Source organism: Heterocephalus glaber, unplaced genomic scaffold (genome assembly GCF_053883595.1).
Source record: "Heterocephalus glaber isolate CG9 unplaced genomic scaffold, H.glaber_assembly_v1.0 deba00001452, whole genome shotgun sequence".
Taxonomy (NCBI): Eukaryota; Metazoa; Chordata; class Mammalia; order Rodentia; family Bathyergidae; genus Heterocephalus; species Heterocephalus glaber.
This window is the reverse complement of record NW_028258302.1, coordinates 8,587,153-8,730,184: the sequence shown is the minus strand read 5'-3', so window position 1 is coordinate 8,730,184 and position 143,032 is coordinate 8,587,153. Positions and strand designations below refer to the sequence as shown.

At 46.8% G+C, this 143,032-nt stretch overlaps 5 protein-coding genes, 1 long non-coding RNA gene and 1 pseudogene across 9 annotated transcripts in view; 5 read left to right on the top strand and 2 right to left on the bottom strand.

Moving 5' to 3' along the window:
• Gjb4 (gap junction protein beta 4) overlaps positions 1–1,361 on the top strand; it is a 9,529-nt gene extending 8,168 nt beyond the window's left edge. Inside the window, exon 2 of the mRNA XM_004850910.3 lies at positions 1–1,361. This exon is cut by the window's left edge and continues 5,873 nt beyond it. The gene's annotated coding sequence lies outside the window, so the exon portion shown is untranslated.
• An 8,141-nt stretch (positions 1,362–9,502) lies between these two features.
• Gjb3 (gap junction protein beta 3) lies at positions 9,503–13,801 on the top strand. Its single transcript, XM_004850911.4, has 2 exons — positions 9,503–9,834; positions 12,147–13,801. Exon 2 carries the CDS (start codon positions 12,181–12,183, stop codon positions 12,976–12,978), a length of 798 nt encoding a protein of 265 aa, XP_004850968.1. The 5' UTR covers positions 9,503–9,834; positions 12,147–12,180; the 3' UTR covers positions 12,979–13,801.
• A 2,325-nt stretch (positions 13,802–16,126) lies between these two features.
• Positions 16,127–25,302, top strand: Gja4 (gap junction protein alpha 4). 2 transcript variants are annotated; one of them, XM_087215342.1, is made up of 2 exons: positions 16,127–16,537; positions 23,889–25,302. In XM_087215342.1, the coding sequence occupies exon 2, from the start codon at positions 23,902–23,904 to the stop codon at positions 24,901–24,903; it is 1,002 nt and encodes a 333-aa protein (XP_087071468.1). In that variant the 5' UTR covers positions 16,127–16,537; positions 23,889–23,901; the 3' UTR covers positions 24,904–25,302. The 2 variants fall into 2 exon arrangements, with proteins under 2 accessions (XP_087071468.1, XP_004850970.1); XM_004850913.3 differs by lacking the exon at positions 16,127–16,537 and adding an exon at positions 22,792–22,928.
• Positions 25,303–55,997: 30,695 nt separating this feature from the next.
• LOC101705912 (SOSS complex subunit B2 pseudogene) lies at positions 55,998–56,630 on the top strand (annotated as a pseudogene).
• A 17,856-nt stretch (positions 56,631–74,486) lies between these two features.
• On the bottom strand, positions 74,487–78,142 carry Smim12 (small integral membrane protein 12). The gene is made up of 2 exons (XM_004850914.4): positions 77,936–78,142; positions 74,487–75,398 (listed from the first exon to the last, which is right to left on the bottom strand). Exon 2 carries the CDS (start codon positions 75,391–75,393, stop codon positions 75,115–75,117), a length of 279 nt encoding a protein of 92 aa, XP_004850971.1. The 5' UTR covers positions 75,394–75,398; positions 77,936–78,142; the 3' UTR covers positions 74,487–75,114.
• A 2,620-nt stretch (positions 78,143–80,762) lies between these two features.
• Dlgap3 (DLG associated protein 3) lies at positions 80,763–141,423 on the bottom strand. Of its 3 annotated transcripts, none has more exons than XM_004850916.4 (12): positions 141,262–141,423; positions 120,342–120,424; positions 117,738–118,895; positions 113,689–113,894; positions 113,297–113,369; positions 99,214–99,427; positions 98,629–98,942; positions 98,148–98,233; positions 84,857–85,341; positions 83,821–83,912; positions 83,398–83,541; positions 80,763–82,721 (listed from the first exon to the last, which is right to left on the bottom strand). In XM_004850916.4, the coding sequence occupies exons 3-12, from the start codon at positions 118,842–118,844 to the stop codon at positions 82,503–82,505; spliced, it is 2,940 nt and encodes a 979-aa protein (XP_004850973.1). In that variant the 5' UTR covers positions 118,845–118,895; positions 120,342–120,424; positions 141,262–141,423; the 3' UTR covers positions 80,763–82,502. The 3 variants fall into 3 exon arrangements, with proteins under 3 accessions (XP_004850973.1, XP_012929831.1, XP_012929829.1); XM_013074377.3 differs by lacking the exon at positions 141,262–141,423 and adding an exon at positions 140,873–141,012; XM_013074375.3 differs by lacking the exon at positions 141,262–141,423 and adding an exon at positions 137,347–137,634.
• Positions 131,328–134,243, top strand: LOC110350450 (uncharacterized). The gene is made up of 3 exons (XR_002397041.2): positions 131,328–131,455; positions 131,619–131,954; positions 134,073–134,243. It is a non-coding gene; the product is annotated as an uncharacterized LOC110350450 (long non-coding RNA).
• Positions 141,424–143,032: the final 1,609 nt, after the last annotated feature.

Below are 143,032 nucleotides of genomic sequence, written 5' to 3'. Positions count from 1 at the left end.
GCCATGGATACCAGATTCATGTATCCAACTTCCCCTTGTTCATCTAAGGTGGAACTCCTAATGCCCTTAATCAAGAACAGGTTTAGGTTCTTTCTCAGTCTTCCCCACCTTGGAAGATGACATCTCCACCACCCATCTGCTCCATTCAAAAACCTAGGAGTCTCTTCCCTTATAATCCCATCCACACCATTAGCAAGTGACATTGGCTATAATTCCAAAATACATTCAAAACCCAATCACTTCTACCATCTCTCAGTGCTACAATCCCAGGCCAAACCACATCATTTCAGCACCTGGATATCTGCAACAACTGGTCTCCCTGCCTCCACTCTGGCTTGCTATCTTGAAATTCCTCTTCCACAGATCAGCTCAAAGGATCTTCCTAGCATGTAAATCAGATCAATCAAGTCACTTCCTTGCTGAATACCCTCCAAGTGGCTTTCCATGACAAAATTAAAACAAGCCAAAGGCAACCCCATTTCCCTTAGCCTTCCCCTCCCAGCCACATTCCACCCACACTGGCCTCTCCCATCTCAGAATTCTCAAAACTGCTTCTGCTGGCAACGTCCCTTCCCCAGAGCTTCACACACCTGTCTCCTCTGCATTCACATCTTGACTCAGACGTCTCCTCTGCAGGAGGGTCTTTCTGAGCCACCCTCCCCAGAAGCACACCCCACAGGGTCACTCTCTGTCACATAACCTCATTTTATCTCTCATGTAGCATTTAGTAGCCTGAGAACTTTTCTTCCTTGTTTAGATGTTTAGTTTCTTTATGACCTCCCTGAGATGAGCTCCTTGAGACTCTGTTGTGTTCACCCCCTGGCCTCAACCCTCCAGCATCTGAAACAGTCTCCACACATAGTAGGCACTAAATTAAAATGGGTCAGCTGACTGACTGGTACCCAGCAGACTGCTGAGAGAAAGGACCGACCAGGAGATATAGACTTGGGAGTTGTCCGCATAAATGCCTAAATATAAGACAAGATTATGCCCCAACATTACCCCTCAGGGAAGGAGGGTTTATCTTATAATCAAGTCCTTACAAAGTCTCTGGCATCATGGGGCATGCTCTCAATTATTGCATTTTGAACAACAAAATGCTCTTTGGAGGAAACTCATTCGCCCTAACAACCTCAATCAATGAAGTTTGAGATATTCATAGAGGTCACTTGACAGAGTGAGAAAAAAGTGGAGGCAAAGATATTTCACATAGACTTAATCATTATTCCTGGGGCTAGGACTTTACAATTAGAAGTATTGTCTTTGGGGCCGGGGATTTAGCTCAGTGCTTCTGCCACCTGCCTGGCAAGCGCAAGGGCCCAAGTTCGAACCCCGGTACCAAAAAAAAAAAAAAAAAAGAAGTATTGTCTTTGTAAGCAAGCCCCCTTTTTAAAAAAATTATTTTAAAAACAATAAAGTGGTTATGTTGTAGAAATAAGAAATACACATCTACTGGATGATTTTTTACATTTATGCTTCTAATATTATAAAGCCAGGTTTTTGTGGCAAAGAGTAAAATTTCCACCTTCTTATACAGATTCAAAAAGCATTATGTCACAAATAGCTTGGGCAGAAATAAAGTTTTTGTGATTTATAAGTGTTGACAATAACAAAGCTCAAAGCCTAGATGTTAAAGAAAAAATGTAAAAAGTTTAAATAAAATGGTTTTATAAAATATGAGGGCAGAAACAACAATACTCAATATATTGTTTCATACAATACATGCATTTTTTTTAACAGAGGGCTAGGGATATGGCACAGTAGTAGAGCTTGCCTCGCATGCACAAGGTCTTTGTTCCATCTCCAGAACCTTAAAAAAAAAAAAAAAATTGAAGTTTACGTGTTCAAGTTAGCCTCAAATTGCTCCCAGGTTCTCCTCGTGGGGAGCAGGGAGGGCTGCTGTTTATTTTGAGACCTATCTTGGCCTCTGTGGTAGGGAATGACTTGAGCCTGGACTCAATACTGTTTAGAGATTGCAGGGGAGGACATGAGAAAAGGCCCCACTAAGGAGGCTTAAAGGCCAAAAAGAATGCAGCCAAGGGTAGGTAAATAGATGCCATCAAAGCCAAGGGAATAATGATGATGATGATACATGTCATCACAGTCAAAGTCACAGAGGAGGAAGATGATGTCACAGAAGCCCTGAAAAGAGTGTTTCTAGAAGGATAAAGTGATCATCAAAACCAAACATTGCCCCTAGGTCAAACCAATTGAGGACTGAGAGAGCTCAGTAGCTTCACAGCAAGGTGGTCATGGTGTCATCTGTAGAAATGCAGGCAGAAACCCAGTCCTCGTGAAGTGACAGGAGAGACAAACAAGTGGAAATCGTTGAGGGACAGTGGCTGCCAAAAGAACACGAAAGGAAAGGGTGTTAGTTGCAAGAGGGCAGGGTCAAGAGAAGTTTTGTTAAGAGGAAGACTTGCGAATGTTTAAATAGCAATGGGATGAATCCAGAAGAGGAAAGTCAAGGTCCCAAAGGGAGCCCAGTGGAGGCTCCAACTTAGACCAGGGAATACAGATGGCTTCTGTAACCAGGGTAAAGAAAACATGATGAGACAAATACAGCCTGATTCCACTCTCTGCCCACAGCTTCTGCCCTAATCTTCTCCCTTCGCTCCTCTCTCACAGCTGTTCAGGACCTCATAGGCACCTCCAGTTCTCCTCCTGGTCCACCAGGCCCTCCTATGTTCCCTTTTCTGTGTCCACCTTCAGCCTGAGCTCCACAGCATCTCCAGCTTCACTCTCATCTTGCATGAGAGCCGCCAACGATGTCTGCCCTCCCTCCCGGAATGCAGGCTCTCAGAGGGCAGAGGTAGTGCCTGGCCCATACCAGGTGTGCAGTCAAAGGGTAATAAACACTTGCTCAGATACTGACAAGAACAAATCACCATTGTCCTTCCATCCTTCATGCTTGGCAGAACTCTTGCTCCATCAATCTTACTGGGCATTTCCGTCTCTACACCCTGCTCTGCTCTGCTAGAGCAATCCACACAACCAGAGTGAGCCCAAGATGGGCACTCAGTGCTGCCTCACAAATCCTGCCTTAGTTTCTTGGTTGTTGTCCATGGTGAGAGCCTTCTCATTTCTCCTCAAATTTTCTAGTCCACTCCACCTCAGTGACATCCTATTTCTCAAAGCAAGTATAAGCTTTCCAGGAAGGATGCTCCCTCAACTGCCATCAAATCTACAGACTACCCTTACCTTCCTCCCTCCTTCCCTGCCTATGCCTGTGAAACCTCTAATTCCGCTACCTGTGCTGAGGACCCCTTTTCTCCACTCCTTCCTTCCTTCCTCTTGAATCTTCAACCTCTACCTCTCTCCTAGTTCTCTGAACACTTAAGCATGTTCAGATTTTCCCATTAAAAAACAAAAGCCAAACTTTCTTTGACCCCATGTCCTCTGCAGCCACCTCTTTATCTCTCTCCTGCTTTCTCAACCCTTTCCCCTTCCTCCCTCCCACTCCATCACCCACCAACCATGATCCAACTATGATCCATCACTCAAACCACCTTGCTTGGGCCAACTTCACCTACATATGATGCCTTCATCAGTAAACCTAATGGATGCTCTCAGGCCTTGTCTTGTATGGCAGGGCATGTGAGGACACATGGTCTCCCTTTTCAAAGCTCTTCCCCACACCAGTGGACCCTTCCTCCTTTGTTCTGTGCACCCAGCACTTCTCTCCCTCTAAACTAGGGATCTAAAGGTGACCGCCAGCCATGTGTTCTGGCCCCTTGTCCTTAGGGTAGATATGTGCTCCAGGTGAGGCCAGATCTCTGTTGCTTATCTCAGTTGGGAAGCATGGAATGGCAAAACTTGGGACAGTGTGAGCTCAGGGCTGCTAGTCACCTTGTGTGAAAACCTTGTGCAGCCCCATCAGTACCAGGAGAGAAGGGAGCCAACAATCAGAGAGAAGCAGAGGCAGGCAAGCCAAGGAGAGGACCTAGACACATTCCAGACCTGACTCCAGGTACCACCAGGAACCCAAAATACCCCTGCCCTTCCTGTGTGTGTTTGTTTGTTTGTGGTACTGGAGATCAAACCCAGGGCACTCTACCACTATGCTATATCCCCAGTCCTTTTTATTTTTATTTTTGAGTCAAGGTCTCACCAAGTTGCCCAGGCTGATCTCAAACTGGCAATCCTCCTGCCTTAGCCTCCCAAGTAACTGGGTCCTATGTTATTACAAGCTAATAAATTCCCCTTTGTCCCAGACTAATTCAAGTTGTATTTCTGTCATTTGCAATTAAGAGTCTTAACTAATGCATCCAAGCTTCTGGGATACGCCTACTCACAGTTTTTCTCCAGCCGCTCCCTCTTAGTCTCCATCAGCCCACTTGTGAGCCTATCCCAGGTCATCTGTTCTCTGTAATTTCCATGCCCTCCCTGAAAACCACATCCCTCAGCCACGGGCTTGACTTCCATCAAGACACTGTTGACTCCCAAATCCACATTTCTCTCTCTCTTCTTTTTAAGAAAATTTTAATGTTGTAGAATATACATAAAAATTACCCTCTTAGCCATTTTAGGTGCATAATGCAACACCATTAATTATGTTCACAATGGTGTGCAACCATCACCACTCTTTAATTCTAGAATATTTCATCACCACCAACAAAATCTCTGTACTCATTAGGTCCTAACTCCCACTCACTCCTCAACCCAGCCCTGATCACTTCTAACCTGGCTCCTGTCCTATGAGTTTAACTATTGTTGTTATTTCATCTGAGTGGAATATTTGTCCTTTGGTGTGTGGTCCATTTCACACGGTGAAATATTTTCAAGATTCAGCTATATTCTGGCAGTATCAGAGCTCCATTCCTTTCTGTGTTTGAATACAATGCCGCCAGGGATTTGGCGCTGTGGTTTCCCCACATGCTGAGCAAGCCCAAGGACCCAAGTTCGATCCCTGGTACCAACCCCCCCCAAAAAAAAAACCCCTGAATACAATGCCATTGTATGTTTACACCACATTTTACTTATTCATTATCCTTTGATGAGCATTTGGGGTGTCTCCAGCTCCTGGCTGCTATGAACAAGTATTTGCTTGAGTTCCCTGTTCAATGCTTTTGTTCTATACATAGGAATGGATTTGCTGGGTCATATGGTGAGTCTATGTTTAACTCTTTGAGGAATCAAAACTGTTTTCCTCAAAGACTGGGGAGTTTTACATTCACCCCAGCAATGCATGAGGATTCCAATCCCTCTTCCCTTTCCTGAGGCCCAGCCTCCACACTTGCAACTGCCTTTGGATGTCCCCACAGCACATATGGCACAGACCCAGCCACCGCAGAGCATTGGATGCAGAGGACAATAGGGCTGTGTGAAAACAGCCCATCCAATGCCGCACAGACCCAAGGCTCGTGGGTGGGCTGAGCGTGAATCTATCTGTTGCATGCTTGCATCACAATAAAAAAAAGCGTCTTTCCAAGGCCATGTCAGAATGTCCCACAGACCTGGTCAAAATGGCATCTCCAGAGTATCATTTATAAACACAGATGTCATTCAGCAAACTCCAGGCACCATGGCCCCCTTGTTTTCTTCCAGCTCTCCCAACCTGCTCCTTTTCTCAGGCTTCCCAGCTCAGCTATGACAAGCTAACTACTCTGTTGCTTAGGTCAGGACTGCTCCACTTGGTAGGTGCAAATAATTCAGGAACCACATTCCTGCAGTCCTTTCTCCTTTGAGCTAAGCTCTCCCTCTGATGCCCAGTGCCCGTCACCTTCTCAGCCAAAGATCAAGACTCCAGATGCTCCAACACTCCAGGTGGGAGGCTAGTTTCAGGGCACAATGCACACACATCACCCTGGGCTGGCTTCCTCAGCCACCCCAATGCCCCACACCCTCAAAGCTCAAGAAAAGGGCTTCCCCAACCTGGGAGAGCAGAGGCTGACTGAGGACAGCCCACTTGACCCTTGAGGGGTTTCAGTCTAGTGGAGGAAAGGAAGGAAAAGAAATGAGGCTCAGTCAAAAAAGGCTTCCCCAAGGAGGGCAAGTGGCCAGGTAGCAGCTTCAGGAGGGTAGGATGGTGGGATGCTAAGCTAGAAGGGCATTGATTAAACAGCTAGAAGGGAAACATAATTTTAAAGAGGAAGGTCAGACAGACAGAAGGCAAGGCAAGCACTCATAGGCAGTGAGGCTGGGCAGTACCCGGCATGCAACAGGGCAGTGAGAAACCAAGAGCCAGGCAGCCAGTGAACGGAGAGTTGGAAATGGGGCCATGGCGTTCAGAGGCCTGGTGAGACCAGATCATCGGGTCTTACAGGCCATCCTGATGCCTTCGGCTGTCAAGTAGGGTGTCAGCAGAGGATTTCAAACAAAAAGGAGCATGGTGTTTCTGGAGACTGCAACCAGTACACGACCGGGACGAAGACTGAAGTGGGGAGGCAAGTTCTAAGGTTACTTCAGGAAAGGCTGCTGCTAATCCAGGAAAGAAACTCATGGTTAATGTCACCAGGACAAAATTAATAGAGTCAGTGAAAAGTGGCCAGATTCTAAAAACATTTAGAAAATAGCACCAAAATGATTCTGCCATTGAGTATGGGGTATGAGAATAGAGTCAACAGAGACTCTAAGGTTTGGGGCCTGAATAGGTAGGTGAGTAAAAATCACTTTCACTGGAAGAGAGAAGAAAAAGTCGCAAAGGAATAAAAGGAGCACATTGCCAGATAAACAGTTTCGAGTAAACAACATAAAAATTTTCAGTACAAGTGAGTCCCACGAGCTAGCTAAAATCCACATTTAACTGGGTGTCCTGATTTTTTTTTTTTTTTTTTTTGGCCTGATTTTTAGTTTTGTTTTGCTTTGCTTCTAAGTACGACTACCTTAGTAAGTAAAGAGCTTACTTTGGGACATGATAACTTTGTGGCTCCTACTAAGCCTCCTCGGGGAAAGGTTGATTAACAATCTGGATACATAAAAATGAAGTTCAGAGAAACAGTCTGGGCGGGGGACAAGTACTTAAGAAGTGTCAGTCTGATCTTGACATCTCAAACCCTCACAGAGTGAGGACAGAGACGAGAAAAGACAGGGGCTGAGCCTAGACCCGGCCCCCAAAAACTTAGAAGTCAGGGAGATCTGGAGGACCCAGCAAAGGAGACCGAGTAAGAAAGTCTAGAAAGGAAGTAGAAAAGTCAAGAGAATGTGATGTCCCATAAAACAAATGAGCCAAGTGTTTCAAGGAAGGAGAAATCAACTTTATCCAATGCTGTTGAGAGTTCAGAGAAAGATGGGGATTGAAACTTGACCATGGGATTTAACCCTGGGGGCCTCCAGAAGAGCAATTTTGGTGTAAAGTGAGCAGCAAAAGCCTGATTAGAATAATTTTAAGAGAGTATTGAAAAGGGGGGGAAATGGAGATATAAATCACATCAACTCTTTTGAAGAACTTTTCTATAAAAGGATGAAAAGAAATGATGCTGGAAGGAAAAATAGGGTCAAGACAGGTGGGAGTTTTTTTGTTTTTTAGATGGAGAAATACCAGCAGCTGGGTGTGACAGTAGCCGGCCTGTAATCCCAGCACCCTGAGGCTGAGGCAGCAGGATTGCAAATTCAAGCCCAGCCTGAGCAATTTAGTGATTTAGAAAGTCTTTGTCTCAAAATAAATAAATAAAAAAGGACAGTGGATGTAGCCCAGTGCAAAGGTCCTGGATTCCATTCCCAGTACTAGGAAGAAAAAAGACTCAGGAAAGATCAAAAGGTTGATGATAAGGGGAGGGTGGAGGCACTGGTATCCTGGAAGAAAAACAACACTTAAACCCAGGTCTTGGGACTGACTTCCCTCCCGCTCCACAGCCTCAGGCATGCTTGGCAGGGCTCAGAATTCCCCATCCGCCTGCAGGACCTCCTGCTTGGTGGCTTCCATCCGGATGAGGGGGTCTTCAGGCCCCTGCTGCAGACACACAGGCACAAGACCTACTCCAGCCCAAGAGGGGTTGGCAAGGACCAGTCCAGGAAGGCCCTGCTGGAGGGTTGTGCAGAGATCGAGACAGAGGAGGTGGCCCCGGGAGCAAGACCAGCTCAGGCCTGAGCAAAAGAGGTTCATTGGCTTCGGGCCTGCCACCCCCAGATGGCAGGTGCAGGGCCTGCGGGTAATGGGGGTGGCAGAGGAAACTGCCAAGCCCTGGCACAGCACAGCCTTGCCCAGAGGCAGAGGGGTGGCCTAGATGGCCTCCCACCTAGTCTCCACTCTAGGAGCACAAATGTTAGGTGGGGCAGCAAGGTCCCCTGAACCTTGTAAGAATGGAGAACTCTCCCACCTCACTCCCAAGAGAGCCAAGGCCAGTTGCTGGAGGGTACAGCATCTTGCCTGATGCCAGGAAGAAGGGGCAGCCTCTGGTAGGGCCAGAAAGACAGGGCCCATGAGATAAAATGACCTGGTCACTAGAGCAGAGTAATACAGTCACCACCACACATATGACCACATATTCCACCCACAACCTCCAAACCACACCAGCACCCCCACAATCATGCACGTTCACAACCACACACACCAAAGCATCTGTTATACATGCTATTCGCTACCACTGAAACACAACTGCCCAGCCACACACACAGTGTTCACATACAGTCCTCCATGCACCCAGCATCTATTTTATAATTAGTAACGGAGTGTCTGCTACACCTCCGGCCAGGAGATGAAGCATGAGAAGGGGAGGCCTGAACAAGGGGGAACCTGCAGAAGGGCCAGCACAGGACCATCAAGGAAGAGGGAACAGCAAGTGCAAAGACCAGAAAGCAACTACGAATGGGAAAGTAGTGATCAAAGGCCTGGACGCAGGATAGGAAGTGAGGCAGAATCGGGGTCATAAGTTCCCTAACTTTGGGGGACATTTCTGAAATTTAAAAAGGGTGCTGTTACACGCACAAACTGGTTCAGGCCCGGGCAAACATGATATACAGTCACCATGGTGCTGGCGATGTAAGTCACCACCACCCAGACAGGGAGGACTGTGGTCTGCCTGTGACTAAGTAAGACTCAGTGATTCCCAGGGAGGCCAGAAGCCATGAAGTTTCTAGTCGTGGCACAGGCTAAATAAGACAAAGCGTCCTTGTCCCAAGAGCCCAGCCCAGGTCCTCCCTAACCACAGGCGCTTCTACACCCCCCACCCAAAGGGTCTCTACGGCAAAGCACAGCCCCCCATCCCAACGCCACACAGCCCTGGGCAGGCTCTGTCCCTTGAAGCAGCTCCAGGTTCGACTCCCCTATCCTGCCCTCAGGCCTGCACGTTGGTCCAGGCACAGGTCTGCTGAGGCCGTTCCGCTGTGGGCAGTCTGCCCCCACCCTGGCTCCCCAAAGGGCCCTCCCTCCAGGCTGTCGAGGATCCCTCGCGTTGGGGAGCAGAGGGACAGGCTCCCAGGAACGTGCCCGTGCAGGGTCAAGGCCCTGCACCAGGCGGGGATCAGGGCAGGCAGGGCGCGGACCCAGTATCCGAGGTAACCAATGTGGGCGAGTCCTGATTGCAGTCCATCCCTCGGCCACGGCATTAAACAGTTTGCAGAGCGCCTCCCGCCTGTAATTTCATCGGAAACTTTAGTACAGCCTTGCCCATGGCCGCTGCTGCTCCCATTCCACACCTAAGCAAGCCGAGGCTGGGACGCGCCAGGATCCCCTCGGGAGCCCGCCCCGGGGCCACGTGGCGGCACCGGGATTAGAACTCCGACTCTCCTAAACCCAGGCTCCTCCCTCCCTCCCTCCCCTTTTCTTCTCCCCGCCACACCGCCCCCGGGTGCTCGTCCGCCTCGCGCTGCGCCTGGCCGGGGTGCAGAGCTGGGCTCGGGTCTTCCTCGCCTCTGTTGGGAACCTGGGACCCCTGGGTTGCCACGCCGCAGACGGTAAGTGCGCGGGAGGGGAAGCCCCCTGCGGTGGGGCCGGGTTGGGGAGCGGAGGGTCCCTAGCCCCAACGCCCGGACCCACCTCTGCCTGCTCGCCCCCGAGGGCTGGAATTCCAGCTGCTGAGAGGTGCCGGGACCTCCACTTGCTCCCACGTGGCCTAGAACGGAGGGAACCCGGGGCGGGGGGGGGGGGGGGGTCTGTCTTTTGCGGGCACTGTGGAGGCGAGGAGCAGACGCCCGGCGCGGTCAGGTAGGTCCAGGGTCTGGTAGAAAACGGTTGTGCTGGGAGCTGGCTTTGGGGGGCAGCAGGGGGGTCGGAACTGGCTCCACCGGTCCGCGGTACGGCTGTGGGAGGACATTCTTGGCCTGTGAGTCTTGTCCCTGGGGTGTGTCAGCGGCGGTGGACTGGAAGGGGAACAGTGGGAGCTCTGGAGGTGGCTGCACCCTTCCAAGCACCACAAGGCATCCTAGGAAGCAGCTGTAGGCCCTCTCCCCGCAGGGCCGCCTGGAACCTTCTCAGGTGAGTGGCAGACAGGGGAGAGAAGTCTCAGGATTCTTACGCCAGCGGAGAAAGCAAGAATGCTTCTGCATTAGAGATAAGGACACTGGGTCAGGCCCAGCAGCCTCGCCCAGCTAGAAGTGCTAAAGCTGAGATTTGTAGCAAGGTGTGACTTGATGTCCAGTGTAACCACAGCCCTCTGCCGAGGCCAGAGCTTAGCGGGAGAAGACTGGGCGGAGAGGAAAGTCTCCAGGGAAGAGCCCTTCCCACCCACACTGTCCTGTCGCAGACTGATTCCCAAAGGACAGGCGCCAGGAGGGCTTAGACACTGAGAAGGCATTGTACACACTCTCTCTCCCGCCCAGACTGTCCAGCCCTCCCAGCGTCTCTCAGAACTCAGCGCTCCCCCTGCCATTCAGCATTTACTGAGTATGCGCAGAGAAATAGGAAGCAGTGAGCAAAGGGGAACAGACATTCTACTTGGGGAGACAGACAATAAGTGAGACCCCAAAATGACAATTTCATTTCAAGAGGTGATTAAGCATTATGAAGGGGGAAAAGGAGACAAGAGCAGTGACTGGGGGCATGTTCAGATCTGAGATAACTGGGGAAGCCCCTAACACTGTGATGCTCCAGCAGAGGCCTTGATAAAGAGAAGAGGTCAGGCATGTGAGCTTCTGCAGGCGAGCATCCCAGCAGGAGCAAAGCCCCGAGGCCCCCAGTGTGACCAGAGCAGAGAGAAGCTGAGTATGACAGACAGGAAAAGGCTATGGAATCTGGGGTTGAGTCTAAGCAGTGTAGTGGAGAGTCCTAAGTAAGGGAGTGGCACAATCGTGGTTCAGAGGTGAGAGTGACAGTGGCTTGGACCAAGGGGGAGTCCTGAAGGTATCACCAATACCTGGAGGTACAAGCAAGGGGAGAGGTGTGTGCCCTCACAGCTGTGCCAGCCAGCACACCCATGTGAAGTACATCAGCACACCCGCCCATCCACACCCTCTGAGTCACTGCAGGGCTAAAAGACGTGATTCGAGGGCCTGGCCAAAGCATGTCCCCCCACCAAAGTGGCTGGGACTCCCCCCAGCCTGCACAGGAAAGGGGAATTGTCTCTACACAGACCCTGGATCTGGTGTCCTCCCAGCAGCAAGGCCACAACCCCTCTGCCCCCCCCCCCCATCAGCCTCCCATCTTCACCACCCGCTGGCTGAGAGACCTTCACAGGATACTGTTGAGGCATCCACAATGGAATGGTTTCGAGAAGCTAGTCTGGAGCAGGTGTCCAGCGGAGGAAGGGAGGTGTGGGGGGCATGGCCTGGCACGACAGCCTGGCCTTGAACCTAACTGTCCCCTCAAGTTAGTGACTTGAGCTCCCTGACTTCACAGTAACGAGTAGTCAACACTTACTGAGCACTTACTTTTTAGTCTTTATGTCATTTGATTATCAGCTTCTTCATCTGTAAATGGGGAGCAGAGTGGTCTCCACTTCCTGGGATTATTATAAAGGATTAAATGAGATCTTGCACATATAGGTTGCTCATGGCTCAAGCTTCATAAGTGGTCCTCATTATTAGAAGCACATGCCCCCTTCCTCCCAGCATATTAGCACTGTAACTTTGGGTAGGTTGCATATTCTCCCTGTACCTTGGTTTCCTATCTACAGCTTGGAAAGAGCAATAGTTTCAATCTCATAAGGTTGTAATGATGATTGAACAGATCTATCCACGTAAAGAACTGGGGACAGCATCTGGCACATGCTAAATGTTCCATAAACATCACCCATTCATTAATAGAATGGTTTTCTGTCTTGCTCCCTCAGGTAGGCACGGTCCCTGGTGCCCTCGCCAGGCACCATGGACTGGAAGACATTCCAAGCCCTTCTGAGTGGCGTGAACAAGTATTCTACAGCTTTTGGGCGCATCTGGCTGTCAGTGGTGTTTGTCTTCCGGGTTCTGGTGTACGTGGTGGCCGCAGAGCGCGTGTGGGGTGATGAGCAAAAGGACTTCGACTGCAACACCAAGCAGCCTGGCTGCACCAATGTCTGCTACGACCACTTCTTCCCCATCTCCAACATCCGTCTCTGGGCCCTGCAGCTCATCTTTGTTACGTGCCCCTCACTACTGGTTATTTTGCATGTGGCCTACCGCGAGGAGCGGGAGCGGCGACACCGCCAGAAGTATGGGGACCAGTGCACCAAGCTGTACAGCAACACAGGCAAGAAGCACGGCGGCCTGTGGTGGACCTACCTGTTCAGCCTCGTCTTCAAGCTCATCATCGAATTGCTCTTCCTTTACGTGCTGCACACGCTCTGGCATGGCTTTGGCATGCCACGCCTGGTGCAGTGTGCCAGTGTGGCACCCTGCCCCAACACCGTGGACTGCTACATCGCACGGCCCACTGAAAAGAAGGTCTTCACCTACTTCATGGTGGGCGCCTCTGCAGTCTGCATCGTGCTCACCATCTGCGAGATCTGCTATCTCATCTCCCACAGGATCATGCGAGGCCTGGGCAAGGACAAGCTTTCAAGGGGTCACAGCGCCTCATCCTCCACCTGCCGCTGCCACCACAAGCTAGTGGAAGCCGCAGAGCTGGGTCCCGACCTAAGCGATGCCAAGGTGCAGGCTTCAGCCCCCAAGCTGACCCCTATCTGACCAAGGCTGGGGAACAAGACGGAGAGGAGTTGTAGATTAGAGGGCCCGTAGGGGTGCTGGGTGCCTTCACTCTGAATTCACCAAGCTGTCCAGTTTCATTTGTGCAGGCAGATGTCTTCGGATGCTGATTTCTGTGCTCTCTATCTGGGTAGAGATAACATGAAGGCAGGGAGACACATTTAAACAAGTAAAGTAACTGTAAGGGCCGGGGATTTAGCTCAGTGGTTTCGCTGCCTGCTGAGCAAGCGCGAGGACCCGAGTTTCATCCCCGGTACCAAAAAAAAAAAAAAAATGACAAGTAAAGTAACTGTATGCATGCAGGGGTTTGGTTGGCTGTTCCTGAGGGCCTTCTCCTTAACCACAGGGGATGATCAGGCCAGGCTCCCCTGAGGAAACAGTGCTTGAAAGATAAGAAGTGCTCAGGGGCAGAGAGCAGCAGGCAGGGGGCCTGGGACTGGAAAAGACACACGCTTGCTCTGGCCTAGAAGCCCTGGACCAAAGGGAACCTGTACTCCCTGGGAGAGGCTGCCCAGAGTCCCCAAGTGGAAGGTCTTCAACACCGGGAAATCTGGAGGCCTCAGAGTGTGGAGAGAGGCAGCAGCTCTGGGGACCCAAGCCCTGCTCAAGACACCCGGGGATCCTCTGGGTCACAACTTCCCTCAGTGGCAGCTTCCCTCCGCGAGACGCTCTCCCCCAACCTCAGGCAGTGGTGCTTCAATCTTCCTCCCATCTAAGAGCTTCTGTTGCAAGAACTTGGGTGGATGTGCCCATTGAACAACCCCAAGGCAGTTTCCTTGAAATCAATAAAGCTGTGTTTTATAGAGGGCTGGCTCTGTGTTCAGTTCTCCTACACTCCTACCCACGGCTCCCTCAGGGCAGTGAAAGCAGCCCCCAGAATGGGAGGAGCCCTAGCTGGGGCTGACGCTTGACTGAGGCTAGGGCTAGGACTGCGGGCTAGAGAATCTGCCCATACACATGCTGGGATTCCAGTTGTGGCCACAAGAGTGCGCTGCGTCACTCTGAAACAACTTGCAGCGTTTTAAATTGAACTCTGCCCTGAGTACACAATCACTGTCATTCTCATTGCAGACTACATTGCCTCCTTTGTCACTCAATCACTGCTATCACAAACCACACCCCTGCCCTATGTGCACACAGTCTCTACTGTTCATACTCTCACTATACTCAACAGGCCGTGCGGCCTGCTTTAACAAGCACGTGCAGTCTCAGACTCAGCCAGCAGTTACTTCTGCACATTTCATTTCCTTCGAGCATTTTCCCCACCCCAGACCCTTGGAAGAAAGCTGAGACTGAGCCCAGGGTGTGCAGAAGATAGAAACACCAACTCATTTCTTGCACTAGCCCCACTCCCAAGACAGTCAAGACCTGAAATTCCAGGGACACCAACATCTCAGACCAGACCAGAATGAGAAGCCAAAGGGGACTCAAGGTTAGATTAGCTCAGAGGAACATTTAGTGACCATCATAGACCAGGCCAGGCACCAGAAAGTCAGGAGCCAATAAGCTGAGGGACCAAGCAAGGAGAGGTCAGGGGACTGTGTAACAGAGCATAGGGCACTGTGTAGACAGGTTGCGGTTCACCTTTGCTCTCACCTGTGGCTATTAGGGGGAGGATGAGCCAAGAAAGTTAAAGGGCCCCAGGCAGTGCTGACATTGTTCCCCACGCCTCCCCCCCAAGTTGGAATCCTCACTTGACCTCCCCACAAGCACAACTCCCTCCACCAGGTTACACCTTGGACAAGCTTTCGGGACCTCAGTCATGTCATCCACATACTAGGAACTATATCAGGCAGGGTTCTAGAAGAAAATAGTAGTTTAAAAGAGCATTTCCTAGAGAAACTGATTTCAAAGGTGTGGGCCTGATTGAGGAAACCCACAAGGGGTGCTGCAGTGCCCTGGGGCTAGTGCCAAGGTAACTGTGGTGGATTAAGTAATGGTTAACTTGGCCTGCCCAGCTGAACTGAATCAGCATGGTCTGGGCGTGGAAGACCCACCTGATGATTATTGTCGGTGGTGTAAAAAGAGAACTGGAGGGGAAGATTGTAGGCTATGGATTTTCTAGGAGAAGCTTACTACGGCTGGTTTTCCTGATGCCAACTTGGCTGTTCCGGATGGAGGAGAAGCTCAGGTCTTCCCTGTCGCTGTGAATAGCTGCTGTTCTTTTTGGTGTAGCTCTGATCTTCACCGTGAGCATCACTTCCTGGCTTCAGTATAGATCTCTCAGCCTGGGGGCACAAATCCTTCACCCCAGGGCGGCGCACTGGTGCAGGCTTTCTGGCTTCCACCACTGGCCTTTGGATCTTCCCAGTGTAGATCCTCCATACAGACAAACATGAGATACTTCCATGGGCTCTGGGCCACTGGCTGGACTTGTGGAGGACATTGCTGTGGGTTTTTAGGACATTTCTATAGGTTTTTAGGCCTTCAGCTGGACTTGTATGGGGCATCGCTGTGGGATCCAGGCCCTTGGTTGTATTCTTTGGGTCTCTAGTGTGCGGTTAGATCTCTTGTACTCTTCTGCATTTGACTTTTTGGGTGACTATTATAAAATAATCCTATACATTATGTGTCCTGTATTAAATCTATTCCCTTGCAAACCCTGACTACAACAGTAACAATGGGTGGGAGCTATAGGACGGGATGCATGCCATCACAGCAACAAAATTATCCACCAACTGTACTCTCCCCTCTCCTGCTCATCTGCAAGTGGCTCCTACAGACTGAACACAGCCAGAGATCAGAGGGCAAGGAAGCCTGCTGGAGGTCAGCATCGCAGGTCACCACACAGGGTGGAACAGGGTGGAGAATAACTCTGAGGAGCAGAAGAATTATAATCAGCAAAGCACTTAGGACAGTTTGTACTCATAGAGCTGTTGTAGAGATCAGAGGAGACACTGGTAAAACAGTGGCACTGTGCCAGTGTATCCAATAAACTCCAGGTCTGAGTGTGCTTAGGAAAGTCTCTGATGATGCTCTGGCTGCATCATAGATCAGCCTGGGATTGGGCTGGATGGTTACAAAGGTCTTAGGGAAGACCTAAGACAAAGGTCCATCTACTTTCAGCTGTGCGTTCCAATATTTCCTGGGTGGCTCCAGCTGCCTGCAAAAGTGACCCGGCTGTCAGAGCAACCAGAAAACATCCTCAGCTACACCAGCAGGGACTGAAGGCTCAACACAGACTGAGCTTCCAGTCTTGGCCACATTCCTCAGGATGCAGGCCAAGACCATGGAGGGAGGGCCATTCCAGCCCGAGGCATCCTGCTTTTGGTCTAAGAACTGATTTGAGCAATGCAGCTCCCTGATCTCATACAGCATGAGTTGGGCTGCTGTGTACCACCAAGTTCCCAGCAGGTATCACTGTCACCACAGGATGGCCCTCACATTCCCTCGGCCTTCTTGTGCCTCTGCCTTCTTGTTCCCTGCTGCGTGAGGAGCCACTGCAAGCCTCCTTCAATCTTCCTATGACAGATGGAGATTTCATGTACTGGCTTCAAGTCCACATCGCTGGCAAATCGTCACAGCTGCCCTGAAGCTCCAGGTAAACGGGATCATTTTATCTTCATTCTCCCTGTTCCAAATCCCTGCATGGACTGAGTTTGTGTCCTCTAAAAATCCATATGTTGAGATTCAACCCCCCACACACACATACCCGCGTGATGGTATTAGGTGGTGGGGCCTTCAGGAGATAATCAGGTCTTGAGGGTTTTGGGGAGTCACTACTGCAGATGAAAAAGGTGGGCAGGACTGAGCATCAAGACGAGCTACAGGTAGCACTGAAGCAAAGACTGGCCATGAGGGGAGTTCTGCGGGACCCTCATCCACCCCTTGGCTCAATCATTGCCCAGGGTCACAGAAGAGCTTGGCCACCTGGGACACCAGAAGCAGACATGAAAGTGCTAATAGGTGGACACCGCCCGCTGACCAGACTCTGCACGGCTGGGGGTGAGCCCTGCATTGAAGGGGGAAGTCTGCATTTGCCACCCACCCTCATAATCTGTTCCCAGCGCAGCATCCAGAGGGATCCTGCCAAAATCTAAATTAGTCCATTTCACTTCCTGCCCAGAACCCCAAAAGCACCTTATGCCAGCCTCCATGGCCTGCAAGATCTACCCCAACCCACACCTGACTGTCACTCTTCTGAGCTCCCTTCTTGGCCCTGGCCAAGGTGTCTCCTACCCTGGCCATGCTGACTTCCTTGTGTTCCTTAAGCAGGAAACCCCAGGCACATTCCTGCCTCAGGACCTTTGCAGACCAGGCTCCTCTCACCTGGATGCACTGGCCCCCAGATAGCCACAGGGCCCCTCCCCTTCCCCTCAGGCTCGCCTCAACTTCAGCTGCTTAGTGAGAATTTCTCTTCTCTTCTACCTAAAATTGAAACTGGCCAGCACTGTACTCTGAATTCTCCCTACTTTGTCTCATAGCACATATCACTGATATGCCCTGCATTTTATTTTTCGTCTTTTTTTGTGTGTCTGTGTGACAGTACTAGGGAATCAAACCCAGAGATTCTCTACCACTACCATTAAACCACATCCCTGGCTCTTTTTTTTTTTTTTCCACTTTGAGACAGGGTCTTGCTAAATTGAGCTTGAATGGAAATCCTCTTGCCTCAGCCACCTGAGTAAGTGGAATTACAGGCATGCACCCCTGCAAGCAACATTTTTTTTAACCACAATTAAAAATTTGAAAACAGCCAAAACAACAGTGCACCACAAGGCAGTAGCTGAGCCATATGAGGCACAGAGTTGCAGTGGCCAGTGAGGCCAGCAGGGCAATCCTAGAAGAAAAGAAAATGAGGGCCAGGGATTTAGCTCAGTGGTTCTGCCGCCTGCCTTGCAAGTACAAGGACCTGAGTTCGATCCCTGGTACCAAAAAAAAAAAAGAAAAAGAAAAAGAAAATGACATCTGTGAAAATACCTGAAAGGTTCTCAGGGGCCCACATGTGAGGGTGCTTCAGGCAGAGGAAGCAGCCGGGACAAAGGCAAGAGCACACAGAAACCCAGGAATAGTTAGGTAAAGCTGATGACAGAGCAGGAGGGGAATGAGGCCAGAAGCAGCCAAGGCCTTCAGGCTGGAAAGCCTAGGCCCTACCCTCATGGCAATGCGGAACCACAGAAGGGTCAGACGAGGCAATGTTATACGCAGGTTTCTAGGAAAGTGTAGAGGCTGAGTGGAGGGGTGAAGCTAGAGGCTGCTGAGGTGGCTGTGGTCTGAATGAGACAAAGGGAAAAGAGCAAAGTGTGATGTTCTAGGGACATTTCCCCACAGAATGGCCAAGTTGCAGGGATTATAGCCTTGGCTGATGCCAGCTCCTTTCTCCTCCAGCGAAGGGAATAGGTTGGTAAAACCCAGACCTCCAGTGTCACCGAGGAAGGAGTCAGAGCCCAGAGAAGCCAGCCTTGACGTCACCCCTTGCCCTCCACCAGGAGATTGGATGGGAAAGGCTCTGGGGGAGCAAAGGCTGTGGTGGAGGCGTGGTGAGAGCTGGTCTCCAGGGGCCTCAGTTCCCATGCCCTTCAGGGTCAGAACTAAGTGGGCGAAGCTGTCTACTCTGGAATCCCAGGAGGGCCAGCTCAAACTGGAGGGCCAGCTCAAACAGGCCCTGAGGGAAAGGAAAGCCAGCTCAGCCTGACTCCGCCATGGACAATATCCTGAAGTTTGGAGCCCACATGTTATCCCAACAGGCAGAACCCGCAGAGGTTTAGCTCAGTCCAAGGACTGAATCCTGTTATGGAAAAACAGAGTTGATAGCCCCAGGTCAGTTTTCACCTGCTACCTTTTCTTTCCTCAGCTTCCCCAGACTCAAACCAACCCTCTGCCCTGAGCTGTCTTGTTTTTCCTTGTCCTTCTGAGACCAATCCACGGACCCTTTTCAGTACAAACATTTTGTTGGTGACTTTAGCCATGCACCTTTCTATACTGATATCACACTATGTTTGATTGGATCTCTCATCATTCCTTTAATGCAGCTATTATTGTACTCATCCTGTAGAGGAAGAATTGAGGCACCTGGGTTTGAGAAACTTGCCAAAGGACACAGGCATCAACAGCATCCAAAGCTTCTAGGCTCCGCTTCCACTCAAGCCTCAGCATGCTTGGGCAGTGTTGCCATCTCAAGACCCCCAGGGGCCTAGACTCATGCTGCCCCTGCCAGGAGTGCTCCCTCCTTTGTCTGGCTAATAGTTTCCTCTAAGAAAAGTTCCTAACCAAGCCCCATGGCTCACCTTGTGCTCCAGGGGAAAACTGAACCTAGTGCTTTCCCATTACCCAAGGGCCGATCTCCTGGAGCCAGGACCGAGTCTGGCTGGGTGTGGTGGTATCCCCAGCTACTCACTCAATCCTCCTCATCAATCTCATTAATGACCATCTACACAGCAAGTCCCTAATGAAGGCTTATCTTCTGCCTGTTCTTCTGATTTCCTTTGGTGTCTAAGTTACTTTTCTCTCCTTGCTGAGACAAAATACCCAACACTCAAAGTTAAAGGGGGGAAGGTTTATTTAGCTCACAGTTTGTAGAGGTTTCAGTCCATAATCAGCTGGCTCCAAGGCAGAGTGGCACATAGCAGAGAAGCATCACAGAGGAGAAACAGTTCATTGCATGCAGAAGATAGCAAAAGCAACAAGGGGCCTTAACAGCTTCTTTCTGCCCCCTTTGTCTTACCCAGACTACTTAGGGCAGGCAGCACTCACACCCTTAATCCTAGTGCTTTAGAGCCTAGCACTGCACCATGAATCATCCCAGTGCACACACTCTGGATCCAGCCACCTCTGAGAAAGCCCCACCTATGACCTCATGAGGCTTTGGGGGACATCTAGACACAAGCATAACAATCTTCTCCTGCCCCCCCCCGCCAAAGACTCCTGCCCATCCCTTTATAGAAAAGGCATTTAGTGCATCTCCAAAAGTTGCCAAAGTCCTAACAGTTTCAGCACTGCTGAAAAGTCCAAGTCCAAATCCTCCTCTGAGATGTAAGGCACATTCTTAGCTGCAAGGCCCTGCACAAATGAAAAGAAAGTGAAACACTTCCAACATTCAAGGGCACAAGATAGACAGTTCCATTCCAAAAGTTATGAACAGGGGGATACAAAAGATTGGGACCAAAGCAAGTCCAAAATCTAGCAGAGCAAATATTAAATCCCACAGTTCCACTTCCAGCCTCCCTGGCAATGTGTGGCAAGCTGTCAATTCCAAAGGACTTGGGTGGCTCCATCCCTAGGTCACTGCCAAAGATTGTAGCTCCTATGGCATCTCTTTGGCAGGCTTTGCTCCCTCCTTGCAGTTTTCCTCATAGGATCCATGCTCCTGGCTTCTCCAAACTTCTGGGGTCTCCATTGCAACTTCGGCTTCACACACTACCCTCTCAGGGGTCCTCTGCCTGGCCTCCCAGGCCTTCTTCTGAAATTTGGGTGGAAGCCTTCCTGACCCCAAAACTCTTGCGTTCTGCATGCATTTAAAACCAGCACTGCATATATGATGCCAAGGTCTGCTGCCAGCTGGAGCAGTAGCCAGGCCTCCTTCTCTCTTGGCTGTAGGAGTCCAGTACCTATGAACCAAATCCTGAGCAACACATTCTCTAGGCCACTGCCATTCTGGAAAATGGTGCTCTGGTGCTTTCTTCTCAAAGCAGTCTTTTACTCTTGCAATTTTGAGGCTGCAAAGGGTGGAGTCCCACTGCTTCTTGTGATGCCCTCAGGTCATCTTTTCTATTCTCCTGTTTCTTCTCACCAGTCAAGATCTCCTCTGCTCTCCTTTGCATTCCACAGCTTTACTGGAGCTTTCCATTCTGGCCAAAATCAAAACATTTTAAATCATTCTGGTGGGCTCTTTGCTCTTGATTTTCTTTTTCTTTTTCTTTTTTTTTTTTTTTTTTGGTCCCGGGGATCGAACTCAGGTTCTTACGCTTGCAAGGCAGGTGGCGGAACCACTAAGCTAAATCCCTGGCCCCTGCTCTTGATTTTCAATATAGATCTGGCTAAAAGCCCCCAACAGCAGTCATGCCACTGCCTGAACATTAGGCTGCCTTGAAATTTCTTCTGCAAGATTAATTAGTCCACTGCCCTTAATCTTGGTCTCAGGTAAAGTCTCTGGACACGAACAAAATGCAGACAAACTTTCTACCAAGGCATAACACACCATCTGGAGTCCAAGTGCCAATCCAGTCCTTCTTCCCAGCAGAAACCTCCTGAGCCTGTTCTTTACCAGCAATTTTTTAAATCAGCATTCTGCTTTGTTTTTGTGTTGGTACTGGGGAACGAAGAACTCAGGACCTTTTGCTTGCAAAGCAGGCACGTGAACCACAGATCTAAATCCCTGGCCCTTAAAATCAGCATTCTGAGTCCTGACAGAATCTCCCATCAAGTACACCCTAAGGAATTCCAACTCTACTTTTTCAGGTGGCATCTCCAAACCTTTCCTAACTCTCCCCCTTGCCACAAGCCAGTTCCAAAGGCTCTTGAGCCACATGGCCAAGTAATGTCACAGCAATGACCCCACTCTCAGTACCAGTTCTGTCTTAGTTACTTTTCTCTCCTTGCTGAGCTAAAATACCTGACATCCAGATTTAAAGGGGGAAGGTTAGGGCTGGGGATTTAGCTCAGTGGTTCTGCCACCTGCCTCGCAAGCACAAGGTTCTCAGTTCAATCCCCGGTACCCAAAAAATAAAAATAAAGGGGGAAGGTTTATTTAGCTTTATTTAGTTTGTAGAGGTTTCAGTCCATAATCAGCTGGCTCCAAGGCAGAGTGGCACATAGCAGAGAGGCATCAAAGAGGAGAAACAGTCTCATTGCACCCAGAAGACAGCAAAAGCAACAAGGGGCCTTAACAGCTTCTTTCTGGCCCCTTTGTCTTACCCAGACTACTTAGGGCAGGCAGCACTCACACCCTTAATCCTAGTGCTTTAGAGCCTAGCACTGCACCATGAATCAATCCCAGTGCCACACACTCTGGATCCAGCCACCTCTGAAAAAGCCCCACCTATGACCAGGTGAGGCTTTTGGGGGACATCTAAACACAAGCCAAAACAGTGTCTCCTCCCATTTAGAGACACAAGAATGAGAGCCAAGCCAAAGGTCAAGAGTTCCCCTTCCCAGGCCAGGGATTTAGCTCAGTGGTTCTGGTGCCTGCCTTGCAAGCTCAAGGTCCAGAGTTCCATCCCCACTATCAAAAAAAAAAAAGTTCCCCCTCCCCATACTCAAGAAATCTCAGATAATCGTTTGTCGACCTCTGCCTGCACAGCCTGTCCAGGCACAGAGATGGTTGAGAGTTCTGGAAGATCACTGGCCAGGTGGAGACCCTAGCTCCACCATCCGCGCTACAAAATGTAATCCTCTCTCCCAGTATGGGCTCCCAGGGGCCTCCGTTCCCATGTCCTTCATGGTCAGAACTAAGTGGGTACAGTTGTCTACTCTGGAATTCCAGGAAGCCCAGCTCAGCCTGGCCCTGAGGGAAAGGAAAGCCAGCTCTGCCTGTCCTGGGGCACCACCACCATCTTGTCCCATCCACTCACCCCTCACAGCCCCTCAGGCCAGTAGCTGATACCCGCTGGCTTTACTATAACCCTTTCATTTCTAGCCACCCTGAAAGATCCTGCCCTTGAAGAACTCCCTTTCCGTTGCCAAGAAGCTGAGGCAGGAGTTTCCCGTCTGGAATAAGGATGGAGAGAGAGCAAGGGAAGGGACGCCTCAGCGCGCCAGGGCCCCCACCTCACAGTGACACCTCCGGGAGTGGGCTCAGGGAATCTGCACCTCCCAGTCCCCGCCCTCGCCTCTCTCCAGCGCCCGCCTCCTCCCCATGGCGTTTCCTGCCCCATCCCGCCCTTCTGCTATTTAAGGCGCCCCCCGCCACGCCTGGCGTAGTCCAGCAGGGCTCCGGCGGGCGCCGCTGCGCCTTCGTCCCCTGCTTCTACCTGGGCGGGCCAGGCAGGCAGGCGGTGAGTCAGGGTGGAGGGAGGGTGGTTGCTGAGGGCTGCTGCGCAAGGGTAGAAGAGCCACATGGGCAGGGTAGTGTAGTTCCCTTTCCTTCGTTCATCTTTACAGGAGGGGAGGCAGAGGGCGCAGAGGTTGTTACATGTGTCAGTTCCCAGTTAGAGGGAGCTAGGATTTGAACCCAGGTCCGGTTCTGAACCCAGGCTCTGACAACTTTGCTCCCAGGAAAAAGCATTGTCCCTCTCCTCTCACCCAGCCTTTCTTTCCCCTAATGACCTCGGAACTTTGTTGCCTGTGCCTCCACCCTGCAATGACAATTTCTTCCAAGAGTCTAGATTTTGGTAGCAACTGCTGTGGAGCTGGGGGGAGGGAGAAGCCAGGACCAAGTGCCCCTTCTTACATGGCAGGTGTGGCTCATGAGGATGCTGTCTTCAACTTCTCAAGTTCTCCCCCTACCCCCTGCCTCCATGGCAATCAGCAAGCCCAAGATTAGAGTGAGGCCACCTGGGGCAGATAGGGTGAGAACAGAGACCTGAGGCTTTGAGCCCCCTGAGAACCTGAAGATCACACCTCGACTACCCCCTTACCTGGGAGTAGCCAGCCTTGGGCAGAAGGGAGGCCATGCACAGCTGCGTGACTAGGTTAGTTCCTTGAGTTCTCTGTTCCCATAGGCAAAGGAGCCTCCACTCAATCCAGATTTCCTTGGGCTGCAGCCATCCTGGGGCTCAGGGTGGGGACAAGAGTGTACTAGTCCGTGATTAGACAGGGAGCCTAGCTGCCCTATAGCCTGCCATTTAGAGTACAGTGAGGGCACACAGCTTAGCAGGCATCAGGCAAAGCTGCTTTGGGTCCTGCCTCCCTGCAGAGCCTGAGTCTCCTTGAAGGGAGAATAGGCATGGTAGACACCCCAACAGCCCCACCCCACCCCAGCGTGTCCTGCTGACCTAACTCTTGTCTCCCTGCAGAGGACCGGGAGCTATGGGTGACTGGGGCTTCCTCGAGAAGCTGCTGGACCAGGTCCAGGAGCACTCGACCGTGGTGGGTAAGATCTGGCTGACAGTGCTCTTCATCTTCCGCATCCTCATCCTGGGCCTGGCGGGCGAGTCGGTGTGGGGCGACGAGCGGTCAGATTTTGAGTGTAATACGGCCCAGCCCGGCTGTTCCAATGTCTGCTATGATCAGGCTTTCCCCATCTCCCACATCCGCTACTGGGTGCTGCAGTTCCTCTTCGTCAGCACTCCCACCCTGATCTACCTGGGCCACGTCATTTACCTGTCCCGGCGAGAGGAGCGATTGAGGCAGAAGGAGGAAGAGCTGCGGGCCCTGCCAGCTGAAGACCCACAGGTGGAGCAAGCACTGGCGGCTGTAGAACGTCAGATAGCCAAGATCTCCGTGGCAGAGGACGGTCGAGTGCAGATCCGCGGTGCTTTGATGGGCACCTATGTGGTCAGTGTGCTGTGTAAGAGCATGCTAGAGGCCGGCTTCCTCTATGGCCAATGGCACCTCTATGGCTGGACCATGGAGCCGTTGTTTGTGTGCCAGCGTTCACCCTGCCCCCATTCTGTGGACTGCTTTGTCTCCCGGCCTACAGAGAAAACCATCTTCATCATCTTCATGCTGGTGGTTGGACTCATCTCCCTGGTACTCAACCTGCTGGAGCTGATGTACCTGCTGTGCCGCTGCTTTGGTCAGGGAATGAAGGCACAGCAGGGCCAGGTTGCACGCCCAGCCCGGGGCATGTCCTCAGACTCTTACCCTGACCAGGGCTGCTTCTACCTCCCTATGGGCAAGGTGCCCTCGTCGCCACCATGCCCCACCTGCAATGGATTCTCATCTACTGAGCAGAACTGGGCCAACTTGACCACAGAGGAGAGGCTGCCTTCTTCCAGGCCCCCCCCATTCCTGGACCCACCCCCACAGAGTAGCCAGAAATCTCCCAGTCGCCCCAGTTCCTGTGCTTCCAAGAAGCAGTATGTGTAGGGGCTTTGGGCTTGTCACTTAGCAGAGGTGTCCTGAGAAGTTGTCAGGCTGCCCCCTCCTGGAAGACTCTGTAGAGGCAACTGGACCAAGGAAGTAGGTGCTCGCTGGCCAAAGGGCCTCCTGGCAGGTGGCTCTGGAACACTAGGGGCTTTCTGGGGACCAGCGGGCACTACGGCTTCCTCTCCAGACAGGGCCCGCTCAGGGTACTCCTGACCAAGGTGTTGCAGGACCATTTCCACCTGATCCTGAGGGATCCCAAGCCAGCTTACCCCCACCATTGTGGAAGAATTAGCAGAGTCGGTGCCAGATCCATCTCTGTCCAGAGGACTGGTGCCTTGTTTTCATCACCTTCCTAGTTCCATTGTTTATACTTCTAAAATAAACAGGACTTGATCACAAGTGGGGTGATTTTGATGCTGTCATGATGTCCCTCAGGGGCAGTGTTGGAGAGACAGTTATTTTGCCCAGGCTTCCTCTTTTTCAGTCCTGCATAGTCCATCACTGGTCTCTGGAGCTCCAATTCCAGCCAGCACCTTAAACCCTCCAGCTCCAACATTCTGCCTCTCAGCAGCTCTGAGTGGTAATTGTTTCACCTTTTGAAATGCCCACACGCACGCACCTTTTCTTTCCTATCTGGGACCCTGCTAATCAACCTGCTCATTCATTAGTGGCCAAAGTAATGTCCCTTCCCCATCTGTCCCCTTCAGTTACTTCCTTACTGGACACATTGCTCTCAGGCACATCCACCAGACAAGGCCAACAGTCCAATTCAAATACACCCCATATTCCCTGCATCCACCCCACCTTGCCATGGGCCCCTTGGGGTTGCAGAAGGGAGGTTTAGGTCACTTGTCCTCCCCACATTGCCCCTTTCTATCTGCCTGCCAGAAGGACCAACTCAAGGGTCTGTATCGTAGCTCCTCTCCATGTATATGAAACTCAAGGGGAGAATAGACAAAGGCAGCCTGGAGTGTCCTTCTTCGACACTTGCAAACCCTGCAGTCCCTTAAACACTAGTGGCTCTGGAAAAAGCAGAGCTGGGGTGCAAAAGAAAGAGTACAGTGAACTTTGGCATCAAAAGATCTTGGCCTGGAGTCAGCCATTTCCCCTCTCTGTTTTCTCATCTTAAGTGCCTGCCTCACAAGTGATGACAAATGAGCAAAAGTCTATGACTATGCTTGACTCAATAGTCAAGCAGTAAAATTCAGTGTACTTTGCAGCAATGCTAATGTAGATCCTTTTCTAGAAAGCTCTTTGACTTCTCCAGCCATGGCCTCTCTACCTCTCAGGATCTGGACAACTGTTCAGTGTATGGCTGTCTCAGTGAGTCTCTAAGCACTGCCAGGGAAACACTTGCATCCCCCAAAGCCCAGCCCAGCATGAGCTCTTACTATGAAGTAAGGAATTGGGTTGGACTGGACAGAAAGGAGGTAGTTCACACCTTGGAAAGGCATAGCCCCAGGAGGCTGAGGGCCCCTTCTGAAGGAACCCCTAGGTAGGGAGAGAGCCCAGAGGTTGTGGTCTCTTGGAGCCTGCCCTACTTGAGGGCCCTGGGAGCCTGTGTTTCTAGTATCCCCCACCAGTCCTAGCTTGGAAAGGTGGAAGGAGAAAAGTTTAAGTGAGAAAAAGAAGGCATCCTTCTCCTCTTTACAACTTACCCACTCTGAGCTTGGTGTAGGGCTAAAGGTCAGTGGGTCTGGGCATTTGAAGTGATCCAGGCTGTTGGCCACACACACACTAGGGCAAATGAGTTGGGGTTTAAAGATAAGGCTACTGTAGTCCAGCGGGGTCATATGGTTTGGGGAGCGGCAGTACATTATGGAGATTGTGTGGTGGAGAGTGGCTGTGAGCTCCATCTCAGCTGTCTTAATTTGCTAGAGCTGCCCTAACAAAGCACCAAAAGCTGAGTGGCTGAAACACCAGACGTATTTTCTCTCAGTTCTGCAGGCTACACAGTCCAAGATCAAAGGGTGTGAAGGGCTGGTTCCCCTAAGGGCTGTGAGGGAGAATCTGTTCCAATGCATCTCTCCTGGCTTCTGGGAGATTTCTGGCCTTTGCTTTTCTTAGCTTCTAGAAGCATCTCCTCCATCTCTGCCTGTATCTTCACATGACGTTCTCCCTGGGTGCATGTCTGTCTCGGTGTCCAAATTTCCCCTTTTCATAAGGATAATAGTCTTTTTTTTTTTTTTCTTTTGGTACTGGGGATCGAACTCTGTTCCTTGCACTTGCGAGGCAGGGGGCGGAACCACTGCACTAAATCCCCGGCCCAAGAATAATAGTCTTATTAGATTCGGACTGATGATTTCAAATTAAAGACCCTATTCCCAAACAAGGTTATATTCTGAGGTACTCAGACCCTCACCCCACCAGTCCCCACTCCAGACTCTTCTCAGAGAGGTTGAGGAGAATGTGAAGTATGTTGGACCCGGCGTCTCCAGGTGGCAGGGCCTGGGTGGAAGGTTTACATCTCACTCCTTCCTCTGCTACCTTCCTTCTCCTACCAGCCCATTCCTGACCATTACCAAAGCGTAAGCCTAAGCCCCTCAGTCACCGACCATCCATCAACCACTGTATCTCCTGGAGTTAAGAGACTCAGCTCCTGCTTTCTTTCCCGCATGCTCACTTGACAACGGTTCTTTCCATTCTCCAGGCCTCAGTTTCCCCACTGTAAAATGAGAGGGTTGGGTGAAAATTAGGACCATTAGGTAGGAGGATCGCTGCATGGGGAATTTTTGTCACTAATCACTGGTTTGAAGCTCGTGATTGATATGCTATTCTTCATGAATCAGAAGAGATTCAAGGTTATTTCTATAAAAAGATCAGTTCCAGTCACTTGAATTTGCAACTGCCTTCCTGAGTAGGAAAGAGAGGCATAAGGTTATATGGAGTGCACTGGGAATTTTGTATAACCCAAGGTCATCTTATCTGTGACCCATGGGAGTATGTGAATGCCGTGGGCTGCACGTAAACAAGGCAGAGCACTGTTACCCTGGGTGATGTCAAAACTTCTTCCCAATCTAAAGTGCAGGCTCACAAATGGCTGGGCTGCTGACCTTATGGTTTGACCACTGACCTCCAGTACCTTGTCTGGGTGACCTTATTTCCTTTTCACACCAACCTCAGCCTGTAGCTTGCAGGAATCCCTCACAGAATTGCCAAAACATCTTTTTCTCCCTTTAAACTTCCCTTACAAATCTTGGTTCTGACCCCAGGAAGCCACATGACACTCAGCTGTCCTGTTCAAGTCAGGCACTGCAGCCACATGCAAATAGCTTGTTCCTCCAGCTGACCCTGATGCTCAGAAGTCTCTGGCCAACCTGCAGTTTATCGACTTTCCTTTTAACATGAGCCACTCATATGTGCTGGATGGGATGGTCCAGGTTATCAGAATGCAGATGATCACATCTTGCCACCAAACTTCCACCTCTATTAATCCAAGCTAGGATGACACTAGCTTTTCTATTTTCTCTCTTTTTCATAAACGGATTTTTTTTTTTTCGGATTTTAAGGCAATGCATGATCATTGTAGACAATAGTTTCTACCATCCAGGGGTAACAACTCTTAATAGTCAGAAGTGATTCCTTCCAGCCTTCTTCCATGCGTACATTTAAATAAAATCTGAGTAAAAGCATGCCTGCAATTTTGCGTTGTTTCTTTTATTTTACATTTAATCACAAGCCTTTTACCCACAATATTATCTTTGGAAACATCACTCACTGGCTATATCATAAGGCTTTATCATTAGCTTTTTAACCATGACCCCAATACTGGATTTTTAAAACATTTACAACTAGTGATCTTCCATAATAAATTGTACTGTCATGTAGTTGCCTGTATGTAAATGTTTTCCAAACGTCTATTTCCTTAAATAATGATATTCCAAGAAGTAAAATTACTGGGTCAAAAGGTATGAAATTTTAAATTAAAAGAAATTTAGGGGGTTTTTATTTGATTGTAAAGTGATTCACTGCAGATGATCCAGAAACAGAAAAACACTTGCTAATTACAAGAAATGAAAGTACGGTACCAATGGCCTCCAAGTGGGGTGGGGGTGGAGCTATGAAAAAGGGAGCTGACCCCAAACAGCACCCCTCCATCCCAGCAGAGATGACTGCCCCTTTCCAGCCCGTGGAAGGATGCAAGTGTATTATCTAGAGAGGATAAAACAGTTTCAGGATGAGGAACCAACGTGTGCATGAGGGTAAGAGCTCAGGGAAAATATAGAGGAATTAAATGGGATTTTACATACTGAATGGTGAGACTTCAGTGTCCCCTATTCCATTTGATCCCCAGAGCACTGGTTGATGAATAAAGCTAAAGAAAAAGGTGAATCTAGCCTGGAGGTCCTGAAGCTTGCCTTGAGGAGGCAAGCTGCAAATCCTGAAAGGTGAGGATGATCTAGGAAGAGCTGGGGAACAGCATTCCAGGCAGAAGGAATAGCAGTTTCCAAGGCTCTGAAAAAGAAGAAATGCTTGAAATGTTTGTTGCCCAGGATTGTTTTTGACTTGTGTTGCCAAATTTTTTTCCAGGAAAAAATTATATGTTCAATAGCATCATCTGAAAATGCTCGTTTCAAGGCACTCACACCAGTACTATCATAATTTTTCTTTTGCTTATTAAACAGCAAGAAAAATGATGTCACCTTTCAGTAGGTAAGCCATTGATTACTAATGGGAGTAGACATTTTAACATATACTTCTTCAGCCAGCAGTATATTTCTTCTGTAATTTTTTGGCTCATTTTCCTATCGTGTTTTAGTGTTTTTAGATCAATTTGTATAACCTCTTTACAGGAAGATTACTATGGTCTGAATGTTTGCAACCCCCCCCCATCACATGCTGAAATAGTAATGCCAAAGATGATGGGATTAGTAGGTAGGGCCTTTGGGGGGCGATCAGGGCATAAAGATATATCCTTTATGAAGGGGAATAGTGTCTTTATAAAAAAAAGGTCTGAGACCTCTCGCCTTTTCCATCATGTCAGCACAGCCGAAAAGTGAGAAATAGACACTCACTAGACGCTGAATTTATCAGTGGCTGGATCTTGGGCTTTCTAGCCTCCAGAATTGGAAAAAAAAACAACAACAAGGATTTGTGTTTTGTTTCTAAGCCACCTACCTAGTTCATTATATTTTGTTATAGTAGGCCAAATGAACTAAGACAGAGAAACTATAATTTGTCATTAAACTTTTTCTGTTATTTTGTCTGTGGAAGTTTTTAGTTTCTATGTAGTCAAATTTATCAATTTTCTCCTTTTAATAATTTTGTGCTTTAGCACCCCACATTACTTTAATTTCAGCGTCTAAGGTGAAGTGCTAACTTCATCCCCCCAAATAACCCATGGTTCCAGCAGTACTTACTAGACAACCCTTCCTACTAATCTGTGATATCAGCAATACCACAACTGAGTTTTTATACATAAAACAATCTATTTCTAGACTTCCTATAATTCTGCTCCATTGATCTATCACTTTATATGACACTTCTGGTATTTTTATTAGTATAGCTTTGTATACATTTTAGTAACTATCTAGCAGAATACATTCACCTTTTATTACTTTTTGTTTTCTTGAGAATCCTGGAAGCTAGGTATACACATATATTTTCCAGGAAGGTGTTTGAGAGTCTTTTTGGTGGACTCTGATAGACTCAAAAGAAAAGACATAAAGACACAGGGATGGTGGGGGGGTTCCCCAAGGAAACAACCAGAGGCCACACACTGAATGTCATGGTCAGCAAGTCCTGATCACTCACACAGAGTGACCGAACAGCTCCTTTTTGTTTTCTTTTTTTCCCCATTAAGTTTGTTTTTAATTTTCTTAGCATACTGGTTAGAGCCTCTAATAAAATGTTTTTTGATTTTGTTTTTTGGAACCGGGGATTGAACTCAGGACCTTGTGCTTTCGAGGCAGGTGGCAGAACCACTGAGCTAAATCCCAGGCCCTCTTTTTATTGTTTTTAACAGACTTTTTTTTTTTGTACTATGGATCAAACTCAGGACCTTGTGCTTGCCAGGCAGGCATGGTACCGCTGAGCTAAATCCCCGGTTCCAGACTTTATTTTAGAGAAATTTTAGGTTTACCACAGAACTGAACAAAAGATAGAGATTTCCCTTATAGTCCATAGTCCTTGCTGCTACCACATGCACAGCCTTCCTATTATTGACATCCCTCACTAAGGGGATGTATTTGTTACAATTGATGAACCTGTATTGACACAACATTATCACCAAGAGTCCATAATTTACATTAGGATCCACTCCTGGACAAATAGGTAACTCTGATTTTTTGGTTTGCTTTGGTATTTTTATTGGCTTTTTTTTTTGGTGCAGGGGAGTGAACTCAGGACATTGCACTTGCAAGGCAGGGGTGAAACCACTGAGCTAAATCCCCAGCCCTGGAGAACACTTTTTTAAAATTATCATTTCTTTATTCGAGGAGATAAAAGAGAGTATTGCATCTATGAAATAAGTAAGAAGATAAGGCTCTAAAAAAGAAATACCAGCAGTCGGGCTGGGGATTTAGCTCAGTGGTTTCACCGCCTGCTGCGCAAGCGCAAGGACCTGAGTTTGATCCCTGGTACAAAAAAAAAAAAAGAAATACCAGCAGTGAACAAAAAACCATGTTATTGGAATGTAAAAACATGACAGAATTGAAAACTTCAGTAGAATGACTGAAGGGCCAGGGATTTAGCTCAGTGGTTCTGGCACCTGCCTCGCAAGCACAAGGTGCCAAGTTTGATCTCCGGTACCACCCCACCCCACCCCACCCCCCCACCAAAAAAAAAATAGAATGATTGAAAGATAGTTAAGCAACTCCCCATAGACTACAATGAAAGACAAAAATAGAAACATTAGAAAAGATTTTAAAAAGTCAAGAGGACCAGTCCAGGAGGTCAAAATAACAGGAGTTCCAGAAAAGGGGAACAGAAAAAATAGTGATGTAAGTAATCAAAGAAAACTCAGTACTTTGTAGGTTGAGAGGACCATGGAATGCTCAATCCAATGGATGAGTATAGGTCCACGCTATTGAAGAATTTCAGAACACCAGACAAAGAAATGGACCTACAAGTTTGCAGAGAAAGAGTATAGTGTCACAGTCTGAAGAATCAGCATGACATCAGACTTTGCAACAATACTAGAAGCTACAAGACAATGGAATAATGCCCTCAAAATTTCAACATTTTCAACTGGGAAGCCCTGCAATTGTTTTAATAACATCATTCCTTGAAGATTTTAACAAACTTGCCTGTAAAGCCAGCTGGACCCAGTGCCTTTTTAATGTCATTTTTCAAAGTATTTTTTACTGTCTTCAACCACAATTAGCCTACTCAAATTTCTTTCATCATGAATTTAACTTAGTGATTTATATTTCCTCACCCCCCCCAAATGCCTATTGGAATTAAGTATTCAGTCAGCTTTCTCTTATTACTTTGTATATCCACATTTTGTTTATACTCCAACTTTATAAAAGCCCTAAATAAAATTATTCCTTGGCTTCTGTGTGTGCCATGTGGATATGTTTTGTAATCAAGATTATGCTGCGCCTGCACAGCAGGCGGTGAAACCACTGAGCTAAATCCCCGGCTTCTTACAGTTGGACATGAAAGACAAACAAGAAAATATAAACAGGCAAAGAGGAAAATGGAATGGAAGATGGTCTGGGGAGGCTTTTCCTAGGAAGTAATGTCTGAACAGATACTTCAGTGAAGTGAGAGTGAGCCTTGATGACTTGGGAAGAGATAGTTCCAGATAGTTGAAACAGCAAATAAAAGGCTCTGCAGTGAAATGGAACAGGAATCTTCCAGAAGCATCTAGAAGCCAGTTAAAATGGAGCACTTGAGTAAGAAAATAACAAGAAAGAATAGAGAAGATATATTGATGGATGAGAAAAAAAATTCAACATCAGTGGAATGAAAACAAAACAAAACAGAAAGACATTCTTCTGGAAATGAATGTGCAGCATATTTTTTACTAATAAAGGAAATTCATTTCTTTTTTTTAAAAAAAAGATTATGTTAATCTGGTAATATAATTGGAAAGCTTTCCTACTAAATCCCCTGAGCCTTTTACAAGTGAGCTTCCACTAAGTGATTACTAAGCATGAGCTTATGGAACTGAGAATCAGGACAATAAAAGTGACAAATCTGACATCTGCACTTAAATTTGCAATTAAATGTCATCACATCCACTTCAGCTCATTGATCCAACTGACAAGAACCATCCTCTTCAGTTTGGATTCTGTCGTCCAGAGTATTAGTCACTCCTAGCTTTGATAAATCAGATTTACCCTTCAGCTGGTAAATCTAGAAAGTTTAATATAATTAAGTTGCATCCCTTGGTGGAGATGATGCTGATTCCTGGGTCTGGATGTTTGAGGATCTGGTTAAGTACAAATACTATTTCTAAAAGGCCATATCCCTTTCTCCACCTCACTCCTCACAATAAGAGGCTCCAAGGTGTCACAGAGAACCCAATGTTGTGGGAGACCTGGTTATTTGGGCGATTCCCGGAGCTTAGGTAACCTCTATCAGTTCGGGTCAAGATAACCCAGAGGAATTTCTAAATCAGAAACAGGGACTCTCTAGAGGAGGAAGGGTGAATCCTAGGAGGCTGAATGAGAACAGGCTGACATAGGAAACCAAATCCAACACAGGGTCTCTAAAGCTTCCAAGTAGAGCTACCTAGGAATGCATGCACCAGGAAAATAGGTTCATTAAAGTCTGTAGAATTAAACTGAGCTGAACTCAGAGATTCTGACAGAGCTCAAAAAGAACCTTCAGGATTAGAGGTGCAAAAACTGAGGGCCCATGAAAGCTTCCCAGGAGGCTCTAGAGTGACCTCCAAAGGACAGAGAAGATAACAGCAAGGCATTTCAGAGCCGAACACACCTGGAACAGAGGAAATGAGGGGACAGAACCAAGACCAAGATGGAACTCTACCAACCAGCCTACGACATCAAAAGGACTTTTGACATTATCTCCAAATGAGGGAATACATACAATTGTATTTCAACATGTACGTGAAAAATAATTCAGTATTCACGTGTTTGAAACATACCAACATTTTTGCAACCACTTATACAATTCCTTACTATTTACTATACCAAGAGCCTCAAAAGCCCCCAAGCTTTGCAAGGTCTGAACATCTTTGAAAAGAGTCAAAAATTGGATGATGATTTTGATATTCTGGGTTCATAGATTTCACTCACTAGCCCAAGAATTTCCTGAAAGCCTGGACTATACATCCCCAGTGCCAGAATCAAACTATACAAAGAGCAACCATTTTCTGAACCAGGAAAATGGGTTCATTAAAGTTCATGGACTTGACTTGAACTTACATCAGAGCTGGGAATACTTGGCTAGCATCCACAAAGCCCTGGATTTGATTAGCACTGGAAAAAAAAAAAAAGAATTGTTTTGTTGGTGGGGTTTTTTTTGTTTGGTTGGTTGGAGTTTTGTGGGTTTTGTTTTTTTGTGTTTTTTGGTGGGTGGAATGAGACAAGGTTTCACTATATAGTTTGCACTAGCCTCAAACTCACTATGTAGTCCAAGCTGCCCTAGAACTCACAATGATCCTCCTGGCTCAGCCTCCCAAGTGCTGGGATTACAGGCATGCACCACCATGCCCAGCTGCTAAAAAAAAAAAAAAAAAAAAAAATTGAAATTAACTTAGAGATTCTGACAGACCTCAGCAGGAACCATTTCAAAAGAGTAAAGTCCATGAGCTTACATGCAAAATATGAAGAAACAGAGGACTGGGGAGACTTACTCCATCCACAAAGATTTAGAAGAGAACTCCAAAGTATTGCAGGGGAGGCAGGGAAGCAACACAAAGCAAAAAGGAAAGTAAGCTACATCCCTTTGACCAGGGTGGGGGAGTGGGGGGAATGGGGGTGACAAACAGGAAATAAAACATTTAATTAAAATTATTGTTAAAGTTAATTTTTAATTTTAATTAAAACAGGGAATATTTCACCAACAGTGGATTCCAGGAATGAGCCCACTTAGTCATAAACTATTGTCTTTTGATATATCACTAAACTTCTGTTAAGGATTTTATGTGTCTATGTTCATGAGGAATACTGAATGGGATAATCCCAGAAGGAGAGAAAACACATTGAAAGATAGAAAACATATTGAAAAAAATGATCAAACTATTTAAAATTTGACGAAAATCATAAACACAGAATTTGAATTAAGAAGCTTAGTGAAATTACCAAGCAGAATAAAGAAAACCACAGCAAGGCACATCAAATAGATTAAAATCAGAGATAAAAAATCTTGTAAGCATCCAGAAGAAAAGAGAAACTATATAGAGGGAAACAAAGATAAGGATGAGAAATTTCTCATCAAAAACTGAGCAAGTCAAAACAAAATGGAACATTTTCAAAGTTTTTTTTTAAACAACCAACCCAAACCCAGAGAAAATATATTCAAAAATGAAAGTGACTGATATATACTACAACATGTATGAAAATATCATGCTAAGAAAGCCAGTCACAAAGACCAAATATTATATGATTCCATTTATAGTAAATGTCCAGAACAGAAAAATCTATAGAGACAGAAAGTAGATTAGTGGTTACCAAGGCCTGGGAGCTTGGAGGAAATGGAAAGTGACTGCTAATGGGTCTGGACTTTTTCCTGGGGCAGGGAAAGTGCTTTACAATTGATTGTGGTAATGGCTGCACAGCTCGGTGCATATACTAAAAACCATTAATTGAATACACTGTAAATAGTGGATTGTATGATATGTGAATTATATCCCATCAAAACTGTAATTTTTAATGAAAGCGAAAGAGAAAAACTAAGGGAATTCATTGCCAGCAGACCTGCTGCTTTTATTTTTTGTTTGGGGTTTTTTTTTTAAAGACAGGGTCTCACTATGTAGTTCAGGCTGGCCTTGAACTCTTGGCAATCCTCCTACCTCAGCCTCCCAAGTGCTGGGATTACAGGCTTGTGCCAGCAAACCTGGCTCCAAATATGGTAAAGAAAGCTCTTCTGCAGAAGTAACATGATACAAATGGAAATTTGAATCTATATAAATGAATGAAGAGAGCCCAAATGGTAATGATGTGAGTAAAAATAAGGCACTTTTCAAAATCTCATTAAAATATAATTGACTTTTTGAAGAAAAATCATTATATTGCAACATTTAATTTATGTAGATATTAAACATATGACAGCAATAGTTCATAGCCCAAGAAGGAGAGACTGGAAATATATTGTCATAAAGGTCTTATATAGTTAAAATTATTTGCAGATAGACTATGATGATAATGTGAGCACAAAAGAAGTCACTTTCAAAATTTTTGAAAGTGATATAGCTTGTAATACCATAGCTTGTAATACTAGAGATAAAACAATCTTAGGGCTTCTACTTCAAGAAAAATGTACCAGGTGAAGAAGATAGCAACCCTTAAATGCCAACAGGCACAAATGCTCTTAAAAAGTCCTGCTCCTTCTAGCCAAAATATGAGGAAAGGGGCAGCTCAGCAAGACAGAAAACTTTCACACAATAACCACTCTACTCCAGCCAAAAAAAAAACCTGTACAAGTCACAATGTTGTACATGTATACATTTGTATATAATATTGTACAGTTGACCAAACGGCCACCTATACCAGAAAAGGCTAAATGGGAAGCTTCGATTTCTACCTTCATAAGGCTCCAAGGTATCTCTAACACCCCTGCCTAGGTGGTGTAGAGAAAACCAAGGAGCCAGGAAATATGTCAGACATATTTAAAGGAAGAAATAAGACTGTCCCTGTTTGCAGGTAGCATAACTGTCTATGCGAAAAATCATTTGTATTTCTATTTACTATTTACCATCAATCAATCATTTGTATTTCTATTTACTATCAGTGAACTTAACATTGAACTTTAAAATGTGATACTATTTAAAATCATTGAAAGAGGAGGTGTAAGTACAACAAAACAGGTACAGAATATGCACACCTAAAAAAACCACACAATGCTAATGAAGAAATTGTAAGGGCTGGGGATTTAACTCAGTGGTTCCAGTGCCTGCCTCGCAAGTACAAGGTCCCGGGTTCAATCCCCAGAACCAAAAAAAAAAAAAAAAGAAATTTTAAAAGACTGCATTTATTGATGGGAGGATTCAACATAATAAAGATGACAATTCTTCCTAAATTGATACACAGGATTAAGGAAATTCATACCAAAATTCCAGTAAGTCCTTTTAAACATATAGACAAGGTTATTGTAAAATTTATATGGAAAGGCAAATAATAAGAAAATATTATAGATAACTTTTTTTTTGGTACTGGGGATTGAACTCGGGACCTTGCACTTGCGATGCAGGTGGCGGCACCATTGAGCTAAATCCCCGACCCCTATAGATAACTTCTTACCAACAAATTTAGATAAAATGGGTAAGTTCCCTAGAAGATATAATAGCCAGTGCTAATATTATAGGCAACTGAGTTAGATAGAAATTAATACACAGTCAGAGAGGGACTGGACCCTTAGGGAAATCAGGATGAAAACAGACATCAAAATTGTGGCTGGAGGTGCAGCTGAAGAAGGTCAGACCTCAAGATAACATGCAATAGCCAGGCCTATGTGCTTCCCTAAGGGATAAACAATAACTTGAAATTATACTGTAATCAACACTAGCTGGTCCAGGAAGTCCAGATAGGCATCAGTTGCCCAGGTAGGTGACCAGAGTGTCTGGACCCATGCTCACATCCCTTCCCCAAAACACCTTTGTCCTTTCCATGTCCTTGCTATGTGACTTATTTCCCTATTGGATCAATATTAGCTAAACAGTTATGCTTGTAATCCTACAGGTTGATAGTAGCTTGACCCACATTGCACCCACATTGCAACTTTGCTGTATTAATTACCCCTGCCCAAGGTCCTTGGGGGCCACCCCATTCGGACTCCTGAAAATCCAGGAGCTATTTTTCTCTCCTTATTTCCAATAAAATTCTCCTAACTTCTTCCTTTGGTTTGTGACTATATTTCTTGATGTTGTGGGACCACAAACTTGGCACATTTGACATCTAACAGATTGGAAATTATATTTCTCCTGTATCACTCACTCAAGAACAGCATTATACTTATTTTTTAAAAAAGAGTTTGTAGTTTAAAACATTTGCACAAAGAAAGATCCAGGCCAAGGTGATGTCACTAGTGAATTCTACCAAACTTGTAAGGCAGAAATTTAACTTTTTTTTTTTTGGTACCAGGGATCGAACTCAGGTCCTTGCTTTCGTGAAGCAGGTGGCAGAACCACTGAGCTAAATTCCTGGCCCAGAAATTTAACCTTTCTATTCAAACTCTTCCAGAAAATAAAAAAGCATAAATCTGAAACCAGCTTATGAGGCAATCATTAGTCTAATAAAAATAACAGATAAAAAATCTTCAAAAAAGAAAAATAGAGGCCAACCATGGTGACACATATTTATAATTCTAGTGCTTGGGAGGCTGAGGCAGGAAGATCATGAGTTTGAGCCCTGGGTTACATAACAAGTTGAAAGCCAGCCGGGACTAGTACCTGTCATGAACACAGACACATAAAATGTTTAACAGATGTCTAGTGATATAGAAAAATAACATATTATGACTAAGTGGGTTTATTCCTGGAATGCAAGATAAAACATTTAAATATGAAATTCATATCATCATCTCAAAAAAAGCAAGAAAAGTATTTGACAAAATTCAACACCCATTGATTAAAACTCTGTTATCTAAGAATAGAAGAGAACTTCCTCAAACTGATAGTGTCTATAAAAAAACTACAGCCAACATCACACTCAGTAGTGAATTAGGCAAGGATGTCTGATCACCTCACTTCTATTTAACATCTTTTTGGCCAGTGCAATGAAGCAAGGAAAAAGAAATAAAGGCATCTATCATGTAAGAAAAAATTCAAATTCTCCCTATTCTCAAATGACATAATTATTTTAAAAATCCTAAGGAACCTACAAAAAAAGATACTAGAACTAATACGTAACTTAGCAAGATCTCAACTTACAAGGAGGCAATATTAAAAAATTATGTTTTAATACACCACAAATAATTGGATTTTAACTTTTAAATTCCTTACCTTGTTTGTTGTTTTTGGGTTTTCTTTTTTGTACCGGGAATCAAACTCAGGACCTTGTGCTTGCAAGGCAGGAGGCAGAACCACTGAGCTAAATCCCCAGCCATGGATTTTAAATTTTTTTTTTTTTTTTTTGGTACGGGGCATCAAACTCGGGTCCTTGCACTTGCGCAGCAGGCGGTGAAACCACTGGGCTAAATCCCTGGCCCTTAAAGGTTTGCTTCTGTTATTTATTTATTTATTTATTTATTTATTTTTTAATTTTTATTTTTTTTTGTACCAGGGATCAAACTGGGGACCTTGTGCTTGCCAGGCAGGCAGCAGAACCACTGAGCTAAATCCCCGGCCCTGGATTTTAACTTTTAAAAATGCCACATGTAGGGCCGGGGATTTAGCTCAGTGGTTTTGCCGCCTGCTGCGCAAGTGCAAGGACCCGAGTTCAATCTCCGGTACCAAAAAAATAAATAAATAAAACTCTCAGTAAGATTTTGGGTAGAAATTGACCTAAATAAAGAATAAATTTTGAGCACATATGTTACCCGTTTTCAGGATTTACTATAGAGCTATTATAATCAAGAGGTCATGGTATCAGCATAAGGCTAGATGTATAGAGCAACAGAACAGAATAGAATCTGGAAGTAGACCCACATGCATATGCAGTCAATTGATTTTTGACAAAGTTGCCACTGTAAATCAGTTTGGAAAGGATTTTTTTATCAAATGGTATTAGAATAATTGGATATTGTGGAAAAACGGACCCTGGCCCTTAACATCATACATAAAAATTAACCCAAAATAAATAAAAAACCTAAACATAAGAGTAAATTATATAAGACTTCCTTAAGTAAAAAGAAGAGAAATTCTTGATTTAGATACAGATGTGCGACCATGGGTTCTTACAACACAAAAATACAAACCACACAAAAAAATTGATAAATAAGTCTTTATCAAAGATAATAACTACAAGACATGAAAAGATGCTCAATAATGTTAGTCATTAAGGAAGTACAAGTTTAAATCACAATGAAGCACCCTTGTAAAATCCTCTAGAAGGTCTAAAATGAAGACGGATCATACCAACTCCATGGATAAATCTCAAAAGCCTGATAAGTGAAAAAAGCCAAACACAAAAGACAACATACTGTATGATTTCCTTTATAGGAAATTCAGGGTTGTTACAAGGATTAAATGAGAATTATATGGAATGACTTCTACAGAGCCGTCTCTTCCCCATCAGAGAGTTCAGTAATTGTCAGCTGTATTTTGAAGTAATTGTTGTTAGTGCGGTGGACCCTGCTAGGCATCACCCATATCATGTTGTCCTCTTCTTCCTGGACACACAAATGGACCCCACTTCTAGACTCCTTTCATCTAGTTCCCAGCAGCAGGATGTGGGTGAAAGTGACACGTTATCTCAGGGCAAAGCAATCAAGGGTGGCTCGCTTTCTCTATTCTCTTTCTTTGCTGGAGGATGGACAGCATCTAGTGGAGGACTCTGAGCCCCTTACAGGATGACAGAACTACCACCTGACAGGAGCCGGGATCCCTGAATGACCTCATGGAGCAGGGCAGTCCCCATTGCACTGGATTGTGAAATCAGCAAAAATCAACCCTTTATTGTGTTAAGCCATGGAGAGGGAGAGTTGGGTTTTTATTGCTGTGGTTGTTATAACATTTGTTCGACTAACTCAATATATCCATATACAAGACTATTCTGTCCTTATCCTTCCTACTCTGAACACAACTCCTCAAAACTCCTACTTCGTGCTGGGCCCAGCTTCCAACTCTTTCCCTTCCTTTCCTGGTCCTATGCTTGAATCTTTGTCTTTACATCCTGCTACAGTCCTGAGTCTGGAATCTCCACTGAACCAAATCCTCACCAACAAGCCAACATTGTAATACACCTTGATCTCTAGGCAGGGAGAGATGATAGAATGAACACAGCTTGTTATGCTCAGAATCTTGGTGTTTTAAAGACCGAGACCAAAATGTCTGCTCTGTAAAGTACCAGTCACGTGACCTTGGCTTTATGACTCCATCTCTGGGCCTCAGTGTTACCACCTGTAAGATGGAGATAATAATGACTGCTTCACAGTATTGTTGTGAAGACTAAACTAGGGAAAGGATGTGGAAGGGCCCTGCACAATCTTGGATACACACAAATCTCTCAGCAGATCCCAAACTACTTCCCTCATTCTCAAGGACCACCAGAGCCAACCCAGCACCTGGGCTGAGCCAAGGACTGAATGCAGGGGTGAATGCCTGGTTCCAGAGGGGATGACATCTGATCACCCCTCTTTCCTCTACCCATAGACACAAAACTATAGACCTCTTATTGGAAATACTATGGATGTATTGAGAAATACATCCTCTAAATCACATGTTGACAATGACACCATCAGCAGCAACAATCCCGTGCTAACACTAGTTAAACTCTATTGAGAGTACCATGCTGTATACTCCCCATGACAAAGTCATTTAATTTTCACAACAATTCTACAAGGTACATAGTCTACAGATGAGGAAAACAAACTTCAAGAAGGTAAGTAACCTGCCGAAAGTCACACTGCCACCAGGTAGCAGAGCTAGAAAATGAATTTATTTATATGTTCCATCTTTCACTGATTTAGTCAACAAGTTGTTTCTGCTATCTGCTCCACACCAGCCCATATGCTGGGCCTAAAGACACAAAGATGTGGGGAGACAGTCAGTAAGGTACTCAAGAGGAAACAGATTCTTGACTCACAAACCGCAGTCCCACACAGAATGGGACCTGTGCAGCGTTAATCCCTCTGTGGTCCCCTCCCCCAACTCCACTGCCTCCAAGAGCTCAGAAACCTAGCAGCAACCCAGAGACACTTCCTGAGCCCACTGTTTTCCTTGGCCCCTGAGATGAGCTACAGTGTGTTCAAAAGGGTGGAAAACAAGACAGGGTGGCAGGAGTAAAGGGAGAGCAGGCCCTGCCCCCTGCCCAGCAACCTGCTTCTGTCGTGGTAGAGTGAGGGGCTGCCCCTCCACCCTCCTACCAGCCCATCCAAGCCATTGTTCGCTTGTTGTGACAGAGATTCAGCTGGGGCCTGTGGACCGACCATGGGCTTCCTCCCTGGCTTGACATGCTTGGACAGCTGGAGGAAATGGGCGGCCAGTGAGCCAGCTCTCCACTCCAACAACAACAGCCTGCCCGCCTGCTGCTGGCCGGCTAGGGGGCCGACCTGGAGCCAGAGAGGCCACCCCACTCCACCCACACTGGCAAAACATGTTTTCTTGTTTTCCAGGGGGGAGCAGGAGGCCCGTACCCATCCTGAGCAAACATGCGAGCTGATAAGCACAAAGGGGCCTGGCTGCCAAGGTGCCACCTGCAGCCCCAGGCAGGGCCAGGGCCAGCGCCAGGCTCACTCAGGTCTCTTGGGCCAGCCGGCCAGGTTCAGAGTCACAGTGAAGGAGCAGAAACTCCCAGCTGTTCTGGGGATAAAGGAACCAACCTAAGCCAGCCTCTACTGAAAAGAGAAGACCTCAGAAGCCGCCAAATACAATTGCTGACCTCAGCATCACAGCAGGCTGGCCTGTGAGAGCTGCTTTGTACCACTGGGTGCCAGCTTCTGTGTCGCTCTCCTTGCCAGCAACACCATTTCCAGTGTTCTAGAGACAGTGAGAAGTAAGGGTTGATGCCCATCACCTTTTTAAGATGAGGAGACAGGTTCAGAGAAGCTAAGGGACTTGTTAAGGTCACAGCAATTGATGCCCAGTTGGGAGGTAAATCCACAGCTACCTAATAACCACCACAACCACCGTGCCCAAGTTCTTTTTCCATGCTCTGGCCAGTCACACAGCCCTTCATAATGTAAGGGGTTTTTGGTTTATAGAACACCATGCTTATGTATTCATTTCCTAGAGCTGCTGTGGGAGCCATCATCAATCTTCCACAACTGTATCTCATAGCTCACAACAGACCTGTGAGGTTAATATCTCTGTTTGGGTTCCCCCCAAGCAGGAAGTAAAGATTTGAGGCCAAAGTGGTTTGTTTAGGGATTGAGCTCAAAAAGCTTCCATAAAGGGCCAGATATAAGGAAGGGAGGAAACTAGTATTAGATGTGTTAGGGAGCAGGGACTGCTGTGAGGAACAGGGACTCAATCTCTCTAGGGACCTCTGGGAGAGGAGACAGCACAGAGCAGCACTGTCCCCCAGAGAAGCAAGGAAGCTACTGTATCGATCCAGCTCCAGCTCACCCTCAGATGAGGGCTGGTCCTAACACCTTCATTCTCCAAGCTTCCATACTGCCCTGTGAATGGACTGGACATGCCCCTGCAGCCACAGAGAGTCTTCAGGCAAGGAAGTGCAAGTTTACAGCATCTGTGGCAATAGTTAGTGCCACAGGGATATTCTTGGGACAATGACATCCTGCTACAGTTGATAAAACAGGGAGTAGCACCCCCATTTTGTAGATGCAACCTTGTCTCTCCAAGCCATACCATCTCATACCCTGTGCATACCAGGCCCCTCTTCAGCTCCATGGGAGAGATTGACCTCTCTCCAAAGGTCACAGCCCCTTCTAACTTAGGACGCTCCGGTCTTCCTCTGTCTTGCCATTTGCATGGATGCAGGGTGTGCCAGAGTGGGCCACCCAGGCATGGGCAATAAAGGGGACCACTGTCTGTAGTAACATGAGAAAGAATAAGAAGATGACTAAAACTCAGTCTGCTTTTTATTATCACCACACACAGCCACTTGGGAATATTAGTGATTAAAATGTGCCTGTGGGCCAGGGATTTAGCTCAGTGGCACCACACCTGCCTTGCAAGTGCAAGGTCCTGAGTTTGATCCCCAGTACAAAAAAAACAATGTGTCCATTGGTGTGCTGCTTCCACCAACTCCCAAGTGTAACACGGTCCTCCTCTCCCTTCTATAACCATGGCAGACAGTATGAGTCAATCAGCTGTCTCCCTCCCATGGAAGTAGAGTGCTACCTCGGAATCCATCTTCCATACACTACTCTAGACAACCACCATTGCTGGCTTCAGAGCTGAGCCCTAGCACCTAAGAATCTGGGGACCTAGGAGTCTTAGCCCAGGCCCTGTTTGAGAAGTGTTTCTTCCACAGGCTGTTTTCTGGGGTAGGGGTCTAACCTATACTCTCCTTTCAAACTTAACCCAACTCCCTACCCCCACCTCTGTGATTTCAGTCCTCACTAATCTTTTACTGTCCTCAGCCCCATTTTTGTTCTATTGTTATCCAACTACATACCTGCTTCCTGCCCCCAAGGACCTGGCCTGAGAATCCAAAGAGGCTTAGCTTCCTGCCCATATAACTTCCCTCAAGTTAGACAGCACAGCCCCTCAGGAAACCCTAGCAGGTGATTTCTCACCTGTGCATTGTGTCACCAATCTAACCTTGAACCCACTGGAAAATCCCCATTGAGGAGCATGGCCTTTAGCTCTTACTGCTACCTGGAGCTATGTCATAGATTTGCTTATAGGTTTAGTGTTTTCTCCTGCACTGGAAAATGAATTTCAAATAGGCAGAACCCTGATCCATCTTATTTCCATTGCATCCCCAATGCCCACCACAGTGTCTGGAACACAGTAGACATTCCGGAGCTATCAGTTGGATGAAGAAATAAAACAGCTTTCCTTATGCCACACTTTGGCCCTTTGGCCAAGATTTACCTGGGAAGCCTCAACACTCAGAGGCTCTGCCTCAGGATCTCAGCCTCTGAGCCCCCTGTGAGCACACCCACTCTTCAGGACTTCACGCTCTTTTGCCATCCCATGCTCTGCTCATTGACCTTCTCCCTGTGCTCTTACCAGTCCTCCAGATCTGGGTCTTTCCCACCTGTTAAACAAATCAGCAGTCCCAGGGTTGGAAACATGGGAGGGTAAAGCACAGAAGTAGGGCAGGCCCATCCAGCCATGTGGCTCTGGGCTGGTTACTTAACCTGTCCACAGTTCAGTGTCTTTTCATTAATAAAATGTTAAGGGTTCTTAGAAGATTAAACAGGGAGATACAGTATGCTAGGTATGCAGTGATCACTCAGTAGTGTTTCCCATTATTCATTCTTAGTTAAAAGGCTACAACAGTTTAGAGGGAAAATTCCAACCCACTCAAAATCTCCCCAAAGCCTTCTAAGGATCTCTAGGAAAATGCATAAGACTTATGTTTGTACAGAGCTCAGACCGAAATATGTTAATCTAAACACCAGTCTCCCTTCACTGGTGTTAATGACCCTGATTCTTCACCATTCCCTGTACCTAAAGCTTTTGCTGTTTCCTCCATTTATAAGTCGGAGTCAAAACACCCAGCCCCTGGATCTTGTGGCCTTCCCTGACTAACACAGTGCAACAGAAGTGACTATGGCAGCTCTGCGCCAAGACCTCCAGAGTCTCAGAGGGTTTGCATTTCATGTCTGCTCTTTTACACCTCCACCAGCCTCCATCCTCCCAAACAAGCCAAGAGACAAGAGAACAATACCAGGACAGCCTGCAGGGGGATGGGGCCACATGGAGCAGACCAGGCCACATCAGCCCCAAGCTGAGGTGGTCTAGACCAACCAACAGCTGACCAACACCCAGACCTCTGAATTACCAGCAGAGCTGCCTAGCTAACCCCACATCAACTCTAGACCTGTGTCCTGTAAATCCTGACTGTTGTATACCAATGAGGTTTTATGGTTCTTACACAGCAGAAGCTGACAAATATACTTCCCAGCCACCAACTGGACCACTGTGCTCCAGCCTCTCTACCAATGGCTGCCCAGCTTCTGCTCCTACCACCTCCATTAACAGGAATGTAGTTACCTCCAGAGGCAGCCTGTTCAAAAACTGTGTCTATATTTTGAGGTAAAATCTCTCTGTGTGTACTTAAACCCTGGGAACAAACTCTAAGATTCACACAAAAGTAGCCCAATCTCTCTTATAGGCTGATCTGCATGCCCATCTCAATGGGCATCAAGCGCTTCAAAGTCCAAGTTCAAAATAAATGCTTTTTTTCTCTCTCTGCTTGTACAGGACAAGAGCCTCTTAGCTCTCTGAAGCCTCGCTCTTCCTCACCCTCTATGTTGACAGAGCTGCCAAATGCTGAAAATTCTATTTCCTCATCACTCTCCAGGGCCAGCTCCATGTCTCTGGCCTGGATCCCTCCACAAGTGGCTTCCCTGCCACCAGTTTTACTTGTCCATTCCTTCCTCCATATGAGCTTTACTCATCTACCCATCATCAAAGAATGTCACCTAGCACCTTTTCTGTTCCAGAAACTGTGCTAAGAATTAGGAGATAAAAGGCACAGTCCCTACTCTGGAGGAATTTCATTAGTGGAGGGGCTCACCATTCTAGCACAGAGATCTGAGTGATGATAATGACAATGTATCCTTTATTGGGTGCCTCCTACGTATCAAGGACTTGAAATAATACAATACCTCCAGTCCTCCAAAAAACTACTGAGCTTTACTCCATTCATTCTCATAGATGAGGAAACTGAGACCCAGAAAGTTCAAGTGAGTTGCCCATTGCACATACATGGCAACATCTGGTGGTTGGTCCCAAAACCCAGGCTCTTCCTTTGTACCAAATTGCCTATCATGACTATCCCCTGCTGAAATCGGCAGCAACGCCCCAGTCAGCAGCATAAAAGCCAATCTCTTTAGCTTGAACTTTAAGGCGTTATCTGCTACTATGCTCATACAAGGTCACCATCCCCTTGGCTTTCCCACACCCCTTGGCTTGTGCTGCTCCCTTAGCCTGGGATGTCCTCCCTCCCATCAGACCTACCCCTTCCTCAAGACCCAGCTCAAGGGCACCTTCTCCAGAAGTCTTTTCTTCCACTGGGACTCTCTGTGTACCCACAGCACTTGGCCAGGCCCTCTGAGAAGACCAAGGCCAGTCCCCAGAAAAACATAAGTGTCCTGGAAGACACTGACCAAATTGGGCCCATCTCTACATTCCCTGATGTATCCTGCAGAAGGCCTGTACTCAGTAGCTGTGGAATCAGACAATTTGGACTGGAGTGGATCAGACTGGACTGGACTGGAGTGGATCGGACTGGACTAGACCGGACTGGATTGCTGACAAAATAGGAAAATAGGCACAACACTTTTCTTGGAGTGTGTTCTATAGGATTAAATTCAGCAGACCCCACTGAGGGAACCCCAACTAACCCAACCCTCTTGTTTTTTGGACAGAGAAACTGAGAGACTTTTCTGGCTTTACGGGTCCCTGGCCTCCTGTCAGCCCAAAGCTCATGAAAAGGGTCAGTTCCCAGGACAGGACAGCAAAGATGGAGGCAAGGACCTCCCTGAGGGAACCACTCAGACCCTCTTCAGCCTCCCTGCCTCCCCATTCTGTCTTCGGACATGAGCTCACCCTCCAGGTGCCACAGAACAATGCCACTCTCTGTGCATTCAGATCTCCCATTCACCCTCAGGAAACCCCCTCAGAGGAAGGGGGACAACATCATGGGCAGCACGGGGCAACCAGAGCAGTTCACCAGCTGCCTCGGCAGCCAGAAGGAAGGGAACAGACAGCCAGCAATTTGCAGGTGGCTGTGGCCTGACTGTGAACCAGGAATGCTGAGGTCTAGTCCTGGTTTGGCCACATAGCTATGTGACCTTGGGGAAAGGTAGTCAGTTATGTGAGCCTTGGTTTCTTTAGCTGAAAAAAAAAACAAAACAAAAATGTATCCACTGAGACATTTCATATGAAAGTATCCACTAAAATGAGGTGCATTCTTCAGATGTGAAGTTATTGTTGTGATGGAGACTGATTAAGAAATACATCTTTTTCCTAATGAGTGGCAAAAGAGTTCCTGTGTAGGTCATAGCAACCCCAGGGGAACTTTCCCTAAGGGAGGTAGCTCCTATTTGGTTGAGCTTGGCAGGGCTGTGACCTTCCAAGAAACAGAGATAGAACAGCAGAACAGGGAATATTCATTCCAGAAATACAATGAGTGTTGCCAATGGAGAGTGATCTATAGGATTAAATTCAGCAGATCCTACTGAGGGAACCCAAACTAACCCAATCGTCTTGTTTTTTAGGTGGGGAAAATAAGAAATTTTCCTGACCCTATCAGGTCCCTGGCCTCCTGACTGTAAGCCCAGGGCTCATGGAAGGGGCCAATTCCCAGGAACAGGCTGCTAATGAACCAGATCTGTGCTTAGAGTTGCCAATCAGCTGACATTAAAATAGATAGATTATTCTTAATTATCAAAGGAATCATTACTAGCATAAGGGAAAGGCAGAAGTGGAAGTCAGACTATGATGATATGACAAGGAGTTGAGCTAGCTTGAAAGAGGGAGGAAGGGAACTGTACACCAAAGACAGCAGGGAGCCTTCTGAAGCTGAAAAAGGCAAAGAAATGGATCCTCCTCTAGAACCTCCTGAAAGGAACACAGCATGCTGACACCTTGATGTTAGCCCAGCAATATCCATGAACCATGACCTCCAGAACCATAAGATTATAAACTTCCGTTATTTTAGGCCACTAAACTTGTGACCATTTGTTTCTGCAGTGATGGAAGACTAATACATCTTCCTTTCTGTCCTTGCCCCAGACTTTTCTGTCTCAAGCAATTTAGCTCTGGCCCAAAACTTATATTTCACTCAACCAAACAAAAGCCTTGAAGTTGCCCAAACCCACCCTCCTTAAATAAAGGCTGTTTAGAGGTTGGCATGTAGCTCCCTAGTGGAGTACTTGCCTAGCATGTAGAAGGCCCTGGGTTCAATCTCCTGCACTGAAAAAGAAGGAAGGAAGGAAGGAAGGAAGGAAGGAAGGAAGGAAGGAAGGAAGGAAGGAAGGAGGGAGGGAGGGAGGGAGGGAAGGAGAAGGGGAGGGGAGGGGAGGAGAGGGAAGAGAAGGAAAGGGAAGAAGAGGGGAGGAAATTAGTTGGGCAACTCTTTCTTGTTACTCAAGAATATAGTTCTTAAAAAATATATATAGTTCTTGACAAGAAGGTTTAGATCCTAGCAACTAGACAAAATATCCTTTCCAAACAGATACAGTGTTCTCCTTGGGGGAAGTACTGGTAAATGCAAATTTCTCCATCTTACTACTAGTGAAATAATAATCTAGTCACATTTGGAAGTGCTTAATGCAGGCCAGGCACTACTGTTAGTGCTTTACATGTATTAACTCCCTTCATTCTCCCAAGAACTCAGTGACACAAGTATTGATGTTATACCCATTTTACAATGGAGGCAACTGAAACACAGAATTTAAGCAACTCACCAAAGGTCAAGTTACAGCTAAGATTCTCATTCAGGCAGTCAGGCTCCAGACTTTGGGTTCTTAACCACTGCAGTAGTCTCCCATCACTTGAGAAAATGAGTCAATGAGGTAATCACAGATGCACATGTGGATGTATGTCTATGTGTACAGATGCTAAGAAACACTAAGTCAGGGTACCTGCCCTTAGCCCAGGAAGGAATGTAACTCAACCACAACAGTAAACTGTTTGGAGAACATCATCCTGCACAAGCTCTGGGAGCATTGGGGATGGCAGTCAACCTGGACAAGAGGGAGTCAGAGAAAGCTGTCTAAAGAGCCTTGGAGAGTGTGTAGGTCATCATCCAGTGAAAGGTGACAAAGGCACTGGATCAAAATGACCCTCAGATGTGAAGGAGAATAAAGAGTCATCAAAAGAGGCAGTGACTGCCAATTGGAAAGACCCAGAAAAAGCCACGGAAAAAAGAGACAGAAAACAGCTGAGTATTTCGTGACTGACTGCCCTCAGCCCAACCTCCCTCCAGTCCTGGGACAGAAAATAGCCTGGCTGACCTATAGTGCACAAAGCATTTCCTGTGCAGCCCAGGGGACCCCTGAGCTGTACTTTCTCAGGGGTGGGGCAGGCTGGGGGTGGAGGATGGGTACAGAGAAGGAAGGAATGAGCAGTCCTGGGTTAACTCTCTACCACAAGCCTCTGAAGATAGGAAGAAACAGTGCCTCCAAGTATTCACGTGGCTAATTCTGAGACCTATGTGTTTCCTAATAGAGAATAAGCCCTGCATGGACCCACATCAAGTCATGCTCTATTAGGCTCCAGGGCCAAAGGTACCACTGAGTGTCTTCTGGAGGTCATAAGCCATCTCCTCTGGGAAACCTCCTGCTTCAGTTTTCCTGGAGCAGCTTCCAGTTGACCCTACACTGCCAGGTCCCCAAGGACACCATCTCTGTATGCTCCCTTCCTGGGTCATTGACCTGGTCCCAACTTCTGCTGCTGACTTAGTGATCCAGCCAGAACTTTTTCTGAGGGCCTTTCCCAGGAAACAAGAGGAGGGGTTCAGGAACAGTTAGGCCTGGCTCCAAAGCCTGGAACATTTGCCTGGGGAGGATAGCTCCTCTCAGGAAGATCTCAAGCAGCCCCACGTGACATCTCCATGACTCCCTGTCCCCAGCTCCAAGGTTACTTTTTAGATTAACTATCTTTCAAACAGCTTTCCTCATCCTGTCTTCCTGTAGTTCATTAGTCTACCCTCTAGTCCTCTGAGATTTTGTTTATATTCCAGCATAGGAGATGCCTTGAATCCAGAGCATCCTACCTGATGGATCAGAGGAAGTGGGGTACAGGGGCTTCATTTTCAGAAGGGCAAACACACACACACACACACACTTTGGGGAGTGATCTAGGTGAATACTAGTTTTCAGAACACTCAAAATGTGTGGCCTCTTATTCCCTTCCTGAGGCTGAGGTCTGCTGTCTACCTCCCAGCCCTGATGTCCTCTCTCTCCCTGACCCTTTGTCTAATACCCTGACACATATTACCACTAGCCAGCATCTTTGATTCTACCACACTGGGCTCCACAGAACTCCCCAAAAATGACCACAGGAAAGCTGCTGGGCTGTAAGAACACCAGCTTCATCTGGTTGGGCCAGATCTTCCTGGCCTTTTCTGATCATCCCCAGCCCACTCAGTTATACAAGTTAGAAATGATTGTACTCACCTTCCTAGAAAGACACCAATGAACTCATGGATTAAAGAAAGGAAACTAACATTTGGTAAGCCCCTATCATATATCTCCTTTAACCAACACAACAACCCTTCTTAAAGAAAATTGTGTCAGGCACAGTGGTACATACCTATAATCCCAGCTACTTGGGAGGCTGAGGCAGGAGAACTGCAAGTTTGAAACCAACGTGGGCAATTTAGCACAATTCTGTCCCAAAATAAAGCAAAAAGGACTGGGGGTATAACTTAGGGGTAGAGCACTTGCCTAGCATGCAGAAGGCCCTGGGTTCAATCCCCAGTACTACCACTACTACTACTACTAATAATAATAATAATAATAACAGTAATTCTGCTGAAGAGGGTTTTCTAGATGAGGCTAAATCAAGATTCAATGTCAGGTTATATTTGATATGTTGAAGAATGGTTTCCCTCCTCCTTTCATCCGCTAACAAGAGGAGGCCCCAACGTAGAAAGAGTATGTAGGAGGCAGGGTCTTAGAGAAAGAGAGGCCAGCACAGTATAACCTTTCCCTGCCCAGCTCCCAGGACTGGATCAGAACCTTAGGAAGAGGAAAGAAAATGGTGGCATGGTGATGGGTAGCAAACTTCAGCCTGGATCTCTGAGAGATACAGAATCCAGACACTAGAAAATAAAAGCATGGCAAAGAAAGAAGGAGAAGCAGATTACCGAGAATCAGGAAGGAACTGACAGGAAAAATGGGAAGCTACAGAGAAATGAGAAAGACGGTCCACAACACTGAGAAATGAAGGAAATAATTTGGCCGCTTTCACTGGCTCTTATGGCTCTGGGGAACCTGGATCCCTAGAAACAAGGTAAGCACCTAGGGCTGAGAGATCCATGGAGAAATGGTGGCAGAGCCCACAGCCTTTGTGAACTGCAAAAACAACATGGGATTTTTCTCTGAGGGAACTCCTTCCACACAGCAAGCAATAGCCAGATTCCAGCATGGGCACTAGCCATATCACCAGAAAGTGCTTTGATCAGGTGTCATTTTCAGGGTGGAGTTGATTATTTAAATCTGGGATGGCTTACAACTAAAAAGCAACTTCACTTCAGGGCTCCAAGTGTTATCTTTCCACAGTGACTGGTCGAGACAGCCACAAGAGATAGCTATGGACAGGTTGAGGGCTAGAAAGAGATCCCCTGAGAAGTTTAAACTCAGGCTGGGAAGGACATGGGCCCCACCCCCCATAGTGAAAAGCCAGGCCCAGTTTGAGTTGCACTAAAAAACAGTGGAGTCTGAAAATGCCTGCCAGAATTAAGAACTTGAACCCTTGCCCTACTGCCTATACCCAGCACAGATCTGAGGTCTGATTGTGTTCCCTGTCTACCAATGTGAGCAAGAACATGTCTTGGGGTGAACATTGCCACAGTCTGGAGTAAACGGGGGGGGTGCCTCTGGAATACCTGCTGGACCCCAAAACTGTGGATCTTAGAAGGCAACTACTAATTCAAAAATATAGAGAAAAAAATTGTTTTCTCTATTGTTGGATTCCTTTTCTTTTCTTTCTTTATTCTTTTTCTTACTCCTTTTTTTTAACTTTTTACTTTTTTGATTTTTTGTATTGCTATTTCTATTTTCTCCTTTTCTTTTACCTTCTATTTCTCTTTTTTTTGTTTCCTTTATCTATAAAAATCCTTCTATTCCATAATTGTATCCTTTGTCTCACTTTACTCTTCTCCTTCTCATCTCCCATTGTTTAATTTTTCAAATTTTCATTCACATATTCTCTCATTCTAAACCCCCAATATCTTTAAGCTTTTTAAATCTTTAGATAGTTAACTCCGTTACTACTGTTGAATTATTTTCTATTAGTGGAGGTGTAGTTATCACATTTAGTAGATATTTGCTGAATGTCAATATTTGGTTTGTCTTAGGACTTCTACTATAATTACAGATTTCTTTGCTAAGGTTAAGGGTAGTGCATTATTGGTTCTTATGGTATGTCAGTATCCACTTTGTTTTGGATGATATTACTGTTGCTGATCTACCTGATATTGCCCATGTCACATAGTTGCTGCTATTAATAGGTTTTCTCTATATGCAAATATTCAGATTATCTTTGTGTCATTAACAACATCATGGTCAATTTCTGAAGAACCAAGTGCTGGGCCAATTACACTGCATCCTTCCCACCCATATTAACGGAGGCGATTGAATCTTGGGATGGAGGCAAAGAACTCTATTTAGCCATGCCCCAAGTGCATCACTAAAAAGCAGACTAACCAAAGAGATCTCCATACCAGCAATCTTTGCCCTATAACCAACCATGTACCAAAGCACAAAACAAAATAAATGAACAATAGAAACATAAGCAGACAAGGCCACAAAATGCCTCACAAAATTCCAATTCACCCAAAGCCGATTCATGGGGCATTCAGGGGGAGGAAAGCAAAAGAAACACAGCCAAATTATTCAAAAGAAGATTAAAAAACAGACCAATGAAGTGCTCAGCAGGATCACAGAAAATGTAACTAATCAGATAATGGAGGCAATAAACAAAACAATCAGGGAGCTTACATAAGACATTAAAAAAAAGCTAGCTGATCTAAACAAAATGATCTAAATGAAACATGAATGACCAATTTAGCAAAGAACTAGAGTCTATGAAAAGGTTTCAAACAGAAATAAAGGAGATTAAAAATTATATTGACTACATGGGCAGTAGAAGTGACCAGTGTGAGGAGAGAATATCAGAGTTAGAAGATAGGGATGCTTTAAAAGACCAACTACTCAGAAATATCTTAAGAACAATAAAAGAACATGAAAACTGGATTCAACAGCTGCTAGATGACAGGAAGAAGATTAATCTAAGATTAAAGGAATAAGTGAAAATAAGAACACAGCACAGAGGGCATAAAAAACTTGCTTATAGAAATAGTAGCAAAAAACTCTGCCAATATAGGGAAAGAATTCAACATACAGATAAGTGAGCCATATAGAACCCCAAAGAGCCACAATCAAAAAAGAACCTCTCTATGGGTCAGGGATTTAGCTCAGTGGCACTGTGCCTACCTTGCAAGTGCAAGGTCCTGAGTTTGATCCCCAGTACAGAGAGAGGGAGAGAGAGAGAGAGAGAGAACCTTTCTACAACCCATCAGTCAAAATACCAAAAGTCCAACACAGAGAAAAAAATCTTAAAAGTTGTTTGAGGAAAAAAACAATCAATTATAAAAGTAAACTCAATAGAATTACAGCAGACTTCTCAACACAATCCTTAAAGATCAGATGGATGAGCTTGGAGTGAAGTGTTTCAAGTCCTGAAAGATAACAACTTCCAAACCAGACTTACATATCCTGCAAAACTTTCTTTCAAAATTAATGGAGAAATAAAATATTTCCATGACAAAGAGCACCTCAAGAAATTCATGACCACAAAATCAGCACTGCAAAAAATTCTCAAGGATATCCTAGAGTCACTGAAGCCAGCAGTGCCAAAAAAAAAAAAAAAAATCTAACAGAATGAATACACCACGCAGGTTGAGCAAACGATAATGCTAGTATGACATAATGGAACCTATGGGACACAAAGGAAACAGTCCCAAGAAGGAAGTTTATAACTGAATGTCTACATCAGGAAAATAGAGCAAGCCCAAATAAATAACTTAATGATGCACCTCAAGGTCCTAGAAAAAGAAGAGCAATCCAAATCCAAAGGTAGCACAAGGAAGGAAATTATAAAGATCAAATAAAAATTAAGGAAATTGTGACCAAAAAATACAAAGAATCAATGAATTGAAAAGCGGGTTAATATACAAAATAGACAAACCCTAGCCAATCTTAGAACAAAAAGGAAAGAAAAAACCAAATAATGCAACTAGAAATGAAAAAGACAAAATCACAACAGGATTTCTGCTGAAATTCAGAAGATTATTAGTAGAGAATCTTTAATAAAATGGAAATTCAGAGGAAATAGATTCCTAGATGCATATGAACTACCAAAGCTGAACCAAGAAGACAAACAAAAACAAAAACTGAGTAATCACAGAATGAGACTGAAGAAGTTAAAAAAAAAAAAAAATACATTGCCAGGGATTTAGCTCAGTGGTTTTGCCACCTACCTACTGCACAAGCACAAGGACCCGAGTTTGATCCCAGGTACCAAAAAAACAAAAAATAAAAAAATACATATGTATATGTATGTGTGTGTGTGTGTGTATATATATATATATATATATATATATCAGCTAAGAAAAGCCTGGATCCTGATAGATTCATTCCTGAATTCTATAAGAATTTTAGGGAATATCTAATACCAATACTCCTCAAATTCTAATGAAATCAAAAGGGAAGGAGTACTCCCAAAGTATTTTTTTTTTGTACCAGGAATCGAACTTAGGACCTTGCACTTGCCAGGCAGGTGCCGCACCACTGAGCTGAATCCCCAGCCTATCCAAGGTCATTCTTGGAAGGTAGTATTACCCTGATTCCAAAATCAGAAAAGGACCCAACCGAAAAAGAAAACTACAGGCCAGTATCTTCAGTGAACATTAATGCAAAAATCCTCAACAAGACACTGGCAAATAGGATGCAACAAATCATCAAAAAGATCAACATCATGACCAAGTAGGATTCATTCCAACGCAGGCATAGTTCAACATAGGCAAATAATAAATGTAATATGTCACATAAACAGAAGCAAGGACAAAAATCACATAATCATCTTTATTGATGCAGAAAAAGCATTTGACCTTCATTCATCTGAAAGAAAAAAAAACTCTGAAGAAAATAAGTATAAGAGGCAGTCGGTGTTTGGGACGCGGGGCGCGCGGCTGCTCCGTCTTTGCTCCCGTGCGGCTGTCACAATCGGTGCCTTCCCGGGCCCGGGACGGGGCGCGCGCCCGAGTGTGTGTGCCGGGCTCAGCACAGACGTGTGCCCTCACTGCCTTTTTTTTTAACCTTTATCCGCTCGCCGTCCTCACTGGGAGCGGGGTTGCTGGGGGAGCGCTTCGCTTTTTTCTCCTGAAGTGGTTTTGCCTTTGGCTTGGGGCCGCCAGGCTTGGCTCCCGGTCCCCAGTAACCGTCCTCGCCCCTGGGCCTTCCCTGCCCCGACCCCCGCCCCACCCAGTCCCCGCACCTGCCTCGCTATGAACGGGCTCGGCGACCTGCCTGTTTTCATAAAGGACATTAAGCCCGGACAGAAAAACTTAAATGTCGTCTTTATTGTGCTGGAGATAGGACGCGTGACCAAAACCAAAGACGGCCATGAAGTGAGATCGTGCAAAGTGGCAGATAAAAGGGGCAGCATCACTATTTCTGTGTGGGATGAGATCGGAGGTCTTATAGAGCCTGGGGATACTATTCCGTTGACCAGAGGGTATGCATCCATGTGGAAAGGGTGCCTGACACTTGATACTGGAAGGGGTGGTGAGCTTCAGAAAATTGGGGAATTCTGCATGATTTATTCAGAAGTGCCAAATTTCAGTGAGCCCAACCCAGATTATCAAGAACAGCCGAACAAAGGGGCCCACAGTGAACAGAAGATCAATTCCATGAATAGTCATACTGATACAGGTACCTTTGGACCAGTGGGCAATGGTGTTCAAACTAGCCCTGAATCAAGGAGATACCAGGTTTCCTATGCTGGTAGAAGCAATGGCCAAGGACCTGTCAGTCTACAACTCCCAGCAGCAGCTAATAATCAAACAGTCATGACCACAATAAGTAGTGGCAGGGACCCACAAAGAGCCTTTAAGAGATAACCTATGCCAAATAGTCATATGTAGTTTTTAAACTACATGCCCTACTTGAACACTTATTGCACTTTTATTTATTGTTAACTGTAAAAAAAAATGTTCTTTATTGGTTTCCTCTTACATTTTTGTTCAAGTGGTTGGTTTTTATAGCAAAAATGTTAAGCTGCTCAGTCTCCTAGTGAAGAATGGGAACACTCTGAAAAGTAGGGGCATTTATTTTTTGAGCAAAATGTTATTGAATACCCTCTAAAAATTCTGCACCCATTTCAAGGATGAGTTCCCTAAAACATCAGCTTTATAGCCTCTATGAGTTTGTGTTCTGTATAAATTTTGTAATATTTGACATTAGATTTAGTGGAGATATTATGTTTTAAATCTAGATGTTACCAACTAAAGCAATAATCAGCAAAAATAGAAACAACAACTAAAAACCAGAAACTCAGTCAATGATAGCAATTTGAGTGTTTTTGACTCAAGGAGTGACTGACTTTAGTGAGTGACTGCCATTAAGATTTTCCAAGGACTGAATCATCCTAAATTCTTATTACCAGAAAACAGATTCTCTATCAGAATTATGAAATAGAATGTGATCTGTACTGTAACAAATAATTTTTAGAAGAAAGCTACAGTTGCTTTAATATTCATTAACATTATAGATTACATTGAAGAGAAATTACAAACTAAGACCTTGAATATTTTTGAGACTACCATATATAATCGTATAATTTGAGAACATCATAAAGTCAATAAACATTGACCTAATTCTAAAAAATAACTGGTAGATAAACATCATAGTGAAGGTGATTCAAATTGAATTCGTGTAGTACTAATATTCAGTCTCAAGTTACAAACTCTAAGTACTTAGAGGTACTCAGCCTGAAGTGAAAATCCTTGGCACCTCCTTTTTCTAAGAGGATTCTGTGTGTGCTGTCAGTTTCTGAGCACAATTCTGAGCCTTATTAGCAAAAGTTAAATGACTCAAATCATTATAGCTTTATTCAGAAATGTTAAGTTGGAATTTGTGTGTCATAAATGGTACCCACTTCTACTCTTTACTGTAGGGTGGATAACTCGAAAACTTTATTAGAATTCACCTCTTTTTTTTCTTTTTTTTTTTTGGTACCGGGGATCGAACTCGGGTCCTTGCACTTGTGCAACAGGGGGCGAAACTGCTGAGCTAAATCCCCAGCCCCTAGAATTCACCTCTTTTTAAATACCTCTTGAATAAAACTTGCATTCATGTTAACAGAAAAAAAAAAGAAAAGTATAAGAAGGAACTTTTCTCAATCAGATAAAAGTCATCTATGATAAACCAACAGCCAATATTATATTACATAGGTAAAGGTGAAAGGGTTCCGTCTAAAATCAGGAATAAGACAAGGAGGTACACTATCACCACTCCTGTTCGACATAGTTCTCAAAGCATTAGCAAGAGCAATCAGGGAAGAGAAAGAGATAAAAGGGATGTGTATAGGACAGATAGAAGTCAAATTATCATTATTTGCAGAAGACATGATCCTCTAAATAGAAGATCCGAAAATTCCACCAAAAGATTCCTGAATTAATAACCAAGTTTAGCAATGTAGCAGAATACAAAATCAACACACAAAAATCAGTAGTATTCCTGCACACCAATAATAAGCTCACCAAGAAAGAAATTAGGGAAACAAGATCTACCACAATAGCATCAAGATACCTAGGAATTAACCTAACCAAGGAAGTGAGAGACCTCTACAATGAAAACTACAGTACTCTGAAAAAAAGATTGAAGAAGACATCAAAATTGGAAAGACATCACCTGTTTCTGGATAAGCAGAACCAATGTAGTCAAAATAGCCATACTTTCAGGCCGGGGATTTAGCTCAGTGGTTCTGCCGCCTTCCTCACAAGGGCAAGGACCTGAGTTTGATCCCCAGGACCAAAAATAAATAAATAAATAAATGAGAAACACTTAATCTGATGGAAAATAAAATAGGTAAAACCTTTGAAGACATAGGCTTAGACCAGGACTTTCAGAACCGAACCTCAATTGCACAAGAGAACACCAAGAATCAACAAATGGGATCATACGTATCAAATTCAAAAGCTTCTGCACCACAAAGGAAACAACCAAGAGTGAAGAGACAGCCTACAGAATAGGAACAAACAGCTGGGGATTTAGCTCAGTGGCTCCACCACCTGCCTCGCAAGCACAAGGGCCCGAGTTCAATCCTCCGTACCAAAAAAAAAGAAGTTATAGAATAGGAAAAAAATTTTGCCAGCTATTCTGCAGACAGAAGACTAATATCTAGCCAGATGTGGTGGTGCATGCCTCTAATCCCAGCACTTGGGAGGCTGAAGCAGAGGACTGCCATGAATTTGAGCCAGCCTAGACAACATAGTGAGTTCAAAACCAGCCTGAACTACACAGCGAGACCCTGACTCAAAAAACCAAAACCAAAAAAAAGGGACTAATATCCAGATATAAAGAACTCAAAAAATTGGATCCCCCAAATAAAAGACCCAATGAAAAAATGGACAACTGAAATGAACTTTGATGTACCTTGAGACTAATATTAAATGAAATAAATCAGATACCCAAGCTTAAATATCACATGATTTCTCTTATATGAAAAACCTAAAATATAAACAAACAGCAAAATAAAAGATAGGTTATAAGGAAAAATGGAAGGAGATGGAAGGGATAGTGAGGGGGAATGCAGCTGGGAAGGAAGAGGGGAATGGGATGTAAAGAGTTAAGATGTGTAATGTACATGTATCAATTCCTCATGACAAATGTAATTATTATGCACTACAGACATGTACTAATAAAAAAAATTTTTAAGTGAAAAAAAAAGAATCTTAGAAAAAGCGAGGCAGAGCCTCTGTCAGGGAACAACGCAATTTTCTTTCCTGGAGCATTTTGTGAGACAAGGTTCACAGGCAACAATGCTTTAAGCCCAGTGACAAAGTATGATCTGGCTTTAATGAGAAGAATTTTCTCCCCCAATTTTTCATGGAAGTCCAAGTGGTTCTATGTAGTAAGGACTAACAGGAACATGGTGTAAGGCACCCAGGCTGTCGCGGGTTTGAGGTCACTGGGACAGCACTGGACGTAGAATGAGGATACTTTCAAGGGCCCAACTGCCCTGTAAGTTGGGTCCAATTATGAAATAGCAGACAACAAACACCTGAGAGACATCACGGCTCTGCGTGGGTAGAAGTCTGAGGTCTTACAGAGGTGAGTGGTAAGATAGAAAAGACGGGGCATGAGGCCAGTGGGATTACACCTGTATCCACAGGTTGGTGAGGCCAGGAAAGTTCACATCTTGTGTACCTCATTTTACACTTGATCTTAGTCAAAAGGCCGAGAAGAGATGTGTACCTCATTTTAGACAAAAGGATCAGAGTCAGAGAGGCCAAGTTTCTTGTGGCAATGGCAGAGCCAGTTCAACGCCTCAGTCTCTGTGACTCCACAGCTACATTCTATCCAATACACCCACCTACCTGGGCCTCCTTTAGTGCTTATTTCTAGACCCAGGTCCTAGGAATCCTCATAGCCATCCTTCCCTCAGCTCCATTTGGAAGGGCAGTGCACTTCTAAAACATCACCATAGCAGAGAGGACTGGATCCACTATTGTACACCCATGTCTCACATGGTCACACCTGTTCTCCTTGTAATGTCATCTAAGAAACCATGTGTTTTCTCGAGGAACTGTAGCTCCATCCATAGGCTGTTGCAGAAGTTGCCATGTTCTTATCTAATACTTCATCCTAGGCTATATTTATTAACCTGGGGATAGGTGCCTGGGCCAGTGCGTACCTTATCTGGGAAAGCCAGTCGACTCTTGCAACACCTATGACTTAAGAGATATCTGTGGCCCTGCCTCCCTCGGTGTGTAAGAAACAGATCTGCAGTAAGAGGTTGGAGCCACTTCAGACAACAATTTGGAGGCGAGAGGCAGAGAGTAAGAACCAGAACTTTCGTGTCTATCATTGAAGGTGCTCTGAGGACTATGAGATCTTCTTTCTGCCTGACAAGTGTAAGTCGGATTTGGTCAATTGCCTAGGACCTTATCCAGCCCCCACATGCCCTTTTGCATCGTCCCAGGATAGGAAAGACAATGAGTAGTAGCACTGGGGAAAGAAAAGCTCCACCCCCAGGGGTGTCCCAAGTTGAGCTGTCCCTTGGGTTTCTCCCAACAATGCTACAGGCAGCAACATTGTTGCTTCTGGAATTGAGACCCTCCCCGGATACCTCCACCCTCAGCTGGCAGTTGAGTGAGCCAGGGACAGGAGTGGATGGCAAGGGCAGTTGTTAAATGTGTTCAGAAACCTTCTAAAGCCTGGAGACCTCCTCTTTGACCACACCTTCAAGTGGGCAGGAGGAGAAGAGGAAAAGGTCAGAGGGGGACAAGGGAATAGTTTGTTCTGTGCTAAGGCAGAAGAGGGTGGCCCCAGGCTTGAATAGAGGAAAGGACTGAGAGACCTCAGACCAACAGAAGATGGCTGTATGGTTCCTATTTGGGCCCCTCAGTGTGGCCCTGCATCAGCCTCTTCTCTTTCTTTCCCTCAGGATCCCCAGCTGTGAAAGATGCAAATGGGAGCTGAACCCACACTGGGCAAGAGCCTGATACCTGACCGCTTCCAACTCTGGAAACAATTGGCATCATTGTAATCCCAGATTATTCCTAATTATTCCTAACCTGCCCAGTGGATCTGAACTCTGACTGCTGTGACCGTCTGTGACCCTGCCCAAGGTGAGCAAGTCCCTGGGTCCTCTCAAGACCTGTCCAACACTACTGGCTTCAGTTCCAGGCACACTGGGACTTCACTGTTGGCACAGCTGTTGAGAAAAGACTAGAAGCTGAGCTTGAGCAAGGAGGATAAGCTACCTCCAAGGCAAAAATCAGCCCACCAGTGTCAGGCCAATGTGATGCTCAGGGCAGACTGCAAACTCAGCATTGCAGCTTCAGGAGATGATGTGTTCAGAGCAGAAACCCAGGCCAAAGCTGGAGCATAGTGCTCCTGCGGGGGAGGGGAGGGGGACCCTAACAAGGCTAATCAGTGTCGGGGAAGCAAAGCAGGACTTACAAAATTGCATGAAGTCTTGCAGACACTCCAAGTGTCCACTGGTACTACTGACCCGGTTCTCAGCTGTCTAAACCCTCTAGGCTCACTGGTTTATTTCCTCCTATGTATCAGGTTCCGTGGTTGCAGCCTCTAGCTCAGTACTATGTAACAGGACATTCTGCGGTGACAAGAATCTTCTGTCTCTGCTGTCCCATACCATAGCCACAAGCCACATGTGGCTGCTGAGCACTTGAAAAGTGGCCAGCAAGGAGTTGCATTTTTTCACTTTAATTGGGGCTGCATTTTTCATTTTGATTTCAGTTTAGTTTAGGAGGGGGTGTGTTCAGAGTAGGGGTGAAGTGACAGAGGAAATATAGGAAGTGGAAAAAAGGAAGGAAAACACTCAAATGATGGGCATAAGCACTGCCTTATTTCATCTCCACAGAAACCCTGCAAAGCAAATACAATTAATTCTTAGAAAGTGCCCCCTTGCAAGTGAAGTGACTGAGACTTGAATCAGTCAGATAACTTCCCTAGTCGCACCATTATGGTTAAGACTGTAGTCAAGATTTGAACCCAAGTGTCTGACTTCAAAGTGCATGGCCTCCACCTGTGGCCTCTTCCAGCACTGCCTGGCTAGAGTGGAGCAGGGCAGAGCCTTGGGCCACCAGGCAGTTCTCTCGCTCACCCCTCCAGAGCTAGGGCTGCCCTGTTGCAACCACACTGTTTTTAGCACGAGATAACCTCTAGATATCAAACACACCCAGATTCATACAAAAGGCCAAAGGCACATGGCCAAAGTAAAATTATCTGCTACTGTGCCGTCCATTAGTGCAGATAATTAGTAGTTGATTTGATATTTTTGGCATAAAGGAAGGCAGAGTGATGCTTTGTTTGGGCTGACATTAAAATACCTCTTTATACCCTGCACACACTGCTTTACTCACTCACTGGAGAACCAGACGGTGGAGTCAGAAGTGAGCTGGAAGGGAAGATGAGGGTGGAGGAGGAACTGACATTTCTTAGACATCTAGTATGTGCCAGATGCCAAGCTAAAATCTCCTATGGGTTGCCTCAAGTGATGGCCATCCCTGTGAGAGAGTCATTCCTATGACTATCCTCATTTTATAGGATTGGAACTGAAGCTCAGAAGGGTGAGGCAACTTGCCCAAAGCCACACAGTTAATAGTGCTGAAGGATGACTTTGAAATCTAGGCCTGCACAACACTGAGCCCATTCTACATCTCTCTGGCTTCTGGCAGAGATCTAGAAAACCCATCAGAGCTGATGAAACCCACCAATGCTAATAAAGTACTGGGATGCTTTCTAGCTCTACCTGGTGCCATGCCTGAAGTCAGGCTCCTGTGCAGCGATCCCTTCTGTCAGAAGTTCAGGTTCCCACGAGCAAGACAGGACCCCAGCCCCCAGCCCCCAGCCCCATTGTGCAGTCCATGACAATGAGAGGCAGGCGTCCCCTTTCTTACCCCCTATTTTCCTCTCCACCCCACGGGGTGCTGCCAGTTCAGTACAATAGTGCATTCTGTGTCCAAGAGTCTCTGCTGGCGGCACCCAGGCTTTTGCAGCCCCTCCAGACAATGGCAAGGCCCAAAAGGCCTGATAGCTGGTGACAAATGTATGTGAATGACCAGCTCACAGGAAGTGGCCTTCAATACTCAGATAGCTTCCTGTATCCTGACATTGTGAAGGCCTACTTCCTGTGCTGTCTCCGAAAATAAGCCAAGCAAACAGGGGCAGAAGCAGAGTTTCCCCTGTCTACCCCCTGGCTCAGACTTGCCCACAGTATTCAGCTCAGTCCCCTGAGGATGCCACTACTCTCACCTGACTTCTGACTTGAGAATGAATGACTTGCTGGCCTCAGACCAGTCCTTCCACTTCTTAGCCAAACCCCACCTAAGACCAGTCAGAACAAAGTGACCTATTTTTAAAGACTTCACAGTCTTCCTCAGTGACACCCACCTACTGTCTTTCCAGGATTGGGCCCTTTACTGCTGGGAAAGTCTTTCCCATAGCTACTCACATACCGCTGCTACACAATAAACACATTTCCTGGTGTTCGCTGGTCACTCTGCTCTGAATGATAACCTTCGCTAGGCTTACAAATGCCTGTTAAGTCACCCTTCAACTTTATCTTCCCAGCATGGATAATCAGTTCCTTCAGCTTCCTCCATGTTGCAAAAAGCAAAATGAAGCAAGAGCACTGGGGAAGCAGGGAGACCTCTTTTCTCTACAGTCTCCAGCTGGGCTTGGGAAAAGACTTCCCCAGGTTTTTTGGGTTTTTTGTGGGGGTTTTTTGGTACTGGGGTTTGAACTCAGGACCTTGCACTTTCGAGGCAGCTGCCAGAACCACTGAGCTAAATCCCCAGCCCTTCCCCAGGTTGTGACTCCCCGCTGCACCTAGCCCTCTGAGCAGAAGCTGGTCAAAGATCAAGACCACCCCCCAGCTAGCAGGAAAGCTGGGACAAAGTAGGGAGCTAATGTCTTCTATGGAGCTGGGCACTATGCTAAGAGCTCTCCTCTCGATTACTTGATGAAGTAGGTAGTAAATCCCCATATTAAAGATGAGGACACAGGGCTGTTAAGTCACCTGACCCAAGGTCACAGAGCTAATGAGAGGCTGAGCCACACCATTCACAGTCTAATAAGAGGTAGCCCACACTACCCACAGCCCTGCTTGGCACTGGGGGACAGCTTTAGGTAGAGGGGGATGGGGAGGGTACCATTTGTTCCCTCCTCCCACACTTGAAGGTAGAATCCCATGCCATATCCCAGGCATTGAAAGTTCCTGGCATTGGAAAAATAGCCCTGGAGCAAGGCAGGTGGTGGCTCCCAGTTCTGCCTGTTCTGCCTGCTACTGTCCCTGGGAATATTTTTTTCCACTTTCAACAAACCAGGCACTGAATCAGCCTCAGGCCATTGTGGCTCCCTACATTGGGAGGGTTGAGGGGTAGGAGAGAGATAGGTCAAGAAGTGACAACCCATTCACTTCCTCCCAGGCACTGTAGACCTGAGAGCTGTGTTCCATCAGTCAGGAGCACTCCCCCGCCCCCCATTTAGAATGCAGGAATCTAGTGAACAAAGAGGTCTCCAGGGGTGGAAGGAAAGAGGAGGGGAGCAGGGCAACTTTCCCACCCTACACCCTCGGCTGTCCAAGAGGAAGAAAGGCAAGGGCAAAGGGAAGGACAGCCAGCTTCACTGGGGGCAGAAAAGAGATCCAAAGCCAGCAGCCCGAGGCCTTCTTCCCAGCACCACCACCGATGGTGTGATTTACAGTTACTTAGTCTCTGAGCCTCAGTTTACTCATCTGTAAAACTGGAGGAAACAAACCATGGTATGCAGGAATCTCAAGATGACTAAATGAGATAAGAAGCATCCAGCCCCACACTTAGCCTTAAGGGCTCATGAGCCCAGTTTTCATTCTCTTCTTTTTTAGGATTCGTCTGCCTCAGCTTCCCAAGGCTCAGAAGACCCACAGGAAGAAGATGGTTGCTCTCTAGCCCTTTTCCAAGAAGCAGGAAACCTCTGCATTCCTGGGACTCACGACTCTGTCTGGCAGAAGGCAGTGGGTGGCCAGACCTAAAGCATCCATCCTGCCTGCCCTTGGACACTGCAGGACATGAAGCCACATGAGACTCACCACTGCTGACCCCACAGGGAGACAGAGAGCTGGGGCAGGACAATGCCCGAGGTGACCCCTACCCCACCTAAGGGGGCTGCGTGAAAGAACAATGGGGAGGTGGACTCTAGGGGAAGGCACTTGTCCTCTGCGGCCCTTTTGACTTCCAGCACGCTTCTTTCATACCCTACCCTCAGCTGTTATTACAAAACACATGAGCTTAGGGAGAAAGTCTTCACTAGAATGCCAGCCTAAACCAACCCAATCAGGCAGGTAAAACTTCTGGAAAAAATAACAGTAGTGATGTTTGGATTCCAAGCGCTGTTTCTACCCCTCCCTACCTGGTAGGATACATGGAGAAATGCAGAGCTCAGCTAAAACCAAGGTAGCAGGGTTGCCCACTTCAAAGTCAGCATACCCCAGTAGGAGAGCCTGGGGTGAAAGGCTGCAGGCGGATGGGCATCCAGCTCCGATAAGGCAGAGGAAGGGTAGGACTGTGTCTGGGGCCTGCTGACTGTTCCCTCACCCCAGAGGCCACAGGGATAATCTGCTCACAGAGCCCTCTGGCCTCAGACATTTAGTTTCCACCCTAAGCCCCTCGGGTAGAGGACAAGGAGCCAGCGCCAGCCTCATCCAGAGCCAAGCATGTGGCCAGGGGCCAGCGTAGGCCAACACCCTGATGTCCGCAGCTCCAGCTGTTGCCCCTCTGCAGAGCTTTCACCGGAGGCAGCCCCTTCCATGCCATCAGCATCTTTCCTCCTGTCATGGGGTGAATGTGTCCCTCCAAAACTTCTGTGTTGAAGTTGTAGTCCCCACAGTACCTCACAGTGACTGTATCTGGAGACAGACCTTCAAAATAGGGATTGAGGTAAAAGTTGAGTGTGTCCTAACCTAATCTGACTGGTATCTTCAAAGAGGAAATTTGGACACAAAGAGACATCAAGGCTGCTCTGGCACAGAGAGATGAAGATGACCATATGAAGAGGCAGCAAAGTGGCTGTCACCTGCAAAGGTCAAGGAGGGAGGACTTAGAAAAAAGCCAACCCGGCTGGCACTTTGACCTTAAACTTCTGGCCTCCAAAATGGTGAGAAAATAAATTTCTGCTGTTTATGCCACTCAGTCAGAGGTGTGCTATTATGGCAGCCCTGAATTCTCTGGGGGATCATGAGGAAGGGTCAGGGGTCCTCCTCCTCACACACTCCTAGATGAGCTTCACATTGAGATAGTGTTCCAGGAGCCACCATAGCCCAGCTCAGCCTGCCTCTCAGCTCAGCTCCCCAGCGGCTACAGCTTCCTCTAGAAAGCTCCATCTGCCCGAAGGCCAATCGGTGAGCCCAAGGCAGGACCATGTAGGTGCTGGGGACCCAGTGGGAGTTGCTGTGATACCAGGCAAGAGAAGGGAACGGGAGAGTGGGTAGGCAGTGAAGCAGGGGACAGAGAAATGGCGAATAACAGGCTACAGTGCAGAGGATCAGGGTACCTTCCCATCCCCCAGCCACAGAATTACTGTAGGCCTCAGTTTCCCCTCTATGCTCAGACACCCCCTCTTAAGAGCCTAGAGAGAGACAAGGGTCTTAAAGTATGGCTAAATGGGTGGAATGGGGGAAATTCTACTAATCATAATAAATAACTTTGCCTAAGTGATAACTATGTGTGAGTCCAAGTTCCATAGGCCTTTGTGTGTTTTAGTCCTCACATCAACCCTGTGAGATAAATCATATATTAGCCAGGTTTGACACATGGCTGAGCCACTCAGAGGTGAAATGGCTTGCTAAAGGACACACAGCTAACTTGGCAGTGCTAGGCTTTCAACAGTCTAACTCCAGGGCAGAGTTTCTTGGAGGGGTTTGTGGGAAGACAGATGTGAGCCCATCCAGGCCCTTGCATATGTGAGTGAAGCTAGAGGCAAACAAGGACAGGCTTTAGGGACAACAACAGCTGTACAGTTCCCCTTGCCATCAATCGACCAAATGATAAACACACAGGACCCCCATCTGTGGGAAAGACTGTGACCTTCTACCCTCCTGCACGTGGGGAAAACAGCTTAGAGAGCATCAAAGGGCCAGAGCTACCCCAAGAGCTAATCTTTGGTCAGCGCATTGGGAAATGAAAGTGGAAGGGGCAGGAAAGGCAGGCGAAAGCCTGCAATAGGGGTAAGTCAGGGGAGCTACCAGCCACAGGGGCTATGACAGTGTCCGATGGCCAGCAGCACTCAAAGGTGTTTCCCTCATCATCACCCCAGCCACTCTGCAGGCCAGAGGCTGGCCTTGGCTTAGTGTGATGACAGGAGGCAAGCTGGGAGAGGGAGGGGGAACGGGGTGGTGGGACCAGCTCTGCCAAGAATCCTGCGTTATCGTGGGTGAGCCACTTCCCGCTCCAGGCCTCAGATCCGCTGTTACCATAAAGAGAATCAGTGCTCTTCCATCTTCTATTTGAACTCCTCAGAGATGAGGGGCAAGTACTCGAAATGAGTTTCATATAAAACAAGAAGCTTTACATCAGCTTCGTTTTTTTGTTTTGGTTTTTTGATACTAGGTATTAAAACCAGGATCTCACACATGCAAAGCACACGCTCTACCACTGGGCTGCCTCTCTGTAGCCTCTCACATTGGCTTCACGATGAAATGGAGAGACCAGACCCTGCCCTTTCTGTCTGCAAGGTTTTCAGGGCTCACCTGCCAGCCTACTCTACTCTTTCAGGCCCTAGGCTGGAGGGAAGGTGCTAAGGGGAAAATGAGACAAAACAGACATTCCAGGATGGCCCTGCAGGCTCTGGACAGGCATTCCCACCCCTGCCCAGGACTCCTCATCCCAGAGGGTTGCCCAGGGGTCTGCTGAGACTGAGGAGCACACCACCTGGTAAGTGCATTAAGTGGCTCCCTGGGCTGAACCCCAGCCTTGCTGGATTCCTTGGAGCCTTCCTATCCACCCTGCTGAGCTACTGCGGAGCTTTGATCACTGCTACACGAAGGGCTTCCTGAATGCTTTCCTGAGGACATTGTTCCCCTCTACAGAGTCATCAGGGTCAAATTCATCACCGGCTGTGCTGGTCCAGGTTCTGCCCAGTGGAGAAATGCAGCCCTCTGCCCAAGCTCCACTTCTCCTGGGAGAAATAAGCCAGTAATTTCTCTTGATTTAGTTCATTACCAGTCTTGGGGAAGGCAAAGCAAAACACTGCTGCTATTAGCACCAGATGGTAGGCACCTCAAAACACAACTCTGATAGCCTTGCTCCCATTTTACAGATGATGCTCGGAGTTTAAATGAACTTCTCAGTCATACAACTAGATTACAGAGTTGGTTTCACACCCAGGTCACTGCTTGAACCATTGTGCTATATGGTAAATCTAGGCAGAGATGTATAATACACCATTCCAGATCATGTATGTTTCAGTGTTGACAGGAAAATTCAGAAGATACACACCTGGATGTCAGCAAGGTAGATACTGGTAGTAGTTGAACCACAGGTGAGGTCAAGACTGCCCAACAAGGCATTAAAGCAGAGGCAAGAATGCACCCGGGAGAACACTCACATTTAGAACAGGAGGGAACCATGGCAGAGGAAAGCTGGAAAAGGACATTGAAGGGGAGGTGATGTCGAGGGAGAAGCCCAAGAAGAGTGCTGCAAAGAGCCAGAATGTGACCAGGACCAAAACAAGGACACCAGATTTGCCATTACAAAGGCTTTCAGCCAAAATGGTGTGGCTTCAGCACTGTAGTGCGGGAAACAAATCAGCAAAAAAGCTAAGGGTGCCAGGATAGGGCTGGGGGCTCAAGGATCTTTGTTTAAAAAAGGATCACTATGAAGTGCTGCTGTGTTGCATCCGAAACTCATAAGTGGAGAGTGCCAGGCACCAGGGCTGCGCAAGTTGCTCCAGCTTCACTTGGCAGCTCAGGCTCAGATAAAATAGAAATGGACAGTGGAGCTGGGCTTGGATGTGAGGGAACAGGGACAGTGAGAGAGGGCATAAAGCACAAACACCTTTGGACTCTTCCAGACAGAAAAGCTGCCCTTGCTGGTTTTTTAAAAATTCAATAATCTGGAGGGCACATTTGACATTTTTTTAAAAAGCCAGGCTTTACCTTTGTATTATGTAAAAAGGATTTGACAAACAGATATATAATGTTAACAAATTTAGTTGAAAAAGAATAAACTCTTAAGTACATGAGAGGCACTCTTGGAACAGAAATGAAAACGGATCTGCCAATTACTACTCTTTACTTTTCAAGCTGATTCCCCCAAGGGCTTCTATTTAGCAAATACTTTTAAGAGACTGTGTACGGCAAAGGAATCAGAGAGCAATTTATTTTTATTTCATTGTTCAGACTGGCTGCCATCCCACTTAGATAGAAGGGAGGTTTTCCTGGGTTGTCACGGCTTGCACTTGCATGTCTTCAAAGCACTTGTAACTGCTTCTCACTCTTTCCACACCACTGGCAGGGAACATGTTTGCATCCCCATTTTGCAGGTGGGGAAACCAAAGGCCACGAGAGAAGGCATAGCCCAAACACCAAATTTTCTTGCCTCTGTCGTCCACCTCTGCTCCTAATTCTTGACCTGTTGGGTATTCTGAACAACCTCCTCCCCACTTGTCACCTCTGAGTTTGCAGGTAGCACGGATAGAATTCATAGTAACCCAGATCTGAAGCCTACAATCCCTTGCCAGCTTGGTCCTTAGGCAAGACAATTCTTTCCATAAGATATTTATAAAAGGCCCTCAGCCAGACCTGTGAGAGAGCTTGTTATTACTCAGCCAAGATTGCTCTCTCCTCCCGTTCCTCATTCACCAGGATCACAATGATACATGCAACTATTGTAGGAAATGTAAGCTCTTCCTGAAACAAAATTTAAGCAGCTAGTATTTACTGAGCACTTACTTACATGGAGCCCATGGACTATGCTAACACTTCACATACATTACCTTAGCCTTGGGACAGCCCAGCGAAAATTCTTACCCCGGTTTTATAGATGAGGACATTGAGGCTAAGAAAGACTCAGTGACTTGACCAAGGTCATTTAGTTTGAGACAATATTCATAACTCAAGTCTGTCACCCACCAAAAGCCACCTGATTTTCACTCAATAGCATGGCCCTAGCTTAGCACCCTATGAGTAGTACATGGAAACACATCCCAAAGTGGCATAAGACAAGCCAGGCAAGACTGAGCTTTTTAATTCTAGCTGCTTGGCTCACAACCCAGACTCCAATGAGGCTACTTCCATGCTGTTTCACGCAGCCAACAGTCCCATCAGCCAGGGCGCTGGGAAGCTGACAAGTCAAAGGGCTCCCTGGCAGGCTTGTCCTGGCAGCGACCCAGCTGACTTGTGCTAACACAGCACAGGAAAGGGTCTAGCGAGAATGGAAAAGCACCAGACAACGAGCCGCTGAGGGGAGAGAGGTGATTCCTGCCCCGCTCAGATAGGATAACCCTGCTCCACAGCCACAACCATCACGAGGCTGGGAAAAGACCTGTGGAGGAGGGAAACAAGAGGCAAGCGCAGGTACTAACTGATGTATTTCAGTGAACTATGATTGTCGGGCCAGTTTAAGAGAGGGTCACATAACTCCAAGGTGAATTAGCAAGCATGGAAGAAAACCAGTCCATGTCCTGGTGCATTCCAGCAACCCTGACCTATCTTTGCCTACAGCCAGTAACACAAGCCCTGCTACTTAATGTCACTTGTGCACAGGTCCAAGAGCACCTATAAGATGCTGTAACATCTTAAGAGTGGCTACAGCAGCCTTGGATCTCCACCAGTCCATGGGAAAGGAAGACTGAGCTGAGAGTATTAATAGACTTGCTAGAGCCAGAAATTTGGCCAGGACACTCCCTAGGAAATGAAATTATTTTAAAAAGGGGCACAAAGTCAGCCTGGAAGAAGAGAGCAACTCAGATTTCCAAAGATAGAGCTTCTTCAACCAGACATTGGTAGGAGATATACTAAAATATCTGAAAGTCTAAAAATGTCTGTGGGAAAAATCTGTGGGTATTGTCCCTGTGGCTTTCCATCCTCAAATATTTTGCTTAGGGTGATATTAAACTGTACATGTGTAGGATACACAAAAGAGTTTTCAATGGAAATCAATTCTGTGACCTAATATTTGCTACAAGTTGTTTGAAAAAAATGCGTAACTCTCAGATATCATTAGGAAAGGGACATTTTTTTGTTGTTGATTTTGTTGCAGTGCTGGGAGTCAAACCCAGGGCTTCACTCATACGCTAGACAAGCCTCTTACCACTGAGCTACACCACTACCACCCCAGGACAAGAGGGGCATTTTTGAGAGATCACAAATTGACCCTCACTGGTTCCAAATAACCCAAGTATGTTAGCATGCTTAGATTTTAAAAAATGAATTGCCGACTTTTTTTAAAACATAAGTTTCTATAGATAAATAATAAAAACTCCACTTAACTTTTACATTTTTAAGGGAAAAAAGTGGAAAACTGGTGCCACTGAGGAAGCAGCAAACTGGAAGTTGAATCACTACTGCCCCCTCTTGTCAGGGCTGTACTTTGCTCATTTGTCATCTGATCCTGCAGGCATCAAGATTTGTTTAAATACCGAATAGTTTCTCTAGTGTGAGAAACTGAAAATGTAAATAAGGACTAAAAGGTATAATAGATAATGTGAAATAGGAAGAAAAGGGGCAAAGGGGAGGGGGAGGTGGGAGGGGTAGGGGAAAGGAAAGAAGGGACTGGAATTAATATGAGAAAATGAAAAAATGGAAACAACATCTTTGTAAATAGGGAGGGATGGAGGGGTTGAAGGGAGGGCTGGGCAAGGGTGAAAAATAAGAACCAAGAGTGATTATGTAAAGGTGCATATCTCCAATGATGAATGTCATTATAGTGTACACCTAAAATGTACCAATAAAACGATATACCAAAAAAAAAATTGTTATTCCTGATTTAGTCCAGGGAAGATTCCAGGCCTAGTAATGCTCAAAACCGCCACAGGGTGGCAGCACAGGTCTACCAATGCAGAGGCCACTAGCCAGAACCCTAAGCAGAAACTGAGCTTAGCAGACCCTTTTGGAACCAGAAATCTCACCTTCCTCAGGTAGCAGTCTTTCCCCACTCTCATCAGATTTATTCCCCGAGGACCAACAGCAGCTCAGCTCAACATCTCCACTAGGCCACAGACACTGAGGGGAAGCCACTGACTGGACTTAATCCTTTCTTCTCAGGCCACCACTTAGAGCACCCTCCTCCTCCCAGCACTGCCCCACTCCCCAGCTGGCATCTCGACCTGTTCAGGAGTTCTGCCCGCCCCCATTAACACCATCAGGCCCCAGAGGAGAGAGAGAGATCCTGAGAGAGGAGACAGGGCAAACAACCTCCCTTTTTCCAGGCAGATTCCCTCTTCAGTGATCACTATGCTTCCCTGTGCACTTAGGTTAAATGAGTCAGCTTCATGAGCAGCACGTTCTTCTGCCTCTTCCAGCCCTCTGCTCATTGCCCTTACCTCACCAGCAACACCTCAAGTGGTGACATTTAGCATTAACTCCTGCAACCCTTTCAGAGAGACACTTGCTACGATGTATGGACTCTGAAAACTGTTCATTCCATGTCATCCAAATGCCATTTACTGTTCCCACCACTGATTCCAAAATGCAGGAAAAGCCTTACATAAAACAGTCCTTGGAGTATTTAAACTTGTGAACAATCAGAAACAATTCAAATGTTCAGCAATAAGGAAACTGTTGAAAATCAATTTTTGCTATATTCTTCAGAAGGTACTTAAAAACAATTATGACCTCCGAGAGATGCAAATGAAAACAACACTGAGATTCCACCTCACTCCAGAAAGAATGGCTGCTATCATGAAATCAATCAACAACAAATGCTGTAGGAGCTGTGGGAAAAGAGGAACCCTGTTCCACTGCTGGTGGTAGTCTAGACTGGTGCAACCACCATGGAAATCAGTATGGAGATACCTCAAAGAACTAGGACTGGAAGTCCCATTTGACCCAGGTATTCCCCTGCTGGGGATCTTCCCCAAAGAATTAAAAAGAATCATACCACAGTGATATATGTGCACCCATGTTCATAGCAGCACAGTTTGTAAAAGCTAAAACTTGGAAACAGCCCAAATGCCCATCAACTGGAGACTGGATCAAGAAAATGTGTTTTTTTTTAAATAAAATGGAGTACTACTCAGCCATAAAAAATGACAAATTAGAGACATTTACTGCTAAATGGATGCACACTGAGGTGATACTCTTAAGTGAAATAAACAGGACACACATGTGTAAATACCAAATAGTTTCTCTAGTGTGAGAAACTGAAAGTGTAAATAAGGACTAAAAGGTATAATAGATAATGTGAAATAGGAAGAAAAGGGGCAAAGGGGAGGGGGAGGGGAAAGGAAAGAAGGGAATGGAATTAATATGAGAATATAAGAACCAAGAGAGTCTGTAAATGTGCATATCTCCAATGATGAATGTCATTATATTGTACACCTAAAATGTACCAATAAAAGGATATACAAAAAAACCCCAATTATGACCATGTGATAAGATGAATGATTTTAAGAAATAACAGGTGAAAAAGCAATATAAAATTTAAAGTATAATGGTGTAACTGTCTTTAAAAACTACACAGAAACCCAGTATGGTGGCACATGCCTATAATTCTAGCACTTGGGAGGCTGAGGCAGGAGGATCACCATGAATTCAAGGACAGTCTGGACTACATAGTGAGTTCAAGGCCACCCTGAACTACATAGCAAAACCCTGGTTCAAAAACAAAAACAAAACTACACAGAAAAGTAGTGAAAAGATAACAAAATTCTAACAGTGGTTGCATTACAGTGCTGGAAGTGTTGGTGACCTTGTTCTAATCCCTACCAAATTTCCTTTAATGTGCATATATTATTTTCTCTTTCTTTTTTTTTTTTGGTACCGGGGATCGAACTCAGGTCCTTGCGCTTGCGCAGCAGGTGGCAAAAGCACTGAGCTAAATCCCCGGCCCTATATATTATTTTCTTATAGAGAAAAGGAGGGTGGCACACATGTGAGCGTTAAGACTTTGAAAGAGCTACTGCCTCTAATCATGATGGTAAAAAGGCTCTTGGGAACCACCGCCTCCTGGATTCACAGCAACCAGAGTCCTTAACCACTATCACTGGCCTACCCCAAATGCCATCTAGAAGACAGGATTCGATCAAAATGGTTCTCAGATGCCACTTTAATCAAGTGATGAGGGGTAGAGGACGGTGATTGTTTCCAAGCAAATTCACCAGGCACATTTCCTCCCTGCCCCAGCAGGAACAGCCTGCATATCTGACAACAGAAAATGCTTTCCTTCCCCAGGGAATCCCATTCCTGAGCTGACAAGAGGATTTCAGGAAGAATGAACACAAAGGGTAAGGCAAACTAGTCAAGGGAACCAGGTAGATTTCTGAATTCTTCCCTGTACAAACTGGAACTAGACACATGGGTATCTCTCCTAAAGGGAATACCCAAATCCCAGCCATCCACACTTGAGGCCAAACCACCTCCCCAGGGAGACTGAGAGCCCATGTTCATTTACAGCACTCCTCGGGACAGTGCACCAACAGAAGCTCGGAAGCCTGAGCAGTCGGACCCCATTCTATAGATTCAGCCTTCCTCTTGGCTGGCCCCTCAGCTGCTCCTGTGTCTCCCTGGCTATAAAGGTGCAGCCAGTACATGTGAGGCTGTGAGGTACAGAAGAGGTCAGAATAAGCAAAAGCAATCAAATGTATGTTCTGGGGCTGAGTTGACATCATGGCAGGACCAGTCACAGCCCTGTTGACCATAGGGTCCTGTGTCTTCCATTAATTCTTCTCAGGGCGGTTTCTGTTCAGGACAGATTTAGGGGCAAATTCCAGCTTGTCCTTAAGGCTCACCACCTGGGTATGGTCCTTGCCTAGAAGTTCATCCAGCTTACGATCCTCCCGGCGCTCTGAGATGCTCTTTTCTTCTTCCACAGGAAGTGGATCCTTTCCCCTGATGAACCATTCGAGGTGGTAGCCCACAGCCCCAACCACGAAGGCCACAGGAAATGTAACATAAGGAGCATAGCTGCGCACCATGGTCCAAAGCATAGGCCACATGACATCTGCAGAAGAGCACGAGGTATCAGTAGGGAGAAACAATTACTCCTTCCTCCACCAAAAATGGGACAGCCCACCAGGCATTCCACTTAACAGGAAGCCTGCCACAGAGCAGCCACCCTATGCAGAGTAGTACAAGAGGATAGTCTATTTTATCCAACAACCGGGCCCCTGAAATAACCAAGGAAATATTGGAAGACTTAATCGTTAAGGAAGGTAGGAAGAATCTCTATTACATGTACTGTTCTCTTTTGACAACTGTGCACCTATGTATGGCAGTGTTCCCCACAAGGGGACCTCTGAGCATTTCCCAATAGAGCCTGTTGACCTCTGGCTCTCCCTCTCCAGTCTGCCAACATCTCAGAAAGGGCAAAGAAGCCTTTCTCTGTTCTACAAAATTTCTCCATGAGTACAGCCAGTCACCATACACAGTTCCACTGTGAATCTCCTGGTTCTTAAATAATAAGTAGTTCCTTTTCCTCATGTAAAGTAATAAGGAGTGTATTTAAACAGCCAAAACCGGGCTAGGGACTTAGCTCATTGGTTCCGCTGCCTCCCTCACAAGCATAAGGTCCTGAGTTCGATCCCTGGTACCAAAAAAAAACCCACACAAATTGGATTACTCTAATGTCTATTTAGTCATAAATGATTATTATTATTATTATTATTAACAATTATTAAAGATCATTCACAATTATAATGATAGGTACCATTTACTCAGCACTTATTACATGCTAAGCCTTAGGCTAAGCACTTTATACACATTTTATATACTCTTTTCATCCTGTCCTAAGTAATTCCAAGTCTCCTTGGAAGAATTCAAGTGTTTTGTGGACCCAAAACTATAATGGATCATTCTAAAGGTGAGAAAAAACCCATCGCTGCTTTGACTCTGTCCTACTCTTAATCCTCTGGCTTAGCACCAGGCCTACACTGGGCAATTTTCACATTAGTTATCATCTAACCCTGACAACACGTCCATGATATACAAATTATTCAGGCAAATTTTTGTGTAAGGCCACAAAAGCTCAAAAGACATTGCTAACTTGCCCAAGATTACTAGAAGCTACAGACTCACTGATTTTTAAGACCAGACCTCTCCAACGTCAAAGCCTGTGCTCATTCTCCTGGAAAAAACACAAAACACAACAGATAGGTGCATGTCTTCTGTCCAAATCCTGGACTTAAGGGAGAGCCTCCTGCAGTTTTCCCTCATTAGCTTAGCATCTTATTACCTAGCTAAGTTTCTTTTCAGTATCGGGACTCAAACTGAGAACCTTGCGCTTGTGAGGCAGGCACAGTGCCACTGAGCTAAATCCCCGGCTCTAGCATCTTATTACCTAGAAGAGCTTCCACTTTTGTAAATTCTGAGATTATACTGAGAGATCTGTGAAATTCTAAGTTGTAGATATTAAAAGAGGCATTCCTGAAGAAACCCAAACCTACCACTGCCCTATTTTATCCCCTACCTTTTAAGTTGTCTCTTTCCTAAACAGCAACTCTCCATTTCTCTCTTAAAACATATCAAACATCAGTCCACAACTAGAATATTCTCTCACATGCAGGCCAAAGTCTTTGTCATCCCGCTTATATGCTAGTCATTTACAAGTCAATTCATTCATTTATTCAACATGGTTATTCAACACATATCATCATCTTCTCAGGCACTGCGCTGGATTACCTTACCTGTCTGCATTTCTCAATACATCTTAAAGTGCCAAAAGAACAAGACCTAAGTCTACTGAGCACACTATGCCCTAGCCAACCCCCCACCTCTCCCACCCTTTCTGGCACAAAGTGCTAAAAACAAAAGTTTGTTGAACGAATGAATGACTGACAGCTCAAGACTCAAGCAACTCACTAGTGTAAAACCACAGCAGTCATCCACCCACGTGTCAGGAACCCAGCAGATGCCTTTGCTGATTATGAGAAGCTACGAACTCCATGAAGTCATCCCCAGAGTTATACAAATGAAAGAGGCGAAAATGTACTTCAAATACTGTGACGTCTATTTCCAGCCAGGCACGGAGGGAGCCTGCGGGAGCCTGCGAAAGCGTCCGGTACTAATCAACTCGGCTGCAGGGAAACCTGGGCGTGGGTCCCAGAGGCCGTGAGACCTGAAGCCTCACTATCGCATTCGAGACTTGCCTACAAGAGAAAGGAGGCCCGGAAAGGTGGAAGAATTCTCCCTGACTGAAAGTGGAGCCCAACTGGGAGGCGGAAGCGCGAGAGGTCAGGGTTCAATCAGCTGCCCCCCTCCCTCGTCCCCTCGGCTCCCAGTCCCCTTATCTCATCCCACCACACTCAGCCTCGACCACATGCGCACTCACTCAGGTGCCCGAAGACTAGAACTGGCCACAGAAGGCCAGCTGGCCAAAGGAGTGCTGGGAAGCGAGGGCACTGCCAGGCCCAGCCAGGGACGGAGCGAGGCTCCGTCACTCCGCTCCTAGCTCAGAAGTTACGGCCTAGAGCCGTCGCCGAGGACGGGCGGCCCCGACAGCCACCTCAGGGAAAGGAACAGCACTTCCGACCTGGTGCTCACCTGCGCCCCAACCCGCACAACCTTGGCCTGGCCCCAGCTTTCCGACTGCTAGACCGGAGCACGGAAGTCTCCGCTTCCAGCCGCCCGCTGGGCGTCACCGGTGACCCCGCGCAACGCCCGCCTGCTGCCTCGGGGCTCAGGGATCCGTTGAGCTCCAATCAAGGCACAGGAAGAGAGACGTCCGCACCGGGGCTCGCGGTGCTGAGGTTGTGCAGCGCCCCCTGGCGACCGGGAGGTTCTCCAGCGACTTTGCCGCTTGCGTTTCTCAGAGAAAGTGAAAAATCATTCACTCATTTATTTAACTGACATTTATTAGGCGTCTTCTGAGACCTAGGTCAGATACGCCGAAACATAAGATATGATCCTTGGAAGAAGCTTTTCTTAGCAGAGTGTACTCTAGTGCTTTAAAATCTTTTTCCATCGGAGCTAACTTTCTACTTCTGTGACCTTGAGAGCATTATTAATCGGTCTGAGCCTCCTTTCTGTGTAGAGGCAATAACATCCATTTAGTAAAGAGGTTTTGAGAATTAGATGAGATAATGTATGTAAAGTACTGTGCCAGGCAAACAGCAGCCACAGAAACAGATGGTAGATATTGTGTCTATAAAAAAATTGAAATATAGTAAAACTTGTCTTACATGAGCCCTGAAATATATGTATTCACTCTCTACTCCGTGTTTCCACAGTACCTGGCATAGATGTCTATTTTAACACACACAGAAAAGGCCCCAGTGCTCAATCTTTTTAAGGCCCCAAATGGCCTTACCTTCCCAACCTCATCCCTCTGATCTTAGCCAGATATATTTCCTTGTGTTTAGTAATACATACTACTTCCTGTCCTCATACACAGACCAAAGTGCTTATATGTCTGTGCCTTGACTTATGCTTTTTCATCTACCTGGAGTACTCTTCCCAGCCCTTGCGCTGCATCCTGAGTACTGACTAAGCAATTCCCTCAGGCAGAATTGAGTAGGACTCAGAGTTCAGACCTGGAAACCAGATGCCCATGGCTTCAACTTTCTGGCTCTGCTGTCTGCTAATCCTCAGAAAAGCTCTTTACACTGTTTAAAGACAATAGAATTCACCTTCTAGGGTTGCTGCATTAAATCACATTAATGTGTATATAGTACTTGGCAAAGTACTTGGTACTTCCTCAATAAATGCTCAGTAAATGGTTATTGACATGTTAAGTATTCCCCAAATTCATTCCCCTTTCTGCAATGTCCTATGTCCATTTTTGGTAATTCATTAAGCCAAAACCCTGAGTGACATCTTCAAGGTCTTCTTTCTGCATTATTCCCCAGATCCAGCTTGTGGAACTTATGCCTAAACATCTCTGAAAATCAGTATCATTATCTCTTACCTGGACCACTTTAGCACTTCTCATGATGGTCTCCCTGCCTTTCCCATTGTCCCCTCCAGCCCATTTCCATTCTTTTGGCCAAAAGATTTTCAAAAACTTAAATACAACCATGAAATCTCCAGTTTGGCCTTCTCTTATGAGTCTTTCTACCTACACCTCCATGCCCTTCACATCCCTGTCCTAGTCTGTTACCTCAAATAATCCTCCTGCCCAGCCTCCCAAGTAGCTTGAACAATATAGGCCACTGTGCCCTGCTTTTAAGCATCTTGACATTGGACTTCCCAGCCTGCACAACTGTGTCAGCTATCTAGTCTGTGGCATTCTATTATAGCAGCACAGAATAGACTTAAAATACTCTGATTGCTAAGGACGTTTCCTTCTATATCCTCAGCCACTCTGAGAGAGTGGGCCTTCCTTTGTACCATAACTTCCGGTTCACGTGCTTGGCTATGGCCAGATTCAAACCACAAGGACTAGACATCCCCCTACATTAGCACCATCACGGGAGATTTTAAACATCATGCTCACAGTGGGATGACTATAGTTACAGGTGTCAACCATTCCTCAATACTCACTTGCACTTACCTCATGACCCCAAGAAACACACCCCTGTTCGTAAGTTATAGAACCATTTTAAAAACTGTATGATATAGAAGGTTAAACTCAGTCTCAGCCACTTTCTCACTTCAGAATTTAGGGTAAGTTGCTTAACTTCTCTGAGCTTCAGTTTCATCTGTATATGGGGGTGATAGCAATACCTGCTTCATAGGGTTCCTCCAAGTATTGTCTAGTTCAAAACTCATTCATGTCCCAATTTTAGAGATGAGAAAAACTCAGAGAACTAACGCAGCGCAGGCCTCATTTGGCAAGTCTATGGGAAATAGACAAATGAGCATTTGTTTTTTGTTTTTTTGGTACCGGGGATCGAACTTGGGACCTTGCGCTTTCGAGGCAGGCAGCAGAGCCACTGAGCTAAATCCCCGGCCCCAAATGAGCATTTCTAGAAGGAGCCTCTATTCTGTTCTGGCTACACATCAGAATCACCTGGAGCACTTGTGAGAAACTCACTCAAATACAGAGTTTATTCACTAAGTCTTGGACCAGGCCCAGGAATCTGTATGGGACCAGCTCCAAGCTGGTTTGCTTTTGGGAATTCAAATCCCTTGGGAGCCCTCCTTGGGTTCATATGAGTGTATACATACACAATCTTTTGCTTTCCAGAAACAGTCTCCCAAGCCAGCCTGTAAGAGATATTTACCGAACTCTAGTTCAAACCCCTGCCATGGCTCCAGGCCTCAGGCACCCTCCTCACCAGGACCTAGAAGTTGATGTGATCAAGTCCCCATGCTCCCAGTGCCCTTTCGTCTGCAGGCCTTTGTGCTAGTGCTCCCTGATCTTGGAACATTTTCCCAGTCCCAGTGCTCCTTCAGTGGCTAAAACCCAGTGACTTCTGGCACTCACCACTTGTATGTTTAACTGCATTGTTTATTTGCCAGTTTCCCCCATAAAACCATAAGTTCCATAAGGATAGAAACTACATTAAGGCTCAGTGGTAGCCTCAGTGATAACTGTTTGCTTGATAAATGAATGAGAAGAATCAGCTGGTCCAGTGGGTCCTCAAAGAGCAGCTGACCCCCTGGAAGGCTTCTCCCTCCTGCCTGGTGTGAGGCACCAACCCCAAGGGACTAGAAAGGGGGCTTTCTGATGGAGGCTACCATCCAATCCTCTGGGGACTAGGAAGCTTTAGAGCTAAAAGCCCATGATTTGGCATTAGACCTGGCTTCACTACTAGCTTTGTGACCTCAGACAGGTCACTTAACCTTCCCTAAGCTTCAGCTTTCTCACTTGGTATAACGATGAGCTTCATTCATGTAAGCCACCCACCTGTTTTCTGAGCCATGTTAAGCATTCAATAAATATTAGCTATCACCACTAGATCTGGGTTGGCTTCCCCAGAAAGTTCTGTTCTACCTCCTTTCCCCAGAGATGTCCATGCACAGGAGGCATCAGAAGTGACAGCACTCATTTGAACACAGCTTTCTGCTGTTGTTTGGGGATGACTGGAGCAGAAGGAACAATGTGCCCTCAGGGGAAATAAACCATATTTCTCAATACCTAATAATAACCACATTCCCTGTTTATCGAGTACATGCTCTGCACCAGGCACTAAGCCCCAGTGCTTCCCTCTCTGGGGAAATCCCAGGAGGACTTGGGGTACAAAGAAGGAATCAGGCTGTACCGTGGAGAGTGGAGAGGTCAATGCCCTCCTCTCTGCATGCCACCCAGGCCACTCCAGGAAGGTCTAGGTCCTTATTATGGCCACCAGACAGGCAGAATCCCCTTTCTCCAAGTTGGCCCATCAGCAGGAAAGGTTCAGGCAACCCGTGTCCCAAAGCAAGAAGGCATGCTCCAGGCCCTTTCTCTGCACCCCCACCCCAGACCAGGCAGAGGTGGTCCCTTCTCTACACACACACACACCCCAGCAGGTGGTCCCTTCTCTCCACCCCACGTGGGGCAGAGATAACCTCTTCTGGAGAGAGCAGGTGGCTCGAGTGCAGTTCTGCGATTTTATTTTTCCTGGGATACTCAAGGGGATGTGGGAACAGCCACAGGTGTGGTGAGGGAAAGGCCCCGTCTCCCCTCCCCAGCCGCTGGGAAAGGGGAGAGGCCCAGGGGCCCTGGTCCTGGGTTGGTCCAGCCACTGTGCTCCCTGGGTCCTGTAGGCAGAGGACTGAGGGTGGAGCCCTGGGAGGATGGGGTGGGCTCCTAGGCGGGGTTGGGGATTCTTCATAAAAAGCCACGAAGCTTGATCCCCCACGAAGCCCAGCCCCGCGGGGTTGGGGGGACGCAGAGCCCAGATGGAGGACCCGGCCCGGCCTGGCCCGTGGGGGAGAATAATGGCAGAGATGGTGCCCGTGGGGAGAAGGTGGGGACGAAGCGTCGGACCAGGAAGGTGGGCTTCCAGGTGAGGGGCACGGGGCGGAGAGGCACGGCCCCTAGCCCAGCCCGGGCGCCTTCGCGTGGGGTCAGGACGGTAAAAAACCCACGAGAGTGCGACGGGCAGGAGGGGCCGGGGCGTGCGGTGCCGGCGGGGCGGGCGCACGGGGCTGCCCGCGTTCACAGTGACCTCGACGCTGGGTGTACAGTACGGGTAGAAAACCGCAGGCCCGGGCCGGGCCGGGCGGGCCGGGCGGGCCGGGCGGGTCACAGCCTGGTCTGGGCCTCGGGGATGTAGATCTCGATGCTGTCGGCACTCTCGGTGGCCGAGCTGTGGCGGAAGGAGGCGGCGCGCTTTGCCGCCAGAAGCCGCTTGCGCGCTTCCTGCCGCTGCCTGTCCACGGAATCCAGGGAGCGCTCCTTCACCGGCACGCCCCGGCCCCGCGAGGGCTTCTTTGGTATCGGCGGAGGGACCTTCTTCTCCTCCTGTCGGGAGAGCGCGGTGGTGAGCTCAGCGCCGGAACCACCCCCAGCATCCGGGTTCGCGCCCCCATACCCCAGCTCCCAGAGGAACGGGAATCGTGCGGCTGTGAACCAGACACATGGATCGGACGACCTGAAGTCCCAAGGTCAAAACCCCCGCATTTTTCATTAAAACATGGTTGATCCGTGCGCCCCCTGGTGGAGCTGTTCTTAACTGCTTGCATCAGAGTGCTGTTTGGGGAGTTTTCCCTCAAGCCCCGCTAACCTAGGCAAGGCAAGGGGGAGGGATTCACCCACCACGACCCTCAAGACCCATCACAGACAGGTCTAGTGAGCTGAAAGACAAGGCATATTCAAGGCTCTGCCCTCTGTGCCCAGGCCTGAGCTGAAGGTGACCTTCTAGAAGGTCTAGCTCTATTCCCTCAAACTGTAGCTGGCCAAAGGTAGTTGAGGGAGCTCTGGAAGCTTAGGCAATGATGAACACTGAGGCCAAGCAGTTGGCAGTGACCAGGAATGTGGTCACTCTGGAAGTGATTGGTCACCTGTTATCTGTCCAGGGGTTCTGCTGTACATGGGTCTCTTCCCCTGTACACCTCCGCCCCTAACATATCTCTCTGTGGAAGGACATTTTCCAGAGTATAGTCCCTAGGGCTGAAGGTTCCACTCCCCACATATACACCTTAGGCTCCAGGAGTTTCCAGCTGTTGGCCTTGAGTTGCTGTAGCTCCAGGAACTTGAGGGTCACATCCTCAATAGACAGCTGCAGGAGGTCCCAGAAACCCGCCAGGTCCTGGAAGGTTGGCACGGGGAACGCAGTGGGGTCCTGCAACAATGGGAGACATGGAGGGGGACACTCCATCAAGGAAGTATGAGCCCAGTCGGAACCATAAAAGCCCTATAGGAAGCTCAACCTGGGAGAATGGGGTGGGGCTGGAAGACAGGGGACAAGAAAGAAACTGGGCCTCTCATTCTCAGGCACAAACACCCGGCCCCACCACCAAGCACAATACTCAAAATGATCCCTGGAGGATCACAGACCTGGTCTTAGCCCCCAGCGACACTGGGTCACCTGCCAGGTGCACACACTCCTATGGGCACTCACCATGCTTTGCTGACACAGCCGGAAGAACTGCTGGACCTTCTGGGACAGGAGAAGTTGCGTGCTGCCCACAGCACTGCGGATCTTCTCCAGGACTGGAGAGCAGAAGGAAATTCAAGGAGGAGAACGAGGCATCTTCTTCCCCAGCCTCTAGGAAGTCCACCCTGATGACTTTCACCTCTTGGTTATTTGCACTGTTTATCCAGCTATCTCCTCCAGTCCCTTCTCTACCCCATCCTCAAGTTCTTGACAAGCGGCTCTGTCCCATCTCACCAAGACTGGATACTCAGGCGCTGATGTTCCTTCCTTCCCGAACTACATTTGTTGAGCACTTATCATCCTGTATCCTCCCTGCCTCCCAAGTTAGTACAGATGGAAACCAGCCCCAGCCTAGCCCTACAGCCCTGGCCAGGGCATCAGCTCAATGACCACCCATTGGCTGAGGTGTGTCACGCATCAGAGGATGCCTCATTGGCTCACTGAGAATCACTAAGTAATTGCATGAAGATGACACTAGTCATAATCCCATCAACCCGGGGATTCTGACATAAGGGTGAGTTTCCCCCAGACTGGACTTGGGGGGAAAGGGCCTTGCCCTCCTTCAGGCCAGGGCCATGTCCACTTCACTGAGCCTCATCATCTGTGCCTCAAAAAGGATCTGACTTGAAGTGTCGCCCCCCTGCCTTGTGGTCTGGGTCACCACCTGTTTCAAACTAGATCCCTGTACTAGTCCAAATTCGAATAGTCCCCTATGTCCCCTTGGTCCTGGTGACCTGGACTGGTAGCCTTCTCCTAGAGATCCAGTCCTTTTACTCAGTCGGTGTCTCCAGTCCCAGCCCTGGCCTCTGAAGCTGCTCCCCCAAGAGCTCCCGGCATGTCCTACTACCAGTGTCGAGTCCTCAAGCTCCCATGTGGAAGGACTGGTGAGGAAGGCAAAGCCATGCCCAGCTAGCGGGGTGTCCTGTTCCATTGCAGCCCCAGCACCAGCCACCATCCCCTGAGCACACAGGGGGCCAGCACCCTGTGCCCGCCAACTCACTCTCCTCTGGCAGCTCATAGTCCTCCGCCTCACGCTCCATCTGCTGGCACCAGTGCTCCAGCTTCTCCACCTCTGCCCGCAGCATTTTGATGAACCACTCGCCATCCCGTGGGCAGGGGGATGTGCGGCCTGAGTCAGGGAGGCTACGAGAACCACGCTCCATCCAGGAGTCGCGGCGGCCAGACCCAGGGCCAGGGGCTGGGGTGGGGGCCGGGCCTGGTGACCCATCGGTGGCCGGCGGCTCGTACGGCAGTGGGTAGCCCTCGCGGTAGGCCCACTGGCCCTGCGTGTGGACTGTGCGGAAGACTGAGTAGGTGGGGGCCCGGGGCCCGGGCTGGGGCTCAGAGGCATGCCTCTGAAAGGAGCGTCCAAACTGCAGGGCCTTGTCTTCTGTGGCCACCGTGGCCAGGCCGGCCAGGCCTTCAAGCTCCAGGTCTGCCTGCACACCAGCCGTCACGCTGTTGGAGCGCTTGAACCTCGCCCGCCTGTGGAAACAGGCACTTGTCTTTTCTGCCCAGTCTCATCCCAGCCCTCAGCCCCACCCCAGGCAAAAAGGGAAGGGAATGAGGAAAAGAACCTATAAAGGAATGGCCATTCATGTACACACTTGAAACAGATCAGTCCTTGCAACTGGGAGTCACCCAGTAACCTACGCATTGCACCACTGATAGACAAGGGTGAAGGTTACAATATCTGATAATTACTCCTCCATGGCCAGGACAGATGCTGGTAGACACCAGTCAAACCCTACACTGATCAAAGTATCAAAACCACACCCTGCCGAAGCTGGACTGTGGGGCAGACCAGAGGGGCCCAGGGAGGGTTCAGAGTGGTAGTACCTCCTTATCAATGAATGCAAAAGTAGTTCAGTTTTCTATCAAATGATATGTCTGTGCTAGTTTACACTGGATGTATAGTGTGTCATCAGCCCTACAGAGAGATGAGGAAACTTAAGGCCCAGAAAGGCCCATGCTCATCCAGCTACAAAGTAGCAGAGCCAGGACTTGGACTCAGAACTGCTGGGTTCCACTGTCAAACACTCTGCACCACATCAGCTGTGAGAACATCATAGCAAGAGATGGTGGGAGTAGCTGGGGATGAAGTGGGCCTACAGCTGGGAGGACTTCTCCCCCAGAGACCCTGACAGTGCAGCCCAGAGCCTGGCCAGACACAGTGTGCCGGTGCCAGTAGAGCTGAATTAAGTTGTTGGCAGGAATGACACAGGGCCTGGAGACTTCTTGTCTTTGAGTTAATAATATGCAAATCCTATGCAAAAGAGAAAGTCAACTGGCCTTGTTCATATTTTCCCCAGAGTTCAGAGTAGGGGCTCTTTTCTACAAAGAAGTCAGTGGCTCCCTAAGCTGCATGAGGTTAAGGCCAGACAATACTTAAAGAAGTGAAAGTCAGAGGATAATGGGGGTGGAGGACACACAGAGGTTCGAGGCCTAGGAATTCAATGACCTCTAAAGAAAGGCCCGTGGGTCCTGAGTTCTCTCTACCTCTACCTAGTCAGAAGAGAGAAAGGCTTGTGGAGCCAGCTCCAGGAGCCTGTCCAGCTTTCCAGGAGACTCCTAGCCCCTGTGACTTTAGCCTTCTTCATGCTGCCCAGGCCTTCTCTCCTTGCTGCCTGCCTGCTTCCCTCCAGCTGGCAGGCTCCCTGCTGGGAGCCTGTTGCCATAGAAACCAGGCCCAGAAGGATGCTGCAGGACCCAGGAAAGAGATGCACTCATGTGCAGTCTCCACAGAGCCCTATGTCCCCACCCCCACCTCTGTAAGGAGAGAAAATCTCTTCATTGCCTCCTGCCTGGTCTTCACCTTGGTGTCTGCCCTGATCAGACTGGCATTGTCACTTGCCTTGACTACTGGACTGGCCTCCTTTCAGATACCTCTGCATCCACTCAGTATATGCAGAGGAAAAGCACTGGGCCAGGAGGCAGACCTGAGTCCTAGTGCTGGCTTTCCCACTATGTGCCTTTGGGAAGTCCTCCACTAGGCCAGCTAATAGGTGTATATTTAAAATGTATGATTATATATTACATTATATATACATACCCATATATCTAAAAAATACACACATTTAAAATTATAGGAGTGGACCAGTAATTCCCAAGGTAACGCCTCTCTCTGAAATTGTACCTTGCACCGAGTTTGATCCCCAGTACCAAAAAAAACCCTGTACCTTGCATATTTAAAGATCTTGCGCCCAACAATCCCTCCCTAATCTACACAAGACTGGAGTACTCCTCCCAAAGCTGAACTCTGCCAAGTCATTCCCCTGCTCAAAATCTTTCCATAGCTCCCCACTGCCATAAGATAAAGTTCAAACTTCCTGTGCCAGCATTTATTGGTGACCCTTTTACTCTGGATGTGGCCCCCATCTTCAACCTTATCTCCCCAACATTCTCCTGGTCCCCTTAACAGATAATGTGTGACCCTGACTCTAAGCCTTTGTACATCCTATTCCCTTGCTTGAAATGGCCTTCCTTCTCCTCCCTGCCCATTTCCTGCTCAAGCCCCTCTTTCTCTGTGGCTCTTCTGACTGTCCACAGGGCCCCTCCTCAGCTGCATATCCCCTCAGCAGTTCTCTTGCATCCAGAGGCACCCCATTATTTGGTTACACTGCTGCCTCTTTCTGGTGAGAGACTTGTATGTCTATTTGTATCCCATCAGGATGCACCCTGGCTCCCCACAAATATTTTTGTCCTTTGGAGCTCCAGTTAGCCTGTGACTCTTTCAGAGCTTCATCAGTTGCAAATCACGGAGGTAAAGGTAGGGTTTGCCCCAGTACATACATTCCTAAAGAGCCACCATCCCTGCTGCTTCCCTGAACATGGACTTGTCCTTGGGTACCACTGGGTTTGCTATCTCTCACCTTGTCCTCTGAGAAGGCCTAAGAGAATCATGCTCCACCTTGATGGGAGCCACAGTATGGAAAAGACACACAAAGTGTCCCAGGCTGGCTCTCAAATTCCTCTCTCAACAAGCTCTCTCACTGCATGTGCATCAGGGAGACCTGAAGGAGCTGAGGAGCTTAAGGGATTAGTGGAAGCACACTCCTCACCAACACTCCCAGCCAGCGGCCAGAGACACAGAACAAGTGGGAGCCAGTCATCCTTGTACAAGTGGCATTTGAAACCAGAAGTGTGGGACAAGATCACCCAAGAAAAGAGCAATGGCTCAAAGATCCAAAGTCCTGGGGTACATGGATACTTCACAGGTAGGGGGAGACAGTGCAGCCCACAGAGGAGAGGCAGAGGCCAGAGAGGATGAGGAAGAAAACTGAAGACCCTACAGGCTGAAGGGGAGAGAAAGGTCTCAAGAAGGAACAAGCAACCAACACAGAAAATGAAGAATGAAAGGTACCCACTGATTGGGCAGTACAGGAGACATTGGCGACCAAAGCAGGAGCAGGCTTGGTGGGATGTGCGGGCAGATGCAGGCTGCAACTAGTTGGCAGGAAGTGGGAAAAAGTGGGCAACAACTCCTTCAAAGAGCTTGCAAAGAAACAAGGAAGAGCAAAGGAATGTCTGTTACAGGAGGAGTGTTTTGTTTAGGATGGCTCTTGCTTGCCATATCCTGAGGGAAAAGAACCCGAAGGGGTAGCAGGATAATGGCACCCAACAAGACTCATATCCCAGGTCCTTGTCTGTATGATGCTATTACTTTCATGCCAAAAGAGACTGTCAGATGTGATTAAGTTGAGGATCCTGCGATATGGCGAACAGCCTGGATTTTTCAGGTGCGTGCAGGAACAGGAAACTAGTACAACCTATAAAGAGAAGTCAAATGAAGTCAGAGAAGGGAGAAGCAATAGTCAAAGGAACCAGGTAGAAGGGAGGTACAAAAGGCTATCTTCTGAGTACTTACACTTTACATGAGTAAACATGCTCAGTCCTCATGACCAGTCCCATGATAAGGGTGTCAGAATCATCCCTACTTACAGAGGAGACAGTGCTGCCTAGAGAGGTTATGTGACTTCCTAAGATAAGAAAATGATCAAATTAGCTCAGAGGCTACCTCTTCAGCCACTCAGGAAGACAGATGCCAGCCAATGAGACAGGGCTGGTGGAGGATGCAGAGAAAAGATGCAAGTGGGGAGCTCATCTGGAAGTGGACCAAGGTCCCACCAGATGACCTCCACTGTCACAGTGAGTGGCTGCAGAGGTGATCTGCTAGAGACTTGTGGGGGTTGGGGGAAGGAATGAGAATGAGCCGCTTTAGGGGGAGACAGCAGAGCCAGACTGCCTGCGCTCAAAACCTAGCTCTGTGGCTTGTGCTTTGTTTCTTCCTCTGTAAGTGAGAATAATAGTACCAGCTTGGGAGATAATATATGTACAGAACTTGGGACAGCACCTGCCGGCCCATTGTGTTAGCTATTATGGAGAAGGAGGAAAGTTGGTGGCTCTCACTGTGAAGAAAGGGAGCTGGACAAACACAATTGTCCAAATGCAGCTCTGAGAACCTCGCTAGGGCATTACAGTTATTAATTATTGTGATTGCTGTTGATCATTTCCATCTGTTCTCCCACAGCACTCTGAACAAAACCTCTTTTATCCTCTATATCACATTGTATTGTGGTGAGTTATTTGCATATCTGTTTCTCTCGCTAAATAGGGCAGTTCCTCAAACATAAATGTGGGCTGGGTGGCTGATTGGTTGGTTGGCTGGAAGGAAGGATGGTAGAGACCACTAATTATCCTTCAACATCCATTCTCCCTTTCTTCCTTAGTAACAGAATCCCATAATTTTAAGCTGGACACGTGGCCACTTTGGACAGATTCTTTCCCCAATCTCTCTTACAACTAGGTATAGCCATGGAGCTAAGTTCCAGCCCATAGGCTATAAGCAGAAGTGGTATGTTTGACTTCTAGAAAGTGTTCATGAAAAGAATGTGTCAGGTTGGGGGTGTGGCTGAGTGGTACAGTGCTCGCCTGACAGGGGTTTGACCTCTAGCACCGAAAAAAAAGTGCTACTGAAAGGTAAGAATGTGTCCTATTTTGTCCCTTCCTCCTTCCTAATAAATCAGAACACAGACATGAGGGCTAGACCTCAAGCAGCCATCTTAGAACATGAGATTGCAGACAGGGTCAAAGGTAGAAAAGCAATAAGAGAAAGACTGGGTCCTGACAGTGTAGAACACCTACCAGCCCTCTGGACTTCTAAGCAAGAAGGAAATAAATTTCCGTCATGTTTAACTCACTGTCATTTGAAGGTTTTCTGTAACTCACAGCCAACTCTAACCCTAACAATAACATGAATTTTCAGGGTAGTAAAGTACAGGGCCTGTGTCCCTATTTCATTCTGGATTTGGCAGTAGCTGCTATGCACTTCACCAACAGCTGTAAACACAGGATAGCAACTGGCTTCCACTGTGAATTATCACTAACAATAACAAAGTATTCATAATATTTTCTCCCCAAGCCTTTTAACTAGGCTGCTGAGCCCTCCGCCTCTCCAGTCCTGCCAAGTGACAATGCCTGCATTCCTGGTGATTGTGGAAGTCGTTATCCTGGTTACTTTTGGGGAGATAGTCCTTCAGTGACTCTCTACGGGGTAACATATAAGCCTCTGAGAAGAAACTGGATCATCCCAAGGGACACAGTATCTAAGAAATGCTCAATATTCACAAATTGTCAAGAGGTTTTGCCGGGAGTGTTGGCAGTAGGCTGGCAGGGGTGGGAGGAGTGGGCAGTGACATTTGAGCCAGGCACAGCATTATACTCACTGCTGTAGAAGCTTGTCTCTAAGAAAGTACCTAAGACAATTAGGCAGGGGACCTGAACCCATCACCCCAGCCAGGGACTATGACAACGAGAGGGGAAGAGCGGGTACTGAGTGCAGATTCAGAGGAGTTCTGAGCATCAGTTAGGAGCCACCCGGGAGCAAGAGGCTGAGGAGCAGAGGCTGTGGCTGTACCCGGGGCTTGTGCTCAGTCAGCTCCTCCAACTTCTTGCAGGACACAAGTGGGTATAAGTAGGGTTGTCAGATAAAGTTCAGGATTCTCAGTTAAATTTCAGATAAGATTTTTTTTATTCGTAAGTATATCCCAAATATTGCATGGGACATACTTATACTATAATTTATTTGTTTATCTAATAATCAAACCTTTTTTTTAGCCTTTTAAGACAGGGTCTTGTTATATAGTTCAGACTGGTCTTGAGCTCACTGTGTGTCCAGGCTGGCCTTGAACTTACAGTGATCCTCCTGCCTCAGCCTCCCAAGTACTGGGATCACATGTGTGTGCCACCACACCCAACTTAATCAAATTTAACCAGGCATCCTAGTGTTTCTTGTTTGTTTTGGAGGGTTTGTTGGTAGTACTTTTTGTTTTTGCTAGATCTGGAATTTAAAGTAAGGGCTTAGTGGGAAGGATCTAAAGTTGGAAGATACAGGGGGATCACCATGTTTAGAGAGAGCTAGAGTAAAAGAATCACATTTTCTAGGACCCCAAAGTCTTTCTCACATTCAGCGAAGACACTAGATGTCTTGTTATCCTGGTCCAGGGTCTGGGGAGACAGGTGCAGTAATGATACCTTGAGGTAGGGCTGTCACTGTTTCCTAAGTGTGTTCTTTCTCTCCACGGGGCCTTAACACATGCTGTTCTTGCTGCCTGGAACATTTTTATCTCCTATTTTCATTTAGCTAACTTTTGTTCATTCTTCAGGTCTCTATCCAAATGCCAGTTCCCCAGAGAAGTGACCTCTCTGACTGGGTCAGAGCTCCCATTATACACTCTCATGGCACACACAACTCTCCCTTGTGGCACCTGTCAGAGCTAGAAGTCTACTCAGGGCAGGGGAAGGTGCTGGGGATCGAACCCAGGGCCTCAAATGTGCTAGGAAGTGTTCTAACCATGAGCTACACACCCAGCCCTAATTTTACATTATCTATGTGATTCTTAGGTTAATGTGTTTGGAGCTTCTCAAGGCCAGGGGCTGTGTTTGGGTCTGGTCATCTCTGTGTCTTCAGTACCCAGCACCGTACTTGACAAAGAATAGGCATCCAATAGTCTGTGGGCAAATGAAGCTGGAGGTGGGGGAGGAGGTGCAATGCAGACAGAACGGATGCAGCTCACAGCCCTGTGCCTTTCTAAGCCAAGTCATCACCGACGATGGACAGCTACAAGGATCCACAGATAACTCCCAGATACAAGCAGTCATAAGTCTGAACTCTACCCCGAAGGTCAGCAGGGAACATCCTGAAAGGCGAAAATGAGAGGCCTTTCCTGTCCAGCAATTTTTGTTTTTTCAGAACTGGAGATCAACTCCAGGGTCTCACACATGCTAGGCACTCTACCACCAAACTATACACCCAGCCCTTTTTAAATTTTATTTTGAGACAGAGTCTCACTAAATTACCCAGGCTGGCCTTGAGCAGGCAACCTTCCTTCCTCAGCCTCCTGAGTACTGCCCAGCAATTATTATTATTATCATCATTATTATTATTACTGGGTATGGAGCCCAGAGCCTTCACATTGAGCTACACTCTCAATCCTTTTTTAAAATTTTGAAATTTTGAAATAGGGTCTTGCTAAGTTGCCTGGGCTAAGCTCAAACTTACAATCCTTCTGCCTCAGCCTCTGCCCAGTAATTTTTAAAACCAAAATATAAACAAGTGAGACAGGAGCAAGGATAAGAGTCCAAGAAAATGAGTGGCAGTGGGTTGGGGGGCAAGTCCTGGATGTTTGCCTGGCAAGGCTGCTAGAATTCACGGCTCACTTTTGTGTACCAGTTGGGGCACGGTGTGTGGTGAGTCAGTCTTAAAGCCAGGGACAGAAGGGACAGCAAGGACTGTGCAGGTGTATAACTAAGAATGCCTTCAGCAGACAAGCAAGGGAGCCTGGCCAGAGAGATGGGCCAGATTTCTCCTCTCCCCACCTGTCACTCCTTCTTAATTCCCAGTATGATCACCTATACCAGGCGTTTCAGTGCTTCAGACACTTTTGCAACACCATCTCCACTCCTCGGCCTGCCTCATCAAGACCTCCCTAAGCACTTACACACGTGCAAGGAAGACATTTTCTGCCTGTCCCTGCCCTTCCCAGGCCTGCCTTTCACTCCAAATGAAATGCCTGTCACCTTGGTCCCCTTTTCCCTGTACCTGCTGTTATCAGCCTAGCAGAGACAACTGTAGTAGATGTAGCCGATGTAGTAGATTAAACCAACTTAGAGAGCTCCTACCCACACTCCAGACACATAGAAATGATGGATAAAATAAAACCAAAAAGGTGTTTTTGCTGCAATTCCCACCTTGAAAATAGGAAAGAGACATCTTCAGGTACCGGACACAAAAAGGAAATTCAAAATCTGAGTATTAAGAGGGTGTCTAAGCCAAGGGACCCCCAGGAATTTTGGTCAGACATATGCTAGAGGCTGGATGGGAATACCAAGGGAGAGGAGAGACCCCAAGCCTAAGCATCACGGGAGCTGGAAGGAGATGGTGCATAAAGCCAGCAGCCAAGAAGGTCTGTTCTGTTTACAGATTTGAACTAGAAAAATGCATGCCAGCGATTCAGGAATGTAGCCTGCAAGCAGGATGCTGAAATTCAGGACATTAAGTTAGCGTTGTGTGTAGGTGTGGGGTTCAAATGTGTACTACAGGGAAACCCAGAGAGCTCAAGCTGAGAAATTAACCTTAAAGCTGGTCCCGAGCCAAAGCACTACCACAGTATGATGGAAATTGAGCCCATGTGGAAGGAGTGGGCAGTAACAAACAACAGTGAACATGTAAATTGTTCAAATATGTTTGTAAATCTACACTATTAAACCATAAAAGCTATAACAATAACTGATTTAGCTGAGCCTTTAAAGAGGTATAATCAAAGTACTCCATAAATACAATGTGGAAGATGGGAGGAGGAAGCTAAGAAAATTAAAGTGTTACAGGACTCTTGTACTTAAGAGGGATAGAAATACTAATTTTAGATGTTTTTAGAAAAATGCAAAATTAAGTATATTTGTCAGTTTGTAAGGGAAATCACTACTTAAGACACGTGAACTTCCAAACCAATGGAGAGAAAAAGAAAACGAAAGTACATCTGATCAATTCAACAGAAGACAGAAAAAGTCACAGGAGAGGAAAGCAAAGAAAAAGTATGTCAAATGAAAAGTCTTAGTGCAGTCATAGAAATAAGTCCAAATAAATTAGTAATCAAAATATATAACTGGATTAAATATGTCTACCAAACCTAGCCACATATTTCTTAAAAGCAACGTACCTGTCTCTTTTTTTTTGTCTCTTGGGGAAGAGGGGGCTGGTACTGGGGATTGAACCCAGAAGCTCCCACGTGCTAAGTAGCAGGCACTCTGCCACTGAGTTATATTCTCAGCCATAAGCAATACATGTAAAACACAAGAGTGTAGGAGGGTAAGGGTATGAAAAGCACCTTATCTGCTGATAAAAAAGCCAATCCACTGGAAAGATACAATAATCATAAGCTTGATAAACAGTACACTCTCAAACTCAAGTAAAAAAAAGTTATCAAGGGCCGGGGATTTAGCTCAGTGTTTCCACCACTTGCTTCGCAAGCGCATGGACCCAAGTTTGATCCCTGGTACCAAAAAAAAACAAAAAACATTATCGGGGGAAATGACAGATCCAAAATCACAGTGAGACATTTTTAACACACCTCTCTCAGAACTGGTAGATTAAACATACAAAGAAAATGAAAGATATAAAGTCTAAGTCTGACCATATGTAGGATATACAAAATATATAAAGTATATGATGGAAAAAAGCCTCAAATAGTCTAAGGAATAAATATCAGACAGAATACATACTGTGACCACATGTAACAAATTCAGATACCAATAATAAAAAGGCAGCCCCCTCTCCCAAAAAACTACATTTGGGAACTTAAAAATACCTACCACATTTCTTTTAAACAAGTTATAGGTTAAAAAGGAAATCATACTATTTAGAACTGAACAATTAAAAATATGAAATCTAGGGCCGGGGATTTAGCTCAGTGGTTCTGGCACCTGCCTTGCAAGTGCAAGGTCCCAAGTTCGATCCCCGGTACCAAAAAAAAAACAAAAAAAAACAAAAAACAAAAACAAAAACAAAAAAATACGAAATCTCAAAACTTATGAGATACAGCTATAGTGCTATAGTTAGAAGGGAATTTATAGCCCTAAAAGCACATGTTAGAAAAATAAGAAATTTCAGCTAGGTGTATGGCACATGCCTATAATCTCAGCTACTTGGGAGCCAGAGGCAGGAGGATTGCAAGTTCAAGGCTAGCCTCGTCAACTTAGAGAGACCCTGTCTCAAAAATTTTTTAAAAAGGGGGTGTGGGGCTGGGGATTTAGCTCAGTGGTTTCACCGCCTGCTGCACAAGTGCAAGGACCCAAGTTTGATCCCCGGTTCCAAAAAAAGAAAGGGGGGGGGTGTGGTGGTGGGATGTAGATATGTGTGAAGACCCTGGATTCTATGGGAAGGGAGGAAGAAAGGAAGGGAGGGAGGGAGGAGCACAAGGTCCCAAGTTCGATCCCTGGTACTAAAAAATTTTAAAATTCTAAAAAAATTTTTTTAAAAATGTGAAAATGGGCTGGGTATGTGGCTCTTTGGTAGAGTACTTGGCTAGCATATGCAAGGTTCTGGGTTCAATCCTTAGCACCACAAAAAAAACAAAATAAAATAAATAAACAAAAACTCAGTCAACTAGGAATAGAACTCCTTAATATGATATAATTTGTAGCAAGCATCTTGAGAAGCATAACTTCTAAAATCAGGAAAGAAATAAGCATACTACAACTCAACAATGAATTGGAAGTACTATGCAAAGTATTTTTATAAGATAAATACATTTAAGAATAGAGATTTAAAAGAAATATCCTAGCCAGGCTTGGGTAAGTGGGACATGCCTTTAATCCCAGCTATTTGGGAGGCTAAAATAGGAGGATCACAAGCTCAAGGGCAGCCTGGGAGCTTAGTGAGACCCTGTCTTAAAATTAAAAAATAAAATAAAAAGGGCTGGGGAATGTAGCTCAGCACTCTCCAAGTTCAATCTCCAGTATCAGTCAAAAACAAAAAGAAATACTCTCATTTGCAAAAAAGTAACTGACTATATAGAAAACCCATCATGATTTCCAGATAATCTGAGACCCGAAACAAAAGAGCAGCAAGGTTGCTCAATAAAAAAAATCAGTATATAAAATTTAATAGTGTCCCCATATCCCAGCTGTGTCCAATTATACAGTACAACAGGAAAGAAAGACCCCAATCATAATAGCCACCACCATGGAAAACACCATCACCTTTCTCCTGGATCATGAAAAATGGTCCTTACTGGCCTCCTCATTTCCACTATTACTTTCCCCACATTCATTCTCCATTCAGCAGCTAGTGATCATTTGTAAACATAAATTAGAGCATGTCATACTCTTTTTTTAACCTTTTAATAGCTACTCATTACTTTTAATTAGATTCCAGTTCTTTATCATGCTGATGCTCAGCTTGCCCTGGCCCCTGGAATTCTCCAATTTGCTCTCTCACCACTCCCCTACCTGGCTCCACACAACCCACATGAACCGGCATTACTTCCTGCTGCATGTCAAACTCTTTCCTGCCCCAGTGCCTCTATGTGTGCTAGTGTCTCTCCCTAGAAAACCCTCCCAATCATCATCTGAATGTTCTCAAGCAGCAGCTTGAATGTCACTGCTTAATTCAAATAAGGTCCCTTTTCTCTTACCTCTTTTCTTTCATATTCTCACCATGATGTGCAGTAATATCCCATTATATATTTTACCAAAATGTGTAACCCTATTTTTAGTCACAAGTTATTTACTCATTACCTCAATTTCCCTCTAGACCATAACTTCTGTGAGGGCAAGAGGCATGTTTTTGTTGTTTTCCCAAGCATTTAACACAGTGCAGAGAAGCTGCCATACACAAACACTTACTAAATATTTACTGAATGAATTGATGGAGGAATGGCAGTGCCTGCTGCACTCTTCCCAGGATTCAGCTTGTCAGGAGGAAGAGAGGGAACCCCCAAGGACCTTTCTGGATGAGGAGTCCAAAAGCCTCCCAAGGAGTTCCTGAGGACACACAGGCTTGGTTCATGGTCCACAAGCACCATGAAGTCAAGGAAGGGTACAGGATTCAGAGCACAGAGCTGCACCCATTCCTCCAGAACTGAAGTCACAGATTTGCAAATTAAGCTTGTCACAAAGTGCCACTTTTCTATAATCTTCTGTAAGGACAGAAGCTTTAGGAGTGATGGGGCAACAAGGGCACCTTTTTGCCACCCTCAATGGAGATATTTACTGCATTCACAGCATATGGAACTTGAAGGAGCTAGAGCAGGAGTGGAGAAAAATGGTGACTCCCACAAGAACCCCAAGAAGACTTGATGAGACACACATATAAGACAACCCCTCAGAAATTCCCAAGAATAGCTAGGGGAGTTTAGGGGGGCGGGGTCAGAAGGCCCAACAATGGCAGCTGGGGCCAGAGCTTAAAGTGACTGCTACCGTCATTGCACGAGTTTGATTCCAACAGTAGTATGGCCCGGACAACCCAGATAACCATGAACCCTTATAGTCAGCCCCAGAAGGTGCCCAGATGACATAGTTAGGCCCATTAGCCTTGTAGCACTGTGGTCCAGAGGGCAGATGGGCCACTGAGGCACTGCCACCTGGCATTAGAGAAAGTGTGTCCCCAAATGCACACAAGAACAGAGAGGAATCTTTCCAGCACTCACTCCAGAGCCCACAGTGCTAATTCTTCAGCTAGGCATTAAGGAGACCTCCTAATGCCAGACTAGTGGCTGCTGGTAATTCTATCTCAGGTATACCAGCGACTCGGGCATATAACAGATACCCCCAACTGGTTAAATGCCTGTGTGAGCCAAGTGAGGAGGAGTGTTATATCTGCCAGGGGCCTGTGAGAGCCAATCTTCCAGTTTATTTGTTTCTTTTTGTGCTCACACACTTGTACACTGCAGGATATAATGAGGGTCTGGCAGAATGCTGTCATCCCCTGTAAAGGACAATTGTTGGAGGTCTCTGTAGCACCTACCTATTACCTTTCCCCACCTCTTCTTCCCTCAACCACCATCTGTCTTCTGTCTGTCAGTGAGCACCAGAGACAGGTAGGGAACAACGAAAACTCACTGTAGATGGTGACATCTCTGTAGCCAACCTCTGCCTGACACCTCCCCAATAAAAAGGTGTGGTCTCACTTCCAGGAAGAGGGCATGCACAGGGAGATGGCCAGCGAGGACATTAGTGGGCCCTCACTACCCTACTCCCCCAGGGAAGCCTGAGAGGCCCCCACTGTGACCTACCTCTTGTCCTCTTCCACCTGTACACCGATGGAGTGGAACTCTCTCCGGCTCCTGTTCTCGGTGTCGGAGTCTGAGATAGTCTCCACCTGGAGGCGGGGTAGAGGGGTCAGTGGCAGGGGCCAGCCAGGGGACACAAGCCTTGACCACAGAGAATGGCCAGCAATGGCTGAGCCCCAAGCCACTGGCAAACCTGGCAAAGAAAATCTTTCTGAACAAGATGAGAGAGCAACATGACCACTGCTGGACACTGCTCTGCACTCTCTAGTAGCAAGGATGACACAAGGGACAAAGGAGTAGGCTGAGGTTGGCTGCTTGGTTGATGACCAGCACCCATGATGTGCAGCGCAGGGCAAGCCAAGAAAAAGGTCTGTGTATCTGGACGGCCCCTCTGATCTCCTCAACCCATTCCACCTGAGCCCGTACCCTCTGTGTCTTCCTCCCATGCCTGCACCCCAGTCCATACCTGCACCCCAGTCCATACCTGCACCCCAATAGATGGCCGCCACTTCCGCTGCCGTGCCAGGCTCCTCAGCTCTTCTCTGCCAGGGATGGTCTTGATGATGAGAGTGGGGGGCTTGGGGCTGGCCCGGGGTGGCACCGGTGCCAACTCAAGGGTGCGTGCGCCCATGGCGGGCCCGTCCAGTCCGTCGGCGGAGCTGCAGCGCCGGGCCGGGCCCTCGGCCGTGGTGAAGCTCTCGTGCGCAGAGTCGGTGCTGCTCTGGGCCGTGATGGAGATGCGGGGCGGGGCCTGGCTTCCCGGTGGGATGGGGGGCGGGGCCTTTCTGAAGTTGAAGGCTGTGGGCAGCGAAGGCAGGGGTGCAACAGATGAGGTCACCTGTCTGCAAGCATATCCACCACCCGGCACACCCACGCGATCCCACGAGACACAGCAGCCACGTGTATTCCACGCACTGCTGTTTACAGGGCCAAGGACTGTCCTCGTCATCCTGTCCAGAGAGGGAAGTGACCTGAGCAAGGTCACACAGTGTAATGATGGTGCGGGTCAGAACTGGAACCCAGGGCACTCTCCACTCAAGGGGCAGGCGGGGTCATAAGGGGTACTCACAGGAGCCGGGCCTCCCTGAGACAGAGGCAGGGGCAGCAAGGAGGGGTAGGCAGTCGTCATCTTGAGAGCAGCCGGCCTGGATGGCCCGGAGGTAGCTGTGGCTCCGCATGCGGAAACAGCCAGGCAGGTCCAGGGCGTCCACGGCCTGAGACTCAAGCTCCCCAAACACAGACCCACACACGGCCTCCAACTGCTGGTTCAACTCCTCGCTGAGCTGGGGGAGGGGGCCAGGAAGAGGTTACAGAGGATCTGGGTGAGGTGTGGTCGCTGAGACGCTCTGCTTGGCAACATACCTAGGTCTGCAGCACCTACACCTCTGCCTGGCTCTCTGCATTTAGGCTAAAAGAAACTCTTACTCTCTGCAAAGAAAGGTGAGAGCACCTCTGTCCTGAACTGTCTCCAAGGCCTGCTTTGGGGCCACCTTGCCACCACTCAGTCTTTCCTCTAAATACTCACCCCACCCCACCCACACCTACATTTTCCTCTAGTCCTGGTCCCAGTCCTTCACCTTTCTCTCGTTTGACCCTGACAGAGAGGACCAGGGACCTGACATCCACCCTCCTGCGAGGTACAGGGCTGGGGTTTTCAGGGGAGGACAACTTTTGTTACTTATAACCTGATATGTCACACAATTGTTTGAAAGCAGCCTACCGAGATACATGGATCAAGTGGCAGGATGGATAATGAATGAGACCATGATAGAGTGAAATTATCCTACAAGTTTTCCAAGCCTTTCCCTGCCTGTGGCCACTAGCTAGTGGGCCTCACATGGCCCACTGGTCCCTGCCCTGTCCTCAGTGGCTATGGAGAAAGCTTGGCTGTCCTGGAGAGAGTTCTTATTTTTTTGTTTTGTTTTGATATTTTATGGTACAGAATCCATGGTGTTAAAACAAAAAAAGGAAAACAACAACAACAAAACTTTTGTTCACAGAACCATGCCACACATCACAGCACTGAGACTAAATATGTCACAGGCTGCAGCTTCATTTGTGATACGTGAGAAAACCAACACAAAGAAAAAAAAATAAAAGTAGGAAAAGGTGGGGGCAAAGGTAGGCTCTAGCCCAGAACACAGGTGGCCGGGCCCAGAATGCTGCTCTCACTATATACATGTGTAACCCTGACCTTCCGGCCAAGCAAAACATGGAGGAATGTAGCCTAAGGTTACCTGCATGGGCCATGGAATGAGACTCTGCTAGATCCAAGGGCTGGCTCTGCCACTTCCTAGCAGTGTGCCCAGGGAAAGTTAAAGTTTGGGGGCCTCAGTTTGATCACCTGAAAAATGGGAATGATAATGCTACCATTTTCACAGGAGTACTGAAGGGACTCAAAAAAACACGTGAGGCATGTTATGCAGTGACTAGCACATAGTAAGCCATCAGTGGCAGGTGAAGGTCGCAGGGCCTACCTGGTAAACACAGGCCAGGTGCTCATGAGATCTACAACCATTTCCATCACTGGGCCCAAAAGAAATCCCCCTGTAGATGATTACACAGAGGCCTCTGGATGGCATCACAGATGAGGTTCTCGGCAACATCCAGTGGTGAGTATGACAGCAGGTATCCCATGTCTGAATCTGATGACTGCTCCCAGGAAATACGCCTGGCCACATATTTATGAATAGCCAACAGAAACTCAAAAGAGTGGTTTGATCCATGTGTAAAGTGCAACTCAATGTTTCCATAACTCAGCCTCCAATGCACATGATTTAACTGGATTATACCTCAAATAGAACCAGAATCATTCCATTGTACCAGTGGACAAACTAAGACCAAGAAGGGGCAGATGACTTGTCCAAGGATGCCCAGCTGGTAAGTGGGAAAACTGAAATTAAATGTCATGTTTCCTGGCTCCCTTGAAAGGGTGACTGAGCATCAGAATCTCCTGGGGAGCTTCCTAAGCCTACATTAACTTAGGCCCTCTAACTATCTGTCTGTTTTTGCTTTGACTGGTTAGAAGCTCAGAGCCAAATCTGCTGAAGACAGAGGTGACTCAGTGGTTCTAATGTAGGCCCAGTAATTTAAAAGAAGTTTCTGTACATCTTTCTACAGCTTCTTTTCTTTCCCCCCGCAATCCTGGGGCCTTTGAACTGGGCTACATCCCCAGTCTCTTTTTTTAATTTTTAATTTGAGACAGGGTCTAAATTGAAAAATTGCCCAGGCTGAACTTGAATTTGCAATCCTCCTGCCTCAGCCTCCCAGAGTGCTTTTTGTTGTTGTTGTTGTGGTGGTGGTGGTGGTGGTGGTGGTACTAATTAAGGAGTAAACTGAAGGAGTACTGAGCTACATCCCTAGCCTTTCTAATATTTTTATTTGAGCCACTCTTGCTAAACTGCCAAGGCTGGCCTTGAATTTGGGATCCTCCTACTTCAGCCTTCCAAATAGCTGAGGTTACAGGCATGTACCACCTCACTTGGCTTCTGCAGCTCTATCTGAAGGAACTTTAAGTGTACAGAAACTATAAGACCTGGAAGTAATCAATCCAAAAACCCAGGAGAAGTTATGTTCTCTTGTCTGCCTAGCACAAACCACACTGTGGCAGCTGTGGCCGTCCCATGACTCTTCTAATCGACCCTCATCCCTCCTATCTTTGGACTTCTGGAGCACCAAGCACAGCAGTTGCCAGAGTATTTTCTGATACTCAGGAGCTGAACAGACTCCTGCTACTCCTTGGTTAGGCTCAAGGCCCTTCCTAACTAGAATCAATCCAGCCCAGAGGGTCCCTCTTGGAGCCCAGGGGACCTTGTCTAAACCTGGCCAAAAACATTTGGTCTCAAGTCTAGACACCAGGGATGGAAGAAATCTCACTCTGCAATTATCTCCACCCCTCTTCTAAGGGCGCATTTTATTGTGCACTAGGCACAATATCTGGTACAGAGCATGTGCTGAATAAACATCACTATTAGTAGCATGAGGTTCTTTAATCATAGTGCCAATCCCATGCAGGATGAGAGGTCTCTCTATCCCAGGTTTTGTTTTGTTTTGTTTTTTAAATCCTATACATAGGCTATGCCCACAACCAACTCTATCCAAGGCCGGGGTGGGGGGATTTCCCTCAGGCCATACACATTCCAGCTCAACTGGCCAAGAGGAGATTCCGGGGTTCCAACAAGGGACAGGACCCAAAGGAAGCAAAGACTCATATCTCGTGATCTGTGCTACATTATGATTATCAGACAGTAACACTATCCTATGAATACTCCTATTATCCTTGTATGGACGTCCACCTTGCTTCCCCATGTCCACTCACAGGAGAGACAAAGTCAAACAATCAGAGAACTAACATCTAGAATACATAAAGAACTCAAAAAATTAGACCACCTAAAAGACCCAATCAAAAAAATGGGCAAGTAAAATGAATAGACACTTTACAGAAGCAGTACAAATGGCCAATAAATACATGAAAAATGCTCAACATCGCTGGCCTTTAGAGAAATACAAATTAAAACAACACTGAGATTCCACCTTACCCCAGAAAGAATACCCATAGTCAAAAAAATCAAATAATAGTATATGTGCTGCTGAAGCGAGCACAAAAAAATCAAATAATAGATGCTGGAGAGGCTACAGGAGAAAAGGAAGCCTTCTACATTATTGATGGGAATGTAAACTAGTACAACCACTACAGAAATTCCTCAAAAATACTAAAATTAGAAATTCCATTTGACCCAGCTATTCTCCTGTATTTTTCCAAAAGAGTTATAGGTATCATTTCACAGTGATACATGCATACCCATGTTTATAGCAGCACAATTCATAATAGTTAAATCTTGGAAACAGGTAATATGCCCACCAACAGGTGAACGGATAAAAAAAATGTGGTATCTACACACAATGGACCACTCTGCCATAAAGACAAACATGAGTCATTCATAGGATAATGGATGCACCTTGAGACCATAATGTTAAGTGAAATAAATCAGACACACAAGCTTTAATATAAATAATGAGCAAAATATAGATAATAAGAAGTGGAGTGATGGATGTTTCTCAAATAGGAATGGGATCAAGGGATGGAGGGAGGGGAGGGAAACGGGATGAAAAAAGGAATTAAACTGTGTTATGTACATGGACCAACTCCCCACAAGGAAAGGAAACATTATGTACTGCAAACATGTACTAATATTTTTTAAAAAGTCAAAGAATCCCCTTGGAAAATGAGCTCCTTATCCTTTCTCCAAGCCAGATTCAGAATCAGTAGCCATTTCCAAGCATGTGGGATACTGAGAAGAAAATATTTTGCTTGTATCTAATTGGAAATTGTCTGCTAGAGTTGATGGGTTCACCTGGGGGCCAGGCAACATCCTGTACACTTTACATATGTTATTTAGTTTAGATAACCTTTGGAAAAGCCTCCCATTTCAAACCATTCCAAAACACTGGATAAAACATAACCAACATCATTTTATATGCATAGCTGAGCTCACAAGAAAGCAAGCTAAGTCCCCAGGGGACAAAAGCAAAGAGGAGTCTGGAAAATCAGAATATGAACTGTGTGAGCCAGTGCTGCAAACAGCCCAGTGAAGGCGGAGGTGGGGGCAGGGTTGCTGGTCTCAGTAACCAAAAGGCTTAAGTTTTAACACCCACTGGAGCACAGGCGTAAGGCTTTGGGCCCACACAAATTCCAAATGAGAAGCAGGAAATGAGAACCTTCATAAAGCTAGGAAAGAAAAAAATCTTTGATGAAAATGAAGAGAGAAGAAAAACCAATCATCACCAGAGGCTGATGACACAGGAGCCAGTTTGTAGACCAGGATGGGGAGGGGGCAAATTCCCTAAGAATCTGGACCCACAGGCCAGTCCTCCCATAGACCAGCATTGTGTATCTGCATGGGTTTGCATGGCCCAGATTAAAAATTAACATAAAGTGGGTCTGGGGATTTAGCTCAGTGGTTCCGCCGCCTGCCTTGCAAGGAAAAGGACCCAAGTGTGATCCCTGGTACCAAAAAAACCATAAACTGTTCCTAGACCAGGAATATTCTAGCAGAGCAACTATAAAATGTGTCCTGGGGGACCATGCTAATTCAAACTGCTCCACTGAAGGTGAATTAACAGTGTCTATGTGACAGACATCTCTGACCTCACCGCTCATGGTGTCTAGAATGCACTGGAATGCACATCTTCCTCTGGATCACGGGCTGGACTTACTGGACCATTTCTAGAGAATAGAATATAACAGATATAGTGGGATGTCACTTCTGAGACCACATGGCAAGCATCTGACATCACTGGCCAATAGCCAACCACCAGGTGAGTGCACATGGCAGCTTCTTCAAGGTAGGCCTGGAGATAACCACAACACTGGCCATCACTTTGACAGCAGGTATCACCTAGCTAAGTGGTACTCAGATTCCTGCCCCACAGAAACTAGGAGATAATAAATATTTGTTGTTTTAAGACACTACATTTTGGGATAATTTACTAGTAAGCAATAGATAATGGATACAAACTGATGTAAGTAAGAACTAAATCATTATTGAGTTATAAGTCATTGAGAATTCAGGTTTTATCTCTTACAGCAGCTAATGTTACCTAAGCTATAACAAAGTCACTTTTAAAGTATGTATAATACTTAAAAAAAAAATCAGGGCTTTACCATGTTGCCTAGGCTGACCTCAAACTCCTGAGCTCACGTGATTCTTCTGCTTTCAGCCTCCTGAGTAACTGGGCTACCAGCACACACCATTGTACCCAGCTTTAAACTATGTTAAAAAGTCCTGAAACTTAAAAGATAAAACTGAAAATATAAGGAGAGGAAAAAAGAGACTAAGGATTTGAAAACAAATCAAATCAGATTTTTAATAAGGTCAATGAAATTTAAAACAGTTAATTAGTTAATGATAGATGAGACACAACTAAAGAAAAAATTAGTGAACCGGAAGATATACCTGAGGATCATGCTAAGCAGGCAGCTCAGGGAGGCAGAGATGGAAATCATTAAGGAGAAGTTAAAATACATAGAGGAAAGAACAGGAATGTGACACTCATGACTAACAGAAGCTGCTAACAGATATAGAGACTAGGTAGACTATGGGAGAAGCAGAATTTAAAGAGATAATGATGGTGGCTAAGAATTTTCCAACTTTGTCATGACTTTAGACATCAAATCCGATCACATAAGCCAACTATGCAGGACAAAACTGTCGAAAACAACCATTTTATCAATCTGAAAAGTGACCATGGCACACAAAAAGAAATATTTTTAATGAAGATGACTGAATTGGGGTGCATGACTCTAAGGCACCTGGGCCTGAGGCTGTTCCCCTCTCTCAGGCCCCCAGCTCTCATAGGTGCAATGGTTCACCAGAGTGGAACAGGCTATGAAAGCCAGCTGCCTTACTGTCCTTGCTCTTTGATAGGATTATCAGTTATAGTGTCAAGAATAGGGAGGGCCAGCAGAATGCTAGGCTGAAGTTTTAGCACTGTGTGTGGTATGTAATAAACTGGCAGACTAGCCAGGTATTTAAGAATTCAAGGAGATGAGACACCAACTAGAAGGTTTGAACTTCTCCACATATCTTGAGTTAAGTGGAGGCTGAGTGAATCCACAGCAGAGACCTGAGAGGCCCTGAACTACCCATATATCTCTGGCTAGAGTTGCCTGTATATATGTACAGAAAAAACATAAGAAAGCCTAGTGATGAGTAAAAGCCAGGACAGGCTTGAAAATAACCTAGATTTCCTCCAGAACCACAGGCAGAGACAGGATGTCTTACTGGCTTGAGATTGTTAAGCACACATGCCCAGCCCTTAAAAAAATTTTTTAGAATTTTGATACGGAGTCTTGCTAAGTTGCTAAATTGCCTAGCACTAGGCTATGCTCAAACTTTAATCCTCCTACCTCAGCCTCCCAGAATGGTAGGGTTACTGGTGTGCACCACCACTCCCAGTTATGAGAACAACTTCTAACCAATCTTTGGCTGAGTACTAAGCTCTATAGATATAAGGATAACCTCTAGGAAACATGGTTTTAAAAGAAAAGAAAAACGCTGAATAGAGACATCAAAGGCTACATGTTTTAGGGAAGACAGATTTCACAGAATTGCCCAGGGATTAAGGAACAAAGCAATAAAAATCTTTGAGAGGGACAAATATGAATCCAGAGTTGCTACAATATACTACCTAACATTCTCAGTATACAACAAAAAATTAAGTCATGCAAAAAATAAAAAAGGTATAAATGTCCAAAAATGGATTTATCACAAATACTAGAAAGTAGCTATTATAAATATATTTTTAAAAGTAAAGGAAACCATATTTAAAGGTTTAAAGGCAAGCATGATGTGCTCACTTTGGCAGCACATATACTAAAGGCAAGCATAACAACGATGCCATGAATACAAATCTTAACAAAGGGAAATTCTTTTTTTAAAAAAAGAAACAATTCAATTTATGTACCAAAAACATAAATAAATAAAATAAAATAAAATTTTAAAAGAAACAAATAAAAAATTTGGAACTGAAAAGTACCATAACTGAAATGGAAAATTCAGAAGAGAAGATGAACATGAGAAATAATCAGTAAACCTGAAGATAGATCATTATAAATTGCCCAATCTGGAGAATGGAGAGAGCCTCAGAGATTAATTAGAAAACATCAAGCATGCCAACATACATGTAATAGGAGCCTAGAAGAAGGGGGAAAGAGAAAGAAGAGAAAAGAGGCATAAAAATGTTGGAAGAAATAATGAGAAGAGAAAAATATATGATGAAATAATAACTAAAAACTTTCCAAATTTGTGTTTAAAAATTAATCTATAGTTCACAGAAACTCAAGGAAACTAAAGCTAAACATTAAGAGATCCATATCAAGACATATTATAGTCAAAAAGTTGAAAGTTAAAGACAGAGAAAAGTTTAGTAGCAGCAAGAGAAAATTAATCACATATAGGGAAACTACTGGCTTTTCATCAGAACAGATAAACACAAAAAGGAAGTCAAATGGTATAATCAAAGCACTAAAAGAGGGCTGGGGATGTAGCACAGTAGTAGAGCATTTGCCTACCATGTACAAGGTCCTAGGCTTGAACTCCAGCACAGTACCACAAAAACAAACTAACAAACAAATGTTGAAAAAAAAAACCTCATTAACAAGGAATTCTACATCCAGCAAAATTATCCTTCAAAAATGATTTAAAAATTTAGCTCAGTGGTTTCACTGCCTGCTGTGCAAGCGCAAGGACCTGAGTTTGATCCCCAGTACCAATAAATAAATAAATACATACATACATACATACATACATACATACAAGGGGGCTGGGGATTTAGCTCAGTGGTTTCGCCGCCTGCTGCGTAAGCCAAGGACCCGAGTTTGATCCCTGGTACCAAAAAAAAAAAGAAAAAAGAAGAAGTACTAATGGAAGTCCTTCTAGCTAAAAGGAAGTAAGTAACTCAAATACACAAACACCAAAAATGGTAAATATGTGAGCAAATATAAAAGGTTCTATTAAATAGTTTTCTCACTCTTACCTTTTTTTGAAAGACAAAGTTATATAAAACACATTATAATATCATTGGCTGGCTTATAACAATTGTTAGATTTGTAACATACATATAGATGATCATAATGATGATGATGGTGATAGTGGTGGTGGTGGTGGTGTGTGTGTGTTACTGAAGACTGAATCTAGGGATTTCATGCTGAGCTAAATCCCCAGCCCTTTTTAATTTCTTTTTGTTTTTTGAGACAGAGTCTAAGTTGCCCAGGATGGGCTTGAACTTGTGATTATCTTGTTTCAGCCTTCAAGAGTGCTGGGATTACAAGAGATGATTTATATGACAATAACATCACAAAAAAAGGAGATGCAGTGGAACAATGCTTCTATATTTTACCATAATTAATTATATTAATTTATTATTATGTCTAGATACACATTGTAATCCTTAGTGCAACCACTAATAAAATAACTTAAATAGTGTAGTAAAACAATTACTGAAGGAATTTAAATAATATACTAAAAATGTTTATTTAATACAAAAGAAAACAGTAAAGAAGGAACAGATAAAAAATGATGAGACAATTCAACCATACCAATAATCACATTAAATGTGAATGAACAAAAAACTCCCATTCAAAAGGCAGAGACTGATTGGGATTTTATAAAAAAGCAAGATTCAATTATAGGTTGTCTACAAGAGGCATACCTTAGATTCAAAATATAAAATGTGTTGAAAGTAAGAGTGGGGAAAAAAATGTACCATGCAACCAGTAACCAGAGGAAAGTTTTAAATCCTCAGATTTAGGGAACATACATAGAAAGATACTGTGAAATTTAAGAACAAAAAAACCAAAACAAGATCTGAACAGCAACCAGAGAGAAATGAAATTAGCTATAAGGACATTTCTGTTAATAGCAGCCTTCTTCTTCTTCTTCTTCTTCTTCTTCTTCTTCTTCTTCTTCTTCTTCTTCTTCTTCTTCTTCTTTTTTTTTTTTGGTACCAGGGATGGAATGCAGATCCTTGCGCTTGTGAGGCAGGCGGCAGAACCACTGAGCTAAATCCCCGGCCCTATAGCAGCCTTCTTAATAGCAACAATAGAAGATAGAGGACAATGAAATATCTTTAAAACATTGAGAGAAGATAAATGTTGACTTAGAATTTCCCCAGTAAGCTAAGATATATCAAACAAAAAGGGTAAAATATATCTTTGTTAGAGCTTGCTACTAACAAACATTTACTGAAAAACTTCAGAATATACTTTAGGAGGAAAGAATGACTATAAGAAGCTGTAGTGTGCATCAATCAAGTAACAACAGTAAATAGTAACAACAATAATGAAGACAAATCCAGGAGGTAAAAAGATAAAAGCTACAATACTGGGCAACAGTACATAAAAGAAGGGAAGAGGTCATCAAAATTAAAATATCCTAACATCACTTAAGTATTTGAAGTGATGAATATGTTAATAGTTTAATATAATTATATTCATTCATCATAACATCACTTTATACACTACATATGTCTATAATTTGTCAATTTGTAACAAAGATTAACAATTTTTTAAGTGCTGAAAGAGATCAAAGAAAGAACTAAAGCCAGGTTTGGTGGTACATAGTTGTAATCCCAGCACTCTGGAGTGGCTGAGGCAGGAAGATTGAAAGTTTGAATTGAGCCAGGCAACTCAGTGACTTAGCAAGACCCAGTCTCAAAATAAAAAATAAAAAGGGCTGAGGATACAGCTCAGTCCAAAGGCCTTGGATTCAATCCCCAGTACTGAAAAAAAAAGGAAGGAAGGAAGGAAGGAAGAAAGGAAGGGAGGGACGGATAATGTCCACAACAATAATATCTAATATTGTCAGAACACAGTACTCCATACATTGATCTACAAATTTAATGCAGTCTCTTCAAATTCCCAACTATATTCGAAGCTCCCTAACAAGCATCTTCAAAATCTATATTTATATGCAAAGGAAACATAAAACAATCCTTTAAAAAAGTAACAAAAGCCTATTATTTAAATTTACTGAAATTCTTACTACAAAGTTACACTAATCAAAGCAGGTGGTAAGTGTAAGGATACTCATTTACACCAATGGAATAGATTTAATAATAATAGATCATAAATAAACACATAAATTAACAGTAAATTGACTTTGACAAAGGGACCAAACATTTCAACAAGGAAAGAAAAATCTTTTTAACAAATGATACTGGCAAAATTGGATATCCAAATGCAAAAGATAAGTTGGTTTCCTAACTCAAATCACAAAAAGCTCAAAAAGGATCATTTACCTAAATAAAAGCATAAGAAGCATTGGCATAAATTTTGTAATCCTGGATTTGGCAAAAATTTCTTAAATTTTTCATCAAAATCACAATCAAGAGGGGTCAGGGATTTAGCTCAGTGGTGCTGCCACCTGCTTTGCAAGCACAAGGTCTGAAGTTCAATCCCCGGTACCAAAAAAAAAAAAAAAAATCACAATCAGGAATAGCAAATTTTATGAATTAACCCTGATAAAATTTAATGTAGTTAGAGGACAGGGACATAGTTCAGGAGTAGAGTGCTTCTGTAGCACACATGATGCCCTAGGCTTGATCCCCAGCACCACACACACACACACACACACACACATACACACACACACAAACTTTTTAATGTGTTCTGTTCTTCAAATAACAATATGAAAATACAAGTCACTAAGTAGGAAACATTACCCTAGCTGATACTTTAATATTATATTTCTAGCATCCAGAATTGTGAGTAGGTGCAGGGGATGGAACCCAGGGCCTCATGCAAACTAGGCAACACACTATCACTGAGCTAAGACCCTCAGCCCCAAAATAAATTTTTGATGCTTAAAAATAACAAGAGGAGAGGGGGAGTAGTCATTAAATTAAAGTGTCCTAAGGTTTTTGAACGGCCCAGAGGGAAGGTAGAAAAAATTGTCAGCTTTAGACTGCTAAGTCTAGTATGCACATTAAAACTGTAAGAACTATAAAAGAATAAAATGGAATATATAACTACCAATCCAGTGTGGGATTTGCTAAGGAGAAAAATAAAGAAAAAGTCAATCCAAAAGAGGGCAGCAAAATAGAAAACCATCAACCAAAGGAGAGCACAAAATTAGATAATCAAAATGAATCCAAGCATATTAGCAATCACAATAAATATAAATGTACTAAACTCTCAAGGAATTATTAAATGAATATAAAATCAAATCTAGCTATAAGCTATTTATAAAAGACATACCTGGAACATAGCAGACAAAAAGCTTTAAAGTCAAAGGTGGAAAAAGATGTTGTAGGCAAATACTTAACCAAAAAAAATAGACTTATTAGAAAAACCATTACTAGAGATAACAGGGTGACATCTCTAGTACTTTAAATCTCTTTCCTCTTCTGCAAAGCAGGAATTCTAAGCCATTCCTCTAGGAGAAATATGTCAAGTGTATGTGATGTTAGATAATATGAAGTGGGAGGAGGAGAAAGGAAAAAAGAGGAGGAGGAAGAGGAATAAGAAATGTGTCAGGGGGGTGGGGGTTAAATTAAAATTTTAGAACATTTGGGAAAAGACCTGAGAGAAATGAGAAAGTGATCCATAGGAGTGTCTGGGGAGAAGACATCCAGGCAGGGGCAGTGGCAAATGCAAAATCCCCAGGGCTGGAGCACACCTGTGGTGTGCGAGAGGCAGTGAGCCATCTCCTGTGGCTGGAGTGGGAAGGGACAGTGTTAGGAAAACTCACAGGCAGCACCAGCTGGATCATGCAGGGCCTTACGAATCACAGCAAAATCTTTGATGGTTACTCTAAGCAAAGTGAGGGTTTTGACCAGAAGAGCAAATAAATACATTTTTAAATGATCATGCTGGTTGTACTGACAGAGAATGAAGTAGAGCCAGGGCACATCAGGGGTGCAACCAGTAGGCAGTGCGGTAGCCTAAACAAAAGGATATGTGATGTGCACGAGAGGTGGAAAAGGGGACTTGGATCTTGGATATATTTTGAAGGTGGAACTAACAGGATTTGCGGAAGGATTAAATATGGGCTGTGAGAAAGAAAAGAGACTGACTTCATGGGTTGGGAGTGTAGTTCAGTGGTAGAGTGTGCTCTTAGTGGGTGCAAGGACTTGAGTTCAATACCTAGCACTAAAATTTAAAAAAAAAAAAAGGAAGGAAAAGGAAAACCAATTTCAGGCCAGAGCTCCCGGAAAAATAAAGTTGTCATTATTGGAAAAGGTGAAGACATGGATGAAACAGCAATTTGGAGAGGCGGGAAGGCCATTAGCAGTTCACTTTGGATATCATAAATTTGAGATGTCCACTGGACATCCAAGGGAGATTTTGATACACTGTGAGATGTACATGCCAGCCAGCCAAGGGAGGGTTTAGGCTGGAGTTATGCAGCCAGCAGTCACCAGGATCTCAGCAATATTCAAAGCCATGAGCCTGGATGAGATCACCTAAGGAGTGGGTGCAGAGAGCAGTTCAGAGACTGAGCACTGGAAAACTCATGTTGAGATCCTGGGGAGTTGTGAGGCACCAAGACACACAAAAATAAACAGCCCGAGGGAGGATCTAGGAGAATCTGAAGGGTGTGGTGTTGTCCTCAAAGCCAACTGGAAAAAGTATTTCAGGAAGGAGAGTCAGTAACTGTGTTAGATGTTGCTGATGGGTCAAGTAACAAGAGAATGGAGCATTAACTAGTGGGTTAAGCAACACAGGCTGGTCTGATGTGAAAAGATAGCTGTGCCAATCAGATTCCCTGATTCAGGAAATGTAACAAAAGAATACAGAGAGACTGCTGTGGGGAACAATGAGAGCCAATGTGGACAGTCTTTTGCATGGCTTTTTGCATTGCTTTTTTCCCCCAGCAAACAGTAAAAATAGCTAACCTTTACTGAGTGCTGGATCTGTGCCAAAAATGCTATTCTGATCCCTATTTTTAAATAGGGACAGCAAGGCTCAAAAAAGTCAAGTAACTTGCCCCAGGTCACTCAGCTGATAAGTGGTTGAGCTGGAAATCAAACCCATCTCCTGCATTTAATTACTAAACTGCTGCTGCCTATGTTTAATTAAGGGGAAAGCCTATACTTAAGTATGGAACTCACATTTCTAAAATATCAATTTGGGGTAATACACCTTGTGTTTGAATACAGTATTTTGCTGAACTCTCACAAATCTGAGAGAATAACTATCACAACTATTGTCATTTTAAAGATGAGAAAAGGGAAGTGTTGAAAAGTAAGCTAACTTGCTGGTGGTCCCACAGGATAGAGGTGGTAGGGGCAGAACCCAGGCCCAGATGCATGCAGCTTGGCCTCTGCCCAGTCTATGAAAATCTACCCTAACTTTGCCTACCCTACCTTTGTGCCCAGTGGGCTGGGAACAGTCAGGCTTGGGGAACCTCAGAGCACTGGTGCTGCCCTTTCTTACAAGTGCATCACTTAGTATGCTTGGTGGGTTCCAAGGATGTGGTTCTCTGAGAGGCCCCAGTCTGAGTCACACCAGCAGTTCCAGAGCAGATTTCCCCAGAACCAGACCTAAGATCTCTCCATGAACATATCCTCCAATCTGAAGGCCTAGCCTGAGCATAGAACAGAATACCCCCTCATGCACTTCCCTCCACACGTACTGGGCCTCTCCCTACCTGGCCAGTGGTGAGGGAACGGCTGTAGCCAGGGATGGAACTCCGAGGATGGATCCGGGGTGGGACACAGCAGCTGAAAAGGTCAAAATACCTGAGTCAGAATCCAGCTGGGTTAGGAGGTAGTGGAGGAATAATGACAGCATTAGAGCCTTTGACCAGGTCCTGTTCTCCAAAATCCCCCAAAGGGATCTTCCAGAAGACTCTGGGTAAAAAGACTCAACCAAAGTCAATCAGGGACTGTGACCAGGGAAGTCCCATTTTTATGAGGCAGAGGGAAATACCGCAGTTAGATCCTAAGCAGGGCTACCCCCACTGGAACCCGCTCTGCACACACCTCCTGCAGTACCCCAGCATCAACTTCCTGGCACCCACCCAGCCCTCCCTGTCCTTACTTGATCCTGGCTGTGTCCACGCTGGAGGAGCGGCGGGAGGCGAAGCGCCGGGCAAGTGCTTTGGGAGATGTCTTGGGGCTGCCATCTGAGTCTCCACTCTCCTCATCCCCCATGGCTTTGATGTAGCTGCCGCTCCGCATTCTGCGACAGGGGATCTCCCCATCCTTGCCACCCGTGGGGTAACCCCCCCAGTCATCTTGCGGCACCTGCAGAGACAAGGGCCCTCTGTCTCTCAGACACATCTGTGGTCAATCTAGAGGCCAGGCTCCAATAGAGGGAGACCACAGGAGGAGCATCCAGAGGAGAAATGGAAAGTAAAGTCACAGGTTGTCCCTTCCCTTAGGGGAGATGCTGCATCATGCTCCAGGGACCTTCTGCTGCTTAACTAAGCTCCACTAGTGTTGGGGTGTGATATGCCAGGTGTCAGATGTGGAGTTCAGGTTGAAGACTGTAGGCCTGAGTGACCTGTATCAATCCTGTCCCAACTGTAAGGCATCACCTGGCATCAGTTACCTGTCACCCCTCCTAACCAGCTTACATTCCCCAGTCTCTGCTCCTGCCCACCCTGTCCAACCAGCAAGGAACCATGGAGGACGTTATGCAGGGAGGGCTCAGATTTGTGTTCAGAGGGAACTCTCAACATTCCTGACAGAGAGGCTCAGGGGTAGAGGGCCAGGAGCAGCACAGGGGCTCAAGTGGCAAGAGGCAAACCAATTAAGAGGCTAAGGCTTTGATCCAGGCAAGAGATGATGAGGCCTAAATTAAGACAATGACAATGAGGGGGAAGAGAAGGAAACGGAGATAAGAGGTGTTAAGGAGCATCAGTGAGCCTGATTAGCCATGGGGGAAGAGGAGCCGAGGATGACTGGAGGCTGATGGCTGAGGACCTAGAGGGTGGTGCTGCCGCTCACTGAGCCACAGAACCTGGAGAAATAGGTTGGAGAACAGGTGACAGTGTCAGTATTGAGAACCTTAAATTTGGCATATGACTGCTGAGCAGCCGGTTTGATGTTTGGTTCTGCAGTTCAGCGGGGAGACTGGGGCTGGAGGTAGAGATGTGGAAGTCACAGGTGGCAGCTGGATACAGAGGAATGATGGAGAGAGCACAGAGGAAAGAGGAAGAGAAAGCAGAGGAGATAACCACTGACATTTAAAAAGAGACTAGGGAGAAAGGAAGAAGAGCCTGTGAAGTCACCTGAGAAGGAGTGGGCAGAGGGGTAGGAGGGAAGTCAGGAGAATGCCATGTCATAGAAACAGAAGACACTTCAAGAATAAAAGGAGTTGATTATGTCAAATGCCACAGTGTGTTCAGAGGTTAGTAACTCAGGCTCAGGAGTTAGAAGAAGTATGTGCAAATTCTGGCCCCATCACTTGCTACCTAAGTAAATAAGCAAACTGGATTAACCTCTAAGCATCAGTTTCCTTGCATGTGAATTACAATAGTAATTATGCCTACATCAGGAGATAGGTGGGAAAGATAAATAAGCCATACAAACTGCCAGGACATAGAAAGTGCTCAACAAATGTTAACTATTAGTATAGACATGAAAAGTACCTTTCAGGGATAGCTCTCCAGAGATCACTGATGATCACTGCCAGGGCACTTCAGAGGACAGGGGGTGTGGTGAGGGGGACAATGTAAGAAAGCGACAAAGAAGAGTCTATGCTCTGGGAACTAGGAGAGGAAGAGAAGAGAGGAGGCAGAAGGGGAGCTGAAGCTGTTTTTTTTTAATTAGGATGAAAATTATTTGGGCAGTTTTCAGGATGACAGAGCCAGCAGCAATATGCTTTAAACATGAGAACAGGTGAGGGATGGAGGGGCTCTGAGGAGATGGGCTTGAGCCCTGGTGGAGGGATCAGTCTGGGCTTAGTGGTCTTGGCTTTTCCTCAGAGAAGTCCAAGACGGCCACCCACACTGCAGAGAATGAGGCTAAGTGAAGGCATGTGGAGGGTTGGGAATATTTAAAACACTTGTAAAGACAGGACAAGGATGAAGCTCTGACAGGGAACAAGACTCAGAGAAAGAATGAGGTTCAAGGGAGGGGTGAGGCTAGGTCAGGGGACAGGGATCAGTGTGAGAATGGGGGGGTCAGGGATGGGATTGGGCCCCAGAAAGGAACCCTCAAGAGGGAACAGGGCAAAGCAAGGGGCCAGGGCTCCATCAAAAGATGGGAACACAGGAATGACACAATGCTCCATAAAGGAGCACGGGCTCAGAGTGGAGAGAGGGACTCCAGAAGAGGTTTGAGGGAGGGCTGATGTCCAGTGAGAGAAAACAGCTTAACAAAGAAACTGGGAATCCAACAAAGACACTTAGTCTCATGGGACCAGCCTCCTCTGCTTTTGTAACAAAAGAACACCACATTGTCTGGAAGGTTCCTAAATCCCCTTGGTTCTCCCCTAAATGGGCTCAGACTTCCCAGTCCTAAGAAGCCGTAGAACCGCAGGCTCTGAGGATCATTCCTCTTCCCATACTCGACAGAGAGAAGCAGCAGGCACACCAGCATAGGGGACAGCTAGGGCATGCTCTGCCACACCTCAGGGCTCCCACTCCAAGGCCACTGCGGAGATCTTTGCTCCTCTGCAGGACACTGTGAGGTGCATGTTAAAAAGGAAGCCCCCAGGGAGGTCAAGGCAGTTCTGGAGAAGCAGCAAGGAGGAGCAAAATGGTGGCACGGCTCCAGGGATGTCAAGGGCTCAATTAATTCTCAGTTTAGAGCACCTTCCTACCCAGGGAGGGGACAATCCAAGACCAAGGCACATGTCTTGAATCCCAGAAGTCCTTCCTGTTTTCATTATGGCCCTATGTGCTACCCTGGGCTTTCATGAGTTCCCTAGAAGAGCCCTGACACATGAATGACTTATGGGAAGGCCAATGACACCCATAGACACGCACAGGCTCACTTCTCCATACCTCTGAACATGCTGTCATCTCTTCCCAGAACTCAACTCAATCTGCACTCAACTAACTCCAGCTCCTCCCCTGAGATTCAGCTCAGGAGCTGTCTCCTAGAAGCTGTTCCCAGCTGTACCTGGACACTACCACCAGGTAGGTGAGGGCCTCTTCTGTGCCATGTCCTGATGGCACCCAGGGTTCTCCTTTATCACATCCTACCATCTCACGTTCCATCTCCTTCCTTGTTTGTCCCCTCTAAGCTCTGAGCTGTCACAAGCAGCATCTGTGTCTTCACCTCTGTGTCACTCAATGAATGAGGAATAGAAGTTTGGAAGATAACCCTAAACCTGTTTGATCTCCGGATCTTGAATGAACTTTTCTCCTTAAAGAACTCAAGAAATCAGTATGGGCTGGATGAGGCTGGGTAAAAGGCTCCAAAAGAGGAGTTAAGAGCGTCTAGCCTACCAGCAGAGACCACAGAAGTGGTAAGACAGGATGGGAATAGCACAGGCCAGCTATCACTGGCACCATCCACTCCCAGGAAGCCTTCCTGGAGCTGTATCAGGGCTCAGACTTCAGTGTGTCCCCAGCCTAGAAAAACCCATGAGACAGGCTCCCAGGGCCCCTCCATAACCTCATGGCTATACCACCACAGGCAACTGAAAATGACAAACCCCAACAGAGGAATATTCTGGAATCTGACCTTCTCAATTAACAGAACCACCCAGATTTGAGCAGAAAACAGGTCTGGTGAATGCTTTGGGGTAAAAGATCTGCTTTCTATTGCTGACCACCAAGCTCAAGACCAGCTATGACCAGGGAGCAACACCCTGTCCTGTCCACTGCCTTCCCTCAACTTCATTCTGCCTCCAACCTCATTAAGACAGCAGTCAGCACAGTTTGTCCAAAACAGTAGGTCACAGAGAAGTCTTCCTGGAATGGATGTACACTGTCAGAATAAAGGGGCCACTTTGTTGTGCAAATAGGGAAACGGAGGCCCCAAAGGGGCTCAGGGTGACACAGTAAGACAGAGCAAGCCCTCCATTACGAGAACAGCTGACTCCCATCCAACCCTTTCCACTATTCTCTGGCTGGCAAGACTGGTGAAGGCTGAGGACCCTGCCCACCTCCTCATCCCCCAAGAAAGCCTTACCTGCAGATAGTGATAAGTCCTGGCTTTGGCCTTGGCCTCTGGACCCAGGAGCCCCTTGCCTGGCCCAGCCCCTGGGTATCCATCCCGGCCCTGACTGACCATCATGGTATGCCAGGCACTTCGCTTGACTGATTGTCCATCCAGCGACATGGACATGCCAGTGCAGGCAAGGCAGCGACCTTCTGACCCGCCTGAACGCCCCTTGAAGCTCAAGTCCCGGTAGGAACCATCCGGAGCCTCCAGGCAGAAGGGGCCACCAGGCTCCCCAGGGGGGCGCCCACCCGCCAGGAAGCCGCTATCGCTGTCCAAGTTGTCATCGGAGCTCCACCAGCCCGTGGCCTTGGTCTGGTGCCGCCCATCCCCCTTGCGGTCCTTGCTCTTGCTCCTCTTGCTATGCCGGGACTGGTGGTGGTGGTGATGGTGGTGGTGATGGTGGTGGTGGGAAGTGTGGGGTCCTCCAGAGCCTGGGCCAGGGTAGCTGTCACCCCCAGAGCTACCTCTTCCCTCAGCTTTAGGCCCATTATAATCCCGCTTCCCAGGCGCTTCCAGAGAGTGGGACTTGGCAAAGAGCTTCTGCACAGAGTGAACCAGGTGCCGGATTCGGCTGGGGCTCTCACTGCGGGCCTCAGAGGCAGCTCCAGACCCTGGCCCTGGCCCAGGCCCAGCCCCTGCTGGACCTCGCTGGTATGGTAACGTGTGGAAGCCATCTTGTTGAACGGGCAACTGCTTTTCAAACTGATCCAAAAGTGTGGGAGGCAGGCGGGGGGCACCCTTGCCCGGTGGGTGGCCCACACAGTCTTCACAGGTGTCAAAGGGGCCCTGGCCAGGGTACATCCTGGGGAAGGTGCTGCTACCCCCCCCAGCCCCGGCCGCCCCTGGTCCTCCCTCAGGGCCTACAGACGGCCCCTCACTCAGGCTCAGGGGCCCCTCTGGAGAAAGGTGTCCCAGGCCAGCTCTCGGGGCACAGAAGCGGGGTTCAGTGGAGAAGGCCTCCCTGGAGCCCAGCAGGTACGGGGCCCTGGCAGCTGGGCCCACGTCCATATGCTGCTGGTCAGCAAAGCGGGCTGGGCGGGGATGGTTGCCTCGGTCGCCATGGTAACCCCTCATGGCCTCAGCAAAGGCTCTTCATAGTGTTGGGGGCCAGGCCCCAGGAACCTCCTGGGAAAATAGGGAAAAAAGGGATTTGGACTGAATAACAAGCCACTTTATTAAAACCATCTTTCAATGGACATTTTTGTATGCCTTTAAATGCATATCAATTTATAGTAATTAATTGTACTATCTTTCCACAAATGGGCTGAAAAGTCCTTAAAACAGTCATAATAGACAAAGACACAAGGGCAAAGAATAATCCCATCATTCATCAAATGTTGCAAATTCGATAAATACTTATTCACAAGAGGGAATGCTCTCAGCCAAATGGGGTTTTAAATATCCTTAGATTATAAAAAACTAAAGGAGACCCAAACAGATATACAAAGTATTCAAAGAAACTACTCATTAGGTGAACTAGCTTTTAACAAGATAGGTTTAGGCAAATTGATCCGGAGCCACCCCATCCTTACCCAACACCACTCTTCTGCTACAGGTGCCAGGCCTCAGGGTCACAGCTCCCAGCACTGCAACCAAAGAGAACACTGGGCCCAAACCTAGATAGCTAGCACCATTCTGCGGAAAAAATCCCTCTCATTCTTTCTATACCCTATTCTTTCCATCTCGCTGCAAGCTCTTTCTTGCTCCCTTCAGGATTGAGATAGGAAGGAAAACCTGAGATATCGCCTCTTACTTCCTTTTCTGGGTTCCAAATATTCCCCCAATGAAATTTCCCTTTTGCTTTTAAACCCCCTTTCACAGTCCCTTCCCACTGGAGTGGGGAGTCATGGAGAGAGAAAAGCCACAGAGGAGGAACACTGGTTATACAAGGCAACATCTGAATCCCAAACTGGGACTGGAAGCCAGGAATTCCTCCTCCCAAGAACAGTGGGCTGCTAAGCAGTGAGATGATGGAGAAGAAGCTCTGGAACCAATGCCCCTGCCCCCATCGTGGGCTTGCCAAGGCTACAGGACAGAGAGGTCAGCTCTCAGCAAGTGCTGCCTCCAATCACTGCTCCAGGAGCTGCCAGGACAGGAGCTACAGCAGGAGGGGCTGACAGCAGGAAGGACAGGGATGGAGGAGCTGGCAGACGGAGCCCTCCCTCAACTCAGACCAGCTCTTGGGCCATCTGCTGACTAGGAAGGGATGACAGCCTCAAAGACTCCAGACAGCAGAACCTCTGAGACTCAACCTCCCTTCCTCCTAGTATGGCCTCTCCACACCCACCCTGTTTGAGGCTTCTTCCGGATCCTGCTCAGAGCTTATCTCCTACTATTTCCCATGCATTTGCTAGGCACCCAGGTACTGTGCACACCTAACAGTCTCTATTCTCACTGAAATCCTGTAATGTAAATATTATCCACACTTCCCATGAGAAAATGGAGCTCAAAATGGTGGAATCACAAAGCTAGTAAGCGGGTAAGTCACTTCAAATCAAGATTCAAACCCAAGTTATTCAGATTTGAGAACCTGAATCTAATCGCCATTTCCTAGACTTTCCTATCACTCACCATCCGGGATGTCCCATCTTTGATGTCAGGATCCCCACCACCAGGCAGAATCCTAACTTCAGCAGGCTCAGGACCACTGGCTCCTGGCAGGAAAAAAAAAAAAGAGGTAGTCAGCACAAGGGGAAACAGATTTTCCTAGAATCTTCAGGACTTATCTCTGGCCCTGACAATTTCCCTTCCCAGCCCCCCACACCAAGTCTGATTTGATCCCCCATGATGCAGAGCTTTCAGACCCCCGGAGAAATGAAGTTGGCTTCCTTATGCAAACACATGCAAATGAGATCACAGGTTGGACTACCTCCAACTGCAGGTGTCTATGTGATCTGTTCATGGTGCTTAGCCACAGCATTTTCATTGCACTTAAATGTGGTTGCATTCTACAAACATTTGTTGAGCAGCTACCATGAGTAAGATTCTGAATGAAAACTGTATAGAGTAATTTTAGGGTGGCTCCTATCCTCAAGGGGTCTATAGTCTAACAGAAAAATTACCTCTCACTTGACAGTTATTTGAGGTCCCTGTATTTTTTTTTTTTTTTTTGGTACCGGGGATCGAACTCGGGTCCTTGAGCTTGCTAGGCAGGCGGCGAAACCACTGAGCTAAATCCCTGGCCCAAAGTCCCTGTATTTTTGCACAAGTTGTTCCCTCCTAGAAACTCTGCTCTTCCACTCTCAAACTCTCCCCCTTGCTAACACTCTTATTAAGCCCCACCTTCCCTTCAAGACTTTCGGTACTCTTATTCTGAGTTATGCCTCTCTATTGGGCTTTTATAACATCTTGGGTACCCCCATGAAAGTAGCTATCACACCGCACTGAAATTGTTTCTGTCTCTATCTCCTCCTGCTACAATGTGGGGGAAAACATTCTTCACAGTAGAAACCAAGTCCTATTCATCTCTAGATCTCTTGCACCTATTCCAAGTGGCCAGAGGCTGGTCTTTAACAAATACTCACTGGATAGATAAGTAAATGACTGTGTTGGAGAAAAGTGCCAAAATATTAGGCTAGTTCCAATAAGGGCAAAACCAGATTCAGAGGAGAGAAATCAAGGAAGACTTCCTAAAAAAGAGGGTATTTGATTTGTAGAGCAAAATGGCTATGTGTTCTGCAGACAAAGGTATGAGAGAGGACAAGTCTCACTGGAGGAATTAGCAGGCACAAAGCACAAGAGGTGTGTAAATAAGCATTTTTGATGGGTGGGCTGGGAAAGTTCCAGAAGACAGTTAGGATCTGGCAAAAATAGGGAAGGAGAGAGAGAGAGTCAAAAAGGAAGACGACTCTGAAGTTTGCAACAGCCGTGACTAGGAGACTAATGATGCCATTATTAGACACAGGGGTGTCAGGAAGAAGAGCTGGCTTTGCAAGCATGATGAATAGGAGTGGAAGAGAAACAGACATCAGGAAGAACTTCCTGATCCTGAGGGGTGTGAGACAATTAAGAAAATTGTGGAATCTCCTAGGAATCTTCCATAGAAGAGAGGGTGAGACATGCTCAACTGCCAGCCCACCCTGGGGCCTGGACTGGAGATTGGGTGACTTCACAGCTACCAACTGCCTGTCTCTGTGACAGTTCTTCTACTCCACTGCCCTTTTCTGGAACAGCAGAGGGGACTTCAGATCAAAATGGCCGCTTCTCTAGCACTTGGAAAAGTGCTTGGAAGCATCTCTCAGCTTTGACAGAAGTTTTGATAGTCTAGTCCTTCATCTATGGCATGCTCCTCTTCCTGACCTAGGCAGAATCTGTGGCTGAGACTTATAGCACAAAAGGCCACTTTAGCAGAATACCACACCATTCTCTTTCTATGTCTGTGGTCATATCAAGCTGGAACTTCACATTGTACTTGCCAGTGGTGGATGATCTCAGGTCCTCTCTGTCTCAGCTTTATAAAGGTGCTGCCACCAAGCTACTGAGTTGTCATCAAGATCTTATCAAACCCCAGTCTATGCAACATCAATCCATACTCTCCTGGTTCTAGTTTCAGAGGAGAGAGGCCCCTGCAATTCCTCCTCACCAAACAGACCCCTCTGATTCCCTTACCCATGTTCTGTAGGGCAACATTGTCCACTGGAAAAAGTACAGCACCAAGACCAGACAAGTGACCCAACTTCACCAAGCCTAATGACATGTGCTCACCCATTACCAAAGTCTTTGTTGAATATCAAAGACACAATGCATATGAAACCATCTTAAAAACTCTAAAAGACTGTTCAAAGTTATCTCTTATGTGAAGCCTTTATTTTACATTTTCAAACTCTCCAATGTTCAAATAATAAACAATATAATTAAATCCAAGTTATTGGAGTAAGGGGCTAAGCAATTTATAGATTTCTCAAAGAAAAGATTTAAAAATTAATTACTGGCTTCCTCATATATTATGATTTGTGATCACATCCCTCTACCCTCTGCTCCCACTTCTTAACATAATCAATAAGAAGGAAAAACAAGTGAGGAAGGGACTCATAATTCAATCCATCACCCACTCCTATGGATTTTGCTTCCTAAAAATAGATGAGCCACTTATTTCCATATCTACTGATCACTGTTGGCTGACTAGCTAAAAATCATTTTCAGCCTCCTTCTTCCCTTTCTCAGACTCCCTTCTTTTGTTTATTTTTTAGTGGGTGTTTTGTTTTGAGATAGGGCCTCACTGTATAGATCAGACTGGCCTTGAACTCATTATGTAGCCCAGGCTGTCCTTGAACTTGTGGTGATCCTCCTGCCTCAGCCTCCTGAGTACTGGGATTATAAGCATGCACCATCACACCCAGCTTCCCAGACTCCCTTATAACTAGAAGCCATACGATTCAGTTTTGGTGAATGAAATATACATGAAAGTTTGATGAGGGTTTCTGGGAAAGATTCTGTCTTTGTGACAGAATGGGTGGGGCTTGCTAGTGTCGCCCTTCCTCCCATTCTTTTCAGCTGGAATAAAACATCGATGGCCAGAGCTAAGGTAGCTATTTTGCCACCATGAGAGAAAGGTCTAGAGAAATGCAGAGATGTTAGCCCTGGCACTCTCAAGCCACAGAACCAACACAAGCAGCTGCCTTTCTCCAAGCCTCTCTGTGATAAGGAATACACTCTCTATTTTAAACCATTGTTGGCCAGGTTTTCTGTATTTGCAGCAGAAAGCACTGCTAACGAATCCAACTATACCTCTGAACACCACCTTCTGCCTGTTCATCTGCAAAAGTCTCCTAACCAGTCTTCCTGCTTCAGTTCTTACCCTGCTCCAACCCAAATGATCATCTGGAAATGTAAATCTGGTCACATCACTTCTCTACTCAAAACTCTTCCTTAGCTTATCGTTATCCTTAGGATAAGTATTCAACCAGGCCTGTGGAATCTGGCCCTTCCTCCTTCCCCACATCCTCTCACCACACGCTCCCCCTTGCTCTCTCTGCTTCAGCCAAGCCAAGCTTTGTTCCATTTGCTGGTCCTTCACATCATGGAGCCTATTTCCCCTGTCCAGAAAGCTTTTCCCGCCCACCTCTGCCTTGCTAACTCTTGCAAACCCTTCAGATCTCAGCCCAGTTGTTGCTTCCTCGGGGAAGCTTTCTCTGGCCTCCCTGACTAGGTCAGATCCCCCTGCTGTTTGCTCTCAAGGCACCATGTACTGGCTCTTATACTGTTACCATTTTAAATTTGTGTGATTCTGAGATCACCTGTCTCTCCCACTAGAATGTAAATTCCACACAGAAATTTCATCCATTTTATTCACTACATTCTCCCCAGCTCCTAACACAATGCTTGGTATGTGGCAGGTGTTTGCTGAGTGAATGTGAGTCCACAAAAACCTAGACTCTTTCACTTATGGTATTTTATTTGATGCCAAAACTATTCCAAGGGACAGATATTATCCTTGCTCCCAATTAAAAGAAAAAGAAACTGAGGCTTATAGAGGCTTACTGATCTCCACAAGATCACACCTAGAGCTAGTGGCAATGACAGAAGTCGAACCCAATGACTCCAAGCCTTAGCTTGTCTCCTGGCTGTGCTGTTAGCCTTCAGAAGTCCAATTCTTAAGTATCATTCTAAAGAAACACAGTAATGAAAGTAAATCTGTTGTTTTTAAAGCAAATAAACAAATAAAAAGACCTCATTTGTATCACACATTCTACAACTAACCAAAGAATAGTTCAGCCTTTTCCCCTGGGTAGTAAACGTGAGTTTATACCAAGTCCAAGGTTAGTTTAAGTACAGAATGAAGGAAACTCCCTGAAGCCCTATGACAATGCTGGGTGCTGCTATTCTTTTCCCCATGGCTGCACCATGCCATCTCTCCACTGTCCCAGGACACAAAGAGCTGCCCAGATGGTGAACCTCTGTGTGGCCAAGGAAGCACCACTTCTGCAATTGCCTGTGGCTGGCTGGGAAGTGGAAAGCAAAGGAGTCTGGGAGAGTGCTGTGTGTGACAAATTCTTCTCTGATGTATCTCAAATCTATCTGGGAATGGAAGAAGTGGCACAGATGCCGTCACCAAGAAATTACCCAATTTAGCACCAACTACACAATCCAGCAATTAGTTTCTTAAACCGGAACTTGCTGGGGGCTGCCAGGCTGGCGGGGTTGTTGTTACAAATCTCACTGGGAAACCAGCTGTGTAATTCACCAGGAGGTTGTCACTGCCCCAAGCAATTACCTTCCAGAAAAGGAATGAAAAATGGGGCAAGGAAAAGGGCTGCAGAGGAAAGAATCAGAGTGTTTTCTCTTCCTCTCCCCCAGGGCCCTACCCAGCCAAATCAGTTGATTTTCCTTTCTTGAGACCTAGGTGACTCACAAACTCCCAGGATCAAAGCAGTTATTGGTGTGGACTCTGCCATCAGATTATCTGAGTTCAGATCCCTTCCCACTCACTTATTAGCTGTGTGTACTTGGGCAGGTGATTCACCTCTCTTATTTTCTCATCTGTAAAGTGGGGAAAATATGAAACCCATAATAAAGGTACTAATGATGTGATAGTTAATAAAGCAAAGCATATAAATCCATTAGCACTGTACTAGTACATGCTAAATACGCAATAAAGATAGCTATCATTATTTGTTATTTTATTACTCCTTCATTCGTTTACAGTGTGACCTTGAGTAGGTCACTTAATCTCTCTGAGACAACCAACTAAGGCCAAAGATACTCTCTCTGCTGGGGAAAAGACAAGTCATTCTTATGACTGTCCACATCTGGAAACCCAGGGATTTAGATGTGCTTGACAAAGGCCAGTGTCTCAGAGGTTGACACAAAGTAATGCCTTGGGCAAAGATGAACATTTCAAAAATCAAATATTAGATGATTTACTCTTTCCTCAGGAAGCTTCTGGGACAGCTACAAGCTGGACAGGATGGTCTAGATAGCAGCAAAAGGGTACAGGTGCTCCCTTGCTGGGGGTCATCCCACTCCAATCCCCTCATATGGAGACTATGATGTCATCCCCAAACGAGCTGCAATGTATCAGAACTTACAGCAAGTGAGGCTTAGCATTCACTTTGCTGCTGTAAGGCTGGATTCCTCCATGCCTACGGAGGAACTACAGGTGCCCAAGGACCCCCAAGATTTAGATTTCCCTATCTATTCTCTTTCCCCGTGACAACCCAACCAATATGGCTGGGATTCTATCTCAGTTTCCCTGTCCAGCCTCCCATACCCCTGACTTGACCACATCTTGGGTAGCAGGAGCTTTATGTCCACTGTGAATGGGCTAGTCCCTGGGAGCCCTAACAGAGCCTCCTGCCTGTAGCTCATATTCCTGATCATTCACCTACATTCCTGCTCTAACCTTTTATGTCTTCCTGCCTAAGCTCCCTTGACCAATGTGCTCAGATGCCTTTGGCAGCATCTCTGTAGCTGGGCTGATCCCCTGGTTCCTTGCTTCCCTCAATCCAGCCCTGTGGCTGAAGACAGAGCACGCCTTGTGCCCAACCCCAGTCCTTAGGACTCAAAGAAAAATTCTTTCTCCTTCCCACTCTGTCCCGGAATATGGAGGACAAAAGAACACAATGGAAGGAGAGAGGTATGTGATCTTATTTATTCACCTGCATTACTTGATTTAATCAACTTTTCCTGGTGGCTTAGGGTAGGAATTTTACAGCAAATGAGTTTACTGTTCCAAAACATTCAAGACATTTAGGCAGATCTGAGTCTAAATGCATGTCCTGACCCACAGGACAGTGCTCAGCCTCTGAATAACCCACACTACCTATAATCTCTTTGAAAATCCCACCTCAGGGGGCTTTGCACTTGATGTTCTCTCTGCTGGAACACTCTGCCCCAGATATTCCCATGGCTTCCTCTGTTTCATTTTTTGGGGCTCAGCTTGGAAGGCCTTCCCTGACCACTCACTCTAACTAAACTGGAGCCTCATCTCCCAGGTTTGCTCTACATCACCCTGTTTCATCACCCTGGTAGCACTTATCCCTCCTTGAAATTATTTTCTTCATCTATTACACATTTTAGTGTCTCTTCCCATGGTAGAATATCAGCTCCAAGAAGGGCAGGGTCTGACTATACCTGCCTCATGCTGTGCAACATTCTGAGCATCTAGGAAAGCATTCTAACAGGTGCTCAGAAAATATCTCTTGTATAAATGAGTATCTTCCTTTCCTTCCTCACCCACCCACACACACTCACCCACCCACACACAATAGCCTTTACCGCAAAAGGCTTTGGAGAGCTCTGGTGGATTTGATATTGGAAATCCTGACTCCAAACCCAGCCCTGCTATCCTGTTTGCCTAGATTCTCCCCTGATGTCATTCTGCACAGGGAAGGTACAGGGGAGGAATAAGAAGTAAAGAGGTGGCTCTCCCAAGACTGCAGAGAAAAAATGGGCCTGTGAGGAGGAACTCAAAGTTGAGCTCTAGGAGTAAGGCTTGGGGTCAACTACCCAGCCCAAGTAGGTCTCTTCACTCAAAACTGCTGGGCCCCAGCTCCTTCTTCAGCTGGGACTATGTTGCCAAGAGGCCCCAGAAGTGTGAATTTCCTTTTCATTCTCCACACCTTCCAAAAGGCCTTTGAGACACAATTCATCCTGATTGGTCCCATCTCTCATGACCCAACTGCTTCCAATCCATTTTTAGCTATCTCATCCATCTCTGTCAACTGAACCAATTCCCAGGCTGTGATGCCCGGTTATATCCACTATCCCCTTCCCAAAGGTCTCCAGGACCCCCTGATCACAGGAAGGAATCCCAGAGACTGTGGATTCTGGGTCTTGAGCCAAACTGGGTGCACAGCCCAGGTGCAAGTTACTAATCACGGGCCTTAAGGAAGTCCCCTTTATCTCTCTCCAGTTCAGCTTCCCCATTTTCAAATAGGGTCAAGAATAGTGCCTTTCTCATTGTGATGTCATGAGGATTAAGGTCATGCAGGCAAAATGTCCAGCATAGTGCTGAGGATTAGCTATTGATAACAAGGGAGAAACTGTTTAAACTAGACACAGGGCCTTAGGGAGGGTTTCTCAGACGGCTTTGGGCAGAGGCTGTGGCCATATCTGATGGGTTTGGATCAGAAATGGGTACTCTGAAAACTCACTGGTTTCATGCATCTAGGAATTTGTTTGCCTGGGACCCTTTTGAAAACCTCCCACATCTTCAGCATGCAAAAGACAGTTGAGCAGCTCTGGCACCCAAAGATGGTGGCATCTGAGAAACTTAAAGGCCCTGGATTCACAGACCCATAAGAGCCTTTGTAGCTAGGACTGGCAGTCTCTCTTCCAACTCCAGGCATATGGGAGGGAAAACCCAGCATTCTCTTAGCTGGGTAGCAGAGAGACAATGCTCTTTGCACCACCAAGAACAGCTTTTTTTCTATCTGAGCCTCCATTTTCTCACCTGTAAAATAGGAACAATGATAGGTACCTCCTCAGGTTATGACAATGAGTAACTAAGCTGATCTAGCCAAGGAAGTTCTGAGATTTATCTCCATATATTGCCTTCTCTTGCCTTTAGCAGCCTTGTACCTTTTTTCATTTGTATGTGCTATGAGTTAGTGCTACCCTAGCTTCCGGGGTATCACCCGACCTGAGCCTGCCAGGGCCAGAGAATAATAAGTGAGAGACCTGATCTATGACAGAGATCCATTGGACAGGAGGTGTTCATCCAGGTCAGGCCCATGGCCTTTCTTACTTCCAGCCTAGAAATCTGCCTTTCCTATTTTCAGCCTAAGAATCTGGTCTCTCCATGGAGTTCTGAGCTTAGAGCTGCCTCCAGGGTTAGCACACTGTCCTGTATATTTCTGTGTGAGATGGTATAGGGAATTCTACCACTAAGGCCCTTCTCCTACTTCTGGGCACCTCTCACAGGGAAGCAAAACACTGTGCTGTGTCCCACAGGCCCCTCTAGAGCCCTTTTGTGGGCTGATTCCAGGCTCATGTAATGGTATCTCCAACCCTTCTCTTTGCCTGACCCTGACCTGACCTAATCTCAGGGAAGTCTAAGCCACAGCTCTGCTCTCTGAATTTCTGGGCTTAGGAGAAAGAGTGTAGAGAACTGGGGACCCTGGGAAGATTGTGCAGAAAGAGGAGGCAGCACAGACTATAATATCCCTCCATGCAGATGGTCTTTCCTCTCAACTTTACCCCTGTTGTGCACTCACTTCCGAGAAGCCTTCCCTAAGAGTGGCCCCCTCATCAATCCCAAGACACAGCAGGAGCCACCTCCTCTTAAGTCCTATACCTCTCTTTACACAGAATGGTAAATAACTGTTTGTAGGCTGTGAGCTCCTTGAAGGCCAGGATTTACGTGATCTATCACTGTATGGACAGAAATAGCATACAATAGGTGCTCAATGAATTCAGGGTCAGCAAATGAGCCATCAAGAAGTACTATCTCACTGCTGATACATAAGGAAAGGGGGAGAATCAGGAGAAGGCAGGGGAGAAATGACTCTCTGCAGCTGGGCCAGAATTCCACAGCAGGTAGAGTTGGGCCAGGGTGATGTGGTTTTGCTGAAGAGCTGAAGTGTCCAACTCAGGGAGATGTGCAAGCAGAGGTGGAACTCAAACCTCTGGTGCCTTTCAACTCTGAAGTCTAAGGTTCAGCTCTTTGCCTGCACTGTGTTACATGTTTTGATGCATCTCCTCATGTCGTCCTCACAGCTGTCCTTTAGAGTAGGTACCATCATTAGTCCCATTTTACAGATGAGGGAACAGAGGCTTAGAATGTAAAGAAAATTGCCCAAGGTCACACAAGTGGTAGAACAGGGATTTGAATATGGGTCTGATACTCTCAACTACCAGGAAATCAAGCCTAGGTAGAACAGAACACAAATAAAGTAGCACATGTGTCTGACCTTACGGGTCTGATGAGGCCAGCAGGTGGACTCCCCCAGTGGGTCTGACTCAGCACTCAGCCTCAGGAAAGCTCCATCCTGCCACTCCTCCCTCACACATAGCAATACAAGTTCCCAAGACTGCTCATTCACAATTTATCACATGTTCCTCTGGAGATAAATTATACAGCCATGCAGCCATCCGCACATCTTACACAACATTCATCCTCATATACAGTCATCACAGAATGTTCACAGATACACACACACTTGTTCAAAGATTCATACACATTTGCATTTTCATTCAAAAGACATGGATGTTTGTGTGCACAGAAGCTGCATGGATGCAAACCTTACATATACACCCACATACTTATCCACATAGGACTCTGAGTGTTCATTTCGCAGCTCTGAGGCACCCACATATACTCAGTGTCATGCACCAAATCCTCCCCCAACAAGAACTTTATCCATTGTTCCCAGATCCAATACTGGGCCCAGGTGAGCAATGATGTTCGCTCCCTCTGGGCTTGGCCAGGCAGCCCAGAGAGGGGGATGAAGGCTCGGCCCGCCTGTGATGGATGGAATTAATCTACTGAGCTGGAGAAACTAAATAATTAAATCCCTAATCACCCCCCAAGCCAGCCCAGGCCAATATAGCTGAGGGAGGGAGGGGACTCTGAGGCCCAGACCAATATCCAAGAGGCGGAGGGGCTTGGAAAGAGAGGCTTAGGCAGAATCCTCTAGGAGGAGTCTCTCAGAGGAGCTCTGGCTGCCATGCAGACAGACAGACAGATAAACATAATTCTCCCTTTCTACATGCAAGCAGAGCAGCCGGGGAGGACAGCCCACCACCATCCACTAAAACAAGGTGAGAGAAGGGGCACAGTCCTCCTGGCCCCCAGATCCCTTCCTATGACTCCACAAGATGGGCCAGGCATCCTGGTAGTGTAAGGGGCTGGCACAGAGGACTTTCAAAGTGCCCAGGTCTGAGGCAGTCAGTGACATCTGCCCAAAACATCTGCTGTAGTATCACTCAGGCCTTGGCCCACCTCTGCCCCACTCAGAGCAGGCTCCTCCCTGAGCTGGTGCGGATGGCAAGGAAGGACCCCTCCACACAGGTGCACCTGCTTCTCTCAGCAAGGGGGCCCAGCACATGGCAAAGAGGCTGAGGATGGGGCAGAGGCCTGGGCAGGGGGGCTCAGGGAATCGGCCTGGGAACAGGCCCCAGTCCGATTGGTTGAAAAGTGGGTCATTTTCCTTTTGAAAAATAGTGAGAAAATGGAGAAGTAGGTCGGGCTCTCATCCCCTCAGCCCCAGGCACCATCCCCGACTCGCAGTGTAGGGAGAGAGGGAGAAGGCTGCACGTGCCAAGGCCCCATGTCCCCCATGACCCTGGCCAGGGCTCCACAGTGCGGGAGGCCAAGGTCATCATTACTCAGGACACCCAAGGACACATACTCTCTGAGGCCAGAGATGAAATACCAGCCCCACCCTGCCCCGGAGTGTGGGGGGCTCTGAGGTGAAAGGCACTATAGCTAGGGCCAAGCTAGAGGATGGGGGCCAGAACAAGAGACCCAGAGAAGCCCCCTCCCATCCACACGGTCGAGATGCCTCCTCTCCTCTCTTCTCCTCCCTTTCCTCTTCGTCCACGTGGGCAGAGTCGTTGCCATGACACCGCGGGCAGGTGGGCGGCTCTGGCGGCTGTTTCGGCCCAACCCCCAAGCTCACAGCCCAGGTGGGAGGGGAGCAGCTGTGGCACCCAGCCCCTATCCCTGACGATAGAGAGCTGCAGAAGGGCCCCTACACCCCAGAATCTGGAAAGAGCTCTAGCTCTGGTCTCTCTGGATGGAGGTAATCCAGCCCCAGGCTTGGAGGTCTGGAGGAGGAACTTGGAGGTCAGGGGGTGGTTTGCGGGCAACAGGAACAAACCCACCACTCCCACTTCTCCCTCATTTTCTCAACAGCCTTCCTTCCAGCTTTGCCCACAAATTAAAGTCTTATTCCCTTCATGCAGGCAGCCAATTGGTCCTGCCTGAAGTCTAACCTTAGCTCCTCATTCTGCAACACAAGCTCTATTCCCTCATGGTCTCTTGGGAGAAAGAAAAATAACCAAAGTTGAGACTCGGAGAGAAAGTTCTCCCCCACTGCCAACCCCGACTGTCCTATAGAAACTGGACCTGACTTCACTAAGAGGCTAGGGGTGGGTATAACTCCTAAAACCATCCCTGGCTAAGGCACCCACCTGAGAGAAAACCCAGTGTGGAACAGGGAGGACACTGCATCTAGCTCCAGGAAGTCTGGGCCATGGCTGAGACCTCTGGCTCAGTTCTTCTCCTGGTGAGATCCACAGGTCAGTCTCTCTCTCTTTCTCTCTCTCTCTCTCTCTCTCTCTCTCTCTCTCTCTCTCTCTCTGTCTCTGTGTGTGTGTGTGTGTGTGTGTGTGTGTGTGTGTGTGTGTGTCTAACTCTACCTGTGACTCTAACTTCCTAAGATGCTTCTATTGTTCAGGATCCTGCCTGCTCCTGTTCCCTAAGACAGGAGCTCTGCATACCTAAGGGTATGGAACCAGAGAGACCAGGCTTAGCAGCCCACTGCAGCCTGGCTAGCAGAGGTAGGTGGTGGTGACAAGATCCAAAGAGAGGGAGAATGGCAGCCAGGGTTAGCTGGAAGGTGTCCAGCTTGTTGTGGGGTGTTCATGACACACACATCACATATACATATACAACTTGCACTTTCCTCCTTAGTCTCCCCTACTAAGAGAGCGCACATGACTGGCTGAAATACACAGGTACATGTGTATGTATGCACACACTTCCACCTTGAATCTCCTGTTCTCCACCCCCTCTGCCAACGTTCTACCTCGAGTCACCCTTTTCCTAATTTCTCATCAAAGTATTACAACAGTTTCTTCACTGATCTCCCTGCCCCATATCTTGTTCTGCCTGGATCCATCTTCCTCATTGGCTGACAGTATGACCCAGCTACAATATGTTCATTCAACACATACATATGGAGAGTCTAGCCCAAGCCAGATACTGTTCTGAACACAGCAGATATAATAGCAGTGACCAAAATGTATGAAGCTCCCATTCTCTTGAGGTTTATATTCTAGTGGGGAAAGTGGGATGATAAACCAATGTATGAGATAATGCAGTGGCAAGTGCTGAGACTTAAAAATATATATATAAACTGGAGTGAGGGGGTAGAATGACAAAAGGCTATTTAAGTTGGACTGTTGGGGAGGTCTCTGCAAAAAAGAGACTTTTGAATAAAGTGAGGGAGTGAGCTGTGTGGAAACCTGGGGGAAGAACATTTGGGGCTGAAGGGAAAAGCGAATGCTAAACAGCTTCAAGGTGGGAGCGTGCACATCTTTAGGGAATAGAAAAGAGCCCATATAGGATCGGGGAGGTAACCAGTGACTGTTTTACATGCAGCACTCATGTCACTCAGGCTCATGTTCCTAAGCACTTTGGACTTCTCTGAGTGAGATGGAAGGCTACTGAAAAGGCACAACCTCATCTCACTCTTGCTGCTTCTGGAGGAAGAGTCCATGGAGGAGGGTTGCAAGAGAAGAAGTAGGGAGAACAGTTGGGACATTTCCTGCCACTACAACACCTTTTCCCCCAGTGACCACCTGAGAAACCCCTGCACCACTTTCAAACCTTGGCTCAAGGAGCCCCTTCTATGGCTCCTTCACCAAAGCTGGCCCTCCTCTTTAGGTCTCCACTGTCCCACAGACATTTATGTGCCTTCACACTCTCCTTACTTGGCCCCAGGTCTTTTACCCTCATCTTCCAGGTGGTAAATTACCTGAGGTCAAGACCCATCCCTGGTGTCTAACACAGCCTATAGTATAGTGCCAGGATAAAATAAACATTGCTGAATGAATGAATGCATTGGGTGAGACAATTTGATGGGGAAGCGACTGTCTGTAGGCTGCCGTTAACCACGGTGAATGAGGGACATATGTATATGGCCATGAGTTGCAATCAGACCAGTATTAACATATGCCCACATATCTGTATATTCTGTTCACATGCATGTATGTGTTAATGTATGTACATGTGGACAAACTGCCATGTTGCTATATACACTCCTGTATGCTGTATGTCTGTTTACATATGTGTATGCTATAAAGAACACCTATGTTGGTATGTATGAATTGTGGCACAGAGAAGTAATGCACACATATATATGTATATATGTATTGCCTCATACCCATTATATATGTGGCTTACGGGTACACTTGGGCCTTCCTAATACAGTATCCTCTGCCCCTTCCTTCCCCTAAGCCCAACTTGTTCTTGATTCTTAGAACTTGTGTAGTAATATTAATGTTTCTTTTTCCATGTTCTTTCTCCCATATACCCCTGAATACTATAGCATCCCAACAACACTAAGCCTGGATTACTTATTCAGCTGTCTCCTAGGCCTAAACAGGTTTTCCCTCTGCAAATTCTCTTCATAGGACTGGTAATAAGTTGGCTCCCCAAGACCTGAGAATTTGAGAGACCTCAAGGAGCCTGCTTTCTAGAGAAGAGCTACGGGCATTAGAGTGGATCAAGTTCAAGCTAGTGGGAAAACAACTTTTGGTGAGCCCTAATGTTCTGTGTTGTCTCTCTTTAACCCCCAGTACCACCAAAAATAAAAATAAAAAAAGAAAGAAAAAAATTATGTCTCTTAATCTGTCTCTTATACAGACATGCATACGATTTATTCTCGTGCATGACTCAATTTATGCACATACATCAATATGTTGGTAATTCATGTATGTATGCTATATGTGGCCACACATGCATGGTCATATTCATGCTTACACTCGCATATACACGTCAGTAGGAGAGCACACCACATAAACCACACACACAGTGGTTTAATTCATCACCTTCACAGTCATAAATATACATGGGCATGCACAGAATCATACATAGATACATGTACATATGTGCCCATACTTGTACATGTAATTGTGCTTATACACATAGATTCAGCAAACTCACACAAACAAATGTCCACGTAGGTAGTCAAAGACACAGAAATATCCAGTAGATTCTACCATGTCCACCATAAGCCAGAAGACCATAATCTCTCCAAGTAACATCGTAAGTCTCATTTGCAAACTTGCAAGTCATTCACACACATAAATTGGGAGATGTCTTTTTTGTTCTTCCTCTTTCTTTTTACTTTTTGGGGCCAGTACTGGGGATTGAAGAGAGACCACACTGAACATTGGGGCTCTCCAAAAGTTGTTTTCCCACTAGCTTGAACTTGATCCACTCTGGCTCTTCTCCAGAGAGCAGTTTCTATTTGCAAACTTCAAGTCTCTATTTGGAAAGCTGTTCCTGTTATCAAAGGATATACCCCACTCCTGGACACATCCCATTCTCACTCTCCAAAGAAAAAAAAGTCACGTTAAAGAAGAGTGCTGAAATTCCTTTGTCCCACACCAAGAGAAACCAGTATTTGCTCAGACAACTTGGGTGGGAACAACCTCAAAACTAGTGTGTCTTTTCCCATGTAAGAGGCAGACCCTTCATATATAGCCCTTTAATTCTAAAAAGGGAACTGAAGAGGAAATATGAAGGCAGATCCTTTTCTCCAGATACTTCAAGATATGTCCCACCACTCCCAAACTCCAAAACAGATACTGAAGCAGAGGACGAGCAGTAAGAAAATTAGCTCTGGTCCTAAAACCTCATGGGATGTCCTTCTACTTCCCAAGAGGGTAGCTTCATGATGTCCATGAACCCTCCCATCCCAGCCTAAGGACCCTGCTCAGGGAGAGGGTAGACCATAAACATAAAGAGGTTGACCTTGCCCAAAATAACAAAAGAAGCAAGTACTTAAAAAATACAGTAGCTGGCCAGGGAAAAGGGAAGCAAGCTGCAAACACCTCCTGGCAGGGAAGCAGATGCTTGAACACTGGATCATGAATAGCAGGACTCTCTAAGGGGCCAGAAAAAAAGGGGGTGGACATCTAGCATTCCATGAGGGGGTGGAGGGGTGACTGCTTCAGGCAGTAGCAGCAGCTCAAAAGTAAAGTCTTATCAAAGCTGTTATGTAACCAAGGGAGCTGAGTGGAGCACAAACACCTCCCCTCCCCAAACAGGCACCCACACCCACACCCACCACATCCCAGCACCCACAGCATAGGAAAACTCAGCTCTTCTCAAGCAGCTAGAGAAAGGAGGGATCATCTTGATGAGTTACATCAAAAACATGATGGGTGAAGGGCTCCTTATTAACTATCAGTCTTATCTTAGAAGGGAGGAACCAGTTCAGTTTGAGGTCCCTAGATATCACTCCATTGTCTTGAACTCCCTGCCACACCCCATTTCTGCTCAGCATCATCTGGAAACCCTTTCCTTCCTCTCCCCTCAAGAAGGATCCCATTTGAATATTTGATTGGGCTCTTGGGGATGGAAGGTGAACTGCCATCAACTTCTCCTGCCTGTTGTTCCCCCACAGTCTCATCTGCATGTCCTGACATTTGGTTCTCATCCCCCTGGGATGACAAGGAAGGGACCTGGAAATAACTCCTTGCTCTATTCCCCATGGTTACAAAGATAGAGCATAAGGACCCATATAGTTGACATAAACCCAACCACATATAGGTCAATGGGGAAAAGATATCTAAGGGAACTAAGGACTGAAACCAGACCTTATCCCTCACTTTGAATAATTTCTACTCCCCCAGAACTTCCTCTTTTCCCACTTTTCCTCTTTTCCTGTCTCCAGTAGCTTCCTCCTCTTCCCCATGGAACTGAACAACCCCACCCACTCCTTGAATCCTTTGCTTAGAAATCTTCCTCTCCAACAAAGGTCTCTCTTAGATGCTTCTCTGAGCTAGGGTTGGGAATGGACAGAGCACAAGACAAGCTTGCAGAATAATTCAGTATCCCTGCCCTGAACAGCAAAGTATGGTGAGCAGAGATTCCAAGCAATCAGATTGTCTTGAACTCCCAATCTCTAGCCACTCCAGCCCTAACCACCAAGACCCAAGCTCTAGCAACCCAGAACCACCATTCGGCTGAACTTCTGGGACCCAGTAAGGCAAGGGCTGGTGACAGTACTCCTAAGTTTATTTCACTAAAAATGATCCAAGTAGAAGAGAACTCACAGCCACAATTTCATCGTTCATCCCTATCTCCATACTAACAGTAGGACAGTTTTGGAAAGCGGAGGGTGAGCTGAAACAAGGTCAGGGGAGTCCCTTTTCCAAATACCACCAGTAACTGTGAGGCCTAAACCCACAGAGACTATGCTCTTAGAAAGTGGGTCATCTGGGAAAATTTTCCTAATGAGCCCTCCGCACTGCCCAGTTCCCTTTCCATCATCATCTAGAACATAGTCCCGTTCAGCACTCCGGACAGCTCCAAAGGAGCAAATTCCCGCCTCGTACCGATCAGCACTCGGGACAGCTCCCAGGGACAATGGCCCAGGTGCCAGAAACCCAGGATGCCAGGAAGAAGCAGGCTTACCTTACCACACATCCTCTTTAGAACAGAAGACCTTCTTCCCCTATTTCTCCCCCACTCACTCCCATCCATGGGGGGCACCTGGGACCTCTCCCTGTATGTCCGAAGAAAGAAAAGAAACCTAGACCCGGAGCTTCCCTGAGGGAGCCTACAGATAGGACCCCACCCAACTTCTTCCAGCCCTGAGCCTCTCAATGCCACTCACAGCTGGTTTTAAAAAACACTCTCCTTCCTCACCATCCCCAAAATAAAAGAAATACTCACATGGGGGCTCCCAGCCCTGTAGGCAGATGTGCTGGGGGGAGGCACAGAAAGGTGGCTCCCCACACCCTGTTCAGAGCCCCCTTTCTGAAGGAGCCAGCTCCCATCTGGACTGGGGGGAGGAGAGACATGTGGAAGCACCGAGTGAGGGGAGGGGAGCGAGGAGGAGGCAGGAGCAGGGGGACTGCAGGGCGGGGGTGTCGGAATGGGGGCGAGGGAATCCTTTTTAATTTCATTCTCTCCCCATGTCTACATCAGCCCTGCAGGCTCAGCTCTTTAACATTTACTCACAAGGAGAAGAGAGGATGAGAAAGAACAGAGAGGGAAGGAGTCAGGGGCTACCTGAGTTCAAAGGGCATGGAGACAGAGGCCTTTGGAAGCCTCGAGCGTGAGACCTTCACACCCTCCCCAGCCCACTCCCACTCTGAGCTTTTGACTGAAAGAAAGAAGGGACCCTGGGACCATTCTGTCCCTTTGTTAACAGGACACTTTGAAGCTGCATCAGAAAAAGATCAGATCCCCACTCACATACCTGGACACCCCCACAAACCCAGATTTCTTGGGTGCCTTATGTGCAGATGGTAGAGGCAGTATTCATGCAAAAGCATGTTCTGATGCTTGGAGGCATGTATGCCTGTGGGCTTCTGTGTAAAAGCACATGAACATGTCAACTAGTGTGAACATGTACAAGTTCTGAGTGTAATCGTGTAACAGCCCATGCAATCAACACAAACCTATGTAACCAAATGTGTAAACAACCCCCCAAGCAAGCTCCATCCCCTTCCCTTGCTCTCCAGGTGAAGCCCCAGGGAAAAGACACCTGCCTCCCCAGACTCCTTTCCTCTCAGGACCCTCTATCACAGCCTCACTTTTTCTGTCTGTGACATGGGAAGAAGGGCTGGTGGGAAGGTATTCTGCACTGAGCCCAGGGGCCTGACAAGTTATTAGCAATGATGAGCTGGCAGCTGGTTACCATAACGATGGTGCCACCACCTCACCCCAGCTCAAACCCAGACTCCCTAGACGGAAGGAGGCCCGCTGAGCCAGCAGCCTTCAGACTGGAGGGGGGTGGATAAAGAGGGAATTGAGACATGATGCTTGCATAGTGAGGGTACACAGCTGTTCTTCCAACCCCCCACAGGGAGACAAAGCTTAGACTCCACCAAGTGGGAATGAAATCAGAATCTGGGAAGGTTTCCTGAACATGGAAACCTTCTTCCAGCTAAGACACTGGAAGGGGTCTTTGGAAGCCCCTCTAGACAAAAGCTTCTGTTGTCATTTGCTGTGAAACCAATCAAACAGGAAATCCCTCTCAGACTTTCAAGTCTATTCACCTGTAAAATAGGAACAATCATGTTTATCATTTTCCTTAAACTCCTGGAAGATTGAATCAGAAAGGGCTTAGGGGTAACTATAAACCCTACCTAAATCAGACAGGCCCCAGAAGTTTCTCTACTCATCAGAAAACCAACAAGGTAAGGAATTTTCAGCCCCGCTAGTGGCAAAATGGACCAGAAACTGGGTGGGATGAAGGAAAAGGAGCTCAGCCAGCTCAAACTCCAACATCAGCTGGAAGAGATGTTAGATGCCAGGCAGCCACTGAAAGCAGGCACTGACACAGAAGAAAGTCTGAGAGTTGGGCCTGTGGTAGCTCCAGCCCTTCTCCAGCAGGAACTAAGACAAACCTATGACCTACCCATATGGTAGATATGACTAGAACCCCTACCCCCAGAAATATCTGTAGTTTTCTCTCTTTGGAAAAAGTCTCAGATCTGAAGGAGTTACAGCATTGGGCACATTGAATCTTCATTTCTTCTCCCTAAATCCTTTATGCTCAGCTCTGAAGGGGGTAGGGAATTCAGGAATAGAAAGCAACATGGAGAGCTGGAAAGTTCCTGGGCTAAGACTAGCTTAGGAACCCACAAGTTTCTTGTGTGACCTTGGGCAGCTTCCCTCCTTTTCTCTGGGCTTCAGTCTCCAATTGGTAATTAAGAAGCTGGACCAAGTCACTTCAAAGGTTCCTCCCCTGGCCATCATTTTATAGCTACATACAAGCTCACTCCTCGGACATGAGCCCCCTGGAGCAAAATGCAGTGGGCACTGCCTGCCAGATCAGTGGGGCGGGGGGGGGGGGGGCTGTATCTGAGGCTGTTCATCCCATGTCTGTATTCCTTTTAGAAACACCTGCCACCCTAGCCCTCCCAGCTCTCTTTTTAGACCCTGATTCACTGCCAACTCACGAAGCCTCTCTCTCCCCTCCCTCCTCTCTTCTCCCCCTCTCTCTCTTTTAGGCACTGGCAGCTGGGTACATTAAGTGGCCCCAGCATTCGGGGAATGCTAGGCAGAGACAGAGGGCAGTGCCCCAGTGTCAGAGAGAGCACACCACAGAGTACCACTCTCTAACCTTGCCCCAGCCCAGTTCCTTGGGTCACCAGTAGCCTTGGGTTGGAGTCTTTCTGTAACACTGACTAGCAATGTGTGATTATGGGAAATGCAATTCATCTCTCAAGCCTCAATATCCTCATATGTAAACTGGAATTATGTCAGGTTGAACCATATGAAATGGCTGCTCTTGTAGGTTAAAAAAAAAGTTGAATATTGGCAATTTCATATGATTTAACCCGATAACTGCCCTGCCTGTTTCCCAAGGCTGTGGGAGAAATAAAGAGCTGAGAGGGAAGCATTTTCAAAAGTCCTGGACTGACACAGGAGCACTGTTGTATTATTATTACTTCCAGAAGCTTAGCACAGACCCACCGAGAGACACTGGGCACGAACCAATGACCCACAACTTGGATATTTGGGGCTTGGACTCGGGGAAAGCCACCTGCTCTGATGACTAAGAAAGGCAGACACTTCCACCTGGCCTCCTTGGCTCCTGGTTCTAACCGGGCCTCAAGAGGCATTACTGAGATGACACAAGCTCCCAGGCCTCAAGAAAGAGAAACAGCACACACAGCACAGTCTCCACCTCACTCGGGTTCACCACCAGCAGGGGTCCGGCACACAGAAAGGATTTAACCAGCAGCCTCACAGAGGGTGAAGGTGGACACCAAGGTACCAGAAAGCTCTTGTTTGAGTCCACTAAGGAGTCCCTGGGGAGAGGGGATGATCTGACCTCTGAAAAGTCTGATCTCCCTATCCCATGTTCCACCAGGAATTGGGCGGATGGAGCCCAGGTGTGGGTGATTCAGAGTGAACCCTGCTCAGATACATTCTCACACAGACAACACACACATTCGGTCACACCAGGCATGGGTGCCTGGACCTACTCGCAGAGACAGTCACACGGGCACACACATCAATTCACACACACACACTCACAGAAACATACAGCCCCACAGTAAACACACACATATTCACACACATGTGCACAGATACATGTACAGTAAGACCCTCCACACTCACTGCACCCAGTCACTCACCACAGTGACACACTCACAGGCACACACAATCATCCAGAAACCCACACGGTGACACACTCAGACACTCATCACAGACACACCGTGACACACACACACTCACACACCTGCAGAGGAAACTTCTCTCCGGGTCTCCCCAACATCACGACTTCTCCCCACAACCAGCCGGCTACTCCCTCCCAGACCGAAGCCTCCGGCCGGCACGAGCTGGGCGGGGGCGGGGTGGCCGGCCTCCCACGGCCCTCGTCCGGGGAGCTGTTCCGCGGTCCGCGTGGTCCCGCTCCGCCCGCACCTCGGGTTGGGCCCGCGGGCCTCCAGGCCGGGGCGGGGGCCGGGGCGACTGCGAGGCCCAGCCCCTCCCCCTCGCGGGGCCGTGGCCGAGGCCGCCAGAGCCCCGGGGCGTGGGCGGCGCCGGGCCGCAGCCGGGCCAAGCCTGGGGGGCGCTGCGGAAGGGGCGGCGAGCTCGGCCCGGTACCCACCCCTCGCGGCGGCTTACCTGGCCCGGCTCGGGCTCCGGCCGGGTTACATGGTGCCGGCGGCCCGGGCCGGGGGCGCTGCGGCGGCGGCGGGTGGCTTGCGGAGCCGGGACCCGGCACTGCGGAGCCCCCAGCGGAGGGGCCGCTCCGGCTGAGGAGCCCCGAACGAGCGCCGAGAGGCAGCGGGCGCGGGCGCGGGAGGCGGCCAAGCCACGGAGGCTGGATTTCCCGGGGACCAGGAAGGGGAGGCGGGGGGGATCCCGCCCGCGCGCTCCGCCCCCGCCCCCGCCCCCCGCGCTGGGCGCCGGGCCGGGAGCCGAGAGAGGGAGGGGGACCGAGCTCCCGCCCCTGCGCCGGACCCAGGAGGCCAGAGGTCCCAGCGGGCGGCCGGGCGGCCGCTGGGGTCTCCAAGGAGCGCCTGCCTGCCTCGCTGAGCGACGGCGCCGGGGAGGCCCAGCTTCGGGGTGCGAATAAGGTCCGCTAGCCGGAACCACCGGGTCAGTGTGCGCCGAGGACCCAGGACACAGGACACACAGTGTCACTGCCAAGCGTCTACCTGGGCACAGGCACCTAAGCCCAGGGACGGGCGGTTGGGGAGACAGTCACACAGCCTCACGGACAAGGTCTGCAGCCCCACCGAGGCACAGTCACACCCTGAATGTCACACACAGCCCCCAGCAGGCATGTCCCCTAGGGAGAGACGCCCCTTTGGTGTTCCGAGTCTGCGCCCCGACTTCAGCGCTTGCCCAGGTCTGAGGAACCCCCCTCTTCTGCCCCACCGTGTCCTGGTGGGGCGCGTTGCCCAGCCTCAGAGACACGGACAGGCGTCCCCAACCCACTGTCCGCACAGCGGAGGCATCCCCGGTGTGACGGGAGAACCCCGCTCTACCTGCCGTCTTTGCTGGGGGCCCCACCCGCGCCCACTGTGCCCGCCCACCTTTGGGCCCCGCGCCAGGGGCTGTGCCATGGCGGGGGCGGGGTGGGGGAGGGAATGGGGACTGTCCTGAGCGCAGCCGGAGGCTGCAGAGCCAGGGCACAGGCTGCAGGAGCCGGGAGAGGCGGAGAGCTGACTGCAGCAGTCCCTGGCTTGAATCCGTCTTGGCGCTCACAGCGATGGTGTAATGGGGGGGAGGGGCCGCGTGGGGGAAGCCGCAGGGGGAGGGGCCGAAGGCGTGGGGGAGGGGCTGGCTCAGGAGCCTGACTTTACTGGGCCGTTGTGAGGGCACGGTGCTTGGGGCGCTGAAAGTTAGGATGCAGGGCAGTGTGCATCCTCTTCGTTCCTCCACCTCGTCTGGTATCGAGAACTGGAGGTGGTGAGGTGTAGGCTTGGGAGGCGTGGAGCGCCGTTCACCTCTCTGAGGACAGACCTTGGAGTTCTTCTGACTCAGTGCCCCCTACTCCTGCCTTTATAAATGGGCAAACTGAGGCACGGAAAAGAAGCCCCGGGCCCAAAAGAGCCGGGAGCCAAACCCTCTCCCTTTCCCCAGGGAGATGTTTCTCAAGGTGCCACATTATATAAATGACATAAAGGACTTGGAGAGCCCTTCTCCCAAGGGAAACTGAGAAGTCTAGTGGAAGATTAGCAAATTAGTCAACCATCCTGCTGCCTACAAGACCAGTGCATTGTCCTTTCAATCTTGTGCTGAGGTTGCAACCAATTCCCAGTCCAGGGTTCATTCAGCCAAAAACAGATGTCAGAGAAAATAAGATAGAAAGTTGCTCCCAGGAACACTCTTTAGAATTGAAAGAAACATTTCACTTTCCAGGCATCATGTAGGATGCTAAAAGGCA

Bases quoted from the DNA above. Each gene is read 5' to 3' on its own strand.
- Gja4 (XM_087215342.1), top strand. From the start codon at position 23,902: ATGGGTGACTGGGGCTTCCTCGAGAAGCTGCTGGACCAGGTCCAGGAG.
- Smim12 (XM_004850914.4), bottom strand. From the start codon at position 75,393: ATGTGGCCTATGCTTTGGACCATGGTGCGCAGCTATGCTCCTTATGTT.
- Dlgap3 (XM_004850916.4), bottom strand. From the start codon at position 118,844: ATGAGGGGTTACCATGGCGACCGAGGCAACCATCCCCGCCCAGCCCGC. The intron at 113,370-113,688 runs GTAAGGACAGGG...TGACCTTTTCAG, and splicing joins GTGGACACAGCCAGGATCAA to CTGCTGTGTCCCACCCCGGA. The intron at 99,428-113,296 runs GTAGGGAGAGGC...CCCCTCCCCCAG, and splicing joins GTTCCCTCACCACTGGCCAG to CTCAGCGAGGAGTTGAACCA.
- Gjb3 (XM_004850911.4), top strand. From the start codon at position 12,181: ATGGACTGGAAGACATTCCAAGCCCTTCTGAGTGGCGTGAACAAGTAT.